The sequence below is a fragment of the Pinus tabuliformis genome, chromosome 9, assembly GCF_031772625.1.
Source record: "Pinus tabuliformis cultivar Carrire ecotype Pingquan chromosome 9, CPIR1, whole genome shotgun sequence".
Classification (NCBI taxonomy): Eukaryota; Viridiplantae; Streptophyta; class Pinopsida; order Pinales; family Pinaceae; genus Pinus; species Pinus tabuliformis.
The window spans coordinates 1,082,539,451-1,082,683,629 of NC_142307.1; the positions used below are offsets into that span (position 1 = coordinate 1,082,539,451).

General features: G+C 39.3%; 2 protein-coding genes and 1 long non-coding RNA gene across 5 annotated transcripts; all 3 read right to left on the reverse strand.

Moving 5' to 3' along the window:
* Nucleotides 1–3,303: 3,303 nt before the first annotated feature.
* On the reverse strand, nt 3,304–119,620 carry LOC149152472 (uncharacterized). 3 transcript variants are annotated; one of them, XM_089440015.1, is made up of 3 exons: nt 119,239–119,620; nt 4,331–4,507; nt 3,304–3,886 (listed from the first exon to the last, which is right to left on the reverse strand). In XM_089440015.1, the coding sequence occupies exons 1-2, from the start codon at nt 119,507–119,509 to the stop codon at nt 4,434–4,436; spliced, it is 345 nt and encodes a 114-aa protein (XP_089296141.1). In that variant the 5' UTR covers nt 119,510–119,620; the 3' UTR covers nt 3,304–3,886; nt 4,331–4,433. The 3 variants fall into 3 exon arrangements, with proteins under 3 accessions (XP_089296141.1, XP_089296140.1, XP_089296139.1); XM_089440014.1 differs by having other exon boundaries at nt 4,113–4,507; XM_089440013.1 differs by lacking the exon at nt 4,331–4,507 and having other exon boundaries at nt 119,239–119,614.
* Nucleotides 44,495–44,964, reverse strand: LOC149152473 (uncharacterized). The gene is made up of 2 exons (XR_016262657.1): nt 44,851–44,964; nt 44,495–44,705 (listed from the first exon to the last, which is right to left on the reverse strand). It is a non-coding gene; the product is annotated as an uncharacterized LOC149152473 (long non-coding RNA).
* Nucleotides 119,621–130,651: 11,031 nt separating the features above from the next.
* LOC149152474 (uncharacterized) lies at nt 130,652–131,047 on the reverse strand. Its single transcript, XM_089443488.1, has one exon. The coding sequence runs from the start codon at nt 131,045–131,047 to the stop codon at nt 130,652–130,654; it is 396 nt and encodes a 131-aa protein (XP_089299614.1).
* Nucleotides 131,048–144,179: the final 13,132 nt, after the last annotated feature.

Here is a 144,179-nt window from a genome sequence, read left to right on the forward strand (position 1 = left end):
ACTTAATTAGTAGAACCGTGGCATCACCTATAATATAACTTAATTAGGTGACTATGTATGGAACAAGCATCATCTCTCTCTAGGGGTCAATTTTTTTTTCATAAAAAGAAGGGCATTGATTGTTCAACATTAATTCAACATTGTTTTAGTCTCATATGTTAAACTAGCATCGACGTTGAATCAGCATAGGCATTAGTTTTGGGACATTAAGTTGACATTACCTGTGGTCTCATATATCAAACTCACATTGAAGGTTCAAAATAAACATTGGTTAAATTTCACTTAGCAAAGACTCACTAGAGCACTCTTGATCTACCATACGACACATTAGAAAAAGTCGGTGTGTAGTGTGCCACATGGACAGTGCCACATCATCAAAACACCATGTGGCATTTAATTGACATTAACTAGAGCCCTCTTAATCCACCATATGGCACATCAGAAAAAGTTGACGTGTAATGTGCCACTATCAAGTGCCACAACAACAAAGCCCCAACAGGGCACATTTCCATCAACATTTTGCTAACATGGCACATACCACTTGGCAAATCAATAATGATATCACATATATCATTATAGCATCGAATATGCATTGACTGAACATCTCCCTAGCATTAATAAACCAACATCGCTTCTAAATGTTTAACTACCATGGAACTCCATGCTAATTCGACGTGTCTAATGTCAATTACATGTCCATAGTGTTGATTAACCAACAAACATGGATATAAAATAAATACTCTTAATGTGGACACCGTCAAGCCATCAATGTACATTCAAGATGATAAATGTCAAATATTTGACACCACTAGCTCAATTACCTAACCAACATTCAAGGTAGTCATGTTCGATTCGTAGTCGCCATTTGTAACATTGTTTCACATCAAAAAATGACCCCAATTGTAGCAGTGGGCCACTGCACTAACCTCCACTGCTATCTTGTATGGTTTGTTTATACAGATCTAGTCTTTTCTCACTCCTCCCTAGGCAGCATTAGAGAAGGGCTCTATCCCCTTTGCGTTTTCTAACTTTATATGCATGCCAACCAAAGCTTTTAAGCTCCTAGCAAAATTGGTTACAAAGAGAATGAAAATAGATGGGAATGGCCTTGCCTCCCATTCCATGAATAAAAAAAAGAGTGATTTTATGCCATCGAATGTTGAGTCTAGAGTTCCACTAAGAAAAACCCTACTATTCCTCGATAATCCCTTTATTAGGAAAAAATTAATGGAGTTTTTTCCACTAAAAAAAAGCAATGGACGCGGAGTCTAGAGTTCCACTAAGAAAAACCCTACTATTCCTTGACAATCCCTTTATTAGGAAAAATTTAATGGAGTTTTTTCCACTAAAAAAAAGCATTGGACGCTTGGATACATATCCACCAATGCTTGATTATCCAAGGGAATGTCAACCACTTCTAATGTGGCAAAAGATTCTTTTTCTCCTCCTATAACTCAACACAAATTGAGATGAGGTGTTTTTAGAAGAGGTATTTGGTTTATGGGGACAATGAACTCTACCCTTCACCATTAAACTCATTCCAACCATTATTTTAGTGGTAGATTAAACTTCCCTTTCTTCCCTTCCTTTTATGGGACAAAGGAACTTCTAAAACAATAAAAATATGTCAAGAAAATAACTTGATAAATCTAAAGCTAAATCTAAAATTTATATATGCATGATATGTATTGAAGTTAATGCATCAAAAGACTTCTAGATGAGACTAAAAACTAGTTGAAAGACTAGATCCATGTGTAAATAACTGTGTTTCACTCTCCAAAATGAGTACCCGGATAGATTGAACAAGTAGAATCCTCTGCCACATATAACAAATTAAAACTATTGCTTGTCACAATAAAGTAAAAAGAGATATATAACGTTTACTTCCAACTAAGATATAAACATGATACTATCATAGATTGCTAATCAAACAGTTCCTCGCCATTAAATTGATCGTATTCTCCGAAAGGTTCTCATTATCTTACTTTTGTATGAAAGGTTGTCATAATCTTGTTTTCCAAGAAAAAGGGCACCGCGTAATGTATTTTGAACCCGATGAGGATTAAAATCATAAATAGCTGAAACTGATCTTATCTTGAGAAGTCATAAATTACAAAAGTTTGACACAATAACAAATGAATCTGAGTCTCACAATCAGCCGGATATAAATAGAATAAAAAAAGGCATAGTTAGTGAAAAAAAGGATATAAATAGCATAGAAAAACACTAATAGGAATCCATAGGACATCAAGCTAAACCAACATTAAGAGAGCCAAGCAGAATCAGAAACGTATTAAACAGAGAGTCAGCAAATCAAACGACTTATAAGGCCATTACCCTAAATTTAGGGTAAATATGCCATCAACGAAGACAACAACAAACAAAAAGGGAAAATCTAATTAACAAGCTGAAAAGCTCATATAACTTAACTGTGGTGAGACAAAATAAGCACAACCTACAGAACAAAATTAGATATGTCAATGATAAAAGCAACCCCGTTGAAGGAAATGTCCTACATTTACGCAATAGAGGAAAGTGAAAGATGAACAGATAAACTAACAGCGTAGCTAGCTATTACAACAATATGAGGAAGATTCTCCCTGGTTGAACGGAAAACAGAGTGCAGATAAATAAATGAGATTAGAAAGATTTATAACTTTCTTCAGTCTAGGAAAGCTTTAGATAACACACCGTAAAATATGGTCCAATTAGATATTAAATAATTCCACTTCAGTTATGGGGGTACGTAAGAATATCAACGCTGAAATCCCATGACGAATATATATATATATAAGACCCAAAGATGAGAATAATAATGTAATTATTGAAGTATAATATTTGGAACTCAGTAACATCTAAAATAATTGCGAAGGAAACAAATTATATCCCGAATAGGGGTTAAAAACATTATGGACTACTTGCTGGAATCTCTCATGCTTTGCCAAATTAATAATTTGATGTGTAACAACATTGTTATGTCGTGAAGGTCAATTTTCTTTTGGACTATTCCAGTGTTACAACATTGCAGTCGGGTAACAGGATCAACCATGATATAAAGTACTTATATTCCTGGCAATCCAAAGTCAGATATCATTACCATTGTGCAGTGTGCACAGAGAGAAATATCATTGAAAAAGAGCATCAAACACAACCTTTAAGATTCCTAGAAAATCACAACGCCGAAAATCATTTCCTGCAACATCCGAATGAATTATTATGAATGTGCCACCCAATGGTTATGTGGTTTCATCAAGGGATACTAATATGCATTAATCCAAATCATGGAAACAACAGGAAGCATGCTAACACAACAAACAGGATTACAATTACAAATAGCTCGATGTCACAAGCATCAAAACAACGGAAGAGAATGGTTTATAATCAGTATATACTCAGATAGGGAGACATCCAAACAAATGTCGAATTTCATTGAAGTTTACTGGACGGTGACCAGCAGATGCATATTGATCCGGATTCTGCACTAAACAGCATGGTAGTAGCAGCAACACTAATCAAAAATGAGATTAAGGAAGAACATCCATCTCCATAAATGTAGCAGATATTCCAAAAGGAAGCACCCAAGAATGCTCTCCTTTTACTGGGATAAATTTCTACATAAGATTGAGAATATGACAAAAAACAAGAATCTAAGGTATTGTGGACCATTGCACTCATTCTATGTTAAAATATGGTGAAAGTTGTCAGGTTTTCTGGAGGTGAGCCAACCATGTTGAGAAATATCATCAGAATAAAGTAGGGCATGCCTCGAGTTGATGATCTCCAACACATTAATTACCCATAGAATTCACTTAACCATAACCGAAATCCAATGTTCCTCTAATGTTGCGTAGCATTCGAAAAGAAGCATTAATATAACCTTGAAGACCTGCATACCATTATACCATATAAGTAAGATTCATCCAAAAATACACACTATTCAGAAAGAAATATATGGAAAGTTCAAAAATTTACAGTTATGGAAGGGGAGAACAATGCTAAATAACAGAGATAACTCTCAGGATAACCCATTTTTTGACTGATAACTAAACAGTTAAGAAAATCCACAAATCCCTAAATATAGTAGAATTAACTAGCCTAATTACAGAACTCACCCAATCTACAATAAGTTAACAGTAGAAGAATAGATTGATCAATTGAAGCAACCACTTTAGTTTTATGTGAATAGCTTGATACATTAAGGATGGGTACGTTTCAACGTTTCCTGCTATATAACACAATCAATGTCTCAAAAGAATCAAGAAGGCCTATAAGAGGACTAGCCCAATCTAAACAGCTAAGAAATCATCGATAAAAAGATGTAATCAATAACCCAAGCATTGTTCTTCATGCTCTGAAAGCCGCATGTCAATCATGCCACCCATGTGCCACACTTGTCTGGCCACAATCTCCCGTGTTAATGTGCCCAAGATGCTTTAACGTTCGCTGTGATTACTCAAATTTCCCTGGAACGGTGCTCTGATCCTCCCAGATGCCAACGAATCTAGCCCTGGTACCATATAAAATATGCACACACAAGATTACAGAGTTGCAAGATTACAGAGTTGCAGAGAAAAGAGAGAATCGTATATATTCAGTGTAGATCAGATATAAATGTCATGTCTCGCGAGAGACAGACAATGGTGGCAACCAACATTACATAATTCGAAAAGTACATGTATCACACTTTATTAAGCTCTTAAATCACTTTATTTAACTCTTAACTTGAAGTACTATGCTATTTAAATAAAGTACATTATAATCATTAGACCAAATACACTCACAGGACCCCCGATTAATGATAATTACGCCTAATTAATCTATTTGATAGATATTTTCCCTACTTTCCTCAAACAACAAAGACGTCATCTCAGTTTCAGGTACAAAGAAGAGTGCACAGTTAATTAGGTTATCTAAAATTTTCCGTAGTTCCTGCTTACTCAAAATACTGACACTCCCTACGATTAATGACAGTTGATTTGAAATTAGCAGAGCCAAATATTGGATAATCTTGTCACAAAGATGGAGCTTTTCTATAGAATAAAGGAGAGAGCAAAATCCATTTTTATCTAACTATACCTCACGCTGTGAATGAGGCCAGAACTGCTTAAGAATATGGAGCACAGTCACGTTCGATATAGAAGCTTAACAATGACAAGGTACATGATCTATACGAATTCGGAATCACAATTTTATATAAAGAAAATTGAAAAGTAGTGGACTGCATAGGCCATTGTTGGAAACAATAAAGAGCGAATCTCCGAGGACTAATTTTAATAGTTATTTAAATTGGTGTCCAAATCAGGCGGTGAAGATGCCTTGGCTAATTTAAGGACTATCGTGATATATATATATATATATATATATATATATATTTTGTATGGAAAATATTTGACTATAAGAAGGCAAGAACGATAGCTATAATATTTAACCAGGTGGTAGCAAAAGAACAAAGACTCCTCATTGCAGATAGATATAAATTTAAAATTTTGATTAATACGTGGGAAGGTGTTTGGACAATGATATCACAAGTCAAGATATTCTCATGCTAATGTTAAATGAATTTGAAAGGGCCTTATGGGCCATTATTGGAAACAATAAAGAGAGAATCTCTGAGGACTAATTTTAATAGTTATTTAAATTGGTGTCCAAATCAGGCGGTGTAGAAGCATTGGCTAATTTAAGGACTATCGTGATATATATATATATATATATATATATTTAAAATTTTGATTAATACGTGGGAAGGTGTTTGGACAATGATATCACAAGTCAAGATATTCTCATGCTAATGTTAAAAGAATTTGAAAGGCCTTATGGGCCATTATTGCAAACAATAAAGAGAGAATCTCTGAGGACTAATTTTAATAGTTATTTAAATTGGTGTCCAAATCAGGCGGTGTAGAAGCATTGGCTAATTTAAGGACTATCGTGATATATATATATATATATATATATATATATATATATATATATATATTGTATGATAAATATTTGACTATAAGAAGGCAAGAACGATAGCTATAATATTTAACCAGGTGGTAGCAAAAGAACAAAGACTCCTCATTGCAAATAGATATAAATTTAAAATTTTGATTAATACATGGGAAGGTGTTTGGACAATGATATCACAAGTCAAGATATTCTCATGCTAATGTTAAATGAATTTGAAAGGCCTTATAAATGGATAAATGGAACTTCATTAACTTATCCAGAATTTGTTTCAATTTAGACCCCATTTTATTCGACTTTATCTCATCCAGGAGGATCTTGTTAGTGCAGCATGAGTGGAGTCTTCAGTGGTTCAAAGTCGAAGTGATCTTCAAATGATCATGGTCGATGAGGTCTTGAGCTTTATCAACTTTGCCAATATTCGTCGTCAGCGTTTAGTGTCTGATATCTTCAAATTCGACAATGATGTTATGGTTCAGGTTGTCCAGTGTTGTCAATGGTTGATATGGTTTTCATGGTGTTCGAAGGATATGGTGTTTGGTACCTGGTTGTCGACATGTGTTCGTCATCAATTCCGCCAAGGCTTGGTTGTCAATTGTGGTTCATGGTTATCATCATGTCGGTTTGTATGTCACATTGTGACAACTTGTTGTAAAATGGTTCTTTTTAGAACAAAGGGTGTAAAAGTCTAAAGAGTAAACCCTAAACATTAGTCCTAAATCTAATGTATAAACCTACCTACAAAACTATGGTGGACAAACAAACCTAATTCAAATCTAAACCCATTAACCTAACCCTAGAAACTACACCATGCATTAAAATGCATTAAACCTAACCTAAAAACCCTCTCAGGCCATTACAAAACATATAACATTGCAAAAGGCACATAACAGCTTCCTAGACCGCGTCAGAACCATTGTCGTGTTCACATGAGCAGATTCAAGTGTTAAATCGTCGAGGTAACCATCATTGCATCGGAGCAGCGCCAAACCGTAACCATAGTCGTGTCCATGTGACAGGCAGAAAACAGTAATAGGTCATCAAAACTGCCAAGTAAACGTCGTTGCCGAAACCGCCGAGAGGAAGCTACGTTCACATGGCATGTCACTGACTGTTAGCCGGAACCGTCAAGAGCTAGCGTCAGGTGTCAACCTGCGGTTAGACCACGGCTGGTCAAATGTGATTGTCACTCATCTCCGCGCCGTTTGCTAACCGTTGGCAGATAAGCGCTCATTCAAAGTCTAAAAGTGGGTTTTAGTTGCAGTTTGGATAAATCAATTAAATCCCAAGTGGTGAATGTCACTATGTGACATTAAAACTTAACGATAAACCCTAATTTAACCCTAAAGATCAGCTAATTCATTTCTAAAATCAGTATGAAGGAGTTCAAACGCATCTGGAGGATTATAAAGGTAGATTGGTGCTTTGGAGGTTGGAGAGAGAGGCTTTAGAGTTGGTATGCAGATTATGGAGGATATAAACAGTTTTGTTTTCAGTGTAACAGGAGCATCCAAAGTCAGAATTGGGAACCATGACAGGCGTTGGAAAGCTAATTCAGAGAGCTTTCTTGTGATAGTGACCAGAAGTGCTTGCGTGCACAATCAGTCTGGTTAATTTGTTGTGTAATCGACCTCCTCGGATTCAATCCTAATAAAGCGGATGCCCATCTTGAAAGCGGACCCAAAGATGTAGTCCATCAGGGACGAACTCCGTAATCAATCTTGTTGTCTGGTATCGTTGTGTATTTGTTGCTTATTACTTCTATTTACATGTTTCTTATGTTTCCATTCCGTCATAAATACGTATCCTTTCATTTAGTTCTCACGGTTCAAGCATCCTAAGTTAACATTCAATTCACTGATGGCATTAATCAATTCTACTTCAGTTTAATGTATGATCATTTCAGATCATATAATTTGGTATCAGAGCAGGTTGCGTTTGTAGAATTTTGCCAATGAATGTTAACCACGTCTAAGTCGCAACGTGGAGAAGGAATCCTCGAGGAGATTGATCCAGAGATTGGAAAGCGAAGAGTCGCTCATAAGTCGACCATGACAAGATCTGATACAGGGGAAATTCCCGAAACTAAGATGAGCAAGGAACAGTTTCAGCAAGCATTCTTGAGCATGCAGCAGATGTTGGGAGAACTCTACGAAGATAAGAAGGCGAGAGATGCAGCTTCTTCTTCAAAGACATCGAAGAAGGACAAAGGTAAAGGCAAGGCTGATAAACTTCCTTCACCTCTATCATCTCCATCATCATCTTCTTCTTCTTCTTCGAATTCAGAATCAGAAACAGAAAAGAAAACTAAGAAAACATCTCTTTTGAACCTTGATGTAAAATTTGAGTTGCCTATTTATGATGGTGAAATGAATCCTGAAAAGTTAGATAACTGGATTAAGCAGTTAGAAGTGTATTGTCGTATTCAGAACATTTCTAACGATAAAACGAAAATTCAATTAGCTACACTTAGAATGGGGGGAACAGCTTTAATCTAGTGAGAAAGTAAAACTCAAATAGATGTAAAGCGGAAAGGTAAAGTCATCTCTTCATGGTCTAAGTTTTTAAAAGCTCTTAGGAAACAATTCTATCCTTTAGGATACATGCAGCAAGCTATTATTGATTGGCAGCATTTGAGGCAAGGTAAAGGGCAGAGTGTTCAGGAGTTTACTCAAGAGTGCAGAAAGAAAGCATTAGCGCTTGGTATTTCATTGGATACACGTGAAACTTTATTAAAGTACATCGGCAGTTTACATTCATATTTGATGTTTAATCCTGATGATTTTGATGAAGTGTGTGTTCAAGCCATACATTTTGAATTAGGTGGCGGACCATTCAAGTTTTCACCACAATCATCCAAAGTGTTGGAAATCAAGGATTCCAATGACAATAAAGGGAAGAACAATTCGAAGAGAAAAAAATCAGCGACAACTCTAAAGGAAATACCTACTTGTACCCATTGCCAGAGAATTGGTCATGATGAATCTAGATGTTGGAAACTTCATCCCGAACTTAAGCCAAAGAAGTTCCTTAAGGAGAAGGATGAAAGAAAGCAAATGTAGCAATCCAACAAAATCTAGGCTCCGATTCAGGGGATGAAAGGAGGATAACTGCCATAGTTTCGACAGCTAAAACTTTTGACATAGGTTCAAGTTCGAATACTACTGCATCTTCATCAAACATAAATCCTTCAAATGAGGATAAAAGAGTTGAACTATTTCACATAAGGATAACTTCTAAGCATACAAAGATAGATACAATGTTCGACAGTGGATCACAAGCAAATTTAATATCATAATATTTAGTTAAGAACTTGGGTTTGGAGACACATAATCATCCAAGACCATACCCATTAGGTTGGTTGAATAAATCAACTCAAATAAATGTCACAAAGTAGTGTCGGTTAAAATTTGCCTTTACAGCGAATTACATTGATGAAGTAGAATTAGATGTGGTTCCAGTAGACATATGTGGAGTTGTCTTAAGAAGTCCTTATCTTTATGATCGTGATGCAGTGTTTTATAGGAGAGAGCATAAATATCACCTTAAGAAAAATGGGATTGAATTTATTATCAGGGCACATAAAAGTAAAACTCACTTGAATTTAGTTGTTGCTAATCAGATGAAACGATTAATAAGTTCAAATAAGAGATTTGTACTCATGTGTGTAAAAGAACAACATAAGGACTCGTGTGTAAAAGAACAACATAAGGATCTAAAGGATACTTGTTCAAGTTGTGAGTCTCAGTTTAAAGATAATTTGGTCAAGAAGGTAGAAACTTTTCTAGTTTTATTTAAAGAACCCAGACATCTTACTCATAAAGAAGGAATACAGCATGAGTTACAATTGATGTCCAAAGCTCCTCCTCCTAATGTTAAAATGTATCATTCCAGTCCAAGTTTGGGAGTTATAAGTTACCAGGATGCAGGTCAGTGTTGGGGAAAGTTAGTGTTACATTTCTCTTGTATTGTATCACCATTTCATGTTTCAAAGAGTTTTGAAGCCTCCTTTCAGGTGGAGAGGAAGCCTATTTGCTTTCATGTCAAAGCCTTTTCTAACGCAGTGTCGAACTATCCAGTACATAAAAGGGAAACTTGTGCATTAAGGGAAAGTGTTAATCAATGGAGACATCATTTAATGGGTGAGGAAACATTGATTCAAACAAATCAATAGCCACTTCAATAATTTCAAAGTCAAACTATGTTGCAGCAGTTTTCACATTATAGTTTGATGGTTTTATTGTAGCAAGTTCACTTAGTAATCAGGAATCAGGAAAGTATATCAAGTCAAGTAGCTGGTATGATGTCAAGAATGTCTTTGAAAGTTTTTGTTATTCCGCAAAATAGATTGTTAGTACATGTCAATAGTATTGAACAATATTCTGCAGACACTGTTTTAAAGATGTTTATGAATCACTAATTCATGGTACTTCGTGGAAAGAAGTCAATTGCCATGTTCATAATAGGTTGTTTAACCATCTTCGCAAGTTGTGCATACTGCAGATGGATGGAATAGTTCACTTTAAGCATCATTAGGGTCATCACTTTCAAGTTGTTGATCAATGTATTGGTACATCATCAGGGCAAGGTGGAGAGTGAGGGAGCTCTAATCTCACCTGCTATCGGTCTAGTCAAACTTTTGTGGTCTAAAAGCTTTCAAGTGGAGAGGATTGATCCAGGAGGATCTTGTTAGTCCAGCATGAGCGGAGTCTTCAGTGGTTCAAAGTCAAAGTGATCTTCAAATGATCATGGTCGATGAGGTCTTGAGCTTTATCAACTTCGCCAGTATTCGTCGTCGGCATTTAGTATCCGGTATCTTCAACTTCGACAATGATGTTATGGTTCAGGTTATCCAGTGTTGTCAATGGTTGACATGGTTTTCATGGTGTTCGAAGGATATGGTGTTTGGTACTTGGTTGTTGACATGTGTTCGTCGTCAGTTCTGTCGGGGTTTGGTTGTCAATTGTGGTTCATGGTTATCATCATGTGGGTTTGTATGTCACATTGTGACAACTTGATGTAAAAGGGTTCTTTTTAGAACAAAGGGTGTAAAAGTCTAAAGACTAAACCCTAAACATTAGTCCTAAATCTAATGTATAAACCTACCTACAAAACTATGGTGGACAAACAAACCTAATTCAAATCTAAACCCATTAACCTAAACCTAGAAACTACACCATGCATTAAAATGCATTAAACCTAACCTAAAAACCCTCTCGGGCCATTACAAACCATATAACATTGCAAAAGGCACATAACAGCTTCCTAGACCGCGTTGGAACCATTTTCATGTTCACATGAGCGGATTCAAGTGTTAAACCGTCGGGGTAACCATCACCGCATCAGAGCAGCTCCAAACCGTAACCATAGCCGTGTCCATGTGACAAGCGGAAAAAAGTAACAAGTCATTGGAATCACCAAGCAAGCGTCATTGCCGAAACCACCGGGAGAAAGCTACGTTCACATGGCATGTCCCTGGCTGTTAGTCGGAATCGTCGGGGGCTAGTGCCGGGTGTCAACCTGCGGTTAGACCGCAGCTGGTCACATGTGATTGTCACTCACCTCCGCGCCGCTTGCTAACCACTGGCAGATAAGCGCTTATCCAAAGTCTAAAAGTGGGTTTTAGTTGCAGTTTGGATAAATCAATTAAATCCCAAGTGGTGAACGTCACTATGTGACATCAAAACTTAACCATAAACCCTAATTTAACCCTAAAGATCAACTAATTCATTTCTAAAATCAGTATGAAGGAGTTCGAACGCATCTGGAGGATTATAAAGGTAGATTGGTGCTTTGGAGGTTGGAGAGAGAGGTTTTAGAGTTGGTATGCAGATTCTTGAGGATATAGGCAATTTTGTTTTTAGTGTAACAAGAGCATCCAGAGTCAGAATTGGGAACCGTGACAAGCGTTGGAAAGCTAATTCAGAGAGCTTTCTTGTGACAGTGACCAAAAGTGCCTGTGTACAATAATCAATCTGGTTAATTTGTTGTGTAATCGACCTCCTCGGATTCAATCCTAATAAAGCAAACGCCCATCTTGAAAGCAGACCCGGAGACGTAGTCCATCAGGGACGAACTCCGTAATCAATCTTATTCTCTGGTATCGTTGTGTATTTGTTGCTTATTACTTCTGTTTACATGTTTCTTATGTTTCCATTCCGTTATAAAGTCATATCTTTTCATTCAGTTCTCACGGTTCAAGCATCTTAAGTTAACATTAAGTTCACTGATAGCATTAATCAATTCCACTGCAGTTTAATGTATGATCATTTCAGATCAGTATCAACTCTATCGAATGATGTTCATGCTTGTGTCAGAGTGAATACGCAACACAAGGTATGCATCTCTCTCAGTAAGGATGACTAGTTGATCCTACATTTAACGTAAATATTAAATAGAACAAAAGTTTATTTGCCATTTCCAATTTGCCCCAAGCTTCTACTAGGGCAATTCAATCTGCCACATGAAGGGCAAATAGCCTATGACCAATATTTTGTTTACAGGCGAGAAAGGAAATATAGGAAAGTAATTGATACGATAGAAATGTTCTGCCTTAAATTGAGGGCTAAGGTTTAACTTTGGTCTGCATTTAAGTGTTAAGAAATATAGGAAAGGATCCATATTACTACTATGTCAACGAACTCTACATTTGTTATATTTATTGAGTGCTGGAATACTATAAGAAATCTCATTGTTAATTTTTCATAGGGCTACTTTGTTCTTTGCTTAGATAATTGCATTTCTTCATTAGCATATTAAGTTCACCCCATAACATTATAACATTATTCAGATCTACACAATTATTCATCAACATATGCAACTATGAAGAAAGAACAACATCATCACCATCAATGCAGCAAAACATAAAGGAACAGTAGAAGAAAATCATGCACACATAGAGACACCAGCATTGGTCAGAGACCAGGGCAAACCCCACTATGGGGCAAACCCTTGTAAATTCTTCTTCTTAGATCATCATCAAATGATTCAGCAAAAGAAAGTACAATGATCCATATCTTCACAGAGCAACAAAAAAGCAACTAGAACATCCATAACATGCCTTTAAACATACTTATACTCAAAGATCCTGATTCTGAAGACTGTAATGCACTGTCACTGACTGTAGTTAACTGTTGGATACAGTTGTCATTGTACTGAACATTACTGAACACTACTGAATGTTGTTGCATACCGATAACTCTTCTTTAGGTCCCAGACACATGCAGAGAAACTGTGTGTGAGCGTCCAAGACAAATCTAGACGCTTTCTGCAGAACTGGATGAGTGCATCTAGAACAGATCTAGACGCTCTCTAGAGAACTGGATGAGGGTGTTCGGGGTCCAAACATACCCAGATCCACCTCAAACCCTAGCCATTAGGCTTCTATGCGAGTGTCTATGGCTACTTGGATGCTCCCTAGACAATTCGGTGCGTGCATCCGAGGACCAAACTGGACTACGGAAACCCTAGCCTCCTGGACGCTCCCATAAACACTTTGTGCCTCCCATGGCCATACTGTGTCAGTGTCTAAGGACGAAAAACCTTAGTTACGTGCAAGCGTCCGAAACTCAGAAACCCTAAACACGTGTGAGCTTCGACCCTGTAGTTTCGGACCCTTTGCGCGAGCTTTCCTTCGTCAAACTTGTGCGAAGCAAATAGTAGAAGAGAGAACAGAGTGCTTAATGATTGTCCAAATGAGCTTGAGGTCTCCTCTATTTATAGGCTTTCATAAGGGTCCACTTGATGTTGAGGGTCCACTTGATGTACATGTGCTTAGGGCCGACCTGTCCAATTGTACATGTGCTTAGGGCCGACCTAATCCAATATACATGAGTAAATAAATAAATTCAAAAACCAACTTCTGCTTGTCCAAATAAGGCGATCTTTAGGTTGATTTTGGTCCTCTCGAAAAGAGGAATCTATTGCAATCATTATCTTCATCATATGAGTTGTCCAAAGTGGAATTTGACCGCAACTGCATAATTTTAACACTCATCACAATCATACCTTCTCCTATAAATTACTACAAAAATTTTGATACATATTTTCCTTCCCAAACTATTGTTGATGGATAATTTTTATGATTTTCATAAAAGTTAAAACTTGATTGTTTATGCATTCTTGCATTTGCATAAGCTATAGAATGTCAATCTAGGGTGACATTTGAATGATGTGTTGTGAAAAAGACAACAAAATTTGATAGCTGACGTGCACATCTGCCATAGGCGGTTTGATGGCTCGTGCCAGTCTCAAGAGTTTTCCCTTTGGAAGGTAATATATAGCCCTCCATGACATTGATGCAAACAATCCCTACTTCTTGCATTTGTATAAGCTATAGAATGTCAATCTAGGGTGACATTTGAATGATGTGTTGTGAAAAAGACAACAAAATTTGATAACTGACGTGCACATCTGCCATAGGCGGTTTGATGGCTCATGCCAGTCTCAAGAGGTTTCCCTTTGGAAGGTAATATACAGCCCTCCATGACATTGATGCAAACAATCCCTACGGCAAGATTTCTATGACTACATTACACATAGGGTTAGGCATGCATGTTAAGCTTGTTTTATTCTTATGCATTGTATATAGCCCTTATGCATGGCTTATGCAGTCATATGTATGATTTTCCACATAATTTTAATCATGGTTAATGCATGGCTATTATTGTATATGTTGAGGGGGATAACAGGCTTGCATGGGTAATGGGAAGATGCAAAGGGTGAGGGACAAGCCCATGCTTGGTTTGGCAGCAACATAGATCCATCTTAACTCTAAATCTCTCAAGCATCAAGAGGAATCAAATCTCTTTGAGTGTAAATTTTTTGATCATGCAATATGGATCTAGGTTGGTTGTAATCTTACTTAACTTTGTAGAACCCTTAATCCACAACTATACATAGAAATACTAACTTAACTCATAACATATATAGAAATACTATTTCTCTTTTTATATATCTATATAGCAGTTTTATATTAAATGTACATATCAAATATCTCTATTTCATATATAGAGATATTTCAAATTCCATTTGTATTGATATTGCTAACATATGGTATTATTATTTGTATTTCTTATAAGTTGCATTTTTTCTGCACTGACATTTTAAGTGTTACGCACGTGACAAACGTGAAAACATCTCTATCATATTGGGTTGTAGATGTACCTTACTACACTTGGTGCAATGAGTCCAAGTTATCCAACTATTGTACCTAGTTTTGCATGTACTCTGTTACCTCCCCAGATGTACTAGGCAGAACTTTCAATAAGCCACCAAGTTTGACCAAGACAGTGGTTCAAATTTCAGGTTCAGAAGCCTTGAAGGGCAATATTTCCCTTTCTTCTGGTTTTCTTCTCTATGCAACTTTCGTACCCCCATGGGGAAATTGTAATAAATGATGTTAGCATGATGAACTTACGTAAAATATTCAACTCTCTAGGACTTAGTTATTAGGGAAGTTACTCTAGAGTGTTTTTTTACTTGGTTAATTATTTTTTGTTTTTTAGCGATTAATAATTTCCTAAGTTTTTTCACTCATACCTCCAAAGTTGGAGTATGTTCTAATGGCTAGGCCTTAGTGGTGTTGTCTAAGTCTAGAGTCAATGTATATTACCATGCTACTCATTATCTAGAGTCCTACGGAATTGCATTTAGATTTTTCTAGGATTTGTTTTTATATAATTAACAAAAAATCCGCAAATGGGAATTTTTCTTGTAAAATTTATGTAATAATTAAAAAAAATGGTACTAGGAGGTGTCATATGCCTTGGGGGTACTTGTTTTCTAACTTAGAGTACCCACTTTACCTTAGTACCCCTTTTTTGAGAGAAAATATTAATTTTTCCTTATGAAAATTAATTATTCACTCAAAAAGATGAATAAATTAACTTTTTCTAAGTTAAAAAGTTTCCTCTTTTTTTAATTAGAAAAAGTTTCCTCTTTTTCTAATTTAAAAAGTTTCCTCTTTTTCCAGGTTAAAGAGCTTCCTCAAATTTTCTAAGTTGAAGAGTTTCCTCTTTTTTCTAAGTTGAAGAGTTTCCTCTTTTTTAAGTGAAGAGTTTCTTTGGAAACTCCTCCCTCTTGGTCTATAAAACAAAGTACTCTCCTCCATTTCAAAATAAGTTAGAGAGTAATATTGGAAGAGAGCTTTGGTAGCATTTATAATTGTTCTTGTCATTTGGAATAAAAGGCTTTGGAGGCAAGGGGCGTTAGGAGTGGGAGGGGTGGGTTATTTTTCACCTCGATGAAGCAAGGGAGACTAAATTTGCCTAGGGCATAGGGGAGTCAACCAACAACCAAGCTAAATATCTAGCATTATTGCAAGCATTGGACTTGGCATTCACCATAGGTATACGTCATTTGATGGTCTTCGGTGACTCAATGATCGTAATAAACCAGGTGAGGAAACACAAAGTCTGATACCAATCTTGCACGGGATTAAGCTTCGTTTGACAAAATTTGAGAAGATTGAGCTATTTCACATAAAGTGAAATCTCAATAAAATAGCAAATTCTTTGGCTAATCAAGGAGTTCCCTTGGAACAAGGCATATTGAGAATGGACGACTAGGCATATGTAAATAAACCAATTCCATGATAGGCAAACCCAAACATAATGCCATTAAGGCATTAAACATAGGACAACCTAGAAATTGGAGGCAAAAGCATTCAATTCGAATGGACAGAGCAGTTATCCCCTTGGTGACATTAATACCAAACTATCCCATGCAGCGGAGGCAAGCGCTCACTGTTGAAGGACACAATAGCATCTACATATGAAACATGGTTGTCATGCAATTCTGGAGATCGGACAGGTGGAGGCAGGAATATAATTTTAAGGAGGAATGTAAAGTGACCGAGATAAATATTATTCAACCCAAGAAGATGGTAGCAAACGTGTGCTCTCCTCCGTCATTTCACTCTGTCATTGAAAACGCCCTTCGCACGATGGTAATGGATTTCAATATCCAATCACAATATGGGGTTCATTGCAGCATTAAAGGAGCAGTTACAATTCATAAATGGAGAGTGGGCAATGGAAGATAAATAGAGCAGAACAACGACTCTGGAAAACCAAAATCAGAGACATGTGGCATATACTCTCAGAGCATAGGAAGGGAGTTGTGCAGGGCGACCACCATGGCTAACAACGATAATCCCAGAGTTGTGAATAGCATAGAAGACCAACAAGAAGGTGCACTGGTTTATGCAACAAACTTGTCAATTCGACTAACGAGAATGATTCTGGCAAAGATGTGGGCACACAGTGAATTAGCAACTCAGAAACTAGGACTTCTGGAAACTAGAATTGATAGGCTCCAGTTGGTTGTCGACAGGTTGACACTTCAAAGAGATGAGATGGCATTAGCAGCAAACGGCCCTATTGACCACTAAAGTTGCATTTAAAGATTTTTTGAAGACTCCATGCCCAAAGTACATTTCAGAGCATTCCTGCACTTTCAGATCAATCTCATCAGGGCTTTTAAGCCCCTTCCTTCTCTCTCCATTCACTTTGTACTCATATTCTACAGCCCTACAGGGATATTGTAAACATGATACTAGCATGATGAATAAAGCCATGTAACAGGCCTAGGTAGCTTGGGACTTTACTATCAAGTGAGTCCACTCTAGGGAGTTTTCTTTACTTAACTAATTATTCGTGTTTTTCAACATTGAATAGCTAGTTGAGCTTTTTCTCCCAAATATACCCCCAAAGTTGGCGTTCATCTTAATGGTAGAGCTTTGGGTGAGTCTTAGTGTCCATAGTCAATGTATATTACCATTCTAGTTCATTTGTAAAATTTCGTGAAATTTGATTAGGTCTAGGGGGTCATTTTTTAATTATTAAAAAATTCCCACATGACAAGATTTTTAATAAAATTTTAATGTGAATTGTAATAAGTGATGTCTAGAGAAGTTGTAAGGGGTATGAGTAATCAAAATTAGACCTCTACAACTCAACTTTCTATTAAGACACACTTTGGGGGTCATAGAATGTGTTATTACCCCCCAAAACCCACTTTTCCTAAGTCTAGGGCAAAATGTGGTAATAAAATAACCCATAAAATTAAAAAATGGAGAAAATAATAAATTAAAGCACGTGGGCAAATCGACTTGTGGGCCAGATTGAGGCACGAATTCCACACATGGCAACCCGATTTTTTTGAGGAAGATTGCGAATAGCATGGAAATGTATGGGAAATATTTGATTGAGAAATTTTTGGAGTAATGTCTCCACCATACTTCAATGTTCCTCCACTTGTACGCAGTTGTCTACCCTAGCCTCTATGCACAGCAAGTTCAACACAGAGATGGAGACCAGATTTGAGCTCGATTTGGAAGAGGTATCTCTCCATTGTTTGTTAGTTGCAGATTCCATGGGAGATAACTCCCCTCTCCACCTACATTCACCCACACATGGCAGCGAGCACAAGCAATATCGATTTTGCACATCATAAGGAGGAAAAATGTTGTCCACTTGCCAAATTCGACTTCTACACTTGGCATTGGAGCTCCACTCGTCAAATTCGAATTTCCTTTGAGATTCTCTCCATTTCTCCACTTGTAATTGAGCTCTCACATTGAAATCTTCTCCTGTTTGCCTATTTAAATGAGCCTTGGGCTCCTCATTGTATCATTCTTAGACAAGTTATTGGGCTAGCGAAACTCTAAGAAAATTTGTACTCACTTCTTTCATATGAGCAATAAGCAAAGACTATTATGAATAAAATATATACAAAATAATACAAATAATGTAAACAATAATAATAATAAATAATGATTAATTAGCTAGTAATTAGTTAATGAAGAAGTATGTCCCTAAGAACATAACCGTTGGTGAAGAGGTATCTACCTAGGTATATAAGCAAACCCTCACCCTCATTTATAATCATCTCATATCAATTCTTTTATAATATTCAATATACAATTACCTGTCCTACAATGTATGTCTTTGTCTTTGAAGTATTCTAGAGATTATTACTATGTATACGAACTTTGTCCATTACATTGGTATCAGAGCCACACTGGCATATCCCGGCCTTTAGCTGTCAATTCAATTTTCGTCAACCTTTTTACCATCACAATTCAAGCATTTCGCTACATAGCTAGAGGTTCTCTGTTTTGTTGGATTCCCCGTTAGGCCTTTGGGCATTGGAAAATAATAATAAAATATTTTTAAAAATTTAAAATTAAAAAAAAATGAAAGAAAATATATTTAAAAAAAGATTATTAAAAAAAACACACAAAAGCTTATAAAAAAACTATAGGAAATAAAAGATTAAACAATATATATTTTTACAAAAAAATTTAATTAAAATTAATTTAATAAAAATATTAAAAAAACGAAATAGCATCAAAAATTAATTTAATAAAAATATTAAAAAAAACGAAACAGCGTCTTACCTCCTCTGACAGCCCTGCATCCGTCTAACGTCGCTCCCCGTTGTCATCCACTGACCAACTCTGCCCGATTGTTTTCCCACGTCACTGCCAAATCGCTGGTTCATATCAGTCGCCACCGCCTCACGAAACATCCTCCAAACAATGTCTCGCTCTGTTGACCACGTCCCCTACCTTGTTACTGAACAAAAAACCATTGTCGCTACAAGTTTCCCCACATCGGTGGTAGCCTCCTCGTCGGCCACACTGAAATCTATGCCATCACAGTGGTCGCTACACTCCAGTGACACTGCCAGCTTTTCCTTTTGCTACCTATCGTATTGTCGACCATGTCTTTTGCCTTCAATCACTATAATAGTTGTTGAACCTCAGTGTTCCATCAACTAAAAAGGATTTTCATCGATAAAGGGTCACGACCCTCTTACCAGTTCAACGTATCCATATCAAATGTTGCCATTGCAATAAATTAGTAAAACGCTACACAACTCACATTTTATAAATTGTGACAATTGAAGCCCGTTTTGTTTAATTAACATCAAAGGTTATCAAAGTTCGATTGAGAGGGACCAATTATATATATATATATATATAGACACACCAAGTATAAACAAGTTATATAAAGGAAATAAATAAGTGATGGGTTTTATATAAAAAGGTACACCAAGTATAAACAAGTTATATAAAGGAAATAAATAAGTGAAGCGGTTTATATAAAAAGGTACTTTATGAAATTATTAAAAAAAAGAATAATTAAAATTAAAAGGGAAGTTATTAAAATATATATATATATATATATATATATATCCAAGTTTGAAAGAGTAATAAAATTTTGAAAGTTAAAGCCATTAAAAAAAATGGAGCCTAATTCGGAAATAAAGGAAGGAAGATTTCCTGAAACTTCATATAACTATGCTTCAGTGCTATTTAAAGAAAAAGGGACCCTTGCAGGAAATGATGTCACTATCTCTATCTCACCCACTGAAAATTAAATTATATAAAAACCTAAAATCACAAACCAATTAGTGATTCCTGAGTCAAATATAATTGAAAAATTAGACTTCTTGGACAAAAAACAATACAAAATAACTGATTTACAGTTAAACATTGGGGATTATACATTTATGTCACAATTCTTTGTTCAATCCCTATGGAATGATCAAGGTGACATTATTTTGGGATCACCCTGGATGGAAACACTAGGATCATTTATTCTGAATAAGAAAAAGAAGTTTTTGACATTTTTCTATAGGAAGAAAAAAATTAACATTACAAGGCATTACATTGAAGCTAGATTCAGTGACACTATAAGACATTCAAGATATCTCAAAAGTAATTCTTAAAGAAAATCAGAAAGTGATACAAAATATGAAAATGGAAGTTGACAAAGGCATCGCTAACAAGAATGAAGAAGTTTATTGGCTCAAGGACCACAACAAGAAATTATTGACACAAATTAAGAAGCTTGAAAGTGACAAGAAGTCACTAAAACACAAGTTAGAACAACATACTCAAGAAGAAGTATCGAAATCTCCAGTCGTAATAGCCCAAGTTGAAGATAAGGGAATGAATATCGATCCAATCAATATCACAACTCAAGAAGAGGATAAACCAACTGAAATGAAGATGGATTAAGAAGTTGCAGTTTAAACGTCAGAGATTTAAGTGAAAATTCTATAACCAACTTGACTACATTAGTACCTTAAGTAAATAAGGAAATTGCCACACACATGATAAGGGAAAATCCAACCAGAAGAACTCTTTATCGGCATCTAAACCATAAGAGCAAACAACTAAGTCGGTCAATATATTTGAACCATTCAGAATAGAAACAACAGATTTATGTTCCAAGGAATACTGAAGTTTGCAGAATTCAATCCTATGATAACAATTCATTAAAGAATACTAGTGATCAGAAGATCCCACAGAAGGTTAATCTAGGATGGTCTCATCCATTCTCATTCCGACAATTTTGTTTATCACTCAGAGCATCATATCATCTTGTATCAATGAAGATGAAAGTTCAGAGATGAGAAGATATTCAAAACGGGAAAAGAGATGAAGCCCTTTCATCAGTAAGCTTTGAGGACAAAGCTTTTGAAGAGGAAGGCAATGTTAGGTATATAAACAGACCCTCACCCTCATTTGTAATCATCTCATATCAACTCTTTTATAATATTCAATATACAATTACTTGTCCTACATGTTGAGAAATCTAGGGCATCAATATTAAGTGATTTCTCTTCGTTAGATAGTTGCTTGTGAATGCTTTTTACTTTCTCCGATCAAGGACTTTTACTTAGATTATTAGTGTTCTTCTTCATCAAATAGTTACCAATGCATAAACCATAAAGAGACAAGACATACAGAATGTAGGCTATCAGTCAGGGCCAAAAACTCTCCCACTTGAGAGGAAAACCCAAACAAATTCTTCTTCTTATAGAGACTTCAATTGGTGAATACCAAGACGATGACCCTTGACCTATTTGCCTCTCCAAGACCAAGACACAAGTTCTCTTTCATTGCTTCTCCTTCGTGCCCAAGTCAACACTTGGTCCAATTACTTGCCTTCTTTTGTACTTCGGCTATACTTCAGATCTTCGACCTCTTGTTTCATATCTACAATTCTCGGTCTCTTTAGAAACCCTACCACGTGGGAAGTAACCTTGATTCCTTTGTATAGGATGGAGATTTCTTCTACTATAATTCGGCTTGCACTCTAGACTTGTCCTCTTGCTTGACTCGACCATCTATCATGACTGGTATAGTCTCAGCTTCCCTTACAGCTGATGATCCTTCTCCTTGCACATGCGATGGATATTAGCCCTTAAAACAACCCAAACCAACTTGTCTTTTAGTCCTTCCTTCTTCGCTTGGAGAGAGGCTTCCTTCATGTGATTTCGCACTTCCTATTGCAGTCCTCTTCTTGTCTGAAATTATGTGTTCTAAAATGAGGCCAAGCTGCCTATTTATAGTGGTTTCCCATGATAATAAGTTGACTTGATAGTGAGCTAAGTCGAGGTGTCTTTTGGAGAGGTTTCATCACTTTATTTAAGGTTGGCATCTTAGGAGATGCTTGTGCTTGTCTTGGAGAGTCTTTTGACTCTTTTAATGACTTATACAAATATGTAACATGCCCAAGAAGGGTCCTTCATACATGACATTGACTCAATTTGACTTTATGACCAATCCTAGGGGCTCACAATGGGAGCCATAACCATTACTAAAAATTAAATTCCTTGCTCGTGAAACCCATGAGACAAGCATTACAATAATAATTTTATTTTTCTTCTTTACATCAATTACATAAAATCACAATTACACATCATTATGAAGGTCGAACCTAGTTACACTTTTCAACACTACAATGGATGTGTTTGTCTTCGAAGTATTCTAAAGATGGGTTCATTTGATGTGGTGTTCTTCTTCCATTTTTTAAAGGTTATATTTTTTCAATTTCTTATGCTTAATGTTCAAGACTTGTTGATCTTAAATTTGTTAGCTTCATTTACCTTTATTGTAATAATTAGTGTAAGTTATCTTGCATTGATTTTTGGATTAGAGGACTACTCTAGATTGAGGAGCACTAGAAGGTCTTTTGTTAGACCTCTAGCCTCCTCATTCATTATGTAGTCTAGTCCCTTGAGAATGTTAATGCTCTCTTGAAGTGTGTAGAAAATCTAACATGTTTGAACAAGCTTGAGCGTGGGGTAAGTCTTTGGATGGACAAACTCACTGTCAAAGGCAAAGGTAGAAGGAGCCACATCGAATCAAGCTTCGATCCAACGAGTTTGAGAAAGGAATTTTCCTACCATAGATCTCTAATACTATAAATTTCAATTTTACTTGTCAAATCTCATGTGCTTTTATTGATATAATCTAGTTTTGAGAGCTTGGTTGAAGGGCTTAGCCTTTCCTTGCTTGCGCAAGAGAGGAAATCTACTTCTTCTCTTGTGACTTGCGCTTGTCTTATAATGTATATTACCATTTTGTGACTATTTGTATTGCACATAATCTAAGTTTCTTTTCTCTTATGTTTGCATAGTCCTCTTGAAGGCTTGGAGCGTGGTTCTAAGGCATCTTTCGACGGAGCTTGTAGATGGAGGATTAAGGAACCAAGTAACCATTTACTTGGAGCCCTCCACCATACTCAAGTTCAAGATCTTAAACTATCCTTCTCTCCTTTTCTCATACGCAAGAGTTCCTTTTGAATACCGAGAAGTTGAGCCATCAAGATCATATTTCCTTGAGGAAAAGCGAGTTACCTCTTTATGGGACTGCTCATTGTATTACTACAGTAGGCATTGTACCCATTTCTTATTTCATTTAGTTTCTCTTGAGGAAAAGTATTTGTTCTCTTGAGCTTCTTGTAAACTCTCCTCAAGCCTTAAAGTCACTCATCTCTCTATAAGAGGGCTTCTTCTTTAATAACAAAAGAAAATTTTTCTTTTGAGGGAGCTTGGGGATTTCCCTTTGCATCCCTATCTCCTCATTTACTAGGAGGTAGCATTGGTGAGTGATTTCTTGCTTTGCTCTTTCAAGTTTTTTTGTCACTCTTGCAAGTAGCCTAGATTGATTTTTATTTCACTCATTTACTTGCTCAAGTTCCTGACTCTATTGGCCTAATTTTAGACTTGCAAATTCTGCTTCACATTGCTCAATTAATCATTGCAAATTTGATTTACTTTCAGCTGATATAATTCATTTAATTGTTGATTATAGTGTTTCTTCATTGCTCATTTCATAGCTATCATTTGAAGTTCATTTTCATACAAGTATAGTATTTCTTTAAATGTGAATGAACATATTTTCTTAAGTTATTTTGAAGCATTTCACATTTAGGAGCACTACTTTCAATTAACCTTTGATCCTTTACATCTCACTTACACTTGCAAATTTTTTGCATTTCTAAAATTTACCTCCAAGCATAAGCTTGGTTGATAGAATCTAGGATATGCTCTTTGATTTTCCCAAAATTTGAGTTTGGAGAAAAGGTTAAACACATGACCACGCAGTTTTCTTGTGTGGTTGAGTCCCTTGTAGGAACGATGGCACGTGGGTTGACTTGAAGGACTAGGTGGATACTCGTTAATGAAGCTAAGCTTCTCCATTTGAGGCCTCTTGCGACCACCTCAATCCTTACAAGGATGAAGGATTTAGAAGAAGTCCTTACCAGGTTGAAAGATTTTTCTTGGATTCCTCTCATCGAGAGGTGTAGGATTGATCTAAAGATCATTCAATTCCGACATGTATTCATGGAGATATGAATTTATTTGTGTTATGGGACAATTAGTCAAGGTCTGCCAGCAACCAAATTGCCCCCACATATCCTCAACGTTTTAGTATAATACAGGTGGCCTTCAAGTCATTTGAACAATCATCTCTTGTGATCTCTCTCGACTTGTCTTTGCGTTTTGGTGGTAGGAGAGATCAAAAGGGATACGCTGTCCTAAAGGGTTTGCCCTAGCCCTAGACATTGTTTGAACAGATCCATATGTTTCCCTAAATCGCAGTTATGAAGGCTAACGCAGTCAGGGAGGAAGGCTTCATAACGCAGCAAGGGAGTGACCTAAATGCAGGTCTAATGTTCCATTGATTGGTTTGCATATCTACTAGTTCATGGAATATAGAGGTTCACAGGTGGCTCCATAACTCTGTATCGAATGCTCTCACATCTCTGTTACAGGACTGTCTCACATATGGTATGACCATAATCCCTTTTCGCATAAGGTATATCCGTGTATGTCATAATCTTTGGCCCGCATATGGAATAACCGGTGACTCGCTGAAAAGCACAGTCACGCTAGCATCAAATTTCCGTAGAACGTATGTAATTACAACACACTGTAATACATGTATGGCATTTCAATATGTATGGTATACTCTGTGATTTGTAATTAACATCGCACTCATTGTATAAACTCGCATTGCACTCTGTTTGCATTATATATTATCATCACACTGTGTATGGCATGGTATGGCAAACAACATATGGCAGACAGTGTTTCTTTGACATGGCAGACAGTGTCATGGTATGGCAAACAACATGTATATACATGATATGGCAGACAGTTCTTTGACATGGCAGACAATGTCATGGTATGGCAAACAACATGTATATACATGATATGGCAGACAGTGCTTTGACATGGCAAACAGTGAACAACATGTATATACATGGTATGGCTGACAAGATTTTGGTATGGCAGACAGTATATATATTATATATTATATGACATGGCAAACACAGTATCAATGACAGGGTAGTCTCCCCAGTGACATGATATAGTAGACGTGGCAGACAGCGTGATGTATCACAATCCACAATATGTATTCTTTGTTTCTCTTGATTGATACACTTTGTTTCTCTATAATATGGTTGGCATCAAGATGCTTTGGTTTTATTTAGATATGACATCAACTAACATTGCTCCTTTGTATGGGAAGCATCATTGTATAGAGAGACCTAGTTGCAGTTCACTACTGGGCTAGGCCACAAGCCATAGCCAACAGTGGAGACCTTTTTAGGAGCTGTGTTCATAAGCTGTCCTATAGTGCAGCACAGTGACAGTAAGGTGCAAGGGAGGCATGGTGCAATAAGGTGCATGGTGCAGTAAGGTGCATGGAGCAACATGGTGCAGTATGGTGCAGCACAATGGATGCAGCATGATGATGGGCATGGATGTATAGCAGCAGCATGATGTATTGCAGTGTGCATTGAGTGTATGTTGGGTGCAGCGTAGTGCAATGAAGGGTACAGCAAAGTGCAGCTCAGTGATGGGAGAAGCAACATAACGAGAATAGCTCAATGTTGGGTGCAGCTTGGATGGATGCAGCATGGACAATGAATACACTGACTGTTGGATGCAGCATGGTTAATGCAGCACACTGTTGGGTGTTGCATAGTGATCATGAATGGTGCAGCATGAATAGTGCAGCATGGTGATGGAATCAACTGTGTTCAGATCAGCTACCTCATGTGTTATCTTCTTAGTGAAGATCTCCGTTCTTATTTTGTCAAGTCAAAATGTTGACTTCTGATGTATATGTATTATCTCTCTCTCTGCTGAACTATTGAAGAACATAAGAAGAATTGATCAAGGGTTTCCCCACATTGGGGTTTGTCCCTGGCTGGCGCCACATCTTGTGTCCTCTTGTCTTGGCTTGTTTTCTGTGATTTATGTTTATGTTCTATCTGCATTTTACTATCATGCTAAATGTGATTGCTAGTCTGGAATTGATATTGAGACAATATGGAAAATTGAAGTAAATTTGCTCTCAGCATAGAACATACCTAAAATTAACATGGTATCAGAGCTGAGGTGAAGACAAAGCCCAAGCAAGAGTGAAAGAGCAATCACCGAAGACAGTTGGAAAGGACAAAAAGGCTCAATGGGTTCCTCATCCCACTTCAAATTCACCAAGGGTGAAGTCAAAGCAGAGAAGATTATCAAAGTGGCGCAACGGAAGCATCTAGTGGCCTACCTACAGGTCACTTCAATGGGAAGTCTAGATCTAAGAAGAAGGAAAGGCAGATGCCTTGCTTGCAATAAGTTTGGCCATTATGTGAAGGAGTGTCCGAATAGAAGGGACACATCACTCGATGATGATAACAATCATTCCAAGGGCATCTTCAATGATTGAAGGAATGACAGGTACAATGGCAAAGGAAAAAGGAATGTAGGTCATCAAGGAAATAGCTGACTTTTCAAGAAAGCAAGGAACTCCAGGTATGAAGAATCAAATGTTGCTTCTGAGTATTATCTTATATCGGCCCTCTCCAGACTCTTTGGGAATCTAGCTTATTGATAGTAGTGCTTCAAGGCACTTCATCAGATACAAGGAAGCTCTCTCTAATTTGATAGAGAAGGAGACAATCGTGGAGATTATTCTTGGAGACGATGCCACCTATCCCAGAAAGGGTGTAGGGAATGCTACCCTTCAATTAAATGAGAGTAGCATGATTCATTTACAAGAAATTCCTTATGTACCTGATCTCAAGAAGAACCTCGTGTCCATTTCGGCAATGGAAGTCAAAGGTTTCAAGGTGGCATTCATCGAGGGAAAGGTACGTGTTTGAAAATGGAATTTTCAAGACGTTTTTACTCATGGGTTCAGGGTTGGCAATTTGTATCTAGTTGCAAGAAGTCCATTGGGGACCATGTCGGTTGACACATCTCTTCTATAGCACTGGAGGTCTACCCATCTTCATTGTGGGGTCGTACCTAACGTGAGACAGATGGTGACAGGGATGCCTGAATTCAAGAAGAGCATGAAGGTACATACTCGAGATGTACCAAAGGAAATCTTACAAGGGGACCATTCCCAAGGGGTTTGAGATTCATGATCAGGAATCTCATGTAAGCAAGTGGAAGAAACCCCTCTTTGGCTTGAAGCAAGCACCTCGGGCTTAGATTGAAAGGATAGACAGCTATCTAATGAAGCTGAGATTCACTAGGAGAGAAGCCGATCCAAACCATTGCTCTTAGGTTTTGGATGATAGACCTCTCATACTGCCACCTTATGAGGACGACCTCTTTCTAACAGGTGCAGACCCTCTCATTTACAAAAGTAAGAGGGAGTTGGATTCTGGATTTGGAATGGTAAACTGCAAGCTCGTGACTACCTCGATGAAGCCTAACTTTAAGAAGTTATGTGGTAGTGATGCCGGACCTGATTTGGGAAACGCCTCTGAGTTTCATAAACTCATACTAGCATTGATGTTCTTGGTGAACTCTCGTCCGAATATATGTTTTGCAGTTAGCATGTTGAGCTCATATATGGTTGAGCCTCACTAGATTGGTGCCAAGAATTTCTTGAGATATCTTCAAGGCACAATTGAGATACATTGTCGGAAATATGAAGCTGCATGATTATTCAAACGCTGACTGGGCAACCAGTGTGGAGGATCGCAAGAGCACTTCTAAGTGTTGGTTCTCTTTGGGTTCATCTTCGATATCCTGGATGAGCAGGACGCAGAATACGGTTGTTTTGAGCACCGCTAAGGCCAGATACATCGCTGCGAGTATGACCTTGTGCGAAGCTGTCTGGTTGTGGAAGCTCTTCAATGAGTTGTTTGGACACGTGTTGGATATCATCGTGATCTTCTGTGACAACCAGAGGGGGATTTGATTGTTAAGGAATCCTATGTTCTATGATCGCTCTTAGCATATAGACATCAGGTACCACTTTATCTAGGATATGGTACATCGAGGAGCAAGAAGGCTCCATTGCATTGGGACTGATGTGCAGGTCGTCGATATTCTGTAGAAGCCCCTGGGAAAGGTCAAATTCTTAACTTTCAAAGAAGGACTAGGAGTCGTGGAGAGACTCTCTCCTAAGGGTCCTGTATGATATGGACATTCAGCTCTGGGAGCTCTGGGGGGCTTGGGGGTACATCTTGGAACGATGAGCAACCATAGGGTGAGTGGTGCAGCGTTCACCTAATGGTCTGCTATGTAGGCAGCATGAGTGGTTCATCCTTCTCCTGGCGAGACACAATCATAGGGTGAGTGGTTCAATCTTCCCCTAGTGATTTTTTGTGTACAGGGTGAGTGGTTCAGCCTTCCCCTGGGATACCCCAGGCGACATGTAGGCAGGATGAGTGGTTCATCCTTCTCCTGTTTAGACATCCTACCCATGCAGTCTGGTACTCATGGGAAGTACCTCTCATTTGGCCAATGAGAAGGGAAATGAGGATAGGGACCATAGTAGTATTGATGGACGCATCGTGTTACTACGGTACTCCCTATGCTAGATGATATTGATCTGGGATCAATTGGAACTGACTTCGGGTCAGTAACACTGATATAACTCACTCTCTTTTGGAACCGACTTCGAGTCAATAAGAGTGGTATGAGACACTCTCTTTATTTGGAATTGATTTCGGATCAGTAAGAGTGGTATGAGACACTCTCTTTTATATGCGACTGACTTCGGGTCAGTAGAGGCTGGTATGATACATTCTCGATTACTTCTTCTTCATAGTTCAGCAAAGCAGAGCAGTGCAGGGCACTGATGGCAAAGATAGTACAGTCTGGCAGAGATGGATTAGCAAAAGGAGTTCTCCCTAGTTGAGAAGGAGTGTTAAAATTGCAGCTAGGGCCAAACTCCATGTGGGTCTTCTTATTTAAGGCAGCTAATATTTTTCTTGGATTCTTCTCGTCGAGAGGCGTAGGATGGATCTAAAGATCATCTAATTCCGACATGTATTCATGGTGATATGAATTTATTTGTGTTATGGGACAATTCGTCATGGTCGGCAAGCAACCAAATTGCCCCCACATATCCTCAATGTTTTAGTATAAATAGAGGTGGCCTTCAAGTCATTTGAACAATCATCTCTTGTGATCTCTCTCCACTTGTCTTTCGTTTTTGGTGGTAGGAGAGATCAAAAGGGATACATTGTCCTAAAGGGTTTGCCCTAGCCCTAGACATTGTTTGAATAGATCCATACGTTGCCCTAAATCGCAATCATGAAGGCTAATGCAATCAAGGAGGAAGGTTTCATAACACAGCAAGGGAGTGACCTAAACGCAGGTCTAATGTTCAGTTGATTGGTTTGCATATCTACTAGTTCATGGAATATAGAAGTTCGCAGGTGGCTTCATAACTCTGTATTGAATGCTCTCGCATCTCTGTTACAGGACTGTCTCACATATGGTATGACCGCAATCCCTTTTCGCATAAGGTATATCTGTGTATGTCATAATCTTTGGCTCGCATATGGAATAATTGGTGATTCACTGAAAAGCACAGTCACACTAGCATTAAATTTCCATAGAATGTATGTAATTACAACACACTGTAATACATGTATGGCATTTCAATATGTATGGTATACTCTGTGATTTGTAATTAACATCGCACTCATTGTATAAACTCACATTGCACTCTATTTGCATTATACATTATCATCACATTGTGTATGGCGTGGTATGGCAAACAACATATGGCAGACAGTGTTTCTTTGACATGGCAAATAGTGTCATGGTATGGCAAACAACATGTATATACATAATATGGCAGACATTTCTTTGACATGGCAAACAATGTCATGGTATGGCAAACATGTATATACATGATATGGCAGACAGTGCTTTGACATGGCAGACAGTGCTTTGACATGTATATACATGGTATGGCTGACAGGATTTTGGTATGGCAGATAGTATATATATTATATGACATGGCAAACATAGCATCCATGACAGGGTAGTCTCCCCAGTGACATGATATAGTAGGCATGGCAAACAGCTTGATCTATCACGATCCACAGTATGTATTCTTTGTTTCTCTTGATCGATACACTTTGTTTCTCTATAATATGAATCATGAAGGCTAACGCAATCAAGGAGGAAGGTTTCATAACACAGCAAGGGAGTGACCTAAACGCAGGTCTAATGTTCAGTTGATTGGTTTGCATATCTACTAGTTCATGGAATATAGAAGTTCGCAGGTGGCTTCATAACTCTGTATTGAATGCTCTCGCATCTCTGTTACAGGACTGTCTCACATATGGTATGACCGCAATCCCTTTTCGCATAAGGTATATCTGTGTATGTCATAATCTTTGGCTCGCATATGGAATAATTGGTGATTCACTGAAAAGCACAGTCACACTAGCAATAAATTTCCATAGAATGTATGTAATTACAACACACTGTAATACATGTATGGCATTTCAATATGTATGGTATACTCTCTGATTTGTAATTAACATCGCACTCATTGTATAAACTCACATTGCACTCTATTTGCATTATACATTATCATCACATTGTGTATGGCGTGGTATGGCAAACAACATATGGCATAGAGTGTTTCTTTGACATGGCAGACAGTGTCATGGTATGGCAAACAACATGTATATACATAATATGGCAGACATTTCTTTGACATGGCAAACAATGTCATGGTATGGCAAACAACATGTATATACATGATATGGCAGACAGTGCTTTGACATGTATATACATGGTATGGCTGACAGGATTTTGGTATGGCAGATAGTATATATATTATATGACATGGCAAACATAGCATCCATGACAGGGTAGTCTCCCCAGTGACATGATATAGTAGGCATGGCAAACAGCTTGATGTATCACGATCCACAGTATGTATTCTTTGTTTCTCTTGATCGATACACTTTGTTTCTCTATAATATGGTTCCTCTGTATGGTTAGCATCATTGTATGGAGAGACCTAGTTGCAGTTCACTGCTAGGGAGACCTTTTTAGGAGTTGTGTTCATAAGAAGTCCTATAGTGCAGCACAGTGACACCAAGGTGCATGGGCAGCATGGTGCAGTAAGGTGCATGGAGCAGCATGGTGCAATAAGGTGCATGGAGCAGCATGGTGCAGTATGGTGCAGCACAATGGATGCAACATGATGATTGGCATGGATGTATTGCAGTATGCACTGAGTGTATGTTGGGTGCAGCATAGTGCAATGAAGGGTACAACAAAGTGCAGCTCAGTGATGGGAGCAGCACCGTAATGAGAACAGCTCAGTGTTGGGTGCAGCTTGGATGGATGCAGCATGGACAATGAATGCACTGATTGTTGGATGTGGCATGGTTAATGCAGCACACTGTTGGGTGCAGCATAATGATCATGAATAGTGCAGCATGGTGATGGAATCACCTGTGTTCAGGTCAGCTACCTCATGTGTTATCTTCTTAGTGAAGATCTCTGTTCTTATTTTGTCAAGTCAAAATTTTGACTTTTGATGTATATGTACTATCTCTCTCTCTGTTGAACTATTGAAGAACATAAAAAGAATTGATCAAGGGTATCCCCACAATGGGGTTTGTCCCTGGCTGGCGCCACATCTTGTGTCCTCTTGTCTTGGCTTGTTTTCTACGATTTATGTTTATGTTCTATCTGCATTTTACTATCATGCTAAATGTGATTGCTAATCTGGAATTGATATTGAGCTAATATGGAATATTGAAGTAAATTTGCTCTCAGCATAGAACATACCTAAAATTAACATTATTGAATTAGCTTAAAGCTCCATTGATGTCATATCATTGTTTATATTTCATATGAGCATATTTCCTTTTTTAAGTACAAGCAAATCTTACTTGCAAGTTGTTGAAAATTGTAACTAGGTTCACCTTCATTATGATATAATTGTAATCATGACATTGTATATTCTTTATACAGAAAGAAAAATGAAAGAAAGAGAAATTATATTTTATTTTGGAGTATGGGTTTCATACTCATGTTTGATATAAAAGCATGTTCTTCGTGCTTTTAGGTCTTCTAGATCTTGCTAGGATAAAGAATAATATTGGTAATGTGTCGTAGTCCCATTTGGACTCATTGTAATGGAGGAAAATATTTATTTTATCTTGTAAAATCCATGGATAAGCACAAGACCAAGTCGGCCTAACGGAGGTTATTTGACTCTCAAGAAAGGCTATAAATAAAAGGGAGCCTGACCTCATTTGGACACTCATCTCAAGCTAGTTTGATCTGCAATAGCGAAGGTGAAGGAAGAGTAGCTGGAGGATGAAGAAGAAGAGTTGAAGTTGAAATTTGTCAAGGATTATCTTTCTTTCTGTCTCGCTAGGGTTTGTGAAGCTGCCAACTACAAGAGGCCGAAATTCTAAAGCTATTGCAAGGCTGAAATTTTGTTGCAGGGGCCAAAGTTGCAGTGGTTGTGTTGCAGTATCAAAGTTTTGAAGTCGTTCTGAAGCGGATCTTGCTGGGGGCTAGCTTGGGCCTTGAAAGGTTGGCTAGCTTTGGTCTTTGTGTCTTGGAAGTCTCTTTGTAAAGCAGATTCTAAAGAAGAAGGGAAGAATTTTTTGGGTTTTCCCCTTGGAAGAGTTTTGCCTTGGCTTAGAGCCTATATCATGTGTACTTTGCCTCTTTGTGATCTTCTTATTTTGGTAATTGCTTGATGAACAGAGTTAAATAAGTAATTAAAGAACATCTAACATCACAAGTAATTATCAAGTTAAGGAAAATAAGTTCTAATATACAAGTCTCCATATTTTCTAACACAAGCATTCAATTCCATTTAGTGCTTTCCTTTTGAAGGTGTACGTCATATTGTAGAATTGTTGGTTGTTCTAACACTCATTTTGCAGCTTCTCTATTCTATTGAACTTGTTGTATCTTGAAAGCATTATTTTATTGCAAGTATTGTCACTATTTTTGAGCATATTTCATTTCTTGCAAGATTATTATTGTTGGCACTGGTCTACTTACATCAATTTGCCTTGCAGGATATATTATTGAATCATTTTAATTTATTTACATGTTGATTTTGATTATATGCTCTTGATCATTTGTACTTTCTAAGTTTTTATTTCTTGCTTCAAGTTACATTTCAAGTCTTTGAATGAGTGATGCTTTAACTGGTAAATTAATCATCTCCTACAACTTGTTGAGCCCAAGAAGCCTTCTTTAGTATCTTCCTTAGGGTCCACCCCACTTGGCTTTAGCTAGGAGAGAGCCTAGACGAAGAGAATTGGGATTAGGTGACAGCCCCAATTCTGAGCTTTGCCACTAAGGCCATACCTAGTGGGGTTGAGGATTTTTCTCATATTAACTTAGGTGTGTAAGCAAGGCCGAAACATATTCTAGCACCGTTGTTGGGGATGTCCTCTTGTACTCAGAATACAACTAACTTTTGGTTCTTGCATATTGAATTTTTAGAGTTAGATTCCTGCTCAAGTGGCAACTCCACTTGGTTCATTTTCTGCAAGAATCTCTACTAGGAGAGATCCAAGTAGCTTGGTTAGCCCCACTCTTGATCCTAAAAGGGTTTTTAGAGTGAGACTACATAAGCTCTCTTCTCGTCTTGGGCGGGAGGTTATTTCTAATATCCATTTGTTTTTCCAAGGACAAGTTGAACAAGACATCATGAATGACTTGTTTCGTCCTTGTAACTTTGCTAACATCAATGGCTATCCGAATAATATTCCAATAAAGCTATTGAGAAATTGCCTTCATTCCAAGGTAAAAATGCCATTAGTGCCCAGACTCACCTTAGGAACTTCAACAGTTGTGTAAGTGGTGTAATAATGTTAACCATGAGGATGTTAAGATGAGACTTTTTGCCCTCTCTTTAGATGAGGATGCTCTTGATTAGTTCACTGAGTATCCTGCTAACTCTTTTGATTCTTTAGAGTCGATTATTAATGCCTTCAAAGAAAAGTATGGAGATAAAAGAGAAGAAAGGCAATTTCAATGCTATTAGTTATATTAAGAAGAATGAGAATGAGACGGTTGAGGAGTTTAACAAGAGATTTAATGATATTGTGAAGAGTTTACCTCAGGATGTTAAACCTCCAGAGAAGTTTCTTTTGATCTATTATATTGATGCTTTTGGTGTTGATACATCCTATAAGATAAGAAGACTGGAGCCTGCAAATTTAACTGGGCTCAAATAGAAGCACTAGAAATAGAAAAGGTTAGAAAGGATTATGGCAAGTCAGAGATTCTTGGTTTTAATAGAGGGCCTTCAAAGTCGCATGAATCAAAAGGCAAAGCTGAAGCAAAGGAGGTTGATAAGGATCCTATCAAGGAGCTAACACAAATTATAAAGAATATGGAGCTCAACCAAGTCCAATTAATAAAGGCCATGGAAGCAAACCATGCAAAAGAAATAAGTACCATGCAAAATAGGTTGGTGAACATGGAAAGGTCTCAAGCACAAAGGTTCCAACCTGGGCCCAATGATAGATGGCAAAAGAGTAAGGGCCCTTCACAAGACTATAGGCCTCCAAATCCATTGGAGTCCACCAGCATGGTAGATCAAGTGCCCCCATATTATAGACTTTGTCATGAATTGCATGAAGAAGCAACATACCCCATTGTAAGGAGAATCATGGAAAGTGGCATGATGGGAGGTGAACATGTGGGAACAAGTGGTCAAATTTCTATGGAAAATCAAGTTAAGACTATTGAAAGAAATCTGGAGATTGATCGTATGTCTAATGCTTTTGGGGTTGACAATATGATTGCTAATTTTGATAGGGACACTAAGATTTTTGGGGAAAAGCCCACATCTAGACAGATTCTTGCTATGGCAAAGTATAAAGGAATTACTTATCAAAGAAGGGTAATCAAAATCAGAGTAATCCCAAGAATTTTTCTCCTCCTACTTCAGAATTGATTTTTGATTTGGGTGATTGAATAGATAACGCAAGGGTTTCCATCCTAGTATCAGAGCTTTTGAAGATACCATCTCAAAGGGCAAAGTTGTTAAGTGCCATTGAATTTACTCAAAGGGAATAAATGCTTAATGATGTGCCAGAAGATGAGGAAATTATATTGAAAAGCATGAATTGTTATGTGGGCAATGAAGATGACCAATCGTTCTTTATTACTTTGATGGTTAATGATCATCTTTTACACAATTGCATGCTAGATTCAGGGGCTTCATCCAATGTCATGACCAAGAAAGTCATGGAGCATTTAACTTAGGGGTATTTAGGCCCTATCACAACATATGTTTCATGGATTCAAAAAGAATTGAAGTGTGTGGGTTAATCAAACATTTACAGGCTTTCCTAATAGCATACCCAGACAGAATGATCACTATGGATATTATTGTGATAGATGTGCCTGATGCATTGGGGATGCTCTTATCAAGGAAATGAACATCAGATTTAGGTGGTAACCTTCATATGGACCTATCATATGCCACCATCCCCATGCCAGATAATACCTTTGTCAAGCTTGATCGGGAGTTAGAGCAAAGATATCATGTTAAGGAGCCAAGGAAACCCAACAAAGAAATTATTTATGGGTCATACAAGCTAGGGAGTGATGCAGTGTTAATGTTTAAGGCACCTTAGACAAAACAGATTTAGAATAAAGAGGTTAGGCATATCACAGAAAGCTTGGGTATTTCAAATCTTCCATCAGAGCATTTTCAAGACAAGGCAGAAGGGTTGACAGTAATTGCATCATCATCATCATTGCAGTTGACTAGGAACAAAGGAAAAAAGCAGAAAAAGAAAAAATATATAAAGAATAGATCATTTGTTTTAACCAGGAAAAAGCCTCCGCAAGTTAATAGTCGAAAAAGAAAAAGGAAGAGGCTTTGTAGATATGATGGCCACAAATGGGTTAATATTGAGGCAAGTCAAAGTCCCAAGATAGTCAGGATTGGAAAGGGCGCATCAAAGAAGGAACCTATGGCTCTGCCAGTGAATAGGCAAGTTCTCAAGATGGATTTCACCGAGCACATTTGATGTCCATGGAGGCATTTTTGTATTGTATTTCTAACCTTACTCCTTGTCATTTTTGTGTTGGAAAATGTAACTAGTTTCGGTCTTCAGAATTGTCAATGTACTCAAGTCATTCTATTACAAGAAAAAGAAGAAAGAAAAATATTATTTTGAGCATGGGTTTCACGCTCCATTTTGATGGTCATCTAGGTAAAGCATGTCCTTCATGCTTCTAGGTTTTCCATATCAAAAGAATATTTTCTTGAGTCAAGAGAGTCATTATAATTTGTATAAGACCCTATTGGGCAACTTGTAACATGTAAAAGATATTAATTTTCAGTCTAGAATGTCCTAGGAACCTCCAAGCACAAGTCAACCCTAGCAAGGACAAGTCGGCCTAGAAGAGGCTATTCGACCTCATGGAAAGGCTATAAATATAGGCAGCTTTAACCTCATTTAGAACTAATTTGATCTCTCAAGAAAATATGTTTGATCTAGAGCAAGGAAGGTCAAGGGTTTCTTGGAGGGCTGACTTGGTGCTTGGAGGAGGACTTGGTCTAGGGTTTAGGTCTTGGTTTTCTCATTTGAAGTTGATTCTATAAGAAGAGAATAGATTCTTTCTGGGTTTTCCCCCTGGAGGGGTTTTTCCCTGGCTTGGAGCCTAATTTCAGTGTCAATTGTCTTCACTATTTTTATTCTTGATAACTGCTTGATGAGAAGATCTAATAAAGAAACACAAGAAGATAAACAAAGTTCACAAGCAATTATTAAGGTTAAAGAGAATTTGAATTAATAATTTCCCTACCGCATTCTCCAACATGGTTTCCGAGCTAAGGTGAACAAGAGAAGGCAATTGGAAGGTCACCTTGAAGGGTTTGTCAAGGGGAATCATTTGTAGAAGGACACAATGAATGCTAGTTTTTCTTAGGTTTGATTTGTTCTTTGCTTTGATAATTGCATATACATATAATCTTCATCATTAGCACATTCATTCACCCCATAATATCATCACATCACATGCAATTATGTAGAAAGAACCACATCATCAACAATACAACGAAAACAAGAGATACATCAGAAGAAAAGCACATACACAGAGAGACACCAGGATTGGTTGGAGATCAAGGCAAAACCCACAAAGGGGAAAACCCGGAATTCAATTCATTCTTCTTCTATTAGATTTCATCAATCGTTCAGCTGAGATACAAAGTACATTCATGGGGGAATACATATTTACAATAGACCACCCAAGTCAATTCACAACTTCATTTGTGAACTGGCATTCGATAAACCAAGAATGCTACCAATCCTAGAAACATTGTCATCATCATGTCGAGGCAAAACCATGATCTTCGAAATAACAATACTGTTAAGAAGATAGATCATTATAAAGTATTGGATCTTTGTCAAGTTGTATTGACATTAGGGTTTCATTTGAGGTATCTGCATGTCTCAGAAATGTTGTAAGACTACAATATATACATGAAGACATACGTTGCCATAAAACTTTTGATCCATACCGTGCATTGAGTTCATATCGATAGATGGATACAATGTTAAATGCTCTGCAAACGATGCTATACCAAAACTGATACATGATGCCAAATGTGTTGAGCATATTACTGAGTTGAGATGCCAATTCGATCCAATACAATGATCCGAGATATATCACTGTGTTAGGAGTAACTATGCTTTTGAAGTGTCATGACCAATCATCATGCTATATTGCTATTGTAACAATGTCGTGACATATGGACAACAATAATGGACACTGATTCCATATGTAACATAGTGATGTGAATCATATCAATATAAAAGTGTTGGATCATTTGACTTTCTACAAACTATGCTAAACCAAAATCCTTGGGAGATAATAGACCTGTAGTTGTGCATATGCGACACAGTGATAAGGGAGGGATTAGATCTGTCACAGAGATGCGAAATGATATGTATAGTGCGAGCCACATTCCTGTAGAGTGAGTGAGCCACGATCCTGAAGAGTGTGCAAGCCATAGTCCTAAAGAGTGTGCAAGCCAAAATCCCGTAGAGTGAGCGAGCCACAATCCTGAAGAGTGTGCGAGCCACAATCCTGTAAAGTGAGCGTAGACCAGAGGTAAACGAGCCATAGACCTATAACAGATGCAAGTTATAGTCTTGTAACAAATAAGAGCTATAGACTGTAATAAATGTGAGTTGTAGTCATGTAACAAATGCGAGCTAGTAACAAATGCATGCGATCCATAATCCTAAAATAGATGCAAGCCAACATCCTCACGAAAAATACAAACCATACGAGCCATCCAAAGTTCCCTGGGTTAGAGATCAACATAACAAGGTTTATATAGTTGATTTCATGCATGAAGGGTCACCACTTTTGAGACGGCCAACATGAATCCCTTTTGAGCCGACCTATATAAATTTCAAAATTCAAAAATTATTTTTCCCTCCAAGAATATTGAGATCGACTTCATGAAATGCAATTCCTTTAATTTTGTACAAATAAATTTTGTAATTAAATATGGGCCAAGGAATTTCTCTATGGAAATTCTTCCTGATGTTGCCCTAATTTCAACACTCCCTCACAGCTAGGGAGGAATTTCCATATGCATTGTCTCATCTCACCTCTGCTTTGCTCCCTCTCGGAGTCATCTTGGATGTCAAGTCTCAATATAAGAATGCAGGAAGTTGCATCATCAATAAGACCCATCTCAAATTGTCTTATGAAAGAATAGAAATCCATAACCAATGGTATGGGAGGTCAGTCTTTAAACCCTACTAGAATCCAAGTCAAACCATGTGACCTTCGTCTCTATATCAAAAATACCCATCTTATCACTTCTCATCCTTTGATCATCAGTTCAACAATCTCGATCCAAATAGAAGAAGAATAATTATCATAGGGGAGCTCAAGCCTCAATATAAGAATGCAAGAAGTTGCATCATCAATAAGGCCCATCTCAAATTGTCTTATGAAAGAATAGAAATCCATAACCAATGGTAGGGGAGGTTAATCCTCAAACCCTACTAGACCTTAACTCAAATCAAGTGACCTTCGTCTCTACATCAAAAATATCCATCTTATCACTTCTTGTCCTTTGATAATGAGCTAAACAATCTCGATCCAAATAGAAGAAGAAGAAGAATTATCATAGGGGAGCTCAAGCTATCGCCCTTTATCCATCGACGGGAGCCTCTGCGACCACTCAAAATCATCCTCTGGGAACTCATCTCACTCGTGATCATAGAGAAGCATCCTACTTCCATCCTATAACAAATAATCAATCTAGTCATCTGAAGAAGAATCATTAAGGGAGAATCTATCTCGACCCACGTTTTAATCAGGGAGCCCAACACAACCCGAACATAGGGGAGCCAATCTCAACCCACATCATAATTTGGGAGGCCCGGCTCAAACCTTTATCCAATATTCAATATGTCAAATTTGTAATCTCCCCCAAATGTCTTGTCTCGTCTCTGTTGAAGATTGATATCATAGACAATAAGAAGGATCGATAGAGAGTGAGTCACAAGACATTGCCACTCGCATCTCACTGACCAAATTCAGTCCACATAACAAGGGGTAGAACCCCAATTAGACTTCATCTTGAGTGATCAAGTTGTTGAACACCATGCATCCTAGACATATGGAGTATGGTAGTACATGATGTGTCCATCTGTAGTGCTATGGTCCCTAACCATTTTTCCCAACTCATTGGCCAAATGAGAGGTACTTCCCAAGAGTCCCAGACTATAAGGGTAGGATGTATGCTGAGGCATCCGCAGGAGAAGGTGAATCACTCATCCTGTGCATATATCATCATCCATAGGGGAATGTGAACCACTCACCCTATGGTCGCACATAGCCCCAAGAAGTACCCTAAGCCCCTAGGGACTCCCAGAGCTCAATGTTCAACTCAAGCAAGACCTCATGGGAGGGTCCTTCCACAACTCCAGGTCTTTCTTTGAAGGTAATGAAATTGACCTTATCAAGAGGCTTCGTGAGGATGTCAGCAACTTGTTCATCCGACCTTATTTGATGGAGCTTCATGTCTCCTTTTGCATTGATTCCCGGATATATGATCTCTTGAAAACACATAGATTTTTGCATGTCGAATCTCAAAATAGTCCAGCCCATCATATACACAGTTCTCTAAGAACTTGCAACTAATATATGCAACAAGAGCAACATTTTTATATTTTCTTGTTATATAGGACACCAAATCAAACATTATGTTAGAGCAAATATATATCATAAAGCAAATAATACCTCATTCATCTCTCTCTTACAAAGGTAGCAGCTATAAGACTAAGATTATCTCATACAACAACTTTGTCTACATAATGTAGATCAAGGGTAAAGGTTTATTGAAATCCATCAAAATATATTTGAAGAGAAGGCTCTTTTGACTTCTACAGTATAGTTCATCATGCCAGGCATATTTCTCTTTACATGGAAGCCCTCATTATCCTTATGCTCCCTTGAATATTGAAGTGGTTTCATCTTGTCATAAACAAGTTGTCAGTGCATATAACCAAATATTAAAGACATACATGTAACTTGAAGAGAGGTAAGCGTTGACATCAAAAGGTCATTAGCAAAGATAAGAGGGCTTGCTCAAATCCATAGGGGACTTTTTTCCATCTTCATATCATCAAACACTTGCTTCAAGAATGGTACTTGTATAAGGACTATACTACTCTCAATATCAAATTGTTGCCTTTAATCTACTCTTTATGAGTAGGAAGCTTCTTCGATCATCACCAAGATCACAGTCAGATCATACAAGACAGTCGAATCATGGTCAAATAAGTCATCAGTAATTTATCAAAGGTTAATGTCATACAATCAGAGTAGTTGACTAATATACAACATCACCATCTCTATACAAGCATTAGAGTTTAACAATGCTAAGTCAAGGCATCCATATTGTCAAAGTGGTTAAGTTATCATAGCAGTCAAGGATCAATTGATCTTACTACGACACTCTTCCCATCACATTTCCATGCTTATTACAAATATTAGTACATATCAGAGTCGTAAACTATTACTCTATATGCCAAAATTTCAAATATGTATAATTATCAATGTTTTAAAACTCCGACTTGGTATCGACTCAGCCAGCTCGATTTCAATGACTCGGTCATTGTAAAAAATACATTAAATATTTATTTTTTATAAAAACACATAATTTTAAAGATTTCCATTCATGTTTCCAAACACATAGCATTAGAATATAGATAGAAGACAACATATGATCAAAGTAGGCTCATGAATATATCCATTATATCAAAATGGCACCGAGTTCACTGTCCAATACATACACGATGATGATATAGAGATCAAAACAAAAACACATTACCAAGGAGGCTAGAAATGGCCTCTACAACAAAAGTCTGTGCCCAGTACTACTGGTTACTGCTAGAGTTGCCAACATCATCTGGCTCTGTGACAAGTGTTACTTGGGAGCGAGAGCGAAAGCGGGGAGCGGGAGCGAAAACGGGAGCGGGAGCGACATTTTCAGAAGCTCTCGGTTTGGGAGCGATTCCCGGAGGAGTTCGACAACCAATGTCACTAACATCAAGGTACATAGAGGGATTGGTGCTCTTTATTAAATACAAGTTCCATACCCTAATACATGAAAAAATTCAATGGAAACATTGCAATCCCCCAATACTGAAATCCTGAAAAACTGATAAGTTTGTTGGATTTTGAATGAAATCTAAAATTCTACTTTCTCCATATGAAATCCAATGAGGCCGGAACCACTCTCAAACATCCTGAGTCATTTCATGGTAATGTTAAAAATTTAAGTAAAAGGATGAAAATGAAGATTAAGGAGAATGTCACTTTTACTTTAAGAATTTAACATTACCATGAATAGCATATCAATACTAGGGATCAAAGTCAGACAGGGAAACCCATGAGTCAGACAGGGAAGCCCAGGGAGTCCCCAAAAATGAAATTTCAAAAAAAATGTCGCTGAAATGACTTGACTAGCCACTATTACTGAGCCGGCCGAGTTGGCTCGGACTCGGCCAAGCCAGCCAGGTTGTCATCGAGCCGGCCGAGTCATTAGCCAACTCGGCCGACTCGGTAACAACCCGATCGGCCAGTCCAATTCAAAGGCCGAGTCGACCCGGTTGGGCTATGACTCGGACCAACTTGGTCGAATCGGAGTCGAAACGGCCGGTTTTTAAAATAGTGATATTTATGATGTGCATCACACAAGAAGACTTCACTGAGTCATACCTCAAGGCTTACTTTGCCTTCTCAATAATTCAAATACCTTTAAAGCGCATACTCTTGGTCATCTTGTAAAAGATGAGTGTCAAGTTCTTGCTCTAACTTTCTCATTCCTGTACTAGCTCTTGATTATTCAACATCCAGATCCTCAAGAAAGATCTGATTATCACAACTTCATTAAGAAGATTACAAGTATACAAATACTTAGATGTGGGAACAATAGTTAAAAACAATAAATCTAAACAAGAGCAATGGTATAACGAAAGAAGATACTTATCTTTAATGAGAGTCGGAGAAAGAGATCAACTCCCTCTTGAACTTGTTGCCAAGAGTCTTTAGAAGAATTGCAGTCATTCACAGAATGAGGTGCCACAGGTCATCAACCATATATCACAAATATTGTCAAAGAAGATGATGCTTTGACTACCAATAGCCAATCCAAACATATTGTCAACTAGAGTGAATCTAAGGTACATCTTCTCACTAATCATGCTAACACTTCAAGACTTCATCATATCCTGGTTGTACTTCTTCTAAGGGATTATTTCAAACCCCAACCTTATGCTAATCACTAAACCCTAATTCTTCTTGTTGAACAAAGGTGCATAGGGTTTCCTTCAAACTCTAGCCTTCTTTTAGACCTCTAGCATCTGAACTTTGACTTCATCAATGTCCTTAAGGGGTGAACTTAAAGACTTTTCTTCAGCCAGGCTCTGATACCATGTTAGTTTTCTTAGGGTTGATTTGTTCTTTGCTTTGATAATTGCATATACATAGAATTTTCATCATTAGCATATTCATTCACCCCATAATATCATCAATTATCTAGAAAGAACAACATCATCAACAATACAGTGAAAACAAGAGATACATTAGAAGAAAAGCACATACACAGAGAGACACCAGCATTGGTCGAAGACTAGGGCAAAACCCCACAAAGGGGAAAACCCGGAATTCAATTCTTCTACTATTAGATTTCATCAATCATTCAACTGAGATATAAAGTACATTCATTGGGAGATACATCTTTGCAGTAGACCACCAAAGTCATTTTACAACTTCGTTTGTGAACCGACATTCGATAAACCAAGAATGCTACAATCATAGAAACATTGTCATCATCATGTCAGGGCAAAATCATGATCTTCGACATAGCAATATTGTTATGAAGATAGATCATTATAAAGGCAATGGATCTTTGTTGAATTGTTTGACATTAGGGTTTCATTTGAGGTTTCTACATGTCTCAGAAATGTTGTAAGACTGCAATATATACATAAAGACATATGTTGCCATAAAACTTTTAATCCATACTGTGTGTTGAGTTCATATCGATAGATGGATACAATGTCAAATGCTCTACAAACTATGGTTTACCCAAATTGATACATGATGCCAGAAGTGTTGAGCATATTACTGCGCTGAGATGCCAATCCGATCTATACAATCATACGAGATATATTATTGTGCCAGGACTAACTATGCTACTGAAGTGTCATGACCAATCATCATGCTATATTGTTGTTGTAACAATGTCGTGACATATGGACAATAGTAATGAACATTGATGCCATACATAACATAGTGATGTGAATCATATCAATATAAAAGTGCTAGATCATTTAACTTTCTGCAAACTATGCTAAACCAAAATCCTTGGGAAGATAATAGATTGTAGTTGTGCATATGCGAGACAGTCATAAGGGAGGTATTAGATCTGCCACAGATATGCGAAATGATATATATAGTGCGGACCACAATCTGCAGAGTGAGTGAGCCACAGTCTTGAAGAGTGTGCAAGCCATAGTCATGAAGAGTGTCTAAGCCACAGTCTTGTAGAGTGAGCAAGCCACAGTCCTGAAGAGTGTGTGATCCACAGTCCTGTAGAGAGAGCGTAGACCAAAAGTAAACGAGCCATAGACCTGTAACAGATGCGAGTTATAGTCTTGTAACAAATGAGAGCTATAGACTGTAATAAATGCGAGTTGTAGTTCTGTAACAAATGCAAGCTAGTAACAAATGTATGCGAGCCATAATCTTGAAATAGATGCAAGCCATAAACCTTACCAAAAAAACAAACCATACAAGCCCCCTGAAGTTCCCAGGGTTAGAGACCAACATAACGAGGTTTATATAGTTGATTTCATTTATGAAGGGTCACCACTTTTGAGAGGGCCGACATGAATCCCTTTTGAGCCGACCTATATAAATTTCAAAATTCAAAATTTATTTTTCCCTCCAAGAATATTGAAGCCGACTTAATGAAATGCAATTCCTTTAATTTTGTACAATTATATTTTGTAATTAAATATGGGATAAGGAATTTCTCTATGGAAATTCTTCCTGATGCTTCCCTAATTTTAACAAGGAAAGAAAAAGAAGATCTACTGACCTAGAAGGAAGAGAAGGACAAGTTCTTATTGAAGATTCTCTAATGCATCATCTTGAAGAAGAGGAAGCATCAAGGAATTTTGGGATCATCATTCACTCTTTGCAGTTGTTCGAAGATACCATTATTGAAGGGATCCTAGAAATTATCTTTCTAGGGCATCACTGAAGACTCCTTGAAGGTCTTGAAAACATCAAGATAGTTGGAGACATCATGAAAAAGGAAAGGACTCTTGGTTGACAAGTATCTATGTCTCAATCTACAGATCACATGGCTACATTTTGCAAGGAAAGCAACAAGCTCGTTGGATCAACAAACTTCCTAGCATGGAAGAAGAGGATTGACTTGGCACTCACAGAAAATGAAGTCATGGAATATGTCCTTGGTGAAGTAGCTAAACCAGACAAGGAGAAGACCCAAGAGTTAGCAAAATACATGGGAGAAGTGAGGGCACAAAATCATTGTTGAATCCATTAAATATCATTTTGTTCCCTTTATTGTTGATTTGAAGACATCCAAGGCTATGTATGATAAGTTGGTAAAATTGTACTCTATAAGTACATCAGGTCAAAAGATTTCCTTGAGAAAACAACTATATAAAATAAAGAAATCAAAGGATGAAGACATGGCCACTTATCTCATGAAGATCTCACAAATACGGGATCAATTGCAAGGGCTTGGGGAAATTTTTTCTAACTCTGAAGTGACCATTTGTTTATTGAATTCTTTGCCACCTGATTGGAGTAGTTTTGCAACTAGTATCTACTCTAAGAAGGATACTACACCATTTGATGAGTTATGGGCTCAAGGTATCTTGGAAGAATCCAAGATCAAAGCAAAGGATGACACAAATCAAATGAAAGGTCTCCAGCCTTTATTGCAAGGACCAAGAAGATGAAGAAAGGGAAGTTTGGAAAGTCCAAGAGAAAGCCAAACATGTCCAAGATTCAATGCTTTGGATGCAATGAGTACAGACACTTTAAGAGGGATTGTACAAACAAGGAGAACAACAAAAGAAAAGAAAGAAATGAAGCTCACATAGTTGAAGAAAAGGGAGAACCTAGGAAGAAGCCAAAAGGAGAAGATCCCAAGGATCTTTACTATTGAAGGAAGCTCCATCCCTATCAGGCTCTTTATGAAATTTGCCTTTCTTTTATTAAGTAGAAAGTAGAGTAGCATGCATTGTTGCATTCTCTAGAAGAGTCTTGATTTTTTTTGTAAAAGCATGGCATCATAGATAGAAGCATATGATAGTAGAGGTATTGGAACCTACATAATCAAGTTTCTTTGAGAAATCATCTAGCTGTCAAAGAATAAGAATATTGGACCATATTACATATTATAGTTCATCCAAGCATTTTCTAACACATTGTTAGAGGTAGTCATTTTGCAAAGAGGGATCATCAACATCCTATAAGAACAATCATTTTGGAAGATTCTTAGAAAGAGCATTATGACATGACTAGTATATATTCCATCTAGTATGGAAACAATACTTCTGAAGGATGAAGAAATGCAGATTGTCAAGTTGCAGTGTGAAGGGCATAATAAAAGTCTTTCTACTTCTAGGAAAAGGAACCTACCTTTGACAGGTACAATAAGCAAGTTCATTCAAGAAAGGATGGCTAGATGATTGCATGGAAGCAAAGGAATGCATATTTTATGTAACTCTTCTTCAGGGCAAGGTTCATATCTACAAGAATCTTGCAAAAAGAGTTGGATATAAAGTGTGCTTGGTAAGTCTTCCATATGGATGCATGATGCTCGAAAGAAGAAATTTGACATGCTTCGGAATAGATGGAAATCAAGACTCTCTCACAAGATTGCATGGAATAAATATGACAATATTGATCAACATCAAGTATAGTCTCCCGAAGGAAGAAAGGGAGTTAACAATGACAATTCCAAGGAAGATGTTGTAGCTTGGTAATCAAGTTTGATCCATGGGCACTCTGATTAAAATGGATGCATGGAGAAAGATTCAAATGGAGATGGATCATGCGAAAGGATGTTGATCTTGAAAAACTCAAGTAAGTTGATACTTTAATAAGAAGGCCATCATGATAAGGTAATTCTGATATTAATATTTTGATATTGGTTATCTAGTTAACATATTGTTTTGCTACTTGGAAGGATATTGCAGAAATGGATTATGACAATTGAGACAAGTTCAATTGTTGGTATTGTACTCAATTTAAAATAACATATCGTCTGAGTATATGGTTTTGGCAATTATGTAGTCAATGTGTTCACATCATCACCTTGGGATTGAAAGGTAGCACTGTAAGAAGATAACCTGATGCTCATGTTCCTACATCAACAAAAGATCACTTTCATGGCTAGAGGGAACTATGAATAGCTTGAAGTTTGATAAGGCTCAATATAATGCCTTCATTGATGATGACTAGAGGAAAGTGATATGCAAGATTGATGACCTGAATCCTATCACAATATTGAAGGAAGAAGATGGCTCTACAACATCCAGGAAGAATGAAGCTCAATATGATGAGATACAAAGGAAAGAAGGAGCCATGTAGTTATCTCCATGAAAAACTAGTAGTTGATACACTAATGAAAACAATCTAGAGAACTTGTAGTTATGACTTCCCAATTAAAATGAAGTGGAAGAATCTCCTCTATACTTTAGAGGGAGCATGAAGTCTCCTTAATATTTGTGAAGGAGCAAAGATATATTCCATAAATCAAGTGGGAATAGGGATCTCCTCTCTGGTTGAGAGGGAGTGATGATAAACATCACATTTGTATTCTCTTCTTCATGTGTCATGCACTAGGCCAGGACTAATAGTCATACGTCTAAGTGAAGGCCATGAAGAGAGAATGGTGGTTGGAGGATTGGATAAGCATTTGTGATTTCCTTGAGGATAGAAAATCCAAGATAGGAAGTGGATTGACACTCTTTAAGGATTCGACAGGTATCCAAGATAAGAGTGGTCGAAGAGGACCGATATCTTTGAGGATTGAGAATCCAAGACAAGAATAGTACTAAAAGGACATACCTGGTGAAAATCCAAATGGGTATGTACCTTGAAGAGGCAACGTGGTATCTCACATAAAGCCTCCCAGCATTATAAGAAAGAGCTTGTCCACTTAAGGCCTTACTATGTTGACAATGTTGGTCATGATATTGATGCTTAAAGATGGCTTACCAACCCGACTCTTCTTATGAGAACTCTTCAGTTTAAGAATAACCTTGTACTAGTTATACAATTATGAATACCTCCCTAGTTAAGAGGGAGTGTTGGAAAATGTAACTAGTTTCGGTCTTCATAATTGTCAATGTACTCAAGTCATTATGTTACAAGAAAAAGAAGAAAGAAAAATATTATTTTGAGCATGGGTTTCATGATCCATTTTGATGGTCATCTAGGTAAATCATGTTCTTCATTTTTCTAGGGTTCGTCATATCAAAAGAATATTTTCCTTGAGTCAAGAGAGTCATTATAATTTGAATAAGGCCCTATTGGGCAAGTTGTAACATGTAAAAAATATTAATTTTGAGTCTAGAAAATCCTAGGAACCTCCAAGCACAAGTTGGCCCTGGCAAGGAAGATCAAGGAAGCAAGCGCGAAGATCAAGGAAGCAAGAGGAAGTCTAGAAGATCAAGAAAAAACTTTCTTGGAGCCATATTCTCTCACATGTGCGAGGGTTAGGGTTTCTGCAAGCTGAAAATTGTAGGTCCGAGTTGCAGGTGGCCAAAGATTTCAGATCTGAGTTGCAGGAAGGCCGAAATGTTGTCTTGGTTTTACTCTGACTCTTGTTGACTTTCAAGACATTGTCTTGCTTGAGGAAGAAGGCCTTAGAAGATTGCCATGTGCCAGAAAGAAGTGTTGTTGTTGTTCTAAAGGATTGAAGTTGCAGACTTGATGCTGGGGGCCGAAGTTGAAGATGGAAGTTGGTTGAAGAAGAAGTAACCCTCGTTGACTTAGTTGATCTCTGACCTAATTGAAAGGGTTTCTTGGAGGGCTAACTTGGTGCCTAGAGGAGGACTTGGTCTAGGGTTTTGGGTCTTGGTTTTCTCATTTGAAGCAAATTCTATAAGAAGAGGAGATTTGTTTTCCGGGTTTTTCCCCTTGGAGGGGCTTTTTCCTGGCTTGGAGCCTAATTTTTGTGTCCATTGTCTTTACTATTTTTATTCTTGATAATTGTTTGACGAGAAAATCTAATAAAGAAACACAAGATAAACAAAATTCATGAGCAATTATTAAGGTAAAGGAGAATTTGAACCAATAGCTACCCTACTGCATTCTCCAACATTTTGCTCTTACAATAGATTTCATTTTCTGCTCTTAGAGTTATTAGAGTAGTTTTTTTTTCCAGCATGTTAGATTAGTGTTTCCATTTCAGTATTTGATTTCAGTATTTGACTTTATATGATGATTTTTAGATTGTGCTAATATGTGGTGGTTGCAACGAGCAGGTGCTACTGATTTGTTTTGTTGTTTGACTTGGATGCAGATTCCAAGTTCTTGCATGCTTTCATGAAAGTACGTGTCCCCATGTGGAGCTAGATGTTGACCACTAAAGTTGCATTTGAAGATTTTTTTTAAGACTCCATGCCCAAAGTACATTTCAGAGCATTCCTTCACTTTCAAATCATTCAAAATTCTAGAATTCATCAGAGCATTTAAGCCCCTTCCTTCTCTCTCTCATTTTGTACTTAGATTCCGCAGCTTTGTGGGGATATCATAAACATGATACTAGCATGATGAATAAAGCCATGTAACAAGCTTAGGTAGCTTGGGACTTTACTATCAAGTGAGTCCACTCTAGGGAGTTCTTTTTACTAAACAAATTATTCGTGTTCTTCAACAATGAATAACTAGTTGAGTTTTTTTCTCCTAGATATAACCCCAAAGCTAGAGTGCAGCTTGATGGTAGAGCCTTGGGTGAGTCCTAGTGTTTAGAGTCAGTGTATTATCCTGCTATATCATTTGTAAAATTTCATGGAATTTGATTACGTCTAGGGGTCATTTTTTAATTATTAAAAATTTCCTGCAGGACGATATTTTTAATAGAATTTTGATGTGAATTGTAATAAATGATGTCTAGAGAAGTTGTAGGGGGTATGAGTAATCAAAATTAGACCTCTACACCTCAACTTTCTACTAAGGCACACTTTGGGGGTCATAAATATTGAGAAATCTAGGGCAGCTAGATTAGTGATTTCTCTTACTTTGATAATTGCTTGTGATGTTCTTTTACTTAGCTTGATGTACTTGATACTATCTTCTTATTTCACTTTATTATTATTGTGTTCTTATCATCAAACAGCTACCAAACTATGAAGATCAAAGAGTCACGAGGACACAAAATGTAGGTTGCTAGTCAAGGCCAAAACCTCTCCTCTTGAGAGGAAAACCCACAAGAATTCTTCTCTTCTTGTTGAATGTTCAAATGACAAATTCAAAGACCTAAGTCTCAAAACTAAGACCCCTCCAAGACCAAGTCAATGCTAGTCAAAGTTGCTTCCCAACTTCAATTTTTGGCCCTTACTTCATATTTTAATCACTGCTTCAGTATAACACTTTTCAACCTGCCTATCACTCCAGCGATTTCGCACATGTGGGATGTCTTAGGGTAGAATTTAAATATTTTCTCCTTCGCTTGAGGTGCTTCTACTTCCTTAGCGATTCGATTCATTTCCTTGATCCTTTGGCTCCCAAAACTTTGCTTCTTGACAGTTCTAAAGTTTCAGTTTTGTTGTAGTCACAGTGATGCCCTAAACTCGCATGTGTGAAGTTCTTTAGTCGTAAAAACAATGCTCCAAAACTTTGCTCTTCCTCGGTTTCTTCTTCTCTTTGCTAGATATTTCCTGCCTTTCTTGTGTTTTTACGAACTACTTGGATGGATTTCAAATGAGGCTGAGTGCTTCTCTATATATAGGCTCCTCTTATAGGTCGAACAACCCTTCCATGAGGCCGACTTGTCATTGTGTAGGCGGACTTGTTTCACTGTAGGCTGACTTGTCTTGGAGGGTGACTTTGACTCAAATAAATTCTCTTTACTAGATACAATATGCCCAAAAGGGTCTTTAACATATTACAATGACTCTTTTGACTTCTCGACTTCATGATAAAACCCTAGAAGCACACAATGGGTGCTTAACCTATAAATAAAATTGACTTGAGCATGAAACCCATGCTACAAAATAATAATAATAAGAATAAAAAATTATCTTTACATCAAATAGATAAATTCATGACTACATAAGACATTATGAAGACCGAACCTGGTTACACATTTCAACAATTCCTTTTAACTAAGGAGGTATTCATAACACATAAAAGGTACTTGGACACTCAGATAAAAAATTCTCATAAGAAAAGTCGGATTGGTAAACCATCTCATAACCTATATTCTTAGTGTATATCAGTGCAACATATCAACCAGCATTGTTACATAGCAAGGCCTTGACTAACAGCTCTATCTCTCCGCAAGATTAGAACACAATGCTAGAGAGACCAATGATTTATAGACACCTTCATCATTGTCTCTCACGGCACATACCCCATCCAAATGTTCACAAGGTATGTCCTTATAGGATCATTCCCATCTTGGATTTACACATCCTCATGAAATTTCCTCTTCGACTACTCTTACCTATTGGATGCCCTACTTCATCCTCAAAGAGTATCAAAATTTAGATGCTTATCCAATCCTCCATTCTTTCTTCATAACATGAAGACAAAAATGATGTGTCTATCTCTCCCTCTCAACTAGGGAGGATCTATTCATTCCCATAAAAGGAATATACCCAAGTTCCCTCTTAACTAGGGACTTGCCCAAGCTCCCTCTTAACTAGGGACTTGTCTTCAACAGTAGTTATCTGCTTGTAGGGCTCCTTCTTTTGGCATCATGTCATGAACTTGAACTTCTTCATCATGGAGCCTTCTTCTTCTAGAACTTATTCGTAGGGCATAGGCCATCTTCTCCATCACTTCCTTTCAACAAAACATCATGATGAACCAATAGTCATGTCATTCTTCTCTTCATCGGGAAGTGACCTTCTAGTCCACATCTGGATATCCTTCATACAGCTACCTCTTCCAAGTCATGATTCTTACAGGATCTTCCATCCAATCAAATGAGTACTCGTTGTAGGTGACTTCTACAACCCTTTTTTGGTAGCCCTGTTTCAACCCAACCAGATGTTTTTTTTCTCAAAAATAAAAAATGAACATCAAATCAACATTACCTCTTTATGATGGCCTTTTGTCATGACATCAATTTCTTGCAACATCAACATCCTTTAGCATATTGTATGAATCCATCTCCAAGACATATATTACCAAGGTTCTTCTTCTCCAACATACATGTCAAGGTCTTCATACCTTTTCCATGGAGATGTCATAGCTAATCCTTCTTGTTATCAGATGTTGATCACTTATCTTTTTTACGTGACTATAGATACATCTTTCACGAACTTTTCTTTCACTTTCTTCACTTATGGCTTCCTCAGGATCTTGAGATCTTCTATACATGGTTCCTTCATCATAGGAACCATAGTTGCCAACCTACTCATTTTCTTCATGAGGTCCGCAACCATATGATGACATGAGCTTATCTATTACCAAATATATATATACCTCTTCTTCATGTAACCATCTAGACTTCATTCGGGCAACTTCCTTTCCTTGCTTGAAGATGAAAGTACTTCAACCAACTTGACATGTTGCACATCTTGTCATCATACCATCATCCTTCTTGTTGAAGAAAGTGTAACTAGGTTCGGTCTTGTTAAAATTGACAACTAGGGCCAAACTCCATGTGGATCATCTTATTTATGGCAGCTGATATTTTTCTTGGATCCCTCTCATGGAGAGGTGTAGGATTGATCTAAAAATCATCCGATTCCAATAAGTATTCATGGAGTTATGAATTTATTTGTGTTATAAGACAATTCGTCAAGGTCGGCCAGCAACCAAATAAACCCCACATGCGCTCAACGTTTTAGTATAAAAGGAGATGACTTGAGAGTCATTTCTCACACACACTTCTATCTTGATTTCTCTCCACTTGTATTGGGTTTTTAGTGGAAGAGAAATCTAGGAGTGGAAACCCTAGACGTTGGAGGATTGAGGCTGCCCTAGCCGCAGTCAAAAAGAAAAACGTTGCCCTAATCTAGAGGACACAGTCAAGTGAGAAGCCCTAATGCTATAAGGAGGACAGGCCTAGTATCTATGCAGTCTAGAAGAGCCTTAACCGCAGTATGAAGTGTCAAAGGGACAACGTGGAGGCTTTTGTAGAGAGCATGAAGGGTTGTGGTGACAGAGTGCTGAGAAAGAGCAGTTTTGAGCGTAAGTTAAGGGTTGTTCCTAGTGCGTATTGCTAGGCAGATTAGGCCGAGGAACAACAGGGCAGACTAGGCCGAGGAACAGCAAGTGTGGAGGCGAAGGAGCAACATGGCAGTTCTGGAAGAGAAGCCGAGTTGTTGTAGGTGCAAAGGATCTGTTTTAGGGCTTCACAAGTATTGTTTAAGGGATGGATTGAAGGGTTGTAAGGCCGCAAAGCTTAAGAACAAATTGATGTTGTTTTAGGGCAGTGTGGTGAAGGTTTGGAGGGAGGCTGAAAGCTACAGCAACTGCTGTGTGAGGTCGTAGCCAACAACGAGATAAAGGGTTGTAGGGTGATGCCCTAACGAGTGATGCAGTGCAGTAGTGCAGTGATTTGAAAATGAGATCTTAGATTAATAAAGGTATTACAGACTCATGTGCAAGATTTGCCTATATTACTTAGTGCAACGGATCGAAAAGATTGCAAATAATATAGACAATGAGCAGTTAGAGAAACATAACAGACACACACATAACGCAGCAAATAATCAAGGAGTTCACCCAACGCTCTTGGGCTACGTCTCCTGGTCCAGCTTTCAGTGGTGACCTCTCTATTATGTCTTCAAGAGTAGAGTTTTTACAAATGTGAGCTCAAATTGAGTCTCAACACAACAGGAACAAACAATGGGGTTTTGCTTGAATCCCTCAAGTCTTTCTGAGTACACAAACTCTCCCTCTCGCTCTCTGTCTCTGTTTTCTCTCTGTCTCAGCACTGCATGTCCTCTCTCTGCCACTGACTGGCTTTTAAGCCTGTCAACACTTGTCTGTTAGTCTCCCCTTTCGGGCTTTCTGGCTTCCGGCCTCTATTCGCTCAAATCCCCTCTGAGCGTTAACCAATCATGGTGTAATGTCTTCAGGTATGGTGGCGACCTGTTTTTAAACGGAAGGGACCATTGGCGCGTTTGAAATCCCAAAACAGTAGTTTCTCTGTATACACAGAGAAATACACTAAAAACACGCGAAAACTCTTTTTATCAGACTTCAAAAATATTTGAATCCGCCCTGTGATCCTTTCGGATCCGCCTTTGGTCGCTATCGCAAGTCCACCGTTGATCTGGGTGATCTTTGATACAATGGTTGATATTCATTTTCGAGCGGCTTATGCGTACGGGGATTACCCGTCCGAAAAGGCGGTTTTCTCTCTTCGGCGCCAAGCCACGTGTCAGTCAATGTATGGGATTGGGCGGAGCCCATCCAATACTGCTTACCGCTTGAGGCCCACCCGAAATCCCGCTCATTACAAAACTCAAAGTATATATAGCTGCATGTATAAACCTTTCGGGTCTGTTTTATCGCTCTGGGCGCATTTCCTTTGTATTTCGTTTATTTAATGAAAATGCGAAAATACATAGGAAAACCCTTTTTACCGGAACTCAAAATATATTAATTTTCATCCATAAATCAATCGGGTCCGCCTTTATCGCATGTCTTTGGCATCACCCCGTACATTAGTAGCGATGCGATATTGCGATGCGATATATTGCAATCACATATCGTCGAACCTTCGGGCTGCTGGTTAAGTCCTTCCCTGTATGTATATTAGCGATGCGATAGCACGGGTAAATCTAGGTCGTTGATCTGCGCGCTTGATCAACGGCTCTCGTTTAATCGCACTGATCGCTATCGCGATTCCCATAAGGCCTCCTCCGATTGACTCCGCTCGCTGCCTCCGATTGCGATATGCCGATTAGATCTGGACCGTTAATCGGCCAGATCCAACGGCTCTTGTGCATTGTTGTTCTAGCCTCCGATAGGCTCTGTTTTCACCATTTCTGCGTGTTTTTCCCATCCGATAGTGTTTTCCACCATTCTTGAAGATTTATCTTTTGCGATAGTGTTTAAGTATTGAAGACTTAGAGGGTTGTTAGTATCCATTTTGGATCACGCCTTCCCATTGAAAATATTTTGGACCACCAAAAGTTAGTTTTTAAGCATCAATCAAGTGAAGATACAGCTTCCTCACTTGTCCAATCTCTATCCATCGTGCACTGCTTGGTTTTGAACCTTTGAGTCTGATTCTCAGGTACTCAACATCCCCTCTATGCATAGTTCTCACCTTCCTGTCTAGAACTGTGTCTTCCTGCAACTCATTGAGATATTCAAGCAACAAATCATCAATAGAAGGCAACTGACTTTGCTCTTCGAGATCTTCAATCAATGAAGGTTCATACAGTCTCAAGTTCTCTGCATTAACGACTAAATAGATATGCATATAAGCTGGCAAATCAAGGCGAAAAGCGTTTTCACCAATTTTCTCAAGTATCTTGAAAGGCCCATACCTTATTGGTTTCAACTTCTTACCTTCACCTTGCATTCTGTCTTTGCTGATGTACAGCCAGACTTGATCACCAACTTGGAAGCTATGCTCAATTCGATGCTTGTCATGCCTTGCCTTGTACTTGGCCTAGCTTCTTTCCAGCTATTCCTGCACTGCCTGGTGAATTTCTTGGATCTGTTCAATGAACTTGGTTGCTTTGTCCACATCACTGTGTCCATCAACTGTTATGACCAAAGACAAAATCCAAGGGAGACTTTGGTATAAAACCAAAAAAAGTCTCAAAAGGAGATCTCTGAGTAGAAGAGTGCTTGGCACGGATGTAAGCATGTTGCACATAACAGAAATATTCATCCCAAAGCTTGGGATGCTTGTTGCAATAGCCTCGAGGAACTGGATCACTGTCATGTTGACCACCTCTGTTTGACCATCTGTTTGTGGATGAAATGTTGTGCTCTTCTTCAATCTGGTGTCCATCAAATCCCATAGACTTGACCAAAACTTCCCAACAAATCGGGAATCTCGATCAGATACAATAGAAGTGGGTAACCCAAAATGAACCCACACATGCTGAAAGAACAACTTCGCCGTTTGTTCAGCTATAACCTGCTTGTTACAAGGTATCAAAATACACATTTTGTTGAACCTATCCACAGTAACATACAAATAATCAGGATCTTTTCTAGATTTTGGCAATCCCCCAACAAAGTCCATGGAAACACATTCCCAAGGACGAGAAGGAACTGGAAGTGGGGTGTACAAGCCTAATTTTCTATTACTGGGCTTGCTTTTAGCACACATAGTACACCCTCTAATATATCTAGAAACTGTTACATGCATTCTTGAGCCAATAACAGAACCTTTGCAACTGTGCAACTGCTTTACTTACACCAAAATGACATGATATAAGGGAAGTATGTGCTTCTCGGATTATGTTAACTCTTTCAGTTTTCGGATTATGGTCCTTAACATAATAATCCAATTCTTCTACTTACATGCCATGACTTAAAGTTGCATATACATCTTTAAAATCTACATCTTGAGCATATTGTTCAATATAACTTTCATGCATTACTGAGTTATGCTCAAGTATAGTAGATGTAGTTATGATTGGTCTTGATAGCATATCTGCAACATTATTGTGTATGCCCTTCTTATATCTGATGATAAGATGAAATTGTTGTAGGAAACCCATCCACCTATAATGTCTTGATTGCTGCAGTTTAGTTTGTGAGTGCAAATATTGAAGTGGTTGATGATCTGTATGTATGATTGTTTCCTTGCCCATTAGGTAATGTTTCCACTTTTTCACACTCTGTACTAATGCATACAATTCTTTATCATATGTGGGATAATTAACTACTGCAGAAGTAAATGTCTCAGAATGATAGCATATGGGTTTACCGTGTTGCATCAACACTGCTCCCATGGCATAGTCACTGGCATATGTTTCAATCTCAAATGGTCATTGAAGATCTGGCAGTGCTAGTACTGGTGATGTACTAATTTTTTCTTTTAAGGTGTCGAAGGCTTTCTACTGTTTGCCTTCCCACTGAAACACCTTGTTCAATCTTGTTAAAGCATGTAAGGGAGCTACAATCAAAGAAAAGTTAGCTATTTATTTTTTCTCCAATATTGTGCTGCTCCTAGGAAACTCCTAACTTCTGTAGCAAATTTGGGTTTAGGCCAGTTCACAATGACTTCAACCTTAGAGGGATCTATCTTCAATTCACCACCCCCTACAATATGACCCAAATAATTTTAAAAAATTTTGCCAAATTCACATTTTGATAACTTCACTTAGAGATTTTCTCTTTTCAAAACATCTAAAGTGTGCTTTACATACTTGAAATGTTCTTTCCATGTTTTACTGAAAACAAGAATGTCATCTAAATATACAATTACAAAATCATCAATAAAAGGTCTGAGTACATCATTCATAACTCTCATGAAAGTGGAAGGAGCATTAGTTAAGCCAAAAGGCATAACCAGCCATTCATATAGCCCTTGCTTTGTCTTGAAAGCAGTCTTCCATGCATCTTGTTCTGCAACTCTGACCTAATGATAGCCACTACGCAAGTCTAATTTGGAAAAGTAAACTGCTTCTTTCAACTGATCTAATAGATCATCAATGCGAGGAAGAGGATAACGATTCTTGATCGTTATTTTATTCAGTGCTCTATAATCAGTGCACATCCTCCACAAACCATCTTTCTTTCTCACTAGTACGATTGGAGATCCACATCGTGATGTGCTTGGTCTTATGAACCCTTTATCGAGCAACTCTTGTACCTGCTTCTTGATCTCTGCATTCTCTAAAGCGAATAACCTGTACATTCCGATGTTAGGTAATGGAGCATCTTGCTGCAAATGAATATCATGTACTATTTCCCTTTTGGGTGGCAGACCTTTAGGTTCTTGAAATAAGATATCATATTCTGAAACAACTTTAACTAAATCAGCTTTCTGTTTAGCATCACAGCCTTCAAATACATTGGTTTTATCAGGGTTCTTTTCCTTTACAACCATTAGTAAAAATTGCTTGCATGAATTTACAATTATTTTCATCTACCCTGAGTTTATGAGAGAGTAATTATTTTTGAGTTTATGAGCTCTTACAATATATTTTATTCCATCTTTAGTGAGTTGATACTTATTTTTAGCTCTATAGAAAATGGTTTTTCTATCATACAAGTAAGGACTTCCTAAAACAATACCACATATATCCAAAGGAACTTTATCTAACTCAACCTCATCTACAAATGTTGACCCAATAGCAAACCTAAGTTTACATTGTCTAGTCACTTGTAGCTTTACTTTATCACATACCCAACCTAATGGATATGGCTTCTTGTGAGGTGTTGTTAGTAAACCCAACTTCTTTACAACTGTTTCAGAAATCAAGTTTACTTGTAATCCACTATCAAATAAAGTATCGATCTTTTGGTGCTTCGAAATAACTATAATATGAAAAAGCTCATGGCTTTTCCTCTCATTATCTTCATTATCAATAGATTGTGCAGAATTACTTGTAGATGCTTCAGAATTTTTACCTTTTATACCTGTGGTTGTGACTGTTGTTTCATCACCTGAGTCTGACCCCAAGTCTTTCTGAATAGCAGCAGCAGTCTTCTTCTTCTTACCACCGAACTTCTTAGGTTTCAACTCCAGATGCAAAGACCAGCAATGTTCATCATCGTGTCCATCCTTCTTGCAATGAGTGCATGAAGGTTTGTCCTTCTGTACAGCGTTTGTCTTCCTCTCCTTCCATTTTAGCTTCTTCTTTTCCTTGTTCTTGCTTGCAGAGGGTTTTGATGATCCCCCAACCTCTGGGTTCACATTCTTGCCTCTAGCTTCTAGATGTGTAGCCTAAACCGATACATCATCTAGGCTAGTGGGATTAAACATGAGAATGATGTGCTTCAAATAGCTATGCAGACCACCTATATACTTCAACAAAGTTTCAGGTGAGTCTAGAGATATGCCTAGAGTTAACGCTCTTTTTCTAAATTCCTCGATATAACTTTGTACACTTTGACCCTTTAATTGGCGAAGAGTTTGCCAACTCATCATTGCTTGCTACATATAAGCTAGAGGATAGAATTGTTTTTTGATGGCAAAAACAAATTCATTCCAGGTAGAAAGAATTTTACCATGTCTCTTCAGATCAGCTTGTGTCTTGCCTTCCCACCACACTAGTGCAGTTCCTCCAAGGCAAAGGCTAGCCAGCTGAATCTTTCTCCTTTCTGAATCAATGTTCTGCACCCTGCAATATACATCAATCTGTCTAATCCAGTTATCTAGCTTTTCTGCATTTAATTCTCCATCATAAATTGGCAAATCAAATTTCACATCTAATTTAATCAAAGATGTTTTCTTCTTTTTCTTTTCAGGGCTAGGAGATGAGGATGATGGAGGTGATGGTGGAGGAGATGAGGGAGGAGGCTTTTCCCCTTTCCCTTTGCCCTCTAGAGGGGCATCTAGAGAAGGTTCCTCTGCTCCTTTGTCTTGTTTGGGTGTTGAAGTGCTTTCACCTCGACCCTTCTTAAATTCCTGATACATCTCTTCCACCATGGCTCGCATGGCCATAAAACTGTCCATGAACTAAGATTCTGATTCCAATGGGACTTCTTTGGCCATTCTCCTCTGAGAATAGACTCTTCCAATCTCTGGATTAGCCTCAACAAGTTCTCCTTCTCCTAGTTTGAGCTTTGACCTAGTTAGCATTCAAAAATCCAGCACAAGCTTGTCTAACCTTAGCAAACCTAAAGCTCTGATACCACTTGATCTGAAAATGAGATCTTAGATTAATATTAAGGTATTACAGACTCATGTGTAGGATTTGCCTATATTACTTAGTGCAACGGATCGAAAATATTGCAAATAATATAGACAATGAGCAGTTAGAGAAACATAACAGACACACACATAACACAGCAAATAATCAAGGAGTTCACCCAACGCTCTTGGGCTACGTCTCCTGGTCCAGCTTTCAGTGGTGACCTCTCTATTATGTCTTCAAGAGCAAAGTTTTTACAAATGTGAGCTCAAATTGAATCTCAACACAATAGGAACAAACAACGGGGTTTTGCTTGAATCCCTCAAGTCTTTCTGAGTACACAAACTCTCCCTCTCGCTCTCTGTCTCTGTTTTCTCTCTGTCTCAACACTACCTGTTCTGTCTCTGCCACTGACTGGCTTTTAAGCCTATCGGCACTTGTCTATTCATCTCCCCTTTCGGGCTTTCTGGCTTCCGACCTCTGTCCGCTCAAATCCCCTCTGAGCGTTAACTAATCATGGTGTAACGTCTTCAGGTATGGTGGCGACCTGTTTTTAAACGGAAGGGACCATCGGCGCGTTTGAAATCCCAAAACAGTGGTTTCTCTGTTTACATAGAGAAATACACTAAAAACACGCAAAAACTCTTTCTATCAGACTTCAAAAATCTTCGAATCCACCCTATAATCCTTTCAGATCCGCCTTTGGTCGCTATCGCAAGTCCACCGTTGATCTGGGTGATCTTTGATCCAACGGTTGATATTCATTTTTGGGCGGCTTATGCGTACGGGGATTACCCGCCCGAAAAGGCGGTTTTCTCTCTCTGACGCCAAGCCACGTGTCGGCCAATGTATGGGATCGGGCGGAGCCCGTCCAATACTGCTTACCGCTTGAGGCCCGCCCGAAATCCCGCTCATTACGGAACTCAAAATATATATCGCTGCATGTATAAACCTTTCTGGTCCATTTTATCGCTCCGAACGCATTTCCTTTGTATTTTGTTTATTTAACGAAAATGTGAAAATACATAGGAAAACCCTTTTTACCGGAACTCAAAATATATTAATTTTCATCCATAAACTAGTTCGGGTCCGGCTTTATCGCATGTCTTTGGCATCACCCCTTGCATTAGTTGCAATGCGATATATTGCAATCGCATATCGCCGAACCTTCGGGCCGCAGGTTAAGTCCTTCCCTGTATGTATATTAGCAATGCGATAACGCAGGTAAATCTGGGTCGTCGATCTGCGCGCTTGATCAACGACTCTCGTTTAATCGCGCTAATCACTATCGCGATTCCCATAAGGCCTCCTCCGATTGACTCCGCTCACTACCTACGATTGCGATATGCCAACTAGATCTAGACCGTTGATCGACCAGATCCCACGGCTCCTGTGCATTGTTGTTTTAGCCTCCGATAGGCTCTGTTTTCACCATTTCTGCGTGTTTTGCAGCGTCATGGACAGTAGTATGGCAAGGCTATTAGACAACAGCAAAGGTATGCTAAGGCAAAGAGCATGGACAGCATGGCAAGAAAGAAAACATGGAATGGCCATGTCACTAATAGTGGGACATCATTATGCTAAATAGGACAACTGGCTACATGGTGTTGTTATCTAGTGCAGCAAAGTAAATAGGACAGCAAGGTGACAAGTGCAGCAAAGATGCATGGGACAACATGCTACATAGCGCTGCAAAGATGTGTGGGACAGCAGGCTACATAGCGCTACAAAGATGCATGGGACTGCAAGCAAACTTGGAATGAACAGTGTGAGAGTTGTATGCCACATAGGACAGCAATGACTAGCATGTTATAGCAAAGGCACATGGGACAGCAGCAAGCATGGACTGCAAGGCAAGCATGGTGCAGCATAGCAAGCATGGTGTAGCAGTGTGATGTGTACAGCATGGTCATGAGGTCCAGCATTATGATGATGGGTGCAGCATGGTGCAGCACGGTGAGGTGCAGCATGATGACGAGATGCAGCGCAATGATAAGTGAAGGAGTCACCTTGGAGAATCAGTTGAAGCAACATGTCTTCAACTAATCTCATGTATCATCTTCTTAGAGATGATCTATGCTCTTATTTGGATGTCAAAGTGTTGACTTTTGTTGTAAATGCAATATCTCTCTCTCTCTCTCTCTCTGTTGAACTATTGAAGAACATATAAGAAGAATTGATTAAGGGTTTCCCCACATTGGGGTTTGTCCCTGGCTGACGCCACATCTTGTGCCCTCTTGTCTTGGCTTGTCTTCTGCGATTTATGTTTATGTTCTATCTGCAGTTTACTTTAATGTTGATGTGATTGCTAATCTAGAAAAGATATTGAGCTAACTGTGAATTGAAATAAATTGCTCTAAGCATAGAAAATACCTAAAATTAACAGGTCTTCATAAATGTAATTTTGATATTTGTATTTGTACAAGAAAAGAAATCTTATTTTTGTTATATTTATCAATGAGTTTCTTGCTCATTGAAATAGGTCTAGCACATGTCAAAGTGCTATAGGTAAGTCAAAGAGTCAAAAGAAAATGTTGAAGACCCTTAAGGGCATGTTACACCATGTATATTTATGTATTAGAGTCAAAGATATCCCTCCAAGCAAAGTCACAAGTCCTCTCCATGCAACGACATCACCAAAGAAGCAAAAACGAAGTGGAAAAGTCAAGTCGGCCTTAAGTCCTCAAGTCAGCCTCAAGTCGGCCTAAAGGAGGGACAGTCCTCTATATATAGAGGTTGTCCACTCCTCCAACGACAAGCAACAACTACCTCTGAAATCAGCGAAGAAGATAGCCGAGAAAAGGGTGAGAGAAGTTGAGCATAAGGAGCCTCTAGTGCAGCGAAGAAGGAGACTAAACCGAAGTTTAGAGGGTTGATTTAAGGGTGAATTACAGTCACACGTGCGAGAAAAGGAGGGCAGTCTGCAGTCACTACAGCAGCAATATCACAGTCATATATTTCTCTTTGTTTGGGCTAGAAACTTAGGCCTATAAGGCCTCCTACTCAAGCGAAGAAGAGGCTCTCCCAAGAGAAGGTAAAAGGAGTCAAATACACAAGGAAACCTCCCACACGTGCGAGAAACTAGGGTTGCAATGTTGTCATATCAGGTCTGCAACTACACATCAAGAAGGTGCTCAGTTGGTCCAAAGAAGGAAGACATCCCCAGAAGTGAAGGACCTCACTAAGGATCAAAGATAAAGTATCTCTTCTAGAGCTCACAAACAAGGTCTATAACCCGTTGCCAGAAGAAGGAGGACGAAGTGTCAGGGAACGAAGTGTCGAAAGGAGGAGGACGAAGTGTCGGGGAACGAAGTGTCGGAACGAGGAGGACGAAGTGCCGAGAAACAAAGTGTCGGAAGAAGGAAGGACTTGACTTGTGCTTGGAGGATATTCTTGTCAAGGATCTAGGGTTTGGCATTGATCAATAGAAGCTTCAATAAGAGAAATTTACGAAAGGGTTGTCCTCTCTAAGAGAGAGAGGTTTTGCCCTAGCAAAGAGCCAATATCTTATGTTATCGTTTCTTATGTTTTGGTAGCAGTTTGATTAAGTAGACAAACATACACTAATAATAAGAGAAGAAGATCAAGCTAACAAGAAAATTGAAAAAGTGCTTCACAAATTGTTATCAAGTCTAGAAGAATCATATTATATCTAATTGCCCTAGATTCTTCAACATGGGATCAAAGCTAAGGTGACACATCAAGGAAAGGGCATCTCAAGAACACTCATAAGGTGACTCATCAAGGAAGGACATCTCAAGAACAACTACAAGGTTGAAGCATCAAGCCAAGAAGTCTCAAACACATCAAGGACAAGAAGGTCTACCATCTACTATTCATCAAGGACTACAAAGCAAGAAGCCTTTCATACAAAGACACCTACAAGAAGATCAAGTCAAAGAAGGACCTACATCAAGCTACACCATCTTCAAGGGAAGAAGCACTACAAGTCAAGTCTTACTCTCCAAGCAAATCTCATCATCAAGCAAGTCTATTTGAAGGAAGCAATTTGAAGATCCAAGAAGGCAAGCCATCAAGTCTTCAAGAAGAAAGCAAGACTACTACATCACAAAACTCTATCAAGTAAGTATATGTCCCCTCTTGAATATACCTCAATGTCTTTTTGCAAGGAAAGCAACAAATTGGTTGGGACCACTAACTTCCTTGCATGGAAGAAGAGGATTGATTTACTTCTCAAGGAGAATGAACTTCTAGACCTCATCAAAGGAAATATCGTTATCCCTACTAAGGAACAAACTCAAGCCTTAGCCAAGTACAATAAGGATGAGACAAGAGCTCAAAGGATTCTAATGGAATTTATCAAGGACTCTCATTCCTTATGTCTCCAAATTTGAAACATCAAAAGAAATCTATGATAAACTAAGAGAGCTATTCACGATAAGCACAGTTGGAGAAGTGATATCTCTAAGAAATGATTTGTACAAAATGAAGATATCAAAGGAAGGAATAGCTCCCTACTTCATGAAGATCTCTGAGATGAGAGATCAACTTCAAGAACTAGGAGAACTCATGTCTGACAGAGAAATGACAACTGTAGTACTCAATGCTCTACCTGAGGATTGGGGCAACTTCACATCAAGCATATATGCCAAGAAGGAAGCTACCCCACTAAGTGAACTATGGTCTCTATGCAAGATAGAGGAAACCAGACTGAAAGCAAAGGACGACATGGGATCAAAGGAGTAAGCATTTGCTACCATGGCTAAGAGAAAGGGAAAATTTGGCAAATTTGGTCCACAAAAAACAAGCAATAGAGATATGTCCAAAGTCCAATGCTTTGGATGCCAAGAATAAGGACACTACAAAAGGGATTGTCCCAAACTTAAGAAGGGCAACAACAACAAGAGAAAAAGGAAAGAAGCTCACATAACTCAAGAAGTTCAAGAAGAAGACAAGAAGCAGAAGAAGGAAGATCCTCCAAATCTCTACTATGACTAAGTCAACCTCTTTACTTAAGTCTTCTTTCAAAGTTTTGAGTAGCATAGGAGCATATAGAGATAGGATAGAATGCATGGTTAAGTAGCATCTTCTAGAATATAGGAGCATGGTGTAGATATAGCTCAAGATATTCATATAGAAGGAGCATACCTATTATAGGACCTCATCCACAATGAAAGAATAATTGATCATGATTAAGAATCTTAGAAGACCTCTATCATCAAATCAAGAAACATTTGCAAGATAAGGGTCTTCAAGATCCTCTAATAAAATCTTCAAAAGAAGGTTGATAAATAAGAGTAAATGTCTCATTGGGAGTCCCATTCATGGGATTCAAGAAAGGATGATATGCAAGCAAGAAAAGATGAAGCAAGAAAGGCTACACCAATCAAGAAGAACCGTCAAATGAAGCCAAGATGATCAAAGCAAAATCAAGATGAGGTATGTATACATCAAAGTTTAAGTCATGTCATCATATATATTATTGAATCATGGGAATATTTCTAAAACATGATCAATCATAAAAGGATCTCTTTCACCAATTACATGTTCGAAAGCATGTACTACAATACAAAGAAGGTCAACATGAAGCAGTGCTCCCGTAAGGAGTATAAGGTGGTTGACTAATCAATCCAAGAAGAAGCAAATGAAGAAGAGATCAAGCATGTGAAGAACACCATAGTCACAAAGAATCACTATCTAACAAGATCCATTAAAGACATCTCCTGAAAGAAGGCATCACAACTCTGACAAAGGAAGAAAAATATCAAAGGACCCTTGACACCTATGAAGGCCTTGGAGATATTAAGGTGCAGATAACCGATTCAACTCTACAAAGATGTCATGATGAAGAAGCCATCCAGGCACTATTTGATGTTGAAGCAATATCAAGATAAAGTCATGAAGGGCGACTAAATCGAAGTATAGGAACAAGCAAGTACACTAAGCATGACGAAAGAACCTGACATATATCAAGAAGGCTACTTTCCACGAAGGAAGCAATGACATGACAAGCCAAGAAGGAAAGTGATCGATGGTCGGTGCCCTACCAAGAAGAAGTTCAAACAAAGACTTCATGACATCCAAAGAAAGAAGGAGATAAAGCAGTTGAAGGACCCACGAAGAAGAAGTTGTTGATGAACGGACAAGTCCCTAGCTAAGAGGGAGTTCTAACAAGTTCCCAATTACAAAGGAGCTTGATCAAGTTTATGGTCAGAGGAAACTTGAGCATATCTTCCTCAATTAAGAGGAAGAGATAGACACAACATTCTTTTGTTCACTTGGGAAGAAAGAATGGAAGGATTGGGTAATCCTCTGACATTCAATACTCTTTGAGGATGTGTAGGGTATCCAAGATAAGAGTAGGCAAGAGGACCGATATTCTTTGAGGGCTAGGAACCCAAGACAAGAATAGTCCTAAAAGGTCATACTTAGTGAGCACCCGAGTGGGTATGTACCTTGAGAGACAATGATTAAGGCGTATATAATCATTGGTCTCGCCAACATTGTGCTATGATCTTACGAGAGATAGAGTTGTTAGTCAAAGCTTTGCTATAAACAATGTTGGTTACTATGATGCTATAACAGATGGATTGCCAATCCGATTTCTCTTATGTGAATTCTTCAAGATTGAAAAATAGCCAAATACCTTGTAATGGTCTATGAATCCCTCCCTAGTTAAGAGGGAGTGTTGAAGAAAGTGTAACTAGGTTTGGTCTTCATAAATGAAATTTGATATTTGTATTTATACAAGAAAAGAAATATTATTTTTGTTATATTTATCAATGAGTTTCTTGCTCCTTGAAATAGGTCTAGCACATGTCAAAGTGCTATAGGTAAGTCAAAGAGTCAAAAGAAAATGTTGAAAACCCTTGAGGGCATGTCACACCATGTATATTTATGTATTAGAGTCAAAGATATCCTTCCAAGCAAAGTCACAAGTCCTCTCCATGCAACGACATCACCAAAAAAGCAAAAAAGAAGTGGAAAAGTCAATTCGGCCTTAAGTCCTCAAGTCAACCAAAAGGAGGGACAATCCTCTATATATAGAGGTTGTTCACTCCACCAACGACAAGAAACAACGACCTTTGAAATCAGCGAAGAAGATAGCTGAAAAAAGGGTGAGAAGTCGAGCATAAGGAGCCTCTAGTGCAACGAAGAAGAAGGAGACTTAACCGAAGTTTAGAGGGCTGATTTAAGGGTGAATTACAGTCACACGTGTGAGAAAAGGAGGGCAGTCTGCGGTCAATACAGCAACAATATCACAGTCATATATTTCTCTTTGTTTGGGCTAGAAACTTAGGCCTATAAGGCCCCCTACTAAACCGAAGGTAAAAGGAGTCAAATACACAAGGAAACCTCCCACATGTGCAAGAAAATAGAGTTGCAGTGCTGTCATAACAACTATGCAACTACACATCAAGAAGGTGCTTAGTTGGTCAAGAGAAGGAAGGCATCCCCATAAGTGAAGGACCTCACTAAGGATCAAAGATAAAGTATCTCTTCTAGAGCTCACATAACAAGGTCTATCACTAGTTGCCAGAAGAAGAAGGAGGACGAAGTGTCGGGGATCGAAGTGCCGAAAGGAGGACGAAGTGCCGAGAAACAAAGTGTCAGAAGAAGGAAGGACTTGACTTGTGCTTGGAGGATATTCTTGTGAAGGGTCTAGGGTTTGGCATTGATCAATAGAAACTTCAATAAGAGAAATTTACAAATGGGTTTTCCTCTCTAAGAGAGAGAGGTTTTTCCCTGGAAGAGAGCCAATATCTTGTGTTCTTGTTTCTTATGTTTTGGTAGCAGTTTGATGAAGCAAACTCACATACACTAATAATAAGAGAAGAAGATTAAGCTAACAAGAAAATTGAAAAAGTGCTTCACAAATTGTTATCAAGTCTAGAAGAATCTTATTATATCTAATTGCCCTAGATTCTTCAACACTTCTAAACTACGGATCCCACACTATGTGGAATGTAGACTATCTGCAAGACACTTGCTTCTTCAAAGAACGATGAACCCTTTCTTTCAAGGATTTCGATGATCCTTATTCTGCAAATGCTTCCTTTCTAATGATGAAGTATGATGATCTCTTTATCTTCTATTTTGCTAGATGACTTTCTCCAACCATGTGGATTGCTACTTTGGTTGGCCTTCTATGATTCTAATGATGATGACATGAGCTACTTCCCTTCTATCATGTGAGATGACTACTTCAGCCATATGAACTTCTACTTTGGCTATTCTTCCATGCCTCTATGATGATGTCACCACTATTTCTATAATGCATCCTATTATGTGAGTGATGCTTTCTATCATGACTTTCTATCTTCTATAAACTGAAAAGAGCTCAGTATATAATGTCATCTTAGTCATAGTAGAGGTCTTTTACTTCCTCCTTATTTGACTTCTTCTTTTCAAGCTCTTCTACTTCTTCGGGGACATGGGCTTCATTCCTTTCCTTTCTCTTCTTGTTGTCCTTTTTGAGTTTAGAACAATTTCTCTCGAAGTTCCCATATTCATTACATCCATAGCATTGGATCCTTGACATGTTAATCTTCTTTAGAAATCCTTTTCAATATTTTTGTTTCTTCTTTGTCATAGTTGCAAATGCTTGAGTTTGTTCACTTGACCCAACATCATTCTTTGCTTTTAATCTAGATCCTTCAATTTTGCATAATGACCATAAATCGATGAATGGACTGGTTTCCTTCTTCCCATAGATGCTTGATACAAAATGGCCCCATTCATCAGCTAGTGCATTGAGCACATTGGTGGTCATCTCTCAATCAGAAATTATTTCTCCTAGCTCTTGTAGTTGGTCTTTTATTTGAGATACCCTGATAAGGTATGAGGCTACCCCTTCTTCCTTTGATACCTTCATCTTGTATAATTTGGCTCTCAATGATATCATTTCTACTATAGTGCTCGCATAGAACAATTCTACCAGCGATTCATAGATCTCTTTTGTTGTCTGCATCTTTGCTACATAATGGATGAGAAAATCCTTCATTGACTCAATGAGGATCCTTTGAACCCTTATTTCTCCTTTCATGAACTTAGATAGTGCTTGAGATTAATCTTGAGGAGGTTTAGTGATTGATATTGGGATATAATAACTTCTTTTTCTATGAGGATCAAATTTACCCTCTTCTTCCATGCAAGGTAATTCGATGACCCAACCAGTTTGTTGTTCTCATCACAAAAAGAAGTCATTGTAGATTGAGACATAAGATATATAATACTTACTTTTCAAGTGAAGATAGTCCTTTAATGATGATATCTTCCACTTGATGCCTTCTTGATGATGTTGATTTCCACTACTCCTTCGATAGTTGAAGATGCCTCTTTGATGATGTTTGCTTGATGATCTTCTTCAAGGATGATTGAGATATGATCCCTCCTTCAATGAGAGGGAGATCACTTTGATTTGATGATGAAGTACACTTCTTGCTTCCTTTCATTAATGATTGTAGAATATGCAAGCTTCCCAAGAATGCTTCAAGTGTAGAGTTCTTCTTTGAATGGAGAGAGGGACTTTTGAGGTCTTCTTCTTCTTCCAAGAGTTGCTTCCTTCAAGATGATGTGTAGACGATATGATCCTTATAATGGATAGTCCTCCTTGATGATTTATCGGCCCTCGTGTATCCTTCTTTAATTGGATGATCTTCAAGTTGCCTTTCCTTGTTGTCGTCACCTTAGCTCTGATACCATGTTGAGAAATCTAGGGCAGTTAGATTAGGTGATTTCTCTTACTTTCATAACTGCTTCTGATGTTATTTTACTTAACTTGATGTACTTGATATTAGCTTCTTATTTCACTTGATTACTATTTTGTTCTTATCATCAAACAACTACCAAACTATGAAGATCAAAGAGACAAGAGGACACAAAATGTAGGTTGCTAGCCAGAGCCAAAACCTCTCCTCTTGAGAGAAAAACCACAAAAAAATTTCTCTTCTTAAAGAATGTTCAAATGACGAATTCCAAGACCTAAGACTCAAAATCAAGACCCCTCCAAGACCAAGTCAACGGTAGTCAAAGTTACTTCCCAACTTCTGTTTTCGGCCCTTCCTTCATATTTCAGTCATTGCTTCAATACTGCACTTTTCAGCCTACTTGTAACTCCTGCAATTTCGCACATGTGGGATGTCTTAGGGTAGAATTTGAATATTTTTCTCTTTCGCTTGAGGTGCTTCTACTTCCTCAGTGATTCGACTCCTTTCCTTGATCCTTTGGCTCCCAAAATTTTGCTTCTTGACAATTCTAAAGTTTCAGTCTTGCTACAGTCACAGTGATGCCCTAAACTCGCACGTGTGAAGTGATTTAGCCCTAAAAAATCCTCCAAAACTTCGCTCTTGGTTTCTTCTTCTCTTCACTAGGTATTTCTTGCCTTTCTTGTCTTTATATGAACTGCTTGGATGGATCTCAAATGAGGCCGAGTGCTTCTCTCTATATATAGGCTCCTCATGTATGTCAAATAATGTTACGAATATAAATTATATAAAATAAAATAAATATAAATAAATGTAAATAATAATGATTATCTGAAATAGTTATTAGTTAAGTGAAAAGGCATGTCTAAAAAACATGCCTAATCATGAAAGGACACCTGACTAGGTATAAAAGCAGGGCCTCATTGTAACGTTCATCATCACTTGTACATTTTATATATGTATATATATTAATAAATTATTATTACAAATACATCTTGTGTATTTTTACATTAAAGTCAACAAGCTATAAGTTGTGTTGCTTCAGTGGTATCAGAGCCATGTGAGTCTTTGAAAGTTATCAGCCACAAAATATGTTGTTAAGTTTTCGCCCTAAATTCATTGAGCAGTTTAGTAAAATTCAAGAAAAGCTTTATCAATTAAAAAAATCATGTGCAGAAGTTACAGCACGTCTAAAGGAAATCGATAATAAGGAAGATGATAGCGACAGTGAAGGAACAAAACAAGGTGAAGCACGAGAAGAAGATTTTGATCAAAATAGTGATAATGAAAATGAAGATGTAATAGATAATGATGAATATGAAAATGATATTGATCAAGATGAGAATCCAGATGAAGTTGATCCTGATGTGGATGAAGATTATGAAGATCAAGATGATGATCCAGATAAAGATGTTGTGGATGAGGAATATCTTGAAAAACAAGAAGATGAACAATATCATAACAATGAGGAAAATGTTGAAGAAGACATTGATGATTCTAAAGATGGCAAACCTTTAAGTCTATATTGCCAAAAAGAGCTATAGAAAACACATTGGCCAGAGATTCAAAAAAAATTGCAATTTGCTTCCTACTAGCAAATTTATTCAGCCTAAAGAATCTATGCAAACAGAGTCTGCGAAGTCTAAGAATGATTCAGATGATGATGTTCCCTTGCGTATGAGGTTTCAGGTAAAACAATCGACAAAACCACCCAATGAAGGTTCCCCTATGTGTGGTGTTGACTCCGAGGATGAGAAGCCTTTAGCGTTAAGACACAAACCAAAATCTCCCAGTGAAAGTTCCCCCATGGATAGTGATGACTCTGAAGATGAGAAACCTTTATCAACAAGAGACAATCTAAAACAAGCCAATAAAGGTTCCCTTATGGATAGTGATGTAAATAATGTAGCATTAAATAACAAACCAAATGGATTGGTTAATAGAGATATAAATGGAAAAACTCAATCTGTTAAAATTGAGATTAATTCCAAGAATAGACTTTCAGATCAGGGGGATAACAGTCTAAGTTCTTCAATCACCACAAAGGCCAAGCTATCAGGGGTATCACCAAAGCCCAAAGTGAAAGAAGAACCAGAGGTGAAGGCAGAGGTTGATTGATACAGTGATGATGAGGATGATGTTCCTATTGCTCAACGCATGAAGAAAGCTCAAAAGGCAAAGCCATCACCTTCTTTAGCAAAGCCATCACCTTCTATAGCAAAGCCAAAGGCTTTCAAGAAGAAGGTGCTGCAAGTTAAGAGCATAACAAACAGTGCAAAAAAGTTGAAAGGGGGGGAATTGCCTCCTAGATCTGGAGAAGATCAAAAGTGGACAACTTTGCAACACAATGGAGTGATTTTCCCTTCGCCTTACAAGCATCATGGAGTTCAGTTGCTTTACAATGGAAAACCAGTTGATCTAACTCCTGAAGAAGAGGAGATTGTCGCTATGTTTGTTGTCATGAAGGACACTAACTATGCAACAAAGCCGAAATTCATAGAGAACTTTTGGCATGATTGGAAGAAAATTCTTAGGCCAAAGCATGTTATTCAAAAGTGAACTCTGTGATTTTACACCAATTTATGATTGGCATCTCAGAGAAAAAGAAAAGAAGAAACAAATAAGTGCAAAGGAAAAGAAAGCTTTGAAAGAAGAAAAGCTAAAGCAAGATGAAAAATACCTGTGGGCTAAGGATAGAGTCTCAGCGGGTGAATTGCAAGGAAATTTCACGATGGAAAGACTCTTTACATGACACAGGCAATTCCGTTCTTCCAACTATGCAGGACAAATGGGTCTCACTCCATCCAAAATTTGGCATTGTTTGTTGGTATGATGATGCAGACCTCGGTAAACAAATTGAGCACTGTAATGGAGTTCATTTCTTATGCATAGATGCTAGGGGTAAGCACAATAAGACTAAGGCAAAAGATGGAGTTCAAAACTTATAACTTTTATACGTGCAATGGGAATCCCTTCACTTTCAGATGTGGTGATTCATGAGGCAATATTTTATGGTGTTCAAGACAACAAGAAACTTTTATCACTCGTTAATTGGATTCTTCCTTATGCTCAAAGATATCTGTACAGAATGCATCCTAGAGTATATTGTGAACTAAAGGGCAATATCCTTAACAATCAATTAAATCAATTGCAGTTTTTGGTGGTTGAGGAACTATTTTGCAGGCACACTTTACAAGGTTGTCACATTGTTTCAAACAGAAGGCAAGAATATAGCTGTCTCTTGCAAGAAAGCACCTTATATGCATCTCGAATGGCTGATTTTTTTGGGATTTACTCAGAATTATCACGGCTTTTCTTCAATGGATGCGTGGATCTTCAACTAGCAAATTTTCTTCATCTGATAACTATCATGGCAGAATCTGGGTCTACTGAGGAACAGACAGAATCCTTTATTCTAAATGCACAGACAATCCCCAAGCTTCCTCTGGAAGAGGTAACCTGGTTTTGCGAACATAGAGGAGATGAGATTGAAAATCATTCAAAACTATCAGTCCACGCCTCTACCCCCATCGCGTTGCCTTCCCCCCGACAGCTTCCACAGATCGTGCCACTGTCAATCCATGCCTCTGTCCCCGCCGCGTCGCCTTCCCACTGCCCAGACATTCCGCTTTGCCTTCCCCCAAACAACTCTTGCAAATTGTGTTCCTTTCAGACAACCGACAAGTAACCGCATCCGCACACGCACACGCTAACTAAGAGGGGTTGCTGCCCCCACGTCAAGCGTTGTGCTTTTTTGTATTTTTACATTAAATTCAAAAAGCTAAAAGTTGTGTTGCTTCAAATAGCCCTTTCATGAGGCCGACTTGTCACTGTGTACGCCAACTTGTTTGACTGCAGGTCGACTTGTCTTGGAGGGTGACTTTGACTCAATTTTGACTCAAATAAATTCTCTTAACTAGACAGAATATGCCCAAAAGGGCCTTTAACATATTACAATGACTCTTTTAACTTCTTGACTTCATGACAAAACCCTAGAAGCACATAATGGGTGTTTGACCTATAAATAGAATTGACTTGAGCATGAAACCCGTGCTACAAAATAATAATAATAAAAATTCGTTTTCTCTTTACATCAAATACATAAATTCATGATTACATAAGACGTTATGAAGATCGAACCTAGTTACACATTTCAACAATAAAATGTGTTTTTACCCCCCAAAGCCCACTTTTCCCAAGCCTAGGGGAAAATGTGTCTTAAATTATGGTATGTTCTATGCTAAGAGCAATTTACTTTAATTCTTCTTATTAGCCCAATGTCAATTTCCAGTATAGCAATCACATTAACATGAAAGTAAAATGCTGATAGAACATAAATGAAATCAACAGAAGACAAGCCAAGACAAGAGACACAAGATGTGGCGCTAGCCAGGGACAAACCCCAATGTGGGGAAACCCTTTGATCAATTCTTCTATATTCTTCAATAATTCAGTAGAGAGAGAGAGAGATAGTACAATATCACAAATTTGTGATTTACAACAGCAGTAATGAAAACCCTCGAACAGTTATGTCAACACTGATCAATCAGCTCCAAATGTCCTCAAGACAATCTAGGAGAACTCGATCTCCAACAGCAGTAATAGCAGCCCAAAACAGTCAATGTAATAAGGTCAAAACAGCAATCAATGCTACAGCATACTGCAGCCAGCCCTAACCAGTCAACGTTGTCACAAATGTACCCCCCAACAAGTCAACGCAGGCTTGTCCAGCACAACAACTAGCCTAGGAGAGGCTGCCCACACAAAACCGCAGTCAAAGGGAGACTATATGTTGCTCAACGCAGTCCTTAATCACCCAAACAAGGTTGTTGCACCTTCCTGCGTCCTCCTACAATATTGCCCTAGCTGCGTCGTCTTTCCCATGTGAGAGTTGCGTCCTCTTTCCTTTGTATACCCAAGAGACAAGGAGAGAGAAGAGATGTGAGGATGAGATGAGTGAGCTAATGCCTCAAGGTCTCTTCTACTTATATGCCACGTTGACGTTTAGCTGGGGGTGTGCAACACAATTTTTCTTACTGACCGTCCTTGACAAATTGTCAAGAAATACAAAATAAATTCATATCTCCATGAATACATGTCGGAATCGGATGATCGTTAGACCAATCCTACACCTCTCGACGAGAGGAATCCAAGAAAAATATCAACTGCCATAAATAAGATGACCCACATGGAGTTTGGCCCTAGTTTCCAATTTTAACACTCCCTCTCAACTAGGGAGAATTCCATTTGCTAATCCATCTGTCTGTCGGTACTATCTCTACCATCAAATGCACTACCATGCACTGCTCGGCTCTACTCTATTGAACTATGAAGAAGAAGAAATGATCGAGAATGTATCATACCATCCTCTACTGACCCGAAGTAAATCCAATGAAGAGAGTGTGTCATAACACTCTTATTAATCCGAAATCAGTTCAAAAAGAGAGTGAGTTATATCACTCTTACTGACCCGAAGTCAGTTCCAATTGATCCCAGATCAATGTTATCCTAGCATAGGGAGTACGGTAGATACATGATGCGTCCATCGGTACTATTATGGTCCCTATCCTCATTTCCCTATTCATTGGCCAGATGAGAGGTACTTCCCATGCGTCCCAGACTGCATCGGTAGGATGTCTCATCAAGAGAAGGATGAACCATTCTTCCTGCCTACATGTCGCCACGAGGTTTCACAAATGAAGGCTAAACCATTGACCCTGTACACAGTGCACCACTAGGGGAGGGTGAATCACCCTATGGTTGCTCGTCGCTCCAAGAAGTACCCCAGGCCCCACGGAGCGCCCAGAGCTCAATGTATGCATCATACAAGACCCTCATAAGAGGGTCTCTCCACGACTCCTAGTCGTTCTCGGAAAGTCAAGAATTTGACCTTTCCCAGAGGCTTCGCCAAAATGTCGGCGACCTGCTCATCAGTCCCAATATGATGGAGCCTTATTGCTCCTCTTTGTACCATATCCCAGATAAAGTGGTACCTGATATCAATGTGCTTGGAGCGATCATGAAATACCGGAATCTCTGATAAACGAATCCCACTTTGGTTGTCGCAGAGGATCACGGTAGTATCTAGCGTATGTCCAAACAACTCAATGAAGAGCTTCATCAACGAGACAGCCTCACAAGAGGCCATACTCGCAACAATGTACTCTGCCTCAGCAGTGCTCAAAGCCACCGACTTCTGCTTCCTTCTCATCCAAGATATCGAGGCAAATCCCAAAGAGAATCAGCACCCGGAAGTGCTCTTTCGGTCCACCACACTACCTGCAAAATCAGCATTGGAATATCCATGTAGCCTCACATCTCCAGTAGTGTATCTCAACCCATGAGTGAGTGTGCCCCGAAGATATCTCAGAAGATTCTTGGCACCAATCCAATGTGAGTGATGAGGCTCAACCATATATTGGCTCAACGTGTTCACTGCAAAACATATATATGGACGGGTGTTCACCAAGAACATTAATGCCCCTATGAGTTGACGATACTCAGAAGCATTTCCCAAAGCAGGTCTGGCAGCACTACCGCATAACTTCTTGAAGTTAAGCTCCATCGAGGTAGTCACGGGCTTGCAGTCCACCATACCAAACCTCTCCAATATCTTCACCACGTATTTTCCTTAAGATAAGAAAATTTCTCCTGGCTTTTGCCAGACTTCCAACCCTAAGAAGTAGTGCATGAGTCCTACGTCCTTCATCTCAAATTCGAAAGCCAATTCCTCTTGCATTTGTGAATGAGAGGGTCTGCACCTGTCAGGAAGAGGTCGTCAACATATAGCACTAGTATGAGAGGCTTCTCATCCTCAACCTTAAAGTAAAGGTTGGGATCGGCTTCACTCCTAGTGAATCCCAGCTTTTTCAAGGAGCTATTGATCCTCTCATACCAAGCTCAGGGTGCTTGCTTCAGCCCATAGAGGGCTTTCTTCAACCTGCATACGTGAGATTTGTTAGGATATTCCGACACATAGGATATAGTTAAGTTCAACTTGGTCTAGTGTAGAGTTAGGTATAGAGTTAGGTAAAGTGTGTTTCTTTAGCGTTGTACATTTTGTAACTTACAATCCGACGGCCACGATATGTAGTGATCCGACGATTCATTCTCTCCTCGGTATTACCGACACTTGATCCGTGGCTTGACACCCGATTGGTCCATGAGTTCTATTTAAAGCGCATGGAGGGTCATTGTTCGGGTAATCCGTGCATGAGAGAAGCTTATGTAAATTTTCATTCTTTGATTAATAAATTGCCTGTAGTACCCACGTTGGGACAGGCCGTGGACTGTTTCCCTCTTTGAGGGTTTTAACCACGTCAAAAATACTGGTGTATTGATCTGTGATCTGGTTGTGAGCGGTGTCCTTTTGGTATTCTTTCTGAGGAACTTACCCTGTAAATTCCTACATGGTATCAGAGCCAGGTTGAGGGCCGCGTCCGTTGGTGATCCAAATCTGAAGCCGGTAGAACTGCATGCGGCTGTCGTTTCCTAGATCTGCTGTTTCTGACTGCTTTCGGGCCGAGAGGACTGCTCTGTTGCGTTCGGAGCATCTGTTCCAATGAGGAACCCCTTTCGTTTCACGCGAAAAGGTTTCCGGTAGCCCTAGCTGCGTCATTTTTCAGATCGGGAGGTATACAGTGTTTTTTGCAGTTTACAGTTATTTTCTCTCTGCTTATTTCGGTTTCGGTTTATTTAGCCTTTTTTTTAAACCGGATCTATACCTTTCATTTCTGCGTATGCTCTTTGCCCTGCGACTCTGTGCGATCTGGGCAAATCAGAAACAGAAATGAAGGATTTTTCTCATGCGTATGCTCTTTTCCCTGCACCTTAGTGTGATCTCGGAAAATCAGAAACATTGAGAAAAATATTTAGTTTTTCGGCTAAAGCTAACTTTGAGATTTTTTTAAAAAATTTCTAGTTTTTTGGCTAAAGCTAACTTCGAGCCGCAAGGTTCGTTTTTCTTTGCATATTCGTGTTGGGTTTTGTATTTTGTGTTTTGTAGGGAAAAAGAGCTTTCTCAAGGCAAGCACGCAAACCAAGGCCCCCCCCTCTCTCTCTCTCTCTCTCTCTCAAATTTTTTGTATAGATCAATTGGTTCAAAGCTATTTTAAGAGAGTAGAGGTCTTGGGTTCAAGTCTCCATTTTGTGGCGGCGGATTTTTTCATTCCCGCACATTCGCGCACTTTGTCGGCAACGTCAACAATTTTTTTTTAAAAAGCCATAACTTCTTCATCCGGAAGCCTTTTTCAGAGCCGTTTTTTTTAAAACCGCCTATTTTTTCTAGATCTATCCATTGGAACACTTACTTTCAGCATCTTCAGCTTCAGTTTTTTTTTAAAAATGGAAAGTCCATGCCAAGTCATTCTTGACAGCACTAACTACTTCCAATGGGTAGCCTACATGGAAGATTTACTTAGAAGTAAAGGTCTCTTCAGAATAGCCACAGACCAAGAGAAGAAACCAAAAGATGAAGACAAGGCTGCAAAATGGGAAAATAGACAAGATCAAGCACGTGGTTAGATAGGGATGTCTATTTCTCCTGATCTTAGATTCCACATTGCAGAACTTGAGACTCCTCATGAAGCATTAGAAAAACTCGCTAAAGTTTTTGGGATTAAAAATGAAATTAGAGCCCATCAACTTGAAAATGAGTTGCTTACTTTGGATCCTAATAATTTTTCTTGCATTGAAGATTTCTTGTCCAAATTCAAGACCCTTAGATATCTCTTGGAAGGTGTTAAAGTTAAGAAAGAAGATGGTAACCTTATTTATTCCATCCTTACTAAGTTGGGACCAGCCTACTCTGTATTTGTTTCCACTTTCCATTCTACAAGGGAAGCTTTCATTTGTCAAGGAAAAGACTACAAGGCCCCTTCCTTTGACTCCTTTTGTGATTCCTTAATAAGAGAACAAGAAAAACTCTTACACCTTGGTCTTCTTAATCTTGGAAACTCTTCCACGAAAGCGTTAGCCGCCCAGCAGCAACCAAATTCAAAGAATCCTAAGAAGTCATATCCTCAAAAGAATGGTCCTAAACCAACTCAGCCTCAAAATGAAAGATCATTTCAGCAAAATGATAAGACCAATAAAAACAAATGGAAGAACACTGATAGACATTGTAATTTTTGTAATCGAGATGGCCACTTAGAATCTAAATGCTTTAAGAAGATGGAAGCCTTGGAAGTCGCAATGAAGAAACATAACATCCATGTGGAGCCTACTTCAACTTCAACTTCCGGAATGGCACTTTCTGCATGTCGTTGTCAATCATCTCAGTCTGGTTATGCATTAAATGTATCTTCTTCTTCTTCTCATTCTCATGAGTGGCTCATTGATTCTGGAGCCTCTTATCACATGGCCAAAAACCAAGCCATGTTTTCTTCTTTAAATGATTGTAACACCAAAAATATATATGTTGGTGATGATAGATCTCTTAATGTTGTAGGGATTGGAACTGTTCATCTAGACAATGGTCAGTTTAATGATGTATTATGTGTTCCAACCTTATCCTGCAACCTTCTATCTGTCTATCAGATAACTCATTCAGGTGAAGGTAAAATTGTTGAATTTTCACCTCATGATGTTGTAATCAAGGATCTAAAAGATCTTAAATAGATTCTAGCTACTGGTCTTGCTAATGATTCCACAAGGTTGTATAAGTTTCACAACTTTGGGTCATCAAATCTTCCCTCAGTATTTGTTGCTCATAATGATGAAGTGAGCAAACTTTGGCATGAGCGATTTGGTCACTTAAACTATCGCTCCCTTCAGCATCTATGTAAAGAAAATATGGTGACAGGTCTTCCTATGGTATCTTGCAGAGATGGTGTTTGTTCCGGATGTGTACTCGGAAAACATCATCGGGGCAGTTTTGACAAACGTGCCTCTTGGCACGCCTCAGCCCCTTTACAGCTTGTGCACAGTGATTTATGTGGTCCTCTTCCTGTTGCTTCATTCTCTGGCTGCAAGTACTTCTTAACTTTCATTGATGATTTCTCCAGACGCACTTGGGTATACTTCTTAAAACTCGAGCGAAGTATTTAACACATTTTTGGCCTTCAAAGCCTTTGTTGAAAAACAATCTGGACATCAAATTCTTAAGCTAAGAACTGATAATGGTGGAGAATATGTTAAAAACACATTCATCAACTTTTGCACCGAAAATGGAATTCAAATGCAACATACTGTTCCATACACTCCACAACAAAATGGTGTAGCTGAAAGGAAAAATCGCACCTTAAAGGAAATGGCTAATTGTATGCTGCAATCTAAAGGACTCAGTCTTAGTTTTTGGGCCGAAGCAATTAATTGTGCAAATTATATAATCAATCGCACTCCTACTAAGGTTCTAGAGAATATCACTCCAGAAGAAGCTTGGAGTTCCATTAAACCAGATGTAAGTCACTTTCGTGTGTTTGGAAGTGAAGCATGGGCCCATATTCCAGATGAAAAGCATAAAGCTTTAGAACCTAAGAGTGAGAAATGTACTTTTGTTGGATATTCTGAAGATGTAAAAGGTTATAGACTTATTCCATTTAAGTCCAAAAATGTTATCATTAGAAGAGATGTAAAATTTGATGAAAATAAATCGGCCTGCGAGCCTAGTCCGGCGGATGTGCCACCTCTTCCTATCTCTTCTACTTTTGAAAACATTTCTTCTTCAGATGATGAAAGCGAGGATGATAATCCTCCCCCACCTTTTCAGGATCCTCAACTTCCAAGATGGGTCCGTGCTACTCGGGATGCAGCAGGTGATCTTGCCGGTGATCCTACAGATCAGCGACATACACGTTCTCAGTTTGAAAGAGCCTCTTCTTTACTGGCTCAAGCTCCAGTAAATCATGATCCTGACACTTTTGCAGAAGCTTCAGGCCATCCACATTGGGAAGCAGCTATGAATGAAGAATATCATTCATTGATGACAAATGATACATGGGATCTTGTTCCTCTACCAAAGGGACGCAAACTTGTTATATGTAAATGGGTTTACAGAACCAAGTATGGACCAGATGGGAAAGTTGATAAACATAAAGCTCGTCTCGTTGCTAAGGGCTTTTCACAGGTTGAAGGCATTGACTACACTGAAACCTTCTCCCCTGTTGCCAAAATGAACTCTATCCGCCTTGTTCTTTCCCTTGCTGCCTCTTTAAAATGGGAAGTCCATCAGATGGATGTTAAATCTGCCTTCTTGCATGGGAAATTGCAGGAAGAAATCTATATGGAACAACCCATTGGCTTCATACAAACAGACTCCAGCCTTGTTTGTTGACTTAAGAAATCCCTTTATGGCCTCAAGCAAGCTCCTCGGGCTTGGTATGCCAAAATGGATAGCTTTCTTTTAGAATCTGGCTTTTCTAGGTGTCATTCTGACAATACTGTCTACACCAAGAAAGTGGGCAACTCTCTTATCATCCTTGTTCTTTATGTTGATGATCTTATTCTTACTGGTAGTGATCCCAACCTTATAAACCATGTGAAGTCCAACCTTAAAAAGAAATTTGAAATGACAGACTTAGGACACTTACACTATTTTCTCGGTCTTCAAGTCTTGCAATCCAAGGAGGGTATTTTCCTTTCCCAGTCCAAGTATGCTTGTGATATTCTTCGTCATTTTCACATGGAAAACTGTAAGCCAGCCCCTTCTCCCTTTCAGTCTGGAGTCAAACTTTCAGTCTCTTGTACTTCTCCTGAAGTTGATGCTACCTTATACCGTCAACTTGTAGGAAAACTCTTGTATTTAACCCATACTCGTCCTGATCTTTCCTTTGCTGTTGGCCTTGTTGCTCGTTTTATGCAAAACCCCCGTGAAAGTCATTGGAAAGCAGCGAAAAGAATACTTCGTTATGTTCGAGGTACAGTACAGTTTGGGATTCATTACAATGCCAAAGCAGCTCCTCTGTTAGTTGGTTTCACTGATTCTGATTGGGCTGGTGACCCTGATGATCGGAAGTCTACTGCCGGTTATGTCTTCACTCTTGGTTCAGGACCTATTACATGGGCTTGTAAGAAACAGGCTGCCATTTCTCTTTCGTCAGCAGAAGCAGAGTATCGTGGTGCCGTGGAAGCTAGTAAGGAAGCCTTGTGGCTTCGTCAGATCCTATCAGAGTTTGGCTTTGAGCAGCAGCATCCAACCACACTTTGGTGTGATAATCAAAGTGCCATTCAGCTATGCAAAGATCCAGTCCAGCATCAGCGCAGCAAACACATTGAACTACACATGCACTTCATCAGAAAGCTCATTCATGACCATGTTCTTGAAGTGCAATATTGTCCAACAGATGATCAGGTTGCAGACATCTTCACAAAGGCTCTCACAGAGGCGAAGTTCACTAAACTTCGATATATGCTTGGAGTTCAGGAAGTTGTCACTAAGGGGGGATAGGCTCTAGTGCCTCCTTCCTTCTCCTATTGTGTCATATTTGTAAATCCTTCAATCCTATCCCAAGTTGTTCTTAAGGGGGGATGTTAGGATATTCCGACACATAGGATATAGTTAAGTTCAACTTGGTCTAGTGTAGAGTTAGGTATAGAGTTAGGTAAAGTGTGTTTCTTTACCGTTGTACATTTTGTAACTTACAATCCGACGGCCACGATATGTAGTGATCCGACGGTTCATTCTCTCCTCGGTATTACCGACACTTGATCCGTGGCTTGACACCTGATTGGTCCATGAGTTCTATTTAAAGCGCATGGAGGGTCATTGTTCGGGTAATCCGTGCATGAGAGAAGCTTATGTAAATTTTCATTCTTTGATTAATAAATTGCCTGCAGTACCCACGTTGGGACAGGCCGTGGACTGTTTCCCTCTTTGAGGGTTTTAACCACGTCAAAAATACTGGTGTATTGATCTGTGATTTGGTTGTGAGCGGTGTCCTTTTGGTATTCTTTCTGAGGAACTTACCCTGTAAATTCCTACAAGATTCTCGATTATGAATCTCAAACCCCTCAAGTTGTTCCACATAGACTTCCTCTTTAATCGAAACATGCAAGAATGCGGTCTTGACATCCATCTGATGTAGGTTCCATCCTTGCGAGAAAAAGGGTTATGATCGAACGGATGGTGGTGTATCGGGCAATAGGTGCAAATATCTCATCATAATCCACACCTTCCTTTTGAGAGAAGCCTCGAGCAACAAAGCGAGCCTTATACTTTTCAGCGCTCCCATCGGCTCCATGCTTTATTTTGTAGAGCCACTTCAAGGTGACAATTGTTTTTTCCTGGGGTCTGGGAACCACATCCCAGACATCATTCTTCATGATGGACTCGTATTCCTCATTCATAGCATCCTTCCATACTTTATGCTTCATGGCTTCTTCGAACGATGAAGGCTCATTTTGAATGATGGTGCTCATAATGATCAAGTATCCCTGATACCTGGTCGGCTTCTTACTTTCATGGAAAGTCCCCCTGGGTACAATATGTCCTTCGGCATCATCAAGTGTTCCCCTAAGCCATGAGGACCTCTTCCTAGAAGAGGAAGGATTTTGCGGAGGGGGATCAATAGGACCCATAGGTTCTTCCACATCGGGCATCATCTCATCTTCTTTCTCATCCGGCTTCCTAGAGTCAGCTTCTTTATCTTTCCTTAGAATAGGAAGACTGTCAACCTTGCGAAGAGCCATATCTTCATCAAAGGTGACATCATGACTTATCTTGAATTCCCTTTGACCAGCCACATAGATTCTATAGCCCTTAGAATTTTCGCTATAGCCCACGAAGATTCCCTTCTTTCAAGATGCACCCAATTTGTTTCTTTTCTCTTTCGACACATGAAATATATGGGACTTCTAAAAATTCTAAAATGAGAGACATCAAGTTTCTTACCAGTGAACATCTCTTCGGGGGTCTTGGAATCCAATGCTTGATGAGGGTATCGATTTTGAACATATACGGCGGTATTTGCAGCTTCGGCCCATAGAAACTTCGGAATCCTTTGATCATGGAGCATGGAACAAACATCTTCCATAATCGTAAAATTCTTCCTTTTCGCCACACCATTCTGCTCAAGAGTGTATGGTGTTGTGGTCTCCCTCTTAATACCAGCTTCCTTGCAAAAGTCATGGAACTCATTAGATTCATACTCAGTCCCATTATCAGTTCTTAAGATCTTGATCCTCTTAATTTGATTCTCGATCAAGGCTTTGAAGTGACGAAACTAGGAGAACAATTCATCCTTTGTTTTCAAGAAGTATATCCAAGTATTGCAAGAATAATCATCTGTAAAAGTAAGATAATATAAATATCCTCCCAAAGAGTTCACAGGCATCATACCAGATATGTCGGAGTGAACCAACTGCAAAATGTTGGATGTCTTGCTATGGCTTGAGGGGAATGGTCCCCTTTTGAGCTTTCCTTCGGCACACCCCGGACATGCACCTTCTTGCTCTACTTTAAACTCGGGTATCCCTGTCACAATCTGTCTCAGATCAAGTAGATCCTTATAATGAAGGTGGGCAAACCTCCGGTGCCATAGTTCAGACTGTAGAGTTGTGTCGCAAGACATGACATGCAATAGACTTCCTCCAACTTGATATAAAGAGTCAACCCGAAACCCAAGAGTGAAAGCACCTTTAAAATTCTTTTTCCACACACATACCATGCCATCGATGAAGGTCACCTTGTAGCCTTGTCTTCCATTGCCGAAATGGACACCAGGTTCTTCTTGAGATCAGGTTCATATGGGACTTCTTGCAAATGAATTGTGTTACCTTGATTTAATTGAAGAGTAACATTCCCTACACCTTTTACGAGATACGTGGAATTGTCTCCAAGAATAATCTCCAAGTTTGTCTCCTTCTCTATCAGATTAGAGAGAGCTTCCTTGTAACCAGTGAAGTGCCTTGAGGCACCACTATCAATAAGCTAATTTCCTAAAGAGTCTGGAGAAGTAGTGGAGAGGGTCGATATCAGATAATACTCATCTCGCTTATTGTTAACAACATTTGATTCATACCTGGAGTTCCTTGCTTTCTTGGAGGGTTGACCACTTCCTTGATTTCCCTCATTTCTCTTTCCTTTACCATTGAACCTGACATTCCTTTGATTGTGGTTGGAGTTGCCCCCCCGGGAGTGATTTTGATGATCAGCATGTGATGTGTCCTTTCTATTTGGACACTCCCTCGCATAGTGACCAAATTTATTGCAAACAAAACATCTTCCTTTCCTTCCAACATTTGGTGCAGGCTTTCCTTTTAAGTGACCTTTAGACCCAGAATTATTTCTCCTTTTGGCTTGAGAGGAGAAAGCAGTGGGGTTTCCTTTGCTTGGAGGCATTTCTTGCTCCACCATCTTTGTCTCTTCTTGAATGCATCTCGCCATCAATTCTGCAAATCCTGGAATTCGATCATTGTTGAGAAGAGTGGTTCTAAACACATACCATTCGAATGGGATCCCTCCAAGGGTAGTGATGGTTAGTTCCATGTCAGAAATGACTTCTCCAATTGATAGGAGATCATTTTTTATCTCAATAATCCTTAAGAAGTAGGATTGAATATCTTCATCCTTGCCCTTCTTAATATCCTTCAACTTATCTTAGAGGAAAAAAACTTGATTTGCATTACTAACTTTAAACAAGCTTACCAGTCTATCGTAGATCTCCTTGGAGGTGTTCAACTCGAAAATGTAGGCCACTAGACGCTTGCCAATTGAGTCCCGAATGATCTTCTTTGCTTTGACTTCACCCTTAGTGTATTTGTTCCTTGTGGCAACCGGTGCATTTGTTGGAGGCTCCGTAATTCTACCCCTCACATGGTCCAACACTTCCTGCTCTTCCAATGTCAGATCAAGAGACATTTTCCATCCTTGATAGTTAGATTTCTCAGGGAGCTTGTCCTCAGCGGGGAAGTGTGATGAGGAATCCATGAAGCCTTTTGACTTTTTCCAACTATCTTCGGTGATTGCTCTTGCTCTTGCTTTGGCTTTGTCTTCACCTCAGCTCTCGTTCCATGTTAAATTATGGTATGTTCTACGCTAAGAGAAATTTACTTTAATTCTTCTTATTAGCCCAATGTCAATTTCTAGTATAGAAATCACATTAACATGAAAGTAAAACGCTAATAGAACATAAATGAAATCAACAGAAGACAAGCCAAGACAAGAGATACAAGATGTGGTGCTAGCCAGGGACAAACCCCAATGCGGGGAAACCCTTTGATCAATTCTTCTATATTCTTCAATAATTTAGCAGAGAGAGATAATACAATATCACAAATCTATGATTTACAACAGCAGTAATGAAAATCCTCGCACAGTTATGTCAACGTTGATCAATCAGCTCCAAATGTCCTCGAGACAATCTAGGAGAACTCGATCTCCAACAGCAGTAATAGCAGCCCAAAACAGTCAATGTAATAAGGTCAAAACAGCAGTCAATGCTACAGCATACTGCAACCAGCCCTAACCAGTCAACGTTGTCACGAATGTGCCCTCCAACAAGTCAACACAGGCTTGTCTAGCACAGCGGCTAGCCTAGGAGAGGTTGCCCACACAAAATTGCAGTCAAAGGGAGACTATATATTGGTCAACACAATCCTTAATCACCCAAACAAGGTTGTTGCACCTTCCTGCATCCTCCTACAATGCTGCCCAGCTGCGTCCTATTTCCCACGTGAGAGTTGTGTCCTCTTTCCTCCGTATACCCAAGAGACAAGGAGAGAGAAGAGATGTGAGGATGAGATGAGTGAGGTAATGCCTCAAGGTCTCTTCTAGTTATATGCCACGTTGAGGTTTAGCTAGGCATGTGCAACGCAATTTTGCTTGTTGGCCGACCTTGACAAATTGTCAAGATATACAAATAAATTCATATCTCCATGAATACATGTCGGGATCCGATGATCATTAGATCAATGATTCAATCCTACACCTCTCGATGAGAGGAATCCAAGAAAAATATCAGCTGCCATAAATAAGCTGACCCACATGGAGTTTGGCCCTAGTTTCCAATTTTAACAATGTGGCAATAAAATAGCCCAAAAAATAAAAGATGGAGAAAATAATAAATTATTCCACTTGACAAGAGAGGTGGAAATGACTTGGAAATTAAAAGTCAAGTCAAAGGGCAAGTGGAAGGGTGATCTGTAAACCACATGGCACAAGAATTAAAGCACATGGAAAAATCGACTTGTGGGCCAGATCGAGGCATGAATTCCAAACATGGCAGCTCGATTTTCTTGAGGAAGATTAACGCATAGCATGAAAATGTTTGGGAAATATTTGATTGAGAAATTTTTGGAGTGATGTCTCCACCATACTTCAATGTTCCTCCACTTGTATGCAGTTGTCTACCCTAGCCGCTATGAACAGCGAATCCAACACCTATGCACAGTCGGTTCAACACAGAGATGGAGAGCAAATTTGAGCTCGATTTGGCAAAGGTATCTCTCCATTGTTTGTAAGTTTTAGATTTCGTGAGAGATAACTCCCCTCTCCACCTACATTCACCCATGCATGACAACTAGCATAAGCAAATTCGATTTTGCACATCAGGAGAAGAGGGAAAGCTTTGTCCACTTGCCAGATTTGACTTCTACACTTGGCATTAGAGCTCCACTCATCAAATTCGAATTTCCCTTGAGATTTTCTCCATTTTTCCACTCGTCATTGTGCTCTGACATTGGGATCTTCTCCCATTTGCCTATTTAAATGAGCCTTGGGCTCCTCATTGTATCATTCTTAGACAAGTTATTGGGCTAGCGAAAATCTGGCAAAATTTGTACTCACTTCTTTCATATGAGCAATAACGCAAAGACTTTGGGGGTTCATTTGATGTGGTGTTATTCTTCCATTTTTGTGAGGTAATATTGTTTCAATTTGTTGTGCTTAATGTTCTAGACTTGTTGACCTTAAATTCGATAGCTTCATTTGCCTTTATTGGATTAATAAGTGTATGTTATCTTGCATTGATTTTTGGATTAGAGAACCACTCTAGATTGAGGAGCACTAGAAGGTCTTTGGTTAGACCTCTAGCCTCCTCCTTCATTGATTATTATAGTCCCTTGTGAATGCTAATGCTCTCTTGAAGTGTGTAGAAAATCTAACATGTTTGAACAAGCTTGAGTGTGGGGTAAATCTTCGATTGGACGAACTCACTCTCAAAGGCAAAGGTGGAAGAACCCACATCGAATCAAGCTTCTCTTAGGGGTTGATCCAACAAGTTTGAGAAGGGAGTTTTCCTACCATAGCTCTCTAATAGTATAAATTTCAACTTTACTTGTCAAATCTTAGGCGCTTTTATTGATATAATCTAGCTTTCAGAGCTTGGTTGAAGGGCTTAGCCTTTCCTTACTTACGCAAGAGAGTAAATCTACTTCTTCTCTTGTGACTTGCGCTTGTGTTATAGTGTATATTACCATTTTGTGACTATTTATATTGCCCATAATCTAGTTTTTTTTTCTCTGGTGTTTGCATAGTCCTCTTGAAGGCTTGGAGAGTGGTTGGAAGGCATCTTTTGAAGGATGCTTGTAGGTGGAGGATTGAGGAACCAAGTAACCATTTACTTGGAGCCCTTCACCATACCTAAGTTTGTGATCTTAAACTATCCTTCTCTCATTTTCTCATACGCAAGAGTTCCTCTTGAAGACCGAGAAGTTGAGCCATCGAGATCATATTTCCTTGAGGAAAAGCAAGTTACCTCATTATGGGACTCCTCATTGTATTACTATAATAGGCATTGTACCCTTTGTTGAGAAATCTAGGGCAGCTAGATTATGTGATTTTTCTTACTTTCATAACTGCTTGTGATGTATTTTTCTTAACTTAATTATCTTCTTATTTCACTTGGTTACAATTAGGGTTCTTATCATCAAACAGCGACCAAAACAATAAAGAAAAATGAGATAAGAGAACACAAGATGTAGGCTATCAGCCAGGGCCAAAAGCTCTCCTTCTTGAGAGGAAAACCCACAAGAACTCCTCTTCTTATAGAACTTCAAGTGACGAATTCCAAGACATATGACCCTTGACCAAAAACCCCTCCAAGACCAAGTCAAACTTCTCATTTGAAAAACTTTCTTCTAGCAAAGTCAACCCAAGTCAATCCAACTTCACAACTGCAACAACATTTGCTTCGACCTCAACTTCGGACCTGCAACTGGGACTAAAATTTTCGGCTACTGCAAAAACCCTAGTTTCTGCACATGTGGAAGAATAAGGTGTTTTTACCCTCTTTTTCTCCTTCGTTTGGGATGACCTTTTTTCCTAGGAAACTCAGATTGCAATGGAGACTTCTTTAGAGACAAATCTTGGTTTCCTTGTGTGACTGTAATTTCAGTGCTTCTACAGCAGAAGGTAGCCCTAAATATCTCGCATGTGTGAGGTGAATAGCCCAAAAACAATCCTTAAAAACTTTGTTTTCCTCTTCCTTAGATTCTCCTTCCTTCGCTAGGTATCCTTTGCTCTTCTTGTGCTTCCACGAACTTGATTGATGTCCTTTGCAAATGAGGTTGAGTCCTATATATATAGGCTTCTTGTTACATCTTGTAGGTCGACTTGTCACTGTCCTTAGGCCGACTTGTCTCTTGTGAAGACCAACTTGTTGTATGCACATTGACTAGGTCTTGAAGGGTCTTTGACACTATTTTTGACTCAAATAGATTTTTCTTTATAGTATGTAACATGCCCAAAAGGGTCTTCCATACATGATAATGACACTTATAACTTGTTGACTCAAAGACAAGCCCTAAAAGCACTCAATGGGTGCTTGACCTATAAAACAAATAACATTGAGCATGAAACCCATGTCTCAAGAATAACAATAATAATTTTATTTTTTCTCTTTACATCAAATACATAAAATCATGATTGCATGTCATTATGAAGACCGAACCTAGTTATATATTTCAACACCCTTTTCTTATTTCATTTAGTTTCTCTTCAGGAAAAGTATTTGTTCTCTTGAGCTTCTTGTAAACTCTTTTCAAGCCCTAAAGTCCCTCATCTCTCTATAAGAGGGCTTCTTCTTTTATAATAAAAGCAAACTTTTCTTTTGAGGGAGCTTGGGGATTTCCCCTTGGCTCCATATCTCCTCATTTGGTAGGAGGTAGCATTGATGAGCGATTTCTTGCTTTGCTCTTTCAAGTGTTCTTTTCACTCCTGCATGTATCCTAAATTCATTTTTATTTCACTCATTTACTTGCTCAATTTCCTCCTCTACTGGGCTAATTTTAGACTTGCAATTTGTGCTTTACATTGCTCATTTAATCATTGCAAATCTGATTTACTTTCAGCTGATATAAATCATTTAATTGTTGATTATAGTGTTTCTTCATTGCTCTTTTCATAGCTATCATTTGAAGGTCATTTTTCATGCAAGTATAGTATTTATTTGAATGTGAATGAACATCTTTTCTTAAGTTATTTTGAAGCATTTCACAATTTGGAGTACTACTTTTACGTGCACTTAACCTTTGATCCTTTACGTCTCATTTACACTTGCAATTTTTTTGCATTTCTAATATTTACCTCCAAGCATAAGCTTGGTTGATAGACTTTAGGAAATCTTCTTTGATTTTCCCAAAATCTGAGTTTGGAGAAAAGGTTAAACACATGGCCACACAATTCTCTTGTGTGGCCGAGTCCCTCGTAGGAACAATGGCACGTGGGTTGACTTGAAGGATTAGGTGGATACTTGTTAATGAAGCTAATCTCCTCCACTTGAGGCCTCTTGCAACCACCTCAGTCCTTACCAGGTTGAAGGATTTGAGAATAAGTCACATTTTAGATAGGCTCTTAATTAAAATCTATCAAGAACACTATCACACACAATCACCTTACAACTTTGAATGGTCTTTCATGCATTTGGAGCTTGGATCTTGTTGAACATTTCATCATTTTAGCTCTTTCTCAAATACATGCAAAATACTTTGAAAGCACCTAGATTTCTTTTATAGCAAGTACTTTAGTTTTATTCTTGTATCTTGCTCATGCTCATTGAATTAGTTTAAAGCTCCATTGATGTCATGTCATTGTTTATATTTCATATGAGCATATTTCCTTTTTTAAGTACAAGCAATATCTTACTTGCAAGCATTCACTTCCATTTAGTGCTTTTCCTTTCAAAGTTGTACCTCATATTGTAGATTTGTTATTGGTTGTTCTAACACTCATTTTGCAGCTTCTCTATTCTATTGAACTTGTTGTATCTTGAAAGCATTATTTTGGATGTATTGTTACTATCTTTAATCATATTTTATTTCTTGCAAGATTTTTATTATTGGCATTGGTCTACTTACAACAATTTGCCTTGTAGGATATATGAATCATTTTAATTTATTTACATGTTGATGTTGATTATATGTTCATGATCATTTGTACTTGCTCAATCTTTATTTCTTGCTTCAAGTTACATTTCAGGTCTTTGAATGGTTGATGCTTTAATTGGTTAACTAATCATTTTCTAGAACTTGTTGAGTCCAACAAGCCTTCTTTAGTATCTTCCTTAGGGTCCACCCCTGTTGGCTTTAGCTAGGAGAGAGCCTAGATGGAAAGAATTGGGATTAGGTGACAGCCCCAATTCTGAGCTTTGCCACCAAGGCCACACCTAGTGCGGTTGAGGTTTTTTCCCACATTAACTTAAGTGTGTAAGGACGGGGGCAACACGACTCAGAAGTGGAGGAACACGTTAACACTCCAGAGGACATGATGTAGAGGCAATATAATTTGGAAGAGCAGGTTGGAGATGACGTCGGTGTGAGCATCGGCATGGACCAGGGTTCTCCACCTCAATCTAAGAAGAATGACGACGAAGCCCGGGTCAACTCAGCAGATGGGAACATGTAGCTAGGTTTAAATTCTATTAAAGTTAGGTATGTTCTATGCTAGAGCAATTTATTTCAATTTTCACAGTTAGTTCAATATCTTTTCCAGATTAGCAATCACATCAGCATTAAAGTAAACTGCAGATAGAACATAAATATAAATCGCAAAAGACAAGCCAAGACAAGAGGACACAAGATGTGGCGCAAGCCAGGGACAAACCCCAATGTGGGGAAACCCTTCATCAATTCTTCTTATATGATCTTCAATAGTTTAGCACAGAGAGATAGAGATAGTACATTTACAACAAAATTCAACACTTTGACTTATCTAGATAAGAGCATAGATCATCTCCTAGGATGATGATTCATGAGATCAATTGAAGACATGTTGCTTCAACTGATTCTACAAGGTGACTCCTTCACCTATCATAGTGCTGCATCTCGTCATCATGTTGCACCTCACCGTGTTGCACCATGCTGCACCCATCATCACAATGCCGGACCTCATGTTGTTGTTGTCCCAGTGTTTAGCACTGTTGTACATAGTGCCACTGCTGCACCATGCTTTATTTCTGTCCCAATGTATTTGTTGCACTGTACTTCCTGTTGTTCATGCTTTACCATGTTGTTGTTGTCCATGATTCTTCATGCTTGCAGTTGCAGCTGTCCCATGTGTCATTGCAGTTGTCCCATGTATATGCTTGATGTATATAATTGTTGCACGAAGACATGTAGCATCCAACCATGTAGTTGCATCATACATAGTGTTGTACCCTTTCTACATTATGTTGCATTGCTACCCATCACTATATGTTGATAGCACTATGTTGCACTATGTATACAGCTGCCATATACTATGTTGTCTATGTCACAGCGTTCATCACATCAGGTTGCACTCCTTTGGGGTATTCAACACTCCACGTTGACCCAACATGTGGCTCCCACAGGTTGTTCCAAATCTGGTCAATATCCTTGACCCAATGCACCTCTAACACTTCTTCAAATCTTCTTGACACTTTGTTGTTCCTGACTATTCTGTTTAAGGCACTTGGACAAACTGTTGTAGCCCTAAGTTCCTCTCAACAGTCCTCGAACAGCCCTTCAAAAACTGCGGACTAGGCAAGGGGAGATGCTCCTCCTCCACATTGAAGGCAAGGGCTCTAGACAGCCCTCAAATCTGCCCACAATAAGTTTGTTGTAGTGGTATGGCATGTGGCCTACCACACAACACTACTGCTGCTCACAACACCCTCCAACAATGATACAAACCATTCGTTAGCCTTTAAACAAGCTAGCGTTCAGCTCCCAAGGCCTCAACCTAGCACAACAAGCATCATGTCTTCCTACAACAGACTTCGAACTTTGTTTAACCCATGAAACAGTCCTCCAACCCATGCTGCCCTAGCCTCCCATGCTGTGGCCTCAAAACAGAGATCTCCCTTTAGACCTGTGGCTAGGGCTAGGGCTTGAACGCATAGCAATTTAGGGCATATAGTAAACCCTTATAGGACAGCGAGGGAGCCTACTTCAATCTCCTTCATGACAGCGGTGAGGGTCTCCCTTTGACTGCGTAGAGCCTTCTTTGATTAACTGCGTTAGGGCTTCTTCATTAGGGCAGCGTAGAGCCTTTCTCCATTAGGGCAGCGTTATCCCTTAGGATCTCTTCTCCTACTAAAACCCAAAGACAAGTAGAGAGGAAAAGATCCCAAGTGTGTGTAGAAATGACTTGAAGGCCACCTCTATTTATACTAAAACGTTGAGCACAAGCGGGGTTTATTTGGTCGTTGGCCGACCTTGACGAATTGTCACATAACACAAAAAATTCATATCTCCATGAATAGTTATCGGAATCGGATGATCTTTAGATCAATCCTACACCTCTCGATGAGAGGGATCCAAGAAAAATATTAGTTGCCATTAATAAGATGACCCAAATGGAGTTTGGCCCTAGTTGCCAATTTTAACACTCCCTCTCAACTAGGGAGAACGCCATCCGCTGATCCATATGTCTGATTGTACTATCTCTGTCATCAATGCCCTACACTACTCTGCTCTATTGAGCTCTGCTATGCTCTGCTTTGTTGAACCATGAAGAAGAAGAATTGATCGAGAATGTCTCATACCATTCTCTACTGACCCGAAGTCAGTTTCATCTGAAGAGAGTGTCATATCACTCTTACTGACTTGAAGTAAGTTTTATTGATCCCAGATCAATATCACAAGAAAGTGTCTCAAACCACTCATATTGATCCCAGATCAATGGAGGTCATCCTAGCATAGGGAGTACGGTAGATACAACGATGCGTCCATCGATAGTACTACTATGGTCACTAACCCCATTTCCCTGCTCATTGATCAGATGAGAGGTACTTCCCATGAGTCCGAGACTGCATGGGTAGGATGCCTCGACAGGAGAACTAATCATCCTATCCCACAAGAGAACTAATCGTCCTGTCCCAAAGTCGTCACGGGGTATCACAGGGGAAGGCTAAGCCATTTACCCTGTACACAGCGTACCATTAGGGGAGGGTGAGTCGCCCTATGGTCGTGTGTTGCTCCAGTAAGTACCCCAAGCCCCCCAAAGCTCCCAGAGCTCAATGCATGCAACATGTAGGACCCTTTTAAGAAGGTCTCTTAATGACTCCAAGTCGTTCGGGAAAGTTACAGGTTTGACCTTTCCCCGGGGCTTTAACAAAATGTCTATGACCTGTACATCAATCTCAGTGAGATGGAGCCTCCTCGCTCATCAACTTACCATATCCCAGATAAGGTAGTATCTGATGTCTATCTACTGGAGCAATCATCGAATACGAGATTCCTCAACAATCGAATCCCCCCTGGTTGTCACAGAGGATCACAATGGTATTCATCATGTGTACAAACAGCTCACTGAAGAGATTCCACAACAAGGCAACTTCACACGAGATCATACTTGTAGCTATGTATTTGATCCAGCAGTGCTTATAGCAACCGACTTCAGTTTTCTACTCATCCATGATATCAAAGCAGAATCCAAAGAGAACTAGCACTGAGAAGTGCTCTAATGATCCTCCACACTGCCTGCCCAGTCAGCGTTAGAATAATTATGCAGCTTCATATTTCCGGCAGTGTATCTCAATCCATGAGAGATTGTGCCGCGAAGATATCTCAGACGATTCTTCGCACCAATCCAGTGAGGCTCAACCAAATATGAGCTCACCATGCTAACTGCAAAACATATATCCAGATGGAAGTTCATCAAGAACATCAATGCAAATAAGTTTATGAAACTCAGAGGCATTTCCCAACTCTAGTCCGGCATCATCACCATATAACATCTGAAAGTTAAGATCCTCGAGGTAGTCACGAGCTTGCAGTTTACCATTCCAGATCCGAAATCCAACTCCCTCTTACTTCTACAAGTAAGAGGGTCACCACCTATCAGAAATATATCGTTCTTAGAAGGTGTCAGTATGAGAGGTCTATCATCCACAACCTTCAAACAATGGTTTGGATCGGCTTCACTCTTAGTGAATCTTAGCTTCATCTGACAGCTATTAATCCTCTGATACCATGTTAAATTTAGGTATGTTCTATGCTAGAGCAATTTATTTCAATTTTCACAGTTAGCTCAATATCTTTTCCTAATTAGCAATCACATCAACATTAAAGTAAACTGTAGATAGAACATAAATATAAATCGCAGAATACAAGCCAAGACAAGAGGACACAAAATGTGGCGCTAGCCAGGGACAAACCGCAATGTGGGGAAGCCCTTCGTCAATTCTTCTTATATGAACTTCAATAGTTCAGCAAAGATAGAGAGAGAGAGAGAGAGAGAGAGAGAGATAGATAGAGATAGTACATTTACAACAGAAGTCAACACTTTGACTTATCTAGATAAGAGCATAGATCATCTCCTAGGATGATGATTCATGAAATCAGTTGAAGACATGCTGCTTCAACTGATTCTCCAAGGTGACTCCTTCACCTATCATAGTGTTGCATCTCGTCATCATGCTGCACCTCACCGTGTTGCACCATGCTGTACCCATCATCACAATGTTGGACCTCATGTTGCTGCTGTCCCAGTGTTTAGCACTGTTGTACATAGTGCCACTACTGCACCATGCTTACTGTTGTCCAAATGTACTTGTTGCATTGTACTTGTTGTTGTCCATGTTGTTGTTGTCCATGATTCTTCATGCTTGCAGTTGTCCCATGTGTCTCCAATCTTGCAGTTGTCTTAGTGTCATTGCAGTTGTCCCATGTATAAGCTTGATGTATTTAATTGTTGCATGAAGACATGTAGCATCCAACCATGTAGCTGCATCATACATAGTGTTGTACCCTTTCTACATTATGTTGCATTGCTACCCATCACTGTATGTTGATAGCACTATGTTGTACTATGTATACAGTTGTCATATACTATGTTGTCTATGTCACAGCATTCATCACATCATGTTGCACTCCTTTGGGGTATTCAACACTCCATGTTGACCCAACATGTGGCTCCCACAGGCTGTTCCAAGTCTGATCCAAATCTGGTCAATATCCTTGACCCAATGCACCTCTAACACTGCTTCAAATCTGCTTGACACTTTGTTGTTCCTGACTGTTCTATTTAGGGCACTTGGGCATATTGCTGCAGCCCTAAGTTCCTCTCAACAATCCTCGAACAACCCTTCAAAAACTGCGGACTAGGCAAGGAGAGATGCTCCTCCTCCACGCTGAAGGTAAGGGCTCTAGATAGCCCTCAAATCTGCCCACGCTAGGTTTGTTGTAGTGGTATGGCATGTGGCCTACCACACAACACTATTGTTGCTCACGACACCCTCCAACAATGATACAAACCATCCGTTAGCCTTTAAACAAGCTAGCGTTCAGCTCCCAAGGCCTCGACCTAGCACAACAAGCATCACGGCTTCCTACAACAGACTTCGGACTTTGTTCAACCCATGAAACAGTCCTCCAACCCATGCTGCCCTAGCCTCCCATGTTGTGGCCTCAAAACAGAGATCTCCCTTTAGACCTGCGGCTAGGGCTAGGGCTTGAACGCATAGCAGTTTAGGGCATATAGTAAACCCTTATAGGACAACGAGGGAGCCTACTTCAATCTCCTTCATGACAGTGGTGAGGGTCTCCCTTTGACTGTGTAGAGCCTTCTTTGATTAACTGTGTTAGGGCTTCTTCATTAGGGCAGCGTAGAGCCTTTCTCCATTAGGGCAGTGTTATCCCTTAGGATCTCTTCTCCTACTAAAACCCAAAGACAAGTAGAGAGGAAGAGATCCCAAGTGTGTGTAGAAATGACTTGAAGGCCACCTCTATTTATACTAAAACGTTGAGCACAAGTGGGGTTTATTTGGTTGCTGGCCGACCTTGACGAATTGTCCCATAACACTAATAAATTCATATCTCCATGAATAGTTATCGGAATCGGATGATCTTTAGATCAATCCTACACCTCTCAATGAGAGGGATCCAAGAAAAATATCAGCTGTCATTACTAAGATGACCCACATGGAGTTTGGCCCTAGTTGCCAATTTTAACAAAGTCTAAAGTGGTAGTATATGTATTGCAAGTGTGTAGTGATCTTAGGTGTTTTTCTAAAAACAGTATAAGGCGAACCTATTTAGAATAGATGGAATGGGTGTAATATGTAATAGATATCAGTGTAGTTTATTGAAGACTTAAAAAGAAACATGGTTTAAATATGTACTAGGTTATGGCCTGTATTGTAGAGAGTTTTAATGGCAATATATACTCGTTCTTTTAAGGAAAAAAAAGTCTTTGGAGGCAATGGTGTACAAGCTTTAACATATGTGGTAACCTTGCTTTGTGTTTATTTCTTTAAGATATAGGCCCTTTGAAGTGGTATTGTTACCCAGTAGGAATAGACTTTTCAAATTGATTATTTGTTAAATATATTTGTTATCTTACATCTTGGAATTCAAGATTATATATGTGCTTCTAGTTTGATTGGCATATTTTCTAGATTTTACATGTAGGAAACACCTATCTCTTAACAAAGTTTCTTTGCAAGAATTTTTTTGTATGCTTTATAGGCACCTCGATTTGGATAAGTGGATCACTTTGGCTAGATGTTCCATTGAATTCAAACCATAAGAAGGAATATCCCACTGTGCTCCAACAAGAGGCTCCATTGCCCAAGGATTCCTCCTACACGATTCTTCCTCTTCTCTTACTTTTATGCTAAAATCTCTAAAAAAATCTGGTTACTTTTCTAAGTTATCCTGGATATATTTGGCAAATCTTAGTGCCAATCGTTTGTTGTTCCAACAAGAAATAACAAGCATCTAAGACAGATAACTTTAGTTAGCCCTTTCTTGGCTGTTTAGACTAGATTTTCTCATTTTTTAAAGAAGTTTACACTTGGAAAATTTCTGATTTTGGGACTAACTTTTTTGGGTATTCCCAAAGTCATTTGGGGCATCTTTCACCATTAATAGCTTGCTGTTTTTTGCAGGTTTGCCCAAATTTTGGTGATTTAGACCATTCGGGACACCAAAAGGCATCCATATCCTTCCCCCTAGTTAAAAAGGGGTCAACAATCCATTTCCCTTTGTTTCAAAGGTACCAAACCTTCTAAAACATCATTGTAACCTTGAGGGAGCTAGTGGGAGTCCCCTAGGCATCCCATCCCCCCCACCCCAGGGAGATTTTGTGTTTTCATGGTTTCCTCCATTTGGTTAATCTTAACTTAAAGGAATAAATCCAAGCACCGCAAAACATTCATTTTTTAGCTTAGATTTCATTTTACTCATAAATCATATTTTCTTTTGTTTTAGATTAAATTCATTCTCTGCAAATAAAGTAACGAATATTTTTCTGTTATGATATTACAGGAAATTATTCTATAGTTAGGCCGATTCTATATATATATATATATATATATATAATCAAGTATACAACTAACAATTATATTTACTTACATAAATAACCTCATATAGCCTACGAAGTTATACTTTAGTATAGTAGATAGACATGTATTTTCACATATCTTCTCTGGTGTATGCATATCGTATTTTCTTTTCTATTTACTACATATTAACTCTAATTTTAATCATAAATAGAATTCAAATCGTATACCCTACTACTCTATCACACCAAGTGTGTTCTTTTGCTCAATCCAATACATCTTTGAAATTAACAATTAATTTATATCTCTTTCTTCTATCGAGATGTTTTCACTAAATATCATATAGAAAGGGTAAAGGAAATGTCATAATTCCAAAAATAACAGAATTTACAATTCCTTTTTCTTTTTCTCCGCATATAATAAAAAAAAAAACAGACATAATAAATAAACAATTCTTTGTCTCTTAACAAGCAAATAAGTGCAGAAGTTAGAGATGTTGACTTAAAGAACAGTGAATTTCTTTTTCTGGAAAATTAATTGTCCATACTAGGCTCCTCCAACCTTGAAAGTAGCCAATGTCCCCCTGAGCATACCAGGCTTGCAATTTTCTTTTTTCTCTCTACTCTTGTTTCTCTTCAGTTTCTCCAAATCTCAGGAGGAGACAAAAGCAAGGAGAAAAACGTTATTATTCCAACCCATCTACCACTCTTTTTGGTGGTTAATAACTGCCTCCACCTCACCAACAGGTGCTCGTAGTTTTCTGCTCATTTATAAGCTTCTATTTCCCACTCTTGAGGACAACTCCATGTCTTCCAGGAAACAATTAATTGGCCAATACCATAATTTCTCAATTAAATCTAATCATTCAGATTAGATGCCTAGGAATTATTGATGGGTAATAATACTTCCACGAATAAATTGCAACATTTTCCTCTTTCAGCCATTTGTACTCAACAATTAATTTTCCAGATTTCTTTATTTACAAAAATAAACATAATAAATACAACTTTACAATCAGTTATTATCAGTAATAAATTATTGATAATTAAAATGTTCACTTGTATTTCAATGTAGCATACTTAACCAAAAAACACATAAGCACATTTAATTACAAAATTTATCAAGCCAAGGGATATCACATCAATATTGTATAATTGTTTGATGAAGAAGAGTAATAAGTAATAAGAAGAAGATTAACATTCACAAGTAATTATCGAGAAGGAGAATCAAGCATCATCTTCATTGAAATTGATTTTCCAATAAACTACCCCAAAAGTTACCCAATGTTGCCTCAAAACATTGGATAATGGGTTTGCCCCTTTATCAGTGACTATAGCCTACAGGTTTGGATAGGCTATTTCGTCCTCCCTTAGGTAATTAATCCATAGGGGCATTACATTTTAGAACACCCATGCTTCATCTTGTACTACTCTCCAACAATTAAAGTTTAAGTGCCACGACATTTACCTTTATCCCAAGGTATGCAACAAATGCACTCAGGGTTTCTTTAATAGATATAGCTTCCTTGATCAATGTGTGCTGAGACTTTAGCACTAAGTAATCCAATCCACTTCTCTTGTAGAAAAAAGGAGATTTCCTTTAGATTTAAAGAAATCTAATTATTAGCATGATCTTATGAAAGGTAAATTTCTATTTTTTCCCTCTCTTACCACCAAAATACATTCACGGATAATACGAGGGGAAAAAAGAAAAAGAAAAATAACAAGAGAAATCCTTATGCCTTGGAGTCACATGGGAAGAAATGTGTCATGTATATAATTAAAGAATGCCCTATTTTTTACCTGTGTAATGTGTCAACAGAAGTGCCAACTTAATCCAGATTCAATAAGTGAAACTACAATTGATGGCATGTCTTAACTTTTACATAACAGATTGATATTAATTTAAACTATATTTCCAAGTAGTAAGTAAATGAGTTGGTGTGAGGGCATGAGATTTCACGCAGCTCATAAGCTCGGACTTATTTCCCTAAGACGGTTGTTACGAAATAGGGCTTAGCATATGTAGCTAAATGGTAAACTTGAAAATAGGAATGTTATATGAAATTAAATCATTCACCATCAAAAATATGGGGAATAATTATAACCAACAAATCATAGGCGTAAAAAATGCCTAGCACTCAACATAATATAGACAGAATTCAAAAATAGAATAGGAAAAAAATGTGATAAGACTTAGTCCCTAGTGGAACTTAGTTTGAATATATATTTTATTCTTTACCTATTTTACATGTTCCTAGTGAACGGACTTATACTGACTTATAATCAGAATATGTGTTATGTTTGTATTCTATTCCTTTTGTACTTGATATTTGTTAAAATTGGCAACTAGGGTCAAACTCCACATGGGTCATCTTATTTACGACAGCTGATATTTTTCTCAGATTCATCTCTCAGAGAGGTGTAGGATTGATCTAAAGATCATCCGATTATGACATGTACAAATGAAGTTATGAATTTATTTTGATTATGGTCAAATTGTCAAGGTCGGCCAACAAACTTATGTAGGCTCAAAAGCCCAACAGTCACGTCTATTCATCCTCAACGTTGCATATAAATAGAAGGTGACTTAGCGTCATTTGGACGCACTCATCTTCACACTTATCTCTCTCTCTCCTCATTGATTGGGTACGGATTTTTGGGCCCCTCTCTCCACATGTCCGAAATTTCAGGAGGCCGAAATTTCAAGAGAGCAAAATTTCAGGAGGCCGAATTTCTGGGCACAAAAATCAAGGCTAAATGTTAACTATTGACCAACATTGACAGCAGCTAGGGCTGACCACAGGTCGGTTGTTTGACTAGACTTTGACTGGGCTGAATTTGACTGTTTTGAGGGTTGTTTTATCTGGTTGTTTGGAGGCCGAAGTTGACTAAAGTTGACCGATTCACTAAGGGTCAAATCTGCCCTGTTGACCAGAGTTGACTTTTCTGGTTAGGGCTCTTTTGTTGCTGTTATAAATTATCAGATTTGTAAATTGTACTATCTCTCTCTACTGAACTATTGAAGACTATAAGAAGATTTGATCAAGGGTTTCCCCACATTGGTTGTCCCTGGCTGGTGCCACATCTTATGTCCTTTTGTCTTGGCTTGTCTTCTATTGTTTATGTTTGTGTTCTATTTGTATTTTACGATCATGTTGATGTGATTGCTCATCTGAATATTGATACTAGGCTAATAAAGAAATTGAAGTAAAATTGCTCTAAAGCATAGAACATATCATTGTTGCCTAAAATTAACATGGTATCGGAGTTGAGGTGAAGACAAAGCCCAAGCAAGAGTGAAAGAGCAATCACCAAAGACAATTGGACAAGGACAAAAGGTTCAATGGGTTCCTCATCCTACTTCCCGACTAAAGGCAAGCCCCATGATAAATCTGACTATCATGGATGGAAGACGTCTCTTGATTTGACCTTGGAAGGAAAAGAAGTGATGGACTATGTGCAGGGTAAAATCCCTGAACCTCCTTCAAATGCACCAGCTGCTGTGAAGACCAAGTACAATAGGGTTGAAGTCAAAGCAAAGGAGATTATCAGGGATTCCATTGACAAGCATGTGGTGGCCTACATCTCTGAATTGAAGACCTCCAAGGAGATCTACGATAGGTTGGTCGGCATGTTCAAGGTTAGTAATGCTAATCAAATTCTATTTCTCAAGAATAAGTTGAAGGATATTAAGAAGGGCAAGGACGAGGATATTCAATCCTATTTCTTGAGGATTACTAAGATCAAGAATGATCTACTCTCGATTGGATAAGTTGCTCCTGACAGGGAACTTACTCTCACCACCCTTGGAGGACTCCCACCTGAGTGGTATGTATTTAGAGCCACCGTCCTCAACGATGATCGAATTCCAAGGTTTGAAGAATTGATGTCGAGATGCATTCAAGAAGAAACAAGAATGGTGGAGCAAGAAATTCCTTCTAATAGAAGCAACCCCACTGCATTCTCCACTCATGCCAAAAGGAGAAATAATGCAGGGTCTAAAGGTCATTTCCATGGAAAGCCTGGATCTAAGGGAGGAAGGAAGGGCAGGTGCTTTGTTTGCAATAAATTTGGCCACTATGCAAGGGAGTGTCCAAATAGAAGGGACACATCGCATGATGATGATCACAATCATTCCAGGGGCAACTTCAACAACAACAATCAAAGGAATGGCAGGTCCAATGGCAAAGGAAAAAGGAATGCGGGACATCAAGGAAATGATCGACCCTTCAAGAAATCAAAGAACTTCAAGTATGAAGAATCAAATGTTGTTAACAATAAGCAAAAAGAGTATTATCTTATATCGGCCCTCTCCACTACCTCTCCTCCGGACACTTTGGGAAATTGGTTGATTGATAGTGGTGCCTCAAGGCACTTCACCGGATACAAGGAAGCCCTCTCTAATCTGATAGAAAAGGAGACAAACTTGGAGATCATCCTTGGAGACGATGCCACCTATCTCGTACAGGGAGTAGGGAATGTTACCCTTCAATTGAATCAACGTAACACTATTCATTTGCAAGAAGTACTATATGTACCTGATCTCAAGAAGAACCTAGTGTCCATTTCAGCCATGGAGGACAAAGGATTCAAGGCGGCATTCATTGATGGAAAGGTACATGTTTGGAAAAGAAATTTTAAATATTCTTTTACTTTTGGGTTCAGGGTTGACACTTAATATCAAGTTGGAGGAAGTACATTGGGAGCCATGTCTTGTGACACATCTCTACAATCTAAAATATGGCACCGAAGGTTTGCCCATCTTCATTATAAGCTCGATGTGAGACAGATGGTGACAGGTATGCCCGAGTTCAAAGTAGAGCATGAAGGTGTATGTCTGGGATGTGCCGAAAGAAAACTTACAAGGGGACCATTCCCCTCAAGTAATAGCAAGACCACAAATATATTGCAATTGTTCCACTCCAACATATCTGGTATGGTGCTCGTAAACTCTTTGGGAGGATACTTATATTATCTCACCTTTACGGATAATTATTCTCGTAAGACTTGGATATACTTCTTGAAGAAGTAGGATGAAGTGTTAACCTGGTTCTGACACTTCAAAGTCTTGATCGAAAACCAATTCGAGAAGAAAATCAAGATATTGAGGACTGATAATGGGACCGAGTACGAATCCAATGAATTCCAAGATTATTGCAGAGAAGCTGGCATTAAGAGGGAGACTACAACACCATACACTGCTGAGCAAAATGGTGTGGCTGAAAGGAAGAATCGCTCTATTGTAGAAGCAGTTTGTGCCATGCTTCATGATCAAGGCCTTCTGAAGTTCCTATGGGCTAAAGCTGCAAATATCGTTGTGTATGTTCAAAATCGATGCCCTCATCAAGCATTGGACTCCGAGACTCCCGTAGAAATGTTCACTGGTAAGAAACCTGATGTCTCTCATTTTAGAATTTTTGGAAAAAAGAGAAAAGAAGCTAACACCGGAAATCAGGGTGCAAAAGAAGACGAAACGATGTCGAAGGTTGGTGAACCTATGGATCCTATTGATCCTCCTCCTCATGAGCCCTCCTCCTCCAAAAGGAGACTCTGATGGCTTAGGAAGGCTCTCGAAGATGTCGAGAGACACATTGCACCAAGGGGGACTTTCCGTGAAAGCAAGAAGCCGAACAGGTATCAAGGATATTTGACCACCATGATACGAGTCAATTATGAAGAATGATGTCTGGGATGTGGTCCCTAGACCCCAAGACAAATCGGTTGTCACCTCTAAGTGGCTCTACAAAATCAAGCATGGAGCTGATGGAAGTGTAGAGCCTCTCATTCACAAATGTAAAAGGGAGTTGGTTTCTAAATTTGAGATGAAGGACCTAGGACCGATGCACTATTTCCTAGGGTTGGAGGTCTAGCAAAATCCAGGTGAAATTTTCCTCTCTCAAGGAAAATATGTTGTGAAGATTTTGGAAAGATTTGGGATGGTGGACTGCAAGCATGTGATTACTCTGATGGAACTTAAATTTAAGAAGTTATGTGGTAGTGTTGTTGGACCTGAATTGGGAAATGTTTCCGAGTATCATCAACTCATAGGAGCACTGATGTTCTTGGTGAACTCCCGTCTGGACATATATTTTGCGGTTAACACATTGAGCTAATATATGGTTGAGCCTCATCATATACATTGGATTGGTGCCAAGAATCTTCTGAGATATCTTTGGGGCACAATCACTCATGGACTGAGATACGCTACCGGAGATGTGAGGTTGCATGGTTATTTTGATGTTGATTTGGCTGGCAGTGTGGTGGATCGCAAGAGCACTTCTGGATGTTGTTTTTCTTTGGGTTTTGCTTCGATATCCTAGATGAGCAGGAAGCAGAAATCAGTTGCCTTGAGCACCACTGAGACCGAATACATAGCTGCTAGTATGGCCTCTTGTGAAGTTGTTTGGTTGAGGAAGCTCTTCAATGAGCTGTTTGGACATGTGCTGGATACCACCATGATCCTCTGCAACAACCAAAGTGGGATCCAATTATCAAAGAATCCCATGTTTCATGATCGCTCCAAGCATATAGATATCAGGTACTACTTTATCCAGGATATGGTACAATGAGGAGTAATAAGGCTCCATCACATTGGGGCTGATGAGCAAGTTGTCGATATTCTGACAAAGCCCCTGGGAAAGGTCAAGTTCTTGGCCTTCCAAGAACAACTTGGAGTCGTGGAGAGACCCTCTTATGAGGGTCCTGTATGAGATGGACATTGAGCTTTGGGAGCTCCGAGGGGCTTGGGGTACTTCTTGGAGCGATGAACAACCATAGGGTGAGTGTTTCAGCCTTCCCCTAGCGGTTTGTTGTGTACAGGGTGAGTGGTTCAGCCTTCCCCTACGATACCCCTTGGCAACATGTAGGCAAGATGGGTGGTTCACCCTTCTCCTGCTGAGACATCCTACCCATGCAATCTGGGACTCGTGGGAAGTACCTCTCATCTGGCCAATGAGTAGGGAAATGAGGATAGGGACCATAGTACTACCGATGGACGCATCGTGTACTTCCGTACTCCCTATGCTAGGATGACCGATATTGATCTGGGATCAATTGGAACTGACTTCGTGTCAGTAAAAGTGGTATGAGACACTCTCTTTTGAATGGAACTGACTTCGGGTCAGTAAGAGTGGTATGACACACTTTCCTTTGATTGGGACTGACTTCGGGTCAGTAGAGAATGGTATGATACATTCTCGATCAATTCTTCTTCTTCATAGTTCAACAAAGCAGAGAAATGCAGAGCATTGCATCGATGGCAGAGATAATACAGATTGGCAGATGGATTAGCAGATGGAGTTCTCCCTAATTGAGAGGGAGTGTTAAAATTGGTAACTAGGGCCAAACTCCACATGGATCATCTTATTTATGACAGCTGATATTTTTCTTGGATTCCTCTCTCCAAGAGGTGTAAGATTGATCTAAAGATCATTCGATTCTGACATGTACAAATGAAGTTATGAATTTATTCTGATTATGGACAAACTTATGTAGGCTCAGAAGCCCAACAGTCACGTCTATTCATCCTCAACATTGCATATAAATAGGTAACTTAGCCTCATTTGGACATACTCATCTTCACACTTCTCTCTCTCTCTCTCTCCTCATTGATTGGGTACGGATTTCTGGGCCTCTCTCTCTCTCCACACGTCTGAAATTTCAGGAGACCGAATTTCTAGACAGTTTGACCAAGCATTGACCAGCATGTGTTGACCTCCTTTGACTATGTTTTTGTGAGGGCTATCTCTGTTTGGGCAGGCCGCATCTCTAGGCACAAATATCGAGGCTAAACATTGATTGTTGACCAATGTTGATTGCAACTAGGGCTGATCACAGGTGGGCTATTTGACCAGACTTTGGCTAGGCTGAATTTGACTATTTTGACTCTTGAGGGCTGTTTTATCTTGTTGTTTGGAGGTTGAAGTTGACTGAAGTTGACCAATTTGCTAAGGGTCAAATCTGCCCTATTGACTAGCGTTGACTTTTCTAGTTAGGACTCTTTTGTTGTTGTTATAAATTATCAGATTTGTAAATTGTACTATCTCTCTCTACTGAACTAGTGAAGACTAAAAGAAGATTTGATCAAAGGTTTCCCCACATTGGGGTTTGTCCCTGGCTGGTGCCACATCTTGTGTCCTCTTGTCTTGGCTTGTCTTCTATTGTTTATGTTTATGTTCTATCTGCATTTACTATCATGTTGATGTGATTGCTAATCTGAATATTGATACTGGGCTAATAAAGAAACTGAAGTAAAATTGCTCTAAAGCATAGAACATACCATTGTTGCCTCAAATTAACAATATTTTTAGTTAACCTAGTTCCTTGTGAGTATTTTATAGGTGACTTGTTTAGAAATTGTCGAAAATAGTAGTGAGAAAGGTCCTTGTTTGACTTGTGCCTTAGTCAAAGAGACCAAAAGCAGTTTTTCCTTAGCATGCATGAGTTCTTATAAGTTAGAACTTAGGACAAGTTGCTATAAATTAGGATGATTTCCTAAAAGTTAGGACGAGTTCCAGAAAATCAGGACAGTTCATGAAGCAGTTTGACTGATGTGCTGGAGTGGAAGGCTCAGTTTATTGTCTTCTAGTGTGAGTTATCTTTGGAAAAGACAAGCAAGTGAATCTCCAGTTCTAAATTGAGGCAAGACAAGTTGCATGAGTCAGTTAGACTCAATTTACTCATCAATCACTAGTTTGAGTTCCAAAAAATAGAACTTGGCAGATTTAGCTTATTAGAATTGCTTATAAGGAGGACGAAGGCACACACAGATTTGATCATTGTTTTGTGAGCACAAGTTAGTCGGACAAGACAATAGAGCTCACGGGTTTGAGAGAAGTTTGCACCAATTTGTGTGCGAGAGCCTTGCTGGTAGAGCGTATTTTGGAGGAGCCAATACGCAATGATAGAGAGACCTTCTTGCAGCCAGATTTGCGCTAGGAAATAGGAGTTCTCATACGCAAGGAAAGAGGGAAAGGCAAGCCGCAAGCAAAGAGTTGGGTCAAAGTTGTAGCAAGGTGTTTCTAGCTAAGTATTGGTAGTAAGAACAGTTGTGTTTTCTAGTGACATAGAATTGCCCTGTAAGAGATCTATTACTCTAGTTTCTATCAATAAAATTCTACAGCAAGCAGAGGGTTTTCCGAGTTGGGTTCCCTAGAAAAATAATTGTGTATTTGTGTGACTGTGTCTTTATCTCTACGTTTTATTCTGTTGCATATATATTATTGAGAAATATTCTATCTTGGTGAAAAGTAAAACTAGTTCAGTTTTCAATTAAATCATCTAAGTAGTTGTAGAATTTTGTGGATAATCAGAGCATAGATCAATATAAAGACCATCACCAACTATCCAAGTGTATCTCACTTAAGTGTATACCAATCTGATCTGGCCGAGTTTAGGAGGGAATTGCTCGACGAGTGTTTGGTTCTATGGAAGTTCTGTGGGTGAAATCTTTAGGCCAAGTCCCGTAGTACATCAGAGAGGGTCGCATCCCTAAACCTCATCTGAAAGGAGGTCGCAATACCTCAGTTGCTGACTAGTTTTAGGGCAGATTACCCTAAGATCTGAGCGCATGGATTATGCATAGGTCTAAGGCTTAGGAAGTGTGACTACAGGCATAAATTAAGGAGGCCGCAAGTGGATTTGTCCCTAGGTTGACGGAGCCGCAACACTGTGGATCACGGTCAAAGTTAGGGTTGTCGTGTTGGTGGCAGCAACCCTAAAAAGAGGGTCGAGAACCTCAATTCTAGTGCACAGAACAACAAATATTTCAAGATAGTGTGGACGTCTTGAAAAGTGAGTTGACTGGTATCCTAGAGGTTGATTTGCTAGAAGATGGAGAGTTATCCTAAGGTCTAGGACAATAGATCGTATGCCCTAGTTGAGGGTTTCTTCAAGCAAGAACAATCTTCAGAAGTTTTGTCCCTAAATGTGTCTCCAAGTGTGAACAGGAAGGCGTGTAGGGAAGAAGATGGAGGAGTTTTCTTGAAGTGAAGAAGGGAGTGGAAAGTGTTGGTAATGAAGTTTGTTTAAAGGGTTTGAGCAGCAGATCTAGATGCCCTAGTCTAGGGCTAATGCATTGCCTGGACAGTCGGCCCAATCAAGCCTAAAGTCAGTCCAAAAGCAGCGTGCAACTATCGACAGAGGTAGGGTCATTGTTGGTTGTCAAGGAGCATTGATGATAGTATATTGTAGGTCTATCCTGAAAGATTTTAGGGAATTAGTTCATGGATTTACGAGTGCAAAGATCTCTCAAGGAGTGGCTATGCATGAGGTCTGAGTTCTATCAAGTATTTGACAAGGAGACCTAGATATGCAAGGGCAACGAAGGTTATGGAGATATATTGCTAGGTGGAAATCTGTCTCATTGGTGTTTGGACAGAGATATGAAGCAATCTAAGAACAGCAAGTGAATGGGTTGTTAGTGGTTGATTTAAAGGCCCTAGATCAATCAAAGAATTCACTGTGTGTGGGCAGTTTTGGAGGCCTGGGAAGAGTGACTAAGGAGTTGATGTGTCATAGTAAAAGAGCAGGTTTGCAAGCCCTAGGATTGTCATTCTTGGAGCAGCCAAGAGACAACAAGAGGGCAGTTTGGTGAAGCCCTAGTTCAGTGAATGCGGGGAGACATCTCACTGATAAGAGGGAAGATTGACAAAGACCCTAAGAACATGATCCTTTGGAGCAGTAGAGGGCATTGTTAGTGGGACATCTGGAAGTCCCTAAGAGTTGACGATCTTAAAGGAGCAGAAAAGCAACTGTTGGGCAATTTGAGTAGCCTATGTTCAATCTTCTTGGAGCAACCAAGAGAGAGTGATAGTAGCAAATTTGGGATAAAGATGCAAGCATTCTGAAGTAGCAGAAGTTGCAGGAACAGCAGAAGAGGAGGCAAAGTACCTGTCAGATGTGTTTAAGGAGGATCCTTCCACATGACTGGGAACAAGAAGAATTCCAACTACTTGAAGGAGAAGGACATGCAGTTTCAGATTGAGCTACGAGATGATGGTCAGTATGCGGCTAGAGGAGTTGGTGTTATCAGTTTTCAGAGGGAGTCAGGTAATCCTCTTCATCTCAGAGATGTTCTCTATGTTCCACGATTGAGGTAGAATCTTGTTTTGGTAAGAAGTAGATAGGTGTGAGGTAAGGCATACCTCCAACACTTAGCTTCTGGATGTAAGAAGTGTTGAAATTTGGTACCGGAGGACAGGTGGTTCCCTAAGGCTTTGATCTTTGGCCTAGGGAAAAGTGTCCAAAAGAATTTAATTTTTCTCCTAAAGTAACTTTATAATTTTTATAAAGTTAAATCTAATTTGAAAGTGACTTTAAGTGATAAAGTTACTAAGTCTAATTTTAAAGTGACTTTAAAGTGAAATAAGGTGAAACTGAAAACCGGGGTGGGAAAACAGAAAATTTTTACATGGTATCAGAGCTTGAGTGCTGAAGGGCAGTTTGGGACAGCAAAAGAGAAAAAATACAGCTGCTGATTTTTTCACTCAGAAAATTCCAGCAAGCTGATTTTTCATAAACAGCAGGTTTATCTTTACCACAGCAGTGCTATTTTTCAGTTTTAGGACAGCAAGATGTCATTGGGATTGAGGGTGGAGGATAGGTTGGATGGGCATACAAATTACAGCGTTTGGAAGGAGAGAATGCAGAGTATCTTTGAGGAGGCAGAAGTCTGGGATATCATGGTGCATACAGCACAGCGCCCTGTTGTTGTGCCTACTGATGCTACTCAGTTGGCAGCTTATAATAGAAAGAACAACAAGGGTAAGAGGCTGATTCTAGACGGAATCAAAGACCATTGCATTCCTCATGTGAGAGGAAAGAGCAATGCCCATGAGATGTGGACAGCATTGTCCAATCTCTACCAGAGTACCAATGAGAACCGGAAGATGGTCCTGAAGGAGAAGCTGAAGAACATTAAGATGGGGAATGATAGTGCAGCTGGATATCTCACAAAGATTACCAATGTGAGAGATGAGTTGGCAGCGATTGGAGAGGCCATTCCATCCACTGAGTTGGTGCGTATTGCAGTGAATGGCCTCCCCCGTTCATGGTTGAACTTTGCTGATGGGGTTTGTGCACATGAGACCCTTCCCACATGGGAGAGGTTTTGGGATGATTGTATTCAGACAGAGATCAGGAAAGGACAGCTTGGGGCAGCCAAGCCAGTTGAGCAGGATGAGGACGTAGCACTGGTGGCAGGAGGCAAGAAAGGCAAAGGGAAGAAGCAGGCTTCCACAAGCGGTGGTGGAGGCAAAGGCAAAGGTAAAGGTAAACAGGGTAACTCACAAAAGGACTATTCCAAAGTGAAGTGTTGGAATTGTCAGAAGATGGGACACTATGCAGTTGTGTGTCCGGAGAAGAAGAAGAAGAAGGGGAAGACCCAGGATGTGGCAGCGTCAGCTGAGATTGAGGACTTTGCAGGTCGTTTTGACCGGGAGTTTGCGTTCACTACATGTGAGTCCTCTAGTGCAGGATCACCTGCCACACAGGTTCAGAGGGAGCATTCTTTTCCCTCGATTAGCGGAGCATCTACAGGTATCTGGTATGTGGACAGTGGGGCTTCACGTCACATGACAGGAGTCCGGGAGTACTTCTCAGAGCTTTCAGAGAGTGGCACTGATATTGAGGTAGTACTCGGTGATGACAGAGTTGTTAGAGCAGTCGGGGTGGGGACAGTGACATTTCAGAGGGAGTCCAAACCTCCCTTGAAGGTGTCAGAGGTTCTTTATGTGCCAGGGATGAGGAAGAACCTCATATCCGTCTCAGCTTTGGAGGACAGAGGATATGAGGTACTGTTCAGGGAAGGACAGGTGTTGATGTATCCCAGGGACTCTCCAGCTGATTCAGCTAGAGTGATAGGTGTACGCCATGCAAAGGTGTACAAGTTTGCATTCCAGCCCCCTTTGGCATTGAGCTGTAGTACCGACAGCAGAGCTAGCAGTTCTGAGCTGTGTGAGATTTGGCACCGCAGGATGGGGCACATGTCTCATGGAGCCTTGAGGACATTGCGGGAGATCACTACAGGTGTGCCAGATTTCAGTACTGATCACCATGATACTTGCAGAGGTTGTGCGATGGGCAAGTTTGCCAAATCCCCTTTTCCCAGCAGTGACAGCAGAGCGACGGGGATACTTGATTTGATTCATTCCGATGTGAGCGGTCGGATGTCTCATGTTTCCTTGAGTGGATATGAGTATTATGTGTTATTCATTGATGATCACTCCAGGAGGACCTGGATTTATTTCTTGAAGACCAAGAGTGAGGTCTTCAAGCGGTTTCAGGAGTTCAGAGCTCTTGTGGAGACACAGACAGGTCGGAAGATCAAGTCCCTGAGGTCGGACAATGGAGGAGAGTACACCCTTGGAGAGTTTGTTGACTATTGTGCGGAGGCAGGCATTAGGAGGGAGTTCACTGTTCCTTACAACCCCCAGCAGAACGGGGTTGCAGAGAGGAAGAACAGATCCATCATAGGGGCTGCTAAAGCCATGTTACATGATCAGGGGTTGCCATTGTTCTTGTGGGCAGAGGCCTGCAACACAGCTGTTTACTTGCAGAACAGGAGTCCGCATCGTGCCTTGGGGCACATGACTCCTGAGGAGGCTTTCTCTGGGAAGAAGCCTGATCTTGGTCATCTTCATATCTTTGGATGCATTACATACTCCTATATACCCAAGGAGGAGAGGACCAAACTAGAGCCCACCGCAGAGAAGGGTATCTTTGTGGGCTACAGTGAGACCTCAAAGGCCTTTCGGATTTACATTCCTGCACAGAGGAGAGTTGTTGTCAGACGGGATGTGAAGTTCGAGGAGGACAGGGCCTTTAGGAGGTCACGGGAGTTAGAGTATCTGGATCAGCCAGACCCTCAGCAGCAGTTGAGTCAGTCGCAGGGATCCAGTGGGCAGGGATCAGGAGGATCCGGAGGTACATCTATGAGGATGTCAGGTCCATCAGTGAGCAGTGGCTCGCCGAGCCAGAGGGGTGGTGCTCCGGGCAGCATGCAGAGCAGTTCACTAGGGAGTCCACTGATGGACAGTTCACACGGTACCTCAGCTTCTACAGGTTCAGGTGCAGGCAGGAGGACAGCAGACAGACAGTCAGGAGTTCAGGCTACTGATGGGGATGAGGAGGAGGAGTTTCATTCTCCTATGGGAGAAGCATGCTCAGGGAAGAGGAAGCCCAAGTGGCTTCAGGACACCTTGAGAGATGCCACATCTGTTGCTGAGCCGAAGAGGCCGGTCAGAGAGAGTAGACCACCTGAGAGATTTTGTAGCTATATGGCGATGGTTACCAGCATCCTTGACTCTGAGCCTTCTAGCTATGAGGAGGCAGCTAGCCAGCAGGTCTGGAGAGAGGCCATGCAGGAGGAGTATTCTTCTATCATGAAGAATGATGTTTGGGAGGTGGTGCCGAGGCCTGAGGGCAAATCCGTGGTTACTTCCAGATGGCTTTACAAGGTAAAGCATGCTGCAGATGGCAGCATTGAGAAATTCAAAGCAAGGTTTGTGGCTAGAGGGTTCTCCCAGGTAGAGGGAGTTGATTATGAGGAGACCTTCGCTCCCGTGGCTCGATATACTTCGATCCGCTCCATTATATCGATAGCAGCAGAGATGGGTTGGAAGATCCACCAGATGGATGTGAAGACCGCATTTCTCAATGGCTTCATACAGGAGGAGGTGTACATTGAGCAGCCACAGGGCTTTGAGGTGCATGGGAAGGAGTCCCATGTGTGCAGATTGAAGAAGGCCCTTTATGGCCTGAAGCAAGCTCCCAGAGCTTGGTACTCCAGGATAGATGCATACTTGCAGGGGATGGGTTTCACAAAGAGTGAGGCAGATCCGAACCTTTACTTTATTGTGATTGGTGAGGAGCCACTCATTCTGGTGCTGTATGTGGATGACTTGATCATTACAGGTGCAGAGAGACTCATAGAGCACTGCAAGAGAGATCTTGCGGCGGAGTTTGAGATGAAGGACATCGGCTTGATGCATTACTTTTTGGGTTTGGAGGTGTGGCAGGAGGAGGGGCATTTCTTCCTGGGGCAGGGGAAGTATATTGTGGACATCCTTAGCAGATTCCACATGGAGGATTGTAGACCCATGTCGACACCGATGATCACCAACTGGAAGAAGCTTCAGGCTTCGGATTCCGAGTTGGTGGATCCCACATTGTACAGGCAGCTGATTGGTTCCTTGATGTATTTGGTCAACACCAAACCAGATATCTGTTTTGCAGTCAACACGATGAGTCAGTTTATGTGTGAGCCTAGGAAGGTTCACTGGGTGGCTGCAAAACACATTTTGCGGTACTTGCAGGGGACAGTGGATTATGGTCTGGACTACAGGCAGGGAGATGGAGTGAGATTGGCAGGATACACTGATTCTGATTGGGCAGGTTGTGCTTCTGATAGGAAGAGCACTTCAGGGTGTTGTTTTGGGTTGGGTTCAGCAGTAGTGTCATGGTTCAGCCGGAAGCAGCAGTCAGTAGCACTGAGTTCAGCGGAAGCAGAGTATATGGCAGCCAGTCTAGCTAGTTGTGAGGCCATCTGGCTTCGCAAGATGTTGTTTGGCTTATTTGGTCAGCCTTTGAGACCTTCAGTGATTTACTGTGATAATCAGAGTTGCATTAAACTCACGGAGAATCCAGTATTTCATGACAGGTCAAAGCATATCAGGATCAGATATCATTTCATCAGAGACTATGTTCAGAAGGGAGCTGTGAAGCTTGAGTATATTTCCACTGATGAGCAGGTTGCAGATATTCTTACCAAAGCCTTACCACGGGGCAAGCATGTCTACTTCAGAGACAAGATGGGTGTGGTGAGGAACACCTTCCTCAGTAAGAGGGAGTGTTGAAATTTGGTACCGGAGGACAGGTGGTTCCCTAAGGCTTTGATCTTTGGCCTAGGGAAAAGTGTCCAAAAGAATTTAATTTTTCTCCTAAAGTAACTTTATAATTTTTATAAAGTTAAATCTAATTTGAAAGTGACTTTAAGTGATAAAGTTACTAAGTCTAATTTTAAAGTGACTTTATAAAGTCAATGAAAAATTAAAAAGGAAAAGTGACTTTGGAAATAAATGACTAAGTGGGTCTTTATTAAAGTGGGGTGAATTAAAAAATAGAAAGTGAGATTTAAATGAGCATTTAATCTCAGCCATTGATCTAAATCTATTTCAGCCATTGGATTTAGGGATCACCCAAAAGTCATTTAGGGTTGGGTTAAGGGAGGAAAAGGAGAAAAAGATCATTCATTCTTTCATGAGCAGATTGGGAGAAGGAGAGCAAGAGAGCAAGGGAGATTTCTGGACAAGGAGGAGAAAGAGGCAGCAGTTTGGCACACACACCAAGGCAGCACTTCAGCAAATCCGAACAGCATAAAGAACAAGCAGAAAAAGGCAGTTTTTGTGAGCAAAATAGTGGAAAAAATTAATTTTCAGCACGAATATCTAGGAGGCGATTTTCTGCACTTTTTCCGAGGGCTGTCCGTACAAGTCCGTACGGTCGTCCGTACAGTCCGTACAGTCTGTACGGTCCGTACATCCGTACGTCCGTACAGTCCGTACATCCGTACGGTCCGTACAGCTCTTACAGCATTTTTCAGATTGTCGTTTGGGCTGAAAACAGATAAGTTTTGCTTGCTGGAAATTTCTGTTTTTGCTGAAATTTATTTGCTGAAAATTTTCTCTGTAAAAAGGCATTTTCCAGAAATAAAGAAGAGCTCTCAAACTGGTTTTCCCCAAGAGTTGTAGGGGGTTTTTCCAGGGTCAAGTTGACCAAAAATCACTGAGTTTAAATGTGTTTTAATGGCTGTTTTAATTGCTGATTTTTTATTTCTGCAATTTCCAGCACTCTGAAAAATTTCCAGAATTTGTGTTTTCAGCAATATTTATTTTTTCAGTCTGTTAAATGTATGGCTATGGGAATGGGCATTTAACTACATGGGAGAAATAAGGTGAAACTGAAAACCGGGGTGGGAAAACAGAAAATTTTTACAAGAAGTAGATAGGTGTGAGGGTGAAGAATCTCTACAAGTTGCAGGTAGAGACAGGTGCAACCTTGAGCACCAAGGCAAGGAATTCTCAAAATAGAGATGTGGTGGTTGAGTGAGCGCAGGATAGAGCTCTCAAGACTGAGCCTTAGCCAGCATCTAAGTTTGAGTCTAAGCTAGTTGGCAGTTGGGCTAACTAGCAACATGATGAGGAGCATAGCCCGGGGCAAGTGGAGGCTGGCACCCAGTCAGTGACCCCAGTATAGGGAGAGTTCAAGCCAAGTGGGCAAAGGATTTGTTTAAGGGAGATCAGGAGAGAGTCGGATCTTCCAGTATCACCTTCAGCTAGAAGAAGAAGCCACTGAGGTACACAAGGTACATGGCACTTATGACCGAAGTGATGGACTCGCAAAGCATGGTTGGAAAGAACAAGTCTTCAGATCAATCTCCACAAAAAAAAAGAAGGGAAGCCTTCTAGTTCAAAGGGGGCAGTTGCAGCAACAAAGAACATGGTAGTGTTGGAGACAAATCCAAGTGGATGAGGTTCTTCCAAAAGCACTTTCCTTGCTAAGGGGGAGTGTTGAAAATAGTAGCGAGAAAGGTCCTTCTTTGACTTGTGCCTTATTCAAAGAGACCAAAAGCAATTTTTCCTTAACATGCATGAGTTCCTGTAAGTTAGGACGAGTTCCTATAAATCAGGACCAATTCCTAAAAGTTGGGGCGAGTTCCTAAAAATTAGGACAGTTCATGAAGCAGTTTGACTGATGTGCTAGAGTGGAAGGCTCAATTTTTTGTCTTCTAGTGTGAGTTATCTTTGGAAAAAGACAAGCGAGTCTCAAGTTCTAAATTGAGGTAGGACGAGTTGCATGAGTCAATTAGACTCAATTTACTCATCAATCACTATTTTGAGTTCCAAAAAATAGAACTTGCCAGATTTAGCCTATTCCACTGTTTTACAAAATGGCCTGGTCAACTCGGAAACGGCCTGGTCAAACCGAGTCATTAAAAAAATTTACGACCAGGCCAAGTAACCGGCTAGGTTGGCCGAGTCAACAATGACCAGGCCTAGTCATCCAATGACCAGGCCGAGTCATTGTTGACTCGGTCAACCAGGCCGAGTCCGTCATGACCAGGCCGGGTCAATGAAAACCGGCTGGGCAGCGTAAATCATGTTTTTTTTCAGTGGATCATATTGCATGTTGTGAGTTGCAGCAATTTTATGACAGCAGTTCCTTCATTGAAATGCGTGAATTTCTGTGTGCATCCTGTTATACTCATTGAACTTTCCTTCCTAAAGCTTTTTATGGAAGTTATAGTTGCTTATAGGAGAATCCCAAGAAAGTTAAAAAGAATTACCAATTAAGATTTCAGTTCCTCTGGCATCAATGTTCTGTTCCTTTATGCAAGTCTTTGTTTTTTAATTTACAAATTACAGCTCAAATCTATGCCTGTTACAATCTGTTCTGTTTCAAACATCAAGCAATGAATGTTAGAATTTAGAACCCAGAGCTCTTTTTGCTGCACTAACAACAGATGTGGTAGAATGCTTTAGTTTTACAAAGGGTATCATCCAAGCTGAGTTTGCTGTCCATCATTTACATTTGGAGAGCATTTTTGGACTTGTTTTCTCCTTTCATCGGATCTGCACTTTGGAGGACTTTGCTTTTGGATGAGGTAGATAAGGAGATATCCTTATCTTGCTATTTCATTTTCCAATAAGATTGCCTTCCTAGACCTTTTTGGACGAAGATGACGTTGGTTCTTAGAGGCCACTTTGTTTGTTCATTCCATGGACATTTCTATAAAATGTCTCCCTCCTTCCATGTTTAGCTTTTCTTGGTTTCTGACTCTGATCCAGAGCTTGGTCGAGATGATCTTGGCTCCTCTGGCAGTAGCCAGTAGTACTAGTATTGGAGTCTGGTCAGCATCACAGTTTACTTTTGTTGTAGAGGCCATTTCTAGCCTCCTTGGTTATTTGTATTTTGTTTTGAGTCTTTCACTTTGATCATGTATGACAGTTGACTATGTAGCCATTGGGTACCATTTTGATATAATGGATTGGTTCATGAGCCTACTTTGATCATATGTTGTCTTCCATCTATATTATAATGCTATGTGTTTGGAAACATGAATGAAAATCTTTAAAATTATGTTTAAAATATTTAAAATTATGTTTTTTTATAAAAAAAATAAATATTTAATGTATTTTTTACAACGACAGAGTCATTGAAATCGACTAGGCCGAGTCATTACCGAATCCTGGTCGGAGTCGGAGTCGATCCTCGGCCTGGTCGGAGTCCTGGTCCTGGTTGTAAAACACTGGCCTATTCGAATTACTTATAAGGAGAATGAAGGCACATATTTGATCATTGTTTTGTGAGCACAAGTTGGTGAGACAAGACAATAGAACTCACAGGTTTGTGAGAGGTCTGCACCAGTCTGTGTGTGAGAACCTTGCTGGTAGAGCATATTTTGGAGGAGCCAATACGCAGTGATAGAGAGACCTTCTTGCAGCCAGATTTGCGATAAGAAATAGGAGATCTCCTACGCAAGGAAAGAGAACCAGGCAGGCCACAAGCAAGGAGGAGCTGGGTCAAAGTTGTAGCAGGGTGTTTCTAGCTAAGTATTGGCAGTAAGAACAGTTGTGTTTTCTAGTGAAACAGAATTGCCCTGTAATAGATCTATTGCTCTAGTTTCTATAAATAAAATTCTACAGCAAGCAGAGGGTTTTCCAAGTTGGGTTCCCTAGAAAAATAATTGTGTATTTATGTGACTGTGTCTTTATCTCTACGTTGTATTCCGCTTCATATCTATTGTTGAGAAATTATGTATCTTGGTGAAAAGTAGTACCAGAATTTCGTGGATAATCAACAGAAATTATCACTCACTAAAAATGTAATTTATGATTATAATCCTATGAGACTTGGTCGATTTCTACATAAAGCAATACAAAGTGACAGATGTGCACATTTCAACAATCACATCTTGTGCTTGCATAGTTGTTATTTTGTTTCTTCGTGTTACTTACCTAGTTCCTTGTGAATATCTCATATGTGACTTGTCTAGAAATGATCACTCACCTAAAGATGTACGTTATGATTGTAATCCTATGAGACTTGGTCAATTTCTACATAAAACAAAATAGGGTGACAGATTTGTACAGTTCAGCAATCGCATCTTGTGCTTGCATACATTTTCTTTTTGTTGCTTTCATATATGTGCGTATGTTTGCATTGTTGTTACCATGTCCATATAAGAAAGAGTGAATATCAAAGGTTCAACGAACTCTTACTTACAAGGAATTTCATTAAAATTGATAATCAACAAATCATACAGCACTCTAATTGCCCACCGTGAAGGAAAACAAAAGCTATCCAGCAAATCATATTGATAAAAGAGGAGCAGTACTCGACATGCATGCAATAGCTATGGGCAAAAAAAGTTGAAAGGACTGAATACTAGATATCGACTGGAATCTCGCACACATCCGTTTCCTAAAGAATTCCAAATTTAAAACCATGACGAGTGCTAGTGAATTCATGAATGTATAAGTATAGCCCAATCACCCCTGACCTATTTACGCTGTTATTGAGCCAATTTATGGTTTAAAGCTAGCAAGCCAGAGGTCATAACATAGAATCCCTAGTTGCATAGGGTGATCCAACATAGCCCGGAATTAAGTAGTGTTAGTATCCTGCATTGTCCAGAACATTCTGTACGAAATATAAAGTTGATAGACAATGGGATTGACACTTTTAAATGTAGGTGTACTTTTTCTGAGGTTCCAGTTGAACATTTGTTATTTCTTTTGGGGTCACTGATTTTTTTATCTAAACAATCCCATTCAACTTTAAGGACAAGCACAGATGGGGTAGATATTACCAAGAGGGAGTGCACTGCGACTACGGGAGTTAACGCCGAGGTGTGACACCAGTCTGGCAGCTGCAACAGCATCGTGTAATGGAATCATTGACTGTGCAGAGCGCCTGCGAAAGTTTGTAATGTTATTTCTCGACGTAGTCCTCTGCGATAACAATGAAGGTCTTGCGGTGGATGATGATTGGGTGCGACCACCTGAAGCTCTGAATGTGCTCCTTCCGCTAGAACGAAATGCAGACCTTGCGGACCGTGCGAATGATCCATAGGACGCCATTGCTATGAGTACAAGGTATCGGAGGGGTTTTAGAGAAGCTTTCTGAGTAGGGTTTAAATGGTTTTAGTGCCCTTATACCGATTGTGCTTTCTCGAGCGATGTTAAGTTGACTCGTAAGGTTAGTTATAACTCATCATCGGTTGTGCTTGGATATTTGTTTTAAAATTGTCAAACGACGATTATAGCAATGGATTTCTTCATTCACCATTTTTATAATATTTAAAAGTTTTATATATATATCGTTTATAAAATATATATATATATATAATTGGTTAATAAAATAAATTTTTTTATTGCAATGTGTTTAAAATGTAATGGTTGGTTTTTAGAGTTTATATACGAATAATGTCACAAACAAAATTACAATAGTACAGGAGCGTTTATTTATAAGATTTTAACAATTTATTAAGGAAATATTTATGGGCAAGGTAAAAGGGTTTTATTGTGAGACTCACTTAGTCTTATAGATTATTTTTAGTCTCGTGGACGTTAAAATATCATTTTATTTTATTACAACCAGGTTTTTACTCACACATTCTTCATCCCTTGGAATCATAAATGAAGTAGGCACCATTACAGTAGTTTAGTAACTATCTTTTGATTTGTAAAATCGTCAAAATAACCACAACTACATAGTAAATAATAGTTTTTACATTTACATTTGTTGTCATATTTTACCAATCTCCATCTTGACAACAAATTTCCTGATGTCTTTCCAAAGTCCTATCATCTTTTCTACAAGCCAAGAGAAGTCAGACACCACTGCAGCTCGTCAAAATAACTACAACAACATAGTAAAGAATAGTTTTTACAATTGCATTTTTTATCATATTTTAATAATCTCCATCTTGACAACAATTTTCATGATGCCTTGCCAAAGTCCTATCATCTTTTCTACAAGCCAAGAGAAGTCAGACACCACTGCAGCTTCTCTATTAACACTGGTTTCATAAATATGTTTGCATAGTTTTCTCGAGTGTGGACCTTTTTAAGATCACCTCCATCAATAATTTGTCTTATAAAATGGTACTTTATATCAATATATTTCATCTTGCTATGATAAGCTGGATTTGTAGCCAAATATAGAGCACTTTGACTATTGAAAATGCAGTTATGTTGTTCTACATTCTCCCAAGTTCACCTAGAAGACCCTCAACCAAATTGCATATACGCAAGCTTGTGAGATAGCAATGTACTCTGCCACTATGGTGGGTAAAGAAATTGTTTCTTGATGTTTCAACGTCCAACTAATGGATCCCCTTACAAGAGTAAAGACATATCCTGAAGCAGATATTCCCTTGTCCAAATCACCTGCAAAATTTGAATCAACATGTCCACAAACATAATCTTTACAACCATTAATGGTGATACAATAATCATTGGTGTCGCTGAGATACTAAAGCACCCATTTCACTATAGACCAGTGCTCTTTTCCTGGATTTTCCATGAACTTCTTGACGACACCCATTGCATGTGAAATATCTAGTCTAGTACAAACCATCACATACATCATAGTTCTTGTTGCATTAACATACAGTACACGAGACATAAAATTATTTTCTTCTTCACAACTATGACATGAATCTTAAGAAAGTTTAAAATGGGAAGCAAAGGGATATTAATTGGTTTCACATTGTTCATCCCAAACTTCACAAGTATTTTCGCTACACACTTCTATTGTGAAAAATTGAGCTAACAATTTTTCTTGTCTTTGTTATTTCAATGCCCAAGATTTGTTTTACAATTCCTAGATCCTTCATATTAAACGTCCTAGCCATATGAGCCTTCAACATGTTGATTTCTTCCATGCTTTTACTTCCAATGAGCATATAGTCAACATACAACACTAAGATAATGAACATGTCATTCAAAACTTTAAAGTACACACAATGATCAGACTCACATGTAGTATAAACATGGCTCATAATGAAGGAATCAAACTTCTTGTACCACTGCCTGAGCGACTACTTCAGGTCATACAATGATTTCTTGAGCTTGTAAAATAATATTACTTTGTGATGTTGCAAAAAACCTTTTGGTTGTTCCATATTCTCCCCATCCAAATATCCATGCAAAAATGTCATTTTAACATCTAATTGCTCTAACTCCAAATCAAGCAAAGCAACTAGTGCCAACACAATGCGAACAAATACAAGTTTAACAATTGGCGAAAAGATTTCATGGAAATCTATACCTTCCTTTTGAGAGTAACATTTTGCAACCAATCTATCTTTATATCTTTCAATATTACCATCAATGTCTCTTTTCAATTTAAAGACCCATTTACATCCAACACCCTTCCTATCTTTTGAAAGTTCTACTAAATGCCAAGTTTGGTTTCTCTCCAAGGCATCCATTTCTTCTTTCATCGTTGCCATCCATTTGGCATTATTGATATCACCTGCTTCTTCCTAATAACAAGATGGTCCCCCATCATCAACAACCAAAGCAACAAATGAAGTGAAATCAATACATCTTTTAGGAGGTTTTCTTTCTTGTGTAGATCTTCTTGGTATTGGTTTTGTACTTTCAACATTTTCTCAAATGTCCCCAACATCTATGATTCTTTATCATTAGAAGCTTCTTCTCACTTCCACATGTCTCTAGATGGTTCAATCTCAAACTAAATTTTTTTATTTGGTGCCTATTCATGTACTTGTTAATGTTTCAAAACATATACGCGATCTAATTTAATAAGAGAAGATTCATCAAATGTCACATCTTTGTTGATGACGATTTGTGGGCAATAGGATCCCACAACCTATATCCTTTAACAACATCATCATAACCAATAAATATGTTTTTCTTTTATTTAGGGTCCAATTTCAAACGTTGATTCTTAGGAATAAGAGTATACACTTCAGAACCAAAAGTTTCTAAATTTGAATAATCACAAGGATTACTTGTCCATACCTCTTCAGGGATTTTGCAGTTTATTGCAGTCAATGGTGATCGATTTACAAGATAACATGCAGTATTAACTGCTTCTGCCCACAACTCTCGCTACAAATTGGCATTGCTTAGCATGCTTCTTACTCTTTCTAGACTAGACATTTTCATGTGTTCTACCACACCATTTTGCTTTAGGAGTATTAATTATGGTTTTGTGTCTCACAACCCCAACATCCTTGCAATATTCTTCAAACTCTAAAGAAGTGAACTTGCCTCTATTATATGTTCTTAAACATTTGATTGATTTGTCAGTTCTCTTCTCCACGATAGTTCTAAAGTGTTTAAAAGTTTTAAACACATCAACTTTTCTTTTTAACATAGAACCACACATTTATAGAGAAATCATTTATAAATGAAAAAAAAATATGACAATCCTTTGAAAGAAACAGTAGGGGGTGGCCCCCAAACATCTGAATGAATGTAATCAAGAATTTCTACTATGACTGCCTACTTTAAATTTATGTCTACACTATTTTCCAAATATACAATGTTTGGAGGAATTAAAATGCAAAGATTTCAAATTTGAAAGTAACTTGCAATTTATCAATACCTATAGTCACTTCTCGCTCAGATGACCCAGTCATTGATGCCTTAAATTAATGGATTCTATCACCCCCTCATATGCCACTATCGCTTCGTTGATCTAGGTACTTCCATTCAACTTCTAAAGGTTCCCTATCTTAGTAGCCTTCATGACCACTAAAGCGACCCTAGGCACTTTCAATGCTCCACCTTGACCTATCCACTTATAAACATCGGAATCCAATGCTCCCAAAGAAATTAGTTTTTTTTCTTTAATTCAAGTATATGTCTCACATCTGTTGATGTTCTCACAATACCATCAACATCCTTGTTTGTAAGACTCTATGGTGGTCAAAATTTGAAGAAATTGAGTTTGGAACTTGATACAAAGTTTCCATTTGTAGGTCAACACTTCAAGTCCAAAATAGGATCCATCAGCCTCAAAATTTTTGATTTTGACACTCCCAACCCCAGTAGTAGACTATAAGATATATTATACCCATAAAGACAGATCCGGCATCAACAACTTCATATGCTAAAAATATTTTTCCATGTGGACACATATAATGAGATGTGCTAGAATCTAATAGCTAATACTCACAATATATAAGAACATTACAAATTGACAATACTTCATCGATCATGCCTAAACCTAATTCAATCTGATTTTCTCCTTTTTAGAATCTTCGTTGGATTCCTCTCTCTTCTAGCAGTCCTTTGTGAGATGCCCTAGTTTGTTACAAAACAAACATCATAGTTTACTATTTTTGCCTCTTAACCTTGACCTAAATGTACCTCTCAACTTATATCATTTCTTTGTAGAGCGATCTCTAAACACTATTGCTTCTGGCGTCAAGGTTTCAATGCTTTATTTCCTCTTCACCTCTTCAAACAACAGAGCTCCAACAACAACACCAGATTCAAGAGTCTCCATTGTGCTTAAGCTGATGGAGGTTACAAAGTGGTGACACAATTCAGGTAGCAAGCACAACAGTGTAAATGTTTTATCTTCACCGTCGAGTTTGACATCTATACTATTTAACTGGAAAATAAGAGTATTAAACACATTTAGGTGATCTGCAATTTCATACCTTCTTTCATCTTCAGGCTATACAATTGCCTCTTTAAGTAGATCCAGTTTGTCAAGGATTTTTTCATGCATGGACCTTCCAACTTGGTCCACAAGCCTACAACTGTCATTTCTCTTATGATGTTGAATAAAACATCATCAATGAGAGACAACTGAACTATATTGAGGGATTTGACATCCAAGTTGTCCCCATTCATCATTGGTCATATTACAAGTTTCTTGCCCCTGCCACCCAATGCCTTATGCAATTTTTTTTTTGGTGGTTCATGGACACCTGCAGTCACTGGATGGCCACTATGTCCACAGAAATATTTGAGCTTGATCAAGGGTATCAAGTCCCGTAGCCAATAGCTAGGCCTAACCCCAAGGGCTTTGGGGAGAATTGACCCTGTGGCCTCCCGAACAGCGAGGCACTTATTTGACCAGTTGAGCTAACCCTTGGGGCTTATGCAACCCTTGTTGTACTAGTACATCCCACATTTTTAATTTCCACAATTCAAAATGATTTTTTTCTGTTAAAATTTTCAACTTCAAATTTAGTATTCGCCATTATCCTCTACACAAACTTCTTTTCCCAATCGGAAATATTTAATGTGTTGATTGGAAATAAATCTTTCACAACCCTTTTTTTCATAAAATTGTCCAAAATTCTCTTTTTACAAAATTTTGTTTTAAAAAAAAAAAGTTTCATTGTTTCATAAACCTTACTTTGTTTTTCAAGAAACTTCATTCTTCAAACCTAGAAACGCTTTTTAACTTGGTTTGATTTTCCAAAAAATATATATATATGGATCTCCACGCAAAAAGGGTTTTCTTCACGAAAATTAAGGTTTCTCTTTATTTGAGAGTTTATTTTCTTAGGCAAACATTTCATTAAAAAATGTGTGCATGTACTCGATTTTGACTAGGGTTCCTATGTGTGTTACTTCTCAACTAGACACATTTTTCACCACAGTGTCGCCCTTCATGAACAACAATCCAACTCAACTTGCAACATTTCAAACTCGGCCTCCTTCATAGGCAGACTTGACTAGGTTTCTTATGTTCAACATGTTGTTGTCTTGCGATCCGTGTGCAATTCATCCTCAACCTGCCCTACTCAAGCGTCATTGTACTCTATGCATTGGCTTCATAACTTAGCTAGCAATGTCCAACAAACTCAAAAAAGGGGATGTCAACTGTGTTTAATATTTTTTTAAAGAAGATGGTTTTGTTTAATCTTAAAAAAAAATAATGATTGTGATAAAATGACAGATATAACGTAAAAATAATAGCCATAATCTTAAAAAAGATGGTGGTTGCACTCCCAATCCCACTCGATTGTTAAACATGCACACCACTCTGTTGCCCAAATTTTGTCTACGAGCCTATTATTCCCCTTCCACCTAATGGTTGTTCTTAAAAAAAAAGTTCAATTTACTTCCTTAACCGAGTTTTTATACCACTTGTTGGTTTTTAGAGTCCATACACATGTAATTGACAGAAAAATGGCACAAACAGAAATACAAGAATACACTAGTATTTACGTGGTAAAACCCTGACAATTTGTCAAGGAATCATCCATAGGCAAGGCAAAAGGATTTTATTGTGGGAGAAATTTTACAATCATACGTACTCACACAACCTCCTCATCTCCTTGAATCATAAATGAAGTAGGCATTGTTACAATAGTTTAGTAATTATCTTTTGTTTCGTAAAATCGTTTTAATAACCACAACAACATATGAAAACATAGATTTTACGTTTACATTTGTTCTCATATTATAATAGTAATGCCACATGTAAATGATTGTGTTGGGTGCATTTGTGGAATTCATCTCTAAATTCAGTAAAGTATTAGTAGACAAAGAACTAGATTTGAGGTCAAATAATAAGATATATGCATGAATATAGAGTAAAAAATAGGTGCTAATGTGCTAATTGGCTTGTTCAAGGCAACCATTATGCAATGGTTTTTGGGCGATAGTTGTCGGGAAACAATTGGGCACCTAAAAATGATGCAAATGAGTTAGTTGATGGGCCACCTGCAGGAGTTTTGGCTGATGAAGAATAAGTAACCCTTCGAGAGAAAAGTTATTAGTTGCAGGGGTAAGAGTTGAAATAGGGCTGGGTGTTGGGGCTAGAGAAGGACATCAATAACACATAAACATAATCCATATTGTTTGTACATCCCTTAACGAGTAATCATAAGCAATAATAACATGTCCCATTCACATCCATTGAGAGTTTCATCCACAAACCAATTTTTATTTGGATCAATTTATTTTCCATCAAAGATCTGGATTGTAATGTGTTGCCTCTATCCACTCATTAGGGGTTCTCAACTGCCCTTGATAGGACTCTTCCAATTAGACGATCATTGGCTACATCGATTTATATGATCATTCCACATCAGAATCAGTGATGAACATGCTTTTGCATCAAGATTAGTGACTAGAAACATCATTATTGCATCACAAAGCATTTGTTTAGCATATTAAAATTCATAAATAAATTATGTGTGGGATTAAAAAATATGGGTAGAAAAGTCATCAAAACTCAACAAGATTATTACAACAATAAGAATTTATGATGTATAAATATAAGATGCAAAGATAAAACGTATTTCCAAAAATAGAAAATATATTATAAATTTACAATCCAAATTAGGTGCTTCCTTATTTAGTGATTCACAAAAGCCACTTTTCACAAAGCCATAAGAAAACATTTGAAATCTTATAGGTTATAGTTGCAGGTTGAGTAATGGGTGCGTGATAATTAGCAAGTTTACAATATATCCCAAAAGATGTTTAAACCGCAAGCTGACTTCTTCAATTATATGATACGACTTCAAAGATCTTAATATTAGTTGAGTTCAAATGGTTGTGACATGTATGGTTGTTCACAAAGTGGATGTCCAATTATGTTTTTATTTTATTTTAAGATTACATTAAATTAGTACCAATTAGTAGATCCATTGATAAGAGTTACAATGGATTTTTCCCATTAAATCTTGTGCAGTAACAAAGAATCTTTACTTTTGTTTGTGGGCTATCCTTTTCATGCATCTTTTTGTTTGTAAAGTTAAGTCTTTTATATTACGACTAAGTAAATATACATAGCAAAATATTTTCAGCGACAAGTATGCCACTTGGGAAACCATACTAGTAGCATAAGTTCAATTTTTTCATGTTAAAAGTATTGTGTATAACCATATTGACTTTCAAACTAAAATTAAAACTGTGAACTAACACAAAACATAATTTGATAGCCATGGACATAACAAATCCCTAAGAAATGTTTCTCATTAGGTAATTAACTTGCATAATAATACTTCAAGAGGAGAATCCACCTGGAGAGGTGGTAGTTGATCAACATCATTATCTGAAGAAGAAATATCATAATTCCCCAAAGCCTTTGCAAGCCTTGTGACTTTTAAGCTTATCAACCTTGTCCATAATTTCATTCATGCAAACTAGCAACTCTTGTTGTGTGTTATCTTTGTTAGTAAGATTTGTGTCCATTAGAGTTTTGATGTGCCGATATAGATTGATCATATGCATGTAAGATGAGGGGCGAGCCCTGGTAGAGCTACCTACATTAGGAATCCATCAAATTTGAAGAAGGACATGGGTGTGGGATTTGATCCACTTAGGTGTGCACAGGTCACAAAACCATTTTAATATAGTTTCTCTTGGTGCAACCACACATTCGACTACTACCTCAAGGTGCTACCATGGTTTTAGGATTAGGCCCTCATGGGAGTTTAACCTTGCCCAACGGTGAAAAACTGTTCACTTTCCACCATTAGATCCAACCCCTTTGGACCTTTTTCATGTATTATTATAAGCATAAAATTTTAGATTACATCCCTGAGATTCCTAAGGATGAAAATAATCTTATCACTTCAACAATTGTTTCATCCATTATTGCACAAATAACATTTGCATTTATTTTTGCAAATTATTATCTAATTTCCTCTAAAAGATATGATTATTATGTCACTGCTTATGGAGTGACATCTATGATCAATTCTAAGCTATTGGTTTGTCTGTACTGGTGCAAATTTTCAAAGTTCTATAGTTAACATTAGGCTTTTGGCTTAAATTTTTGTGTGATATCAGCACGCTGCCGCATCCCCGACTCCGGATTTCAAGGGTTGACGTCATCCTGCCATGCACGGTAGATCAAATTGTATAATGTAGGTGCAGGGAAGGGCGATCCTTCGTAAAATTGGGAGTTAACATGTTGGTGGAGAATTTATTATTATGGTTGATGGATTATCGAGAAGCGGATTTAGTTGTTTTCGGTGTTCAAAGTGGTTTTTTAATTTTTTCTTAGATTTGTGGCGCTCAATGAGGCTGGATTTCTTGTTTCAGTAACTGTGTTTTTTTGTGCGACATTATTTCTCGTTATCAGGTTCTTCTTGTTACCAAGAGAGTTTTTTTTGTTTTTTGTTTTTTTGTTTTTTTTGTTTTTTGTTTTTTGTTTTTTGTTTTTTGTTTTTTGTTTTGTTTTGTTTTGTTTTGTTTTTTTTTTTTTGTTTTGTTTTTGTTTTTTTGTTTTGTTTTTTTGTTTTTTTTTTTTTAGTGGATGTGAGCAGTAGACTTTTTTGTGCGGAACGCTGAAGCTGTTTGGTTATGTGGCAGGACGCAGGTTTTCCAACCTCCTCGATGACGATTTGACAGGTAAATGTATGAACATTATTTTCTGGTTTAATGGTCGTGGTGCATAATTTGGAGTTATAATGGTTCACTGTTTCACAGATTTTGTAGATGAGACTTTAGAATTTAGAGCATAAGAGTTGTTCGGGTAAGCAGATTATTGGATTCTAGCAATGGAAACCATTGAGAAATCAATGAAAGTAGATTAGGGTTTGATTCCTCTTTCTTGATAATTACTTGTGAGTTATGTTTACTCCATTTACTTCTTTATTATCTTATCTTTCATCAAGCAATTACCATATTAAGTGTGTATGAAGATCACAAAACAAGAGACATAAGATTATAGGCACTATGCCAGGGCAAAACCCCCCTCAAGGGGAAAACCCAGTCAAAAGTTCTCTTCCTTCAATAGTATTCTTTGAGACTCTTCAACCTAGACGAAGACCAAATCTTCCCTCCACACCAAGTCAGCCTTCTAGATCTTTGACCCATTTGTAACAACACTTCCTCCCTAGCAACTTCGACTGTGCAACAACTTACGACATTAGGCAGCAATTGGTAGCAACAATACTTGGAAGACTTCGATCTCCCAAACTAGGGCACGAAATAGAGAGAGAGTAGCTCCAAAACTTCGATTTTCTTCTTATCCTTAGACTTGACCCAACTCGCACTTATGTTAGGCTTCTTCTTCCTACTTCACATTTCTTTAACTTCCTTAGAGATATCGAACTAGCTTGAGATGAGATGCTCCAAATGAATTCAACTTCCTTCTATTTATAGGCCAAGTGAGGTCAAATTGGTGTCCTTAGGCCGACTTGATCTCTTCTAGGCCAACTTGGTGTGGAGGTTACATAAATTATATTTGAATCAATAATGACCTTTTTGCATGATTCAAAAGCCCAAGAAGGGTCTCTTTAAATGTACAATGACTCTATAGACTCAATATTAATCCTAGGAGTCCTCAATGGGGACTTTGACTAATATAATGATGACCCAAGCATATGCTTTAATAAGTCATTGATACAATAATAAAAAATCTTTTCTTTATTCTTTTGACAAGTACATTTTATGGTGAATCAAATACATTAATGAAGATCGAACCTAGTTACATTTTCCAACACTCCCTCTTAACTAGGGAGGTATTCATAGTATACAAATATAATGGAAGATCTCAAAGTATACGAACAATGAAGAGTTTAGGCACCACAATGCATGGACTAGATTCCTTTCCAGGGAAATCTATCCATTGGTCTCTTAACAGTTTAGGCACTGCCACAGACTAAATTCATGACTAGGGCAATCTATCCAAGTGGGAATAAGGTGGACTCAAGCTTTTAGCCTCTCTACGTACCATCATGCTTACTTGCTAACCACCAACCCAGGGACCTAGGTGCTTATCCATGGTCAAAGCTCTACGACCCATGCCACCCTCCCTACTTTGGGACCTAGACATCAACACAAACTATTGGTTTGATGTCCTCCCAGGCAATGCTTCACTGGCGAAGCCTCGACAAATATCTTCCAATATCTTATCATTAATACAATCAACAATATTTTCTAAACCAAACATGGTTCTTAAATACTCAAACTTCTTACTAGGAAGAGCCTTTGTTAGTATGTCTGCTACATGTTCATCTGTTAAGACATACTCCAACTTCACGATCCCATACTACACCAGGTTGCTATTAAAGTGGAATTTTTTTTTTTTTTTTACAGAAACGGCTCTGGGATTTCATTAAGTAACTGGCAAAAAGCCATAATTTCAGTTACAAAAGGTGAAATTGGTTTCTTGGCATCTCTCCAACCAGCTGAACATGGCACATATGCTTGAGAATCGCCTCTTTACAATGTTTCACATGAACTCTTGCTGCTGATTTCCGAAGCTTATGAATGCATACAAACTGATTTAACAAAAGATAGAAAAACATAGAAGATTTAGGGAATTGGTTCCCAAGAGATTTCATTATCTCTGAGAATAGTTCCAGCACCTAGTTGGGCAGCCTTATTTGCCTCTACATCTGCTTCTTTGTTGTTGTTTCTCAGGATATGAAAGAATTCCAGTTTTAGGAGCTTTGTCATGCCTTTAATTCTTGTAATTGTCCTTGCAAGTCGAAGATCTGCTAAATTTGTGTTGGTCACCATTGCATTGATGATGACTTGGGAATCACTGAAAACAATTGCTTCTGTGTGCCCCAGTTCTTTAAGCGTTTTGATCCCTTGAAACAGAGCCATGACTTCAGCTTGTATGCTTGAGGAGTGGCCTAGTCCCCATGCAAACCTGTGTATAGATGCTTCTTCTAGATTTATAATTAGTCCTCCTGCTCCAGCCATTCCTGGATTTCCCTTGGCTGCCCCGTCAAAGAAAAGAGAGGGGAGTGTTTGCTTGGACAGCCAAGATTGAAATTCTTCTTCGTTTTTCCTGATTTGCCAATCTTTGAGACATATAGGTGAGATTTTCGATTTTTGGAAATTGAGGTTGAGGGTTGCTCCAAACTCAATATCCTATTGGCTTAGGTTTTTAGTCATCGCTTTTGTCTCTTAGCCACTCATTTAACTGACCTTTCACTATATTTGCTACTAGTTTGTAGTTCTGTTCCTTATCTCTGAAGATCCTTCTGTTCCTCTCCAACCAGATTTGCCAGCTGATGAATTTGGGCAGAGCGGTCCATGCTGCTTTGACTATCTTGTTTTTTGGACTTGGGCCTGGATACCTGGCCAGCCACCCAGCAAACAAGTCTGGGACAGAGTGGGGGAAGGTGGGCATGAATTTCGATGCTCCAAGGATTTCATGCCAGATTAGACCTGTGAAATTGCACTCTAGTGAAAGGTGAAGAGCAGATTCCGGGCTTTCTTTGCATAGAGTGCATCTTGATGGCCCTAGAAATCCCCTTTTCTGAAGCCTATCATCTGTTAGGATTTTTTGGTGGCATAGCAGCCAACAGAAAAAATCGATCTTTGGAATGGTAGGGAAATTCCAAATACCAGTCCAGGGCGTCGGATTAGGAGGCACGTGAGGTCTCTCCATGATTTTGGCGTAGCCTTGAGCCACCGAATACCCAATCTGCTTCGGTCCCCAACCTCTCGAGTCTTTTCTTCTTGCGTGCAGTGGAGCCGCCCCATGTAGCATCTTCAGCAGTGTATCATAATCTGACTGCCACGCAGATGGTACTTTGATCGTTTTCCAGCCAGACCAGTTGTCTCCACACCAATTCGATATGTCCCAGAGCGTTTTAAAATTGGCTTCATCCATCCATACCTTTAGTTCGTTCCTAAGATTCGAGCTCACCAGTGGAGGCCTGTTCATTATGCTATCTTCCCATATCCTGATGTGTTTGCCATTTCCTGGTATCCAGTAGGCATTGTCTCTTATTAGCGGGCCAATTTTAATAATTAGAGTGCTGAGGGGAGATCTGATTTGATCTTTGGGCTGCTCCAGGCACCGAAGTCTCTGACCTCTGAAATATTTCCTCCACAGCACCATCTGAACCCATCCTGCCTTTGGAGCTATGACCTTCCAAATCGGTTTGGCTCCCATTGCTAAATTCTATGTGCTTAGATTTTTATAGTTTAATCCTCCCTCTTGTAACGGTCTGGAGACTATTCCCCAATTCAACAGAGGAATTCTCTTCTCATTATGTTTGCCTCTTTTCCAGAGAAATTTCCTGATTAGTTCCTCCATCCTCTTAATGATTCCCACCGGCGCCAAAAGAACAGAGAATTGAAATAGCGGCAGGCTGCTTAGCACAGATTTGATGAGCACTGATTTTCCGGCAATGTTGAGCCAGGAGGATCCCCAGGCCTGCATTTTTGCTTTGAATTTTTCTATCTGGGGATGCCAATCCTTGCTCATAGCCCTCTTATGAAAGATGGGCAGCCCAAGGTATTTAAAGGAGGTCCAGGATGTTGTAGCTGCAAAGCCTAGACATTTGGCTATGGAATTTGCAGCAGCAACTGAGATATTCCAGTAGTAAACATGACACTTACCCTTGTTTAATTCACTGCCCGATGCTTGACAGTAATCTTCCAGCACTTCTTTGAATTTGCTTGCATACAGTTGAGTTGCAACCCCTAGTAACAAGGTATCATTTGCGAAGAGGGCGTGGTTGATGCTCTTAACCCCTCTTGCTATGCACAGACCAAATATATCTTGATCTTGTTGCTTCTTGTTTAAATAGAAGCTGACGACAGAAGCCTACAACACAAAGAGGAGGGGTGAGAGGGGGCACCCCTGCCTCAGCCCTCTAGATGCTTTGAAGAAGTCAGCAGCCCTGCCATTCACTAAAGGTGCAATCCAGGGTTTGGAAATACAAGCTCTGATCCACTTGATAAAATTTTGACCAAAGCCAAGTTTGTGCAAAACATCAAACAGAAATCTATGTCTTACATGATCAAATGCATTAGCTAGATCGAGTTTAATGACCATACCTTTTTCTTTTCGACGAAGACTGGAATGAATCGCCTCTTGGACCAAGATGAAATTATCTACTAGCTGCCTGCCATGTATAAATCCACCTTGATTCTTCGGGATGATTTTGGGGAGGATTTTCTTCAATCTGTTTGCTATAACCTTGGTAATCACTTTATATCCAATGTTACATAAGGATATAGGACGAAATCTATTAAATGAGTTAGCACCTTTTTCTTTAGGGATGAGGGCGAGGAATGCTGAGTTTGTGCAACCTCCGATTTTCTGACACTCTTGGGACTTCTGGATCATTTTAAAGAGCTCCTTCTCAACTATTTGCCAACATGTCTAGAGAAATCTGGGCGTGAATCCATCTGGACCCGGGGCTTTGTCGGGTTCCATTGCAAAGAGAGCTTCCCTAACTTCGTTTTTGGTGATTTTGTCTTCAAGAGCCTGGTTCATTTTAGCAGTGATGAGGTTGGGGACAACATCTAGCAGATTGTCATTTTGGCTAGTCTCCACGCCTTCACTATACATCTTCTCAAAGTGATCTGAAGCTGCCCTCTTAATGCTGGCAAATTCTTTTAAAGTGCATTTATCTTTTATAATTTCTGATATAGAATTGCGTCATTTCCTGGCTTGAGCTTGCTTGTGGAAAAAGGAAGAATTTCAGTCACCAGCTTTGAGACATAGACTCCTTGACTTGAGCCTCCAGAATTCTTCTTCTGCCGAACCAGACAAGCCTTATGGAATTTCGTTGTAGCTGTGATTCCTTGTCCAGCTCTTCTTTGGTGATTTCGACAACTTCTAGATGAAGGTGTTGTTTTCCAGATCGCTTTGATTTTTTTAATTTATTTATTTATTATTAATTTTTTTAATTTATTTATTTATTTATTATTATTATTATTATTATTATTTTAATTTTAATTTTTTAATTTTTTTATTATTTTTGTCTACAGCGGGATTGGGCAAGGTGTTAACCCAGCCTTTCAGCATCGCTTTTACTCTACGAAGTTTTTCCTCCCAAAAAAAGAAAGGAGAACCCTTGACTGGCTCTTTCCAGCATTCTCTGACCTTTTGCATGAAGTCTATCTCTTTAGTCCATAGAGAGCTAAATATGAAAGGGATAGGCCCCAGATCCTTAGTAGTCGATAGTTCTAGATTGATGGGCTTGTGATCTGAAACACTACTATGAAGAATACGCATTCTAGTCTCTAAACCAAGAAGCAGGAAAGGACTTTGAACAAAAAATCTATCAAGCCTTGCCGCTATATGCCCCTGTCCAACTCTCTTATTTGACCATGTGAACTTGCCTATGACCGACTTTATATCTAGCAGATCCCAGTCTTGCATGAGGTCTTCCGCCCATTCTCTTGCAGATCTCTGACTATGCTCCCTCCTCTTTTTTCTGTTGCAAAGAGTGTGAGATTTAGATCTCTGGCTATGATTATGTTTTCCAGATTTTCTAGATCTGCCAGACTTTTGATGGAGTCCCAGCAGTTTTTTTCTCACCTGCATTATTAGGATCATACACATTGAACAGACAAATAATCTCCTTTGATTCTAAATGTTGCATTTAAAAAAAATAATCTAATGGGTATTCAGGGACTCAGAGATTAATGAAAACTTATTTGTATTCCAGAGCGACCCAAGTCCTCTCGATGCTCCACGGGCAGAGATTGCATGCGCTCCACTTTTATTCCAAAAATTTTTGCTTGCTTGGAGGAAAGCTGTGTCCTCCAATTTAGTCTCTTGGATGAGGAGGATATTCGGGGCTTCCAATCTGATTAAACTATGCATTGCTTCTTCCTTAGCTGTGGTGCCCATTCCCCTACAATTCCAGGAGACTATCTTCATCATTTATTTTTGCCTTGCTGAGCTCCCTTAGAGCCCTGGGATTGGATCCTCGTCATCTTTGGGATTTTTGCTGGAAGATTCTCTAACGTTGGTTGGCTGCCCTGGAGCTTGTCCTTATAGGTTTCTTGTTCTCTTTTTTCCTTTTCAGTCTTGCGTCCTCTTGTAGATCTTCTAGGAGAGGACTGGGATTCAACGATTTCCCCTTCTTCCTCTGATTCCTCGGACTCTTGGGTTTCCTCCTCTTCTTCTGATATCTTCCCTTTGGATCTATCTGGAAAGGGGGAGGATTTAGGGGGAGAGGCCTCCTTTGGGATTTCTGTCTCCTAGGTGTTCATGATTTTAGATCCAAGGATTTCAAATTTATTCCCTTGGCTTTCCATGGATGGTTTCTGAGCAGGACCCGCTTGAGGAGTTTTGGCGTTTCCGTTTGCATTCTTCTTGTGAAAGGTTTTGGAGCGCTTTGCCTGATTCCATCCTTCTTCCTTCCCTTTTTCTTCCACCCCTTTGGACGGGCAGTCTCTGGCAAAGTGTCCGTAGACGTGGCACTTCCGGCATTTGAACGACAGTTTCTCATAATCTAGCTTCTGTACATGGGTCCAAGGACCTACAACTATTTTGATGGCTTCCAGTAGTCCAACCTCCAGACCTACCTCCACATAGATTTTGGCACAATCATACTGGTCCTTGTTGTTGGCCTTTTCTATAAATTTTTTAAGGGTATTTCCTATGTGCTTCAAAGAATCCCAGTTCCAGCAGTGAATTGGAAGATTGGGGAGCCTCACCCACACCGGGACCTCTGTAGGCACATCCACTGCCGGATCGAAGTCTGGCGTCCATTTATTTAAGTACAGCCCTTGAGGGCCCATGAAGTAGGGGCCATTCCTAAAAATGAGATCTTTGTCCTCTTTTGCAGTAAATTCAAACAAAAAATATCCTCTCCCGAGGAAGTAAGAGGTTACCTTGTTTTTTATCAAAGGTGCCCAGTTACTGGCAACCCAGTTCTCGGTTGATTTCAGGGAAGGCAAAAGTCCTGTAAACTGACCAACCAGAGCCCGATCTGCCAGTGACAAAGCTACTTGGATCGGTCCTTCTAGTGGAAGGGCGATCTCAGGGATATCTTCGAGCTTTTTCACAAATTTTGTTGCTTCCATGCATTTCTTCTTAGGCAAAGAGGCCAGGAGGGTTTTGAAGGCCTTAGCAGCGGAAGTGGAAGGAGGAGAGGGAGTTGACTCCTCCATGGAGAGCCAACAGATCCAGCGAGGGCGGCTGTAGTCTGTAGCAGATCCCTCAGCGAACTCCCTCGCAGGCTCAGAACGTGCGAAGTGCGGGCGCGCTCGCAGGCTCAGATCGTGCGGAAAGCGGATCTCACAGGTTGCAGAGTGCATAATTTACAATTCTTGGAGTAAATCTATAATTGTTGAAAGGTTGTGAGTGATCTCATTGTGTTTCATCTTTAGGGCGGAGATGGAATTTATTGTTGATATGCTTCTTCTTCTTTTTCTAAGGAAAAAGGTGCAATTTTCATTAATATATTAAGAAAATTACATGTTGTATAATGTTGCATGTATGAGATGCATTCACTGTAGATAGTAGTTCAAAAGAGTTTAGAAAATTTGTATACAAATTACATCATAGTAGGCAAGGGAGTTATATTCGCAATGATAAAACAAAAATACTTAGTAATTGTCCCAATTGTAAAAACAGAATGTAAATGCATAGAACAAAAAACCAAAAAAGAATGGTCAGTGAGATCACTCTGAGAGATTCCCATTCATCTCAATGAACGGCTGGTGGAAAAAATGATAGAAAACACCCTCCCTGAATTCCTGAATTTGCCATTGTCCCATGTTCACCCGTGCGACCGCTTTGGAAAGATGATCAATGATATCATTCCTTTCCCTGTATATATGAGAACATACAATAAAATCAAGTTGTGATTTTAATGTAATGATATCATCCAGCGTGTCTCTGAGTGTGTGTAAGTGACAATGATATACATCATTTATCCAATTTATAACAAGATGTGAATCCCCGAATATCTGAATCTTTTGGCAATTTTGTTCCCTCGCAAAAAGGAGAAGGTGTTTTAGACTGTTTAGTTCGGCAAAATTGTTGGTTCCCTTGCCCAGTCCGACTTGGATTCTATAGGACACAAGATTATTGATATGCAGTATAGCCCCCTCCCCCCCCACAACCCTCGGCTTGGGCCTAGCCATCAAAATATCCCCAAGGATAACTGGTGTCAATGCATTCTGGTGTGATGGCCCAAGGAGGTTTGTTGTCAGGGTCATCTGGGATCAAATTATATATGGCCACCGAATTGATACAAGAGTTTAACCAATTGATCAGAGTATCTAGGAAGATATTTCTGTTCCGGTTGATCTAGATACCCCAACAAACGATCAGAGGCAGATTCCTGGCTTTGTGAGAATGTGCCCCAATCCACCAATTATGCCAAGCATCCCCAACGTTGTGACCGAACCAAATTGTCGGCAGATTCAGACTAGATGTAATACTTGACCAGAAATGAATGGTCATCGAAGAGGAGAGAAACAGGTGGTTTGTGTCTTCCACGTGCGATTTGCAAAAACAACATCTTGAGGGCCCATGAAAATCCCTATGCATAAGGTTTAACTCGGTTGGGGCCTTCTCCGTGAGTATGCACCACATAAATAGTCTAGATTTTGGGGGAGCTTTTAATTTCGAGAGGTGGCGCCACCACCAACTGATACCACCATTTTCCCGGGCAACCATAACAGCCGCATGTCCAGCTTTAGGAGTATATTTTCCATGAGGGTCCATGGCCCATATGAGAACATCTTCCCAATCATTTAACATGACATTGGGTTCTAAAATGTTTAAAACCCTGTGATCCATCTAGCGCTGAGGCAACCACTGATCATGTCCAACAACGACAATCTGAGTGATATGAGCGATACCACACTCGGAGAGGTGATTACACAGGTCCCTTGGTAGTATATGTGCATTCCCGCACCCGCCCCAGGCGTCCGTGCCTAAATGCACATGATCACCTTTCCCTATTTTCCATGCCAGCCTGTTCTTTATGAGGGGAAGGGATTGGGATATCGCCTTCTAGATAATGGAAGCACCAGTTGAGTTAGTGATAGGACTGCAGATCCAATCCATAACTAAGAGGGGGTGAATATATTTGTAGTAAATGGCCTCCTGCCAAAGGTTTCGAGATTTGATGGTATGCCAACCCATTTTTGCCAAAAGTGCCATTGCAAAACGCTGAAGGTTTTTATGCCCCATCCACCCAATTTTTTGGGTTTTCCAATCGGTCCCATCTTACCCAAGCAAAATTCTGCCCTATTTTTAACTCCTCCAGAGGAAGCGGCAACAAATTTGTTGATCCTTTTTAGGATGCCTTTGGGGATCCAAGCCAACATCATTAAGTAAACTGGGATAGCCTCGAGGACCGATTTTATCAAGGTGAGCCTACCCGCTCTGGAGAGCCAACGATGCTGCCAGATGTTGATTTTGTTTTCAATTTTTGCAATGAGCCAAGCCCAGTCAGCTATACGGTATCCATTTGGTTTCAGTTTGAAGCCCAAATATTTTAACCCAACATCGAGATCTTATCTAACATAGGCAAATTGTTGAGCTGCATATCTTGCCTCGTTTTGAAGGCATGTCACAAAAATGATCGAGGACTTCTCATAATTTGGTTCCATACTATAGCTTTGCAAAAGAGAAATAAGATGTTCTTGAAATCATGTGAATCATGAAAGGAACCATTTAGAAAGATAAGTACATCATATACAAACAAAAGGTGTGAAAGAGTGGTCACATCGAATATTTGGACACCCCCCAGATCTCCCACCTCATGAGATTTTTTAATCAGTCTGCTAAATCCTTCCATAATGAGTAGGAAGAGTAAAGGGGAGAGTGGGCACCCTTGCCTAAGCCCTCGTTCCACATGAAAGAAACCAGAGGCATCACCATTAATAAGAATACTATATGAGGTAGATGAGAAACAACACATAATCCAGGATATGAAAGCATGTGAGAAGCTGATATGAGTGAGAGTGAGTTGGAGGTAAGACCAACTAGCCCAATCGAAGGCTTTGGAGAGGCCAATCTTAAGGATGATGGAATTTTTACGTTGTTTTTTGATCGAATGAAGGGCTTCATGAGTTGTCCTATAGCTTCATGGATCTAGCGTTGACTGAGGAAAACAAACTATTCCTTGGAAATCATCCGAGAAAGTATGGGTTTAACATGAAGAGCAATAATTTTGGAAATGATTTTGTAAATGTTGCTGCAGAGGGAGATGGGGCGGTAATCATCAAGGATGTAGGATTGTCAATTTTGGGGATGAGGGCCAAGAAGGTCGCATTAAACCATTCATACCTTTTGCTTGTGCTTCTGCATTCCTCAATGGCCCTTAATAGATCATCACCAATAAGTTCTAAGAAGGAGTTGTAGAATTCCACCGGCCACCCATCCGGGCCCGGACTTTTATCCTTTTTAAAGCATTTTAGCACAGCTTCTAGTTCCCCTCTAGTGATCGGGGAGTTTAAAGTCTCCATCTCTTCGGGCTCAACAAATGTAGGCAGTGCTTCTACTGTTCGGATGATTTCTAAGAGAGTAACACCAATAGGGGCCTTATATATTTTAGAGAAATGATGGACACCCATATTGGTCAGCTGCGCATATGTCTTTCTACCATCTTGATCTTGCAGCTCCCAAATTGTGTTAATTAACTTTCGTCCCCGGGAAAATTGGTGAAAAATTTTGAATTTTCATCCCCTTCTTGTAACCAAAGAGCTCTACTTTTTAACCTCGAGTGCTCTTCTTTCTGTCGCAACAATCTAATTCTTTTTTATTCCAGGTAGGTTAACCGTGCCTTTGATTCCACTAAAGCATGACAATTAACCCTAGAGGCTTCCAGGTCTTTGAGGGTAGCCTCTATCCTAAGGAGATTGACCTCATCTTTCCTATGTTTTTCCTTTGCCCATTTCATAGTTTTTTATTTTAAGCATGCAAAATCTTCTGATATGACCATAGCCGGGGAGATTAGATCATCCGACCTACAGTGAATCTAAGAGTCAGCAACTAATTTGTGGAACTCTGCATTAGGTAACCATGACGAGTTGAATTTGAAGGGCGTCAGGGTTTTGAAGTTGTTATCCTTGATCTCCAAAAAGATTGGGGAATGATCCGAGATCTCGCTCGAACCCACCCACTGGAGAAAAATATTCAAACTGCCAAGGAGAGGTGCCTTAATTAGAGAATGGTCCAGCCTCCTAGCCAGTTTCCCTTCACCTGTTCTCCTATTCCTCTAGGTCGGCATGATCTTGGCAGAGTTAATGTTCAGCAACTCGTGTGAGTCCAACATATTTTCAAAATAAGCCGAGTGGTGATCACATTGGGCCCAACTACCCCATGATTCTACCAAACTAGAGAGAAATTTAAATTACCCCCTATAATCAAGTTTTTAGATTGCATAAAGACGGATTCCATAAGTAAGTTCCAAAAAATTTCCCTATTGTGACATGGCCCATAAATGTTGACGAGCTTGAAATGCCTGTTAAGCTCCGAGGAAGTTATGTCAGCTCCCAGAAAGCCCTCACCCCCCTAGGCATTGAGTAGATTTATGGGTATTTTATTAAAGCCCATGGCACGACCACCCAAGTGGCCCCTGACATCCAGAAAGTGGAAATCCCAGTCTGGTAGAAAACTCAGAAGCAAAAATTTAACCAGACTCCCTTCACCCAACATTTCTTGCAAAAAAATGACATTGAGTCTCTTTGAAAGACATAATCTCTTAAGGGCTAGTTTTTTGTCCGGGCTGACTAGACCCCTGCAGTTGAAGGAGAGGCACTTCATGGGAGAGCATTGTGAGGGTTTCCCTTTGCTCTAAGGACCCAATCAATGGGGGTTTGAACCCTCGAATCCACTTCAACGTCGGCCCTTTTAATGGCTTTAGAGAGTTTGGATTGTCGGACACGGGGGGGTTTAAGGGGATGGGGGGGAGAGGATCCACTTCCAAACCAAAGGCCAGGGGTGGTGCGGTAGGAGAGAGTGGAGGAAATATCGATGAGATCCACTGGAAGTTGGGTTGCCCCCCCAATTAGGATCAGGCGGCACTAAGCTGGTAGATGGATTAGAAGCTAGGAAGCAGGAAGGGACCGATAGAACAGGACAAACCGAGGAGCACAACTTGCTAACCTCAGAAAACGACCCAGACAAACACATAGAAGCAGAAATAAATTTTGAAACCATACATTCATTTGAAAACGGGGGGGGGGAGGAGTACCCACAAAAGCCGAATCTCTAGCCCGTGCTCTAGTGTGGGGAGCCGCTGATGTCATTGAGTTTGGTTGTGAGGAAGATGCCTTCGATGCCTACAGGTGAGGCTCCGAATCTTCTGGAGGGTCCGCCAGTGAAAGGAAATCTGACTCCGTCGTTTGAGTGCTAGTTGATACCAATGATTTAGGAGGATCTTGATGCTTCGCGGATGATAGGGGCAATATTCATACAAATGTCCCACCTCGTGGCACCTTTGACAATGGAAAGGGATGCCTTCGAAGTCTAGAATCTGTCTTCGAGTGATGTCACCCATTTGGAGCAAATAGCTCTCCACCATGCCCTCTTTGGTATCAAGATGCACCAGTATACGAGCTAAGGCCATGTAGCTAGTATCTTGGTAAGCCCTTTCATGGTCTAGATACACCCCTAAATCATCTCCAGTGACTCTGAATACCTCCTCTACCCAAAACTGGAGTGGAAAACCCGGCAGACGGACCCGTATCAGACCAGCACCGAGGTTTTCTTTTTAAGGTTCGAACAACGGAGACCATCTCTTCAGCAGCACCAGGGTCATTTCGATGTGCCACTACCTCGTCAACACCCAATTAACCAAGTCTAGATGTGAAAAGATAAGGGTGAACCACTCCCGAGACAAGGTCATTATACCAGGTAGCTACATCATCAAGTTGCCCCATACCTCCGTAATCCATTTCTGCAGCCGAGCAGGTGTATAGTTCCTGCCCCAACCCTGCCCACAAGCACAGTGCTCTCCGTTAGGGCTGCTTGGGCCATTGTAATGCCCTCCCAGAAAACCAGGTGACGGTCCCTTTCTTTGATTTTAGAGTGCCTTGATTTTTTCTTTTCTCGTTGTTTTTGAGGTTGAGTTGCTCGGGTGTCCTCCGCTTGAGCGTTCTCATCTGAGTCCGAGGACCTGTTTTCATCAGTGCCAATTTCTTGCCCTACAATGCCATTGAAATACCCAAAGGGTGGTTCTAAAACCATGGGTAAGTGAGCAGCACAGATGGGTGCAGAACCCAGGAGGCCAGGCTGTGATGAAACAAAACCTTGAGCACCGGTATGTAAGCCGCTACACCCTGCCACTGATAATCCCACACCTCCTTGAGAGTTTGTACTAGTCAGAAGTGCCTAGGACCATTCTTGGAGCTTAGATGGTGAAGGAATGGAAAGAAAGGAAGACTCTTAACCCTCGTCCGAACTAAGTAATCCCTTCGACACGGCTGTTGCCGGTTGATTTTTACCCATCTCCTATAGGTTAACCTCCATTTTGTTCATGAGTTTGGTGACTTCCATAACTTGAGGAGACGGTAAACGGTTAACTTCCAGTGCAATCACGACTAATGATGGGTGTGAGTATTGAACCAGATGTCTTCTGTGGTCAGTGGGACTGAGGAGTAATCTAAGAGCTCTTCTTCCATCCAGATGTCTGCTTCCATAGAAAAACTGTGGGTCGTTCAAAGAAATTAGTGGGTAATGAGACCACCTACCCACTGACGAGATCTGAATGAAGAAAGCACGAAACATGACATTTGGTAGTCCAAAAACCCTTACCAATAGCCAGGGTGAGAAACCGTAACCGTTCAGGCAAAAAACTCGTTGCGAAAAAATCTTCAATTGCTGACAATGTCACAAGTAACCTTGTGGTGACAATATGGAAGACCACCCCTCCAGAACTTTGTAAAAACAATGGTTAAAATACCTCGAGACCAAGTGTTGGTTAGAGTCGGAACCACATCGGGTGTGGGGACGATAAATAAAATAACAGTGCCTCCGTGAAAACCCAAGGCAGATATAAAACCCAAGTCACAGTCAGCAACGATGGCACTGTTCGCTCATGGGTGTATAGTAAAAACTTCAATAATAACCTAGCCCCACCATCGAAACCATCCTCCTACCTCCATCGCTACCCACCTCACTATCATCATTCATGTTCACACATAATCTACCTTGTTGATATGCTTCGTTCTAGCATCAAACACAAGATATCCAGACATCTTGATACAACTTTGATTGTCACAATTAATCACAGTAGGACCCAAAGACTTCTCGAACAAATCTGTCAGAAGCTTCCTTAACCAAACAACCTTATTTCCTACTTCACATGAAACCACATATTCTGCCTCAACACTACTCAAAGCAACAAGATCTTGCTTCCTATTCATCCATGAAATCATAATATCTCCTAGACTAAAGAGTCCTCCGCTAGTGCTCCTTCCATTGGTCTCACTACCACCCCAATCAGAAACTGTATAACCAACCAACTTAACTTACTTACTATCATACTTTAGGTAGTGATGTATAGTGCCACAAAGATACCTCAATATGTGTTTGGCAGCTATCTAGTGATCTTGACGAGGCTCCAATTGAAACTGACTAAGAATGTTTATTTCAAAACATATATCTAGACTAGTATTTACCAGATACATTAGGGAGCCCACCAACTGAAAATAGGAGGTATGATCCATGATACTAGAGTCAGACCCCCTCAACTTCTTAAGATTAGTGGTCATAGGAGTAGTCATCGGCTTGGAATCCATCATCCTGTATTTCTACAACAACTTGATAATGTACTTTCCTTGCCCCAAATATATCTTCCCAAGTTTCTGCCATACTTCTAGACCCAAGTAATAGAGCATCAGTCCTAGATCCTTCATTTCAAAGTTGTAAACGTCCTCTTGCATTCTTGAATTCTTCTCTCCACACCTGTAATGAATAGATCATCCACATATAGTAGAATAATGACGGGCTCATTATTCACGACCTTGATGTAGAGATTTGGATCAACATAACTCTTTACGAACCCAATTCTAAGTAGATATGCATCCATCCTTACATACCATGCCCTAGGTGCTTGCTTCAAACCATATAGGGTCTTCTTGATTTTGCAAACATGAGAGTCCCTGCTAT

Excerpts from the sequence above, each read along its gene's own strand:
- LOC149152472 (XM_089440013.1), bottom strand. The coding sequence starts at position 119,509 with ATGGCGTCCTATGGATCATTCGCACGGTCCGCAAGGTCTGCATTTCGT. Across the intron at positions 3,887-119,238 it reads TCGCAGTGCACTCCCTCTTG|GTCTTCAAGGTTATATTAAT; the intron begins GTAATATCTACC and ends AATGGTATGCAG.
- LOC149152474 (XM_089443488.1), bottom strand. The coding sequence starts at position 131,047 with ATGGCTGGAGCAGGAGGACTAATTATAAATCTAGAAGAAGCATCTATA.